A 144179-nucleotide genomic window follows, 5' to 3' on the forward strand; every position below is an offset into this window, starting at 1 on the left:
TTCAAAGAAAAATATATTATTTATTAAGTTGTGACAATATTTTTTAAACATTTATCTAATAGTATTTAATTACTTTTAAAAATTTATACATTTTTTAATTTATTAATATTAAAAATAAAAATATAATTATTAAACAAAAATAATTTATAATTTAAATATAATGTATATTTTACAATCAAAGATATAAAACAATAAAATAATATTTTACTTTCTTATTGTGTATATACCAAATAGGTGATAGAATAATTTTCTATTATATCATTATCATAAAATATTATTATCCAACTCTTATCATAACATTTATTTTATGTTGTTAATCAAAAGCCCTTTCATCATAATCATGTCAAGAGTAATTAGTTCAAAAAACAAGAAAGAAAAAAAGCCAAGAATGATTACACTTTTACCAATATAAGTGCTTTAGAAAAAAGAGATAAGAATAAACATGAAGGTTTCTATAAATCCCCTCACTCTCTACTTTGTGATCTAGACCACAGAAGATGTGTGACATGTTGAATTCTAGAATTCATGCCCGCCCACAATTAATCTTGTTGGTTACTTACTATCTATAGCCAAAATCCAAGTTATCATCAATGAACCTAATGATTGTTTCAAATTTAAGGAATATTTTAATGAATAAGTGATGAGTTACAACCAAAAAAAATGGTTGTAGTATAGTTGGTAACACGTTATGGTTGAAGAATGAGAGATAATATACATGTAGAGTGTAAGATAGAGGATGATATATACACTATCTTTAGAGAAGCAATAAGCTAGCCATTACTTTGGGTGAAAGATTTGTGCACGAGATGATTAATTGGAGTGCAAGGCTGGAACCACGGAATCTGCGGTGATCCCTTCCCTTATATTATGCTACTACCTTTTCTACTCTGTCATCTCTGCATCACCACACATTTTTTACATTTATTCCATGGACTTCTTGTGCTAATTAACTAGCTTCCCACACTTTTTTTCTCTTAATTTTATGCCATTATTGTATTAAATAGTAAATTGAAATTAAGGGAATTTTTTTAAACTTACATACATTCTGATATCTAACACACTTTAATCATATTGAGAAAATTTCAAACACTTTATTAGTTACGAATAGATTCTTTAAAAAAACTTATATAGATGAACACCTCTTACCTTAGAAATTAAATTTTATAGTAATTAATTAATTCAAACTCTAATTTTAATATAGAGTGATACCAATTCCTATTTTCTAACATATTTTATGATCGATTAAAATTGACACACCTCTCACTAAATTATATAAATTTGACGGGGACTCGTGGATTGTAATTAATTTTAAAAAATGAGGTAGAAAATGTTAGAATGTTTTGATTTTTATTTACTTTTCGGTTAAAAAAACTCATTTCATATAAGTTATAAGTTGAAATAGGTTTGGCTGAATTAAGCTTGTCAAGCCTAAGTTTGGTTTATTAAAAAAAATTAAAGTCTAAGTCTGGCCTATAACTTATCATACGTTTATTTTTCGGCTTGAATCAACCATTTTCGAAGGCCTAATTAATGTCCTATTAGCGTATTTTAAAAACCTATATCATTTGAACACATGTAAATAAGAAATTTAACTAATGTTTAAATAGACTAGAAAATTAAAAGTACAAACGAGACTAAATATTCTTTTATATTGACTTATCTGAGCATACCTAGTAGAATAAGTTTTGTGAGATTATTTGTTTGGAAGAACTTATAAAAACAACTTATAATATTGCTCATAAGGTTTTTTTCAACTTATTTTCGAAAGTTCTTCAAGATTGCTAAGCTTTACTTTTGTATTTTAATATAAAGTATAAAATATAAAATTAAAATAATAAATTTATTGAAATTTATTAAGATAGGCTGACCTAATAGATTCAAAAGTTTTTTTGTAAGACATGTGGCCTAGTCTATTTAACTAAATATATTTATAAAAATCTTAGGCATTTTCTATTAAATAAAATTCTTGCCTGACCTTGATCTATGTAGGTTTGGTGGTAGACCCCTCTTACTTTGTCTGGCCTATTCCCGTCCCTACATATAATTAACAACAAACACTAACTCATGATTTACCGACTTCAGCTCCCATTTTTATATTTTACTTTTTAAAATTTGGTCGATTATATTGTATAAAAAATTTAGTTTGAAATAAGATAAAACTTACCTAAATACAAGAAATATTTCTATTTTTCAATTGTCACTAAAAATGTGATCTGCGAAGGCTTCATTCTTAAGAAATGTTTATGGAACATCATAAGTGTTATGACTCTAGGTCCAGCAAACACAAAATGTTTATTGTTAGTGTTTAATGGAAAGAGTGATCCCCAAGAACATCTCACTACCTTCAACACACAGATGAAGATTATAACCGCAACGAGACCCTGAACGAGGCGAACTTACCATGGTACATGAATATCTCTAGATTCTTTGTAACACGCTATCAAGATCTATCTAGGAAGATGATCACCATTTTTATTCCTAACAAGCATCGTAAAGTGTCTACCACGAGCCTTTTTAACGTGAGACATAGTCACTTTGAGCCCCATGCCTGAATACCCGTCATTTTTCAACGAAGCCCCCGTCAAAATGGAGATTCCTAATCAAGATATATTTGAAGAAGATTTTCAAAATGGCTTAAAGGTCGATCATTTCAACTAATACCTCGCTAATAAGCTCTCTGATTCAATGGAGGAGATAAAGGTAAGGGCGAAATGCTACGTCAAGGGTTAAGAAAGTGACATGGAGAAGAATTCCATGTATGCTAAGGAGAAAAGCACTGATGAGACAAAGTTATCTATCACGCAAGAAACATTCCAGAACCCCCATTACCATGATGGAAAGTCATGGGAAACGAGTCTAGAAGTGTTGCAAATTCAATCAAAGGAAAATGTTGATTCCAACTTCCTCCACTCTCCAAGATACAAGCCCTTTGCATATCCTTTATGGTATGAATGGTCTATCCATTTAGCCATCGGACTGAGGATGGTTAGTTGTACTAAGATTCAATCTTGTTCTCATTGCAAGTTGGAAAACCCTAAAAAAGCTATATATGAACTTTGGGTCTCGATCAGATACAATTCTCGTAAGTAGACCATGCAACCCTACGATCTTTGAAATGAAGATCCTTGTTAGATGGGGAACATTATAAGTAGTCTTGACCGGTAGGAAATGAGTCGACACGGTCAATCTATCCACTATTTCCCAAATTTGAGTCATGAATTCCAAGAGTACAAGGTGATCCTATTATGAAGTCCATAGAGATGTTATCCCACTTCCACTCATGTTTCCTTATTGGTTGCAACATACCATCCAAACTCAAGTGTTCAACCTTCACTTATTGATACTCGACATATCTAGCCATGAATCCCGCTATGTCATTTTTCATTCCCAGACACCATAAATCCTTATTTAGATCATGGTGTATCTTAGAAGAACCATGATGAATAGTGAAAATACTCTTGTGAGCTTCCTCTAAAATTACCCTCTTTAGCTCTTAGTCATCTGGTATGCACATACTTCCATTGAATAAATAACTTCGTTTATTGATCAAGTGAAACCTGAATGTCTAACCCTAGACTGTAGATTTACATATGACAATTGGGTTTGCCTTAATTTCTTCCTAACATCACACATAATACTCATCTTGATGATCAAGACTCCTTCTTAAGTCCATGTGAAATGTAGGTCGAGGGCTCAGAATTTCTCCAACAGGTGAGCTTCAACATCATCAACTCTGCCATATGCATTTCCTTCTATGATGATTGGTGAACTACCTAAACAAATCCTTGTGTCCTTTTGATAAGTGCCAAAATGTTGTTATTTTGAGTATATAATTGTGGCACTTATCGATTCTATTCATTCCGTTTTTGTAATAAAATCCCCACTTTTGTGTATATATTCACATTATTTAGTTTTTATATGTTTTATATACCGTTTAATAGTTTTTCCTTTGTTTTTATAGGTATTCATGCTTATTGGAGCCTCGAGGAATAAAGTGTCGAAGGCACGGCTCCGATTGCGCGATTTTGGATCAAATAAGCAAGATTTGTGCATAGAGGTCCACTTAGCGGCGTCTAATCGCGCTTTCCAGTGGCGAACCAATTTTCCTGGCCGCTAAGCGGCAACTCTGGCCGCTAAGCGGAGCCCTGTTTAATGTTCTAGATATTTTTGTAATACGTGTAGTCCGCTCAGCGAGGTTTGGCCGCTAAGCGGCCGTAGCAGAAATTGTGTTTATATTTCTTCATTTGTAACATTTCTAGGGCATGGTTTTGGAGAGTTTTTGGTTCCAACTCCATCATTTTCATTCTTAGATTAGGATTAGCTTAGAAAACAACACCGGGTCATGCACTTGGAAGATCGGAGGTGGATTTCTCATCAACCAGAGCTGACAACTCGCGAGATGTTTGGTTTATCTTCTCTATTCTTTGTGTATTTCTCTTTGGTTGGGTTTGTTTGTATAGTTACTCGAATCTTATGTATATTTACCGATTATAATGTTATATTTAACTTGCTTTACAAATCTGTGTTGATGTTATCCTGGATTTTTGCTCTATGCTGGGGATTTGGGATGCTTTAGAGATAAACTTCTTGAATCTTTATCTAGGATGATTATCTGTTGGTTCTGAACTCTAGAGATAGATTTAGAGCTAGCATTCACCGTTTGTATCTGTATGTAATGCTTTCGTGTTTGAGCGGCGCGCGAGAGATCGCCGACGCGAGAATACGGATGTTCTCACGACTTCGCGTTAGAGATAACCTTAGTTGTGAGATGATCTTGTTTGTGCTCCAGAGATGGACGCTTATGTGAGAGATACATGATGACATAGATGAGTATCGTAGGTTGAGTATAATGGGTTGGTAAGTGTATGTTTGTGAAGAGTGAATATATTTACATTCCTGATAAGTTATTTCTCTTCTAAGAATGTGTTTATTCTTTTACTGTCTATATCTTTGTTTACTTTTTGCTCATTCAATCAAAGTTCGAAACCGTAGAAACTATTGAATGACATCTCTCCATCTCTGTGGACGATAAATCCCGGATCAATATTTCCAAATCTTTCTTTTGTTGCTTGCCCTATACTGCATTCAACAAAATGGCGCCGTTGCCGGGGATGGTTTTATTGCATCGCAATAGTTTCCGTGGTTTTGAGCTTTGTATATATCGTATATATTGTATAGTTTCACTTGTATATATATATTTACTTGTACATATTTACATGTTTATGTTCATCATATAAGTTTACTTGTATATGTTACATATAAGTATACTTTTATTGGTAAATGTTGGTGAAACTTGTTGATCTCGGATGAGCTCTTTAATAATAAATCTTCACTTTTCAACTTGTGAATCCAACATTCACCAATTTTCTCTTTTTTGTATGATAATAGTTATATGTGTTTCATGTTTGTATATATGTTCATGTACATATTTGTATACTTGTGTTTTCCTTTATGTTCGTTTAATCATTGTATATATTTGTACCCGTAACGTTTGTTGAGTGGTTGGTTAGGACACTTTCTTTAGGCTTTTGCGGTGAGATGTCACCATGGCATGACGAGAGGAGGCTACTTTCCAAACACCGAAACAATAAAGGTGTCGAGCTAATGACGTAAAACAAGCGCTTGTTGGGAGGCACCCCAACGGTTGTAAAGTTTTGGTTATTTTTATGTTTATGAGGTATTTAGGTGAAGTGGAGAGAGCTGGAACAACTGTTTCTGTTCTGATTTTTCTGGATTTTCTGTCATCCGCTAAGCGAGCCTAGCTCCGCTAAGCGATGACAGTAAAATTTTGTTTTCTTGCTTTGTACCAGTGGGGTTCCTATTCCACTTGGTTCACTCCTTTTTCCCACTTTCACCAAGGCTAATTAGTAGTATATACTAGTTTTATTTTTCTAATTCTTTTATTGGTTGTTTGTATTCAAATTTTGTTCGGTGATTCGAAGATTTTTGAGGTGATTTTCCAAAGCTTGAGTGTTTCAACCTGCGGGTGTATGGTAGGATATTGTTTTTGAAGTCGTATCATTCAAGGTACTCATTTATCGCTTTCTATAACATAATATGTTTATGAAACTTTTCATTTGTACAATTACCATACCATTCATGCTTTTGTATTACTTGCTTGTTGATTGAATCACTTTAGTTCCCAAACCATAAATGTGAGGAAGCTTTCCATTGTTTATATATGCTGGAGACCACAATCTTTGTTTTAACTGGATTTTATTATGCTTAATCTTTTGTTTATGTTGATTTTATGAAAGCATGAAAAGGATCAAGGCATTTTGTTTCATTTTGAGCACAACTACCATAACCAAATAGTCAATTCACCTTGTGAGTGTGTGATCATTTGTTAACCCTTTTGAGCTTTTTGTCAATGTCCATGTTGTTTTTGCTAAATACTTATCTTTGAGTGTTTAGTTCTCATTTTTGCATGGCTGATTGATTCTTTGTTTTCTTGAACCCTCAACCATGATTTTTGGTTTGAATTTTTACCTTGCCTTAGAAAGTAGGGAGTATTCATATGATGGTGTGGTTGAATTCAAGTTGGGGAGAGAAATGGTTGCTACTTATTTGGTTGTTGCTATGAGGTTGAAAAGAAAGAAAAAGAAAAAAAGTGAAAAGGAAAGAAAAGAAAAAAAAGGGAGAAAAAGTTTTGAAAAAGAAAAAGAAAAGAGAAGCGAATAATTGTGCTAATAAGTATTGTGATTGGTTTGAGAAACTTGTGGTTATGGAAGAAGTTTAATCGAGGTTTTGTTGTTTGAATCTTTGGTGGATTGATCACTCCCTTAGGTTTAGGCAAGTTTTTGTTTCGATTAGCCTTAGGACATATCCCTTGTTTGTTAACCAAGCCACATTACAACCTTGAGAAGTCCTTGTGATTCTTGCTTTTATATCTTCAATGTGATTTTTGGATGAATGCATAATTTAATCTTTTGTTTGCAAGATTGTTGGATGAGTGTTAAAAGTCCTTCACCTTTGTGTGTTCTTCATCCACTGATGAATTTTTACTAGGTGTGATTCATGATGTGAGCATGTATTGTGTTAGAATGTTTTGTATGCTTTTTGTGCTTAGGATTAGTTTCATTTACATGTTGTCGTTGTAGGATAGTGGTAAGTACTTACTTTGTTTATACGTTTTTGTGTTGAACCATACATTTGTTTTTGGTTTTCAAAACTTGTGATTCACAATTCTTTGGTTTATTACTTTCGATTCTTTGATTTATTTGACATTGTTTGAGGACAAACAAAGTTTTAAGTTGGGGAGAGTTTGATAAGTGCCAAAATGTTGTTATTTTGAGTATATAATTGTGGCACTTATCGATTCTATTCATTCCGTTTTGTAATAAAATCCCCACTTTTGTGTATATATTCACATTATTTAGTTTTTATATGTTTTATATACCGTTTAATAGTTTTTCCTTTGTTTTTATAGGTATTCATGCTTATTGGAGCCTCGAGGAATAAAGTGTCGAAGGCACGGCTCCGATTGCGCGATTTTGGATCAAATAAGCAAGATTAGTGCAGAGAGGTCCGCTTAGCGGCGTCTAAGCGCGCTTTCCAGTGGCGAACCAATTTTCCTGGCCGCTAAGCGGCAACTCTGGCCGCTAAGCGGAGCCCTGTTTACTGTTCTAGATATTTTTGTAATACGTGTAGTCCGCTCAGCGAGGTTTGGCCGCTAAGCGGCCGTAGCAGAAATTGTGTTTATATTTCTTCATTTGTAACATTTCTAGGGCATGGTTTTGGAGAGTTTTTGGTTCCAACTCCATCATTTTCATTCTTAGATTAGGATTAGCTTAGAAAACAACACCGGGTCATGCACTTGGAAGATCGGAGGTGGATTTCTCATCAACCGGAGCTGACAACTCGCGAGATGTTTGGTTTATCTTCTCTATTCTTTGTGTATTTCTCTTTGGTTGGGTTTGTTTGTATAGTTACTCGAATCTTATGTATATTTACCGATTATAATGTTATATTTAACTTGCTTTACAAATCTGTGTTGATGTTATCCTGGATTTTTGCTCTATGCTGGGGATTTGGGGTGCTTTAGAGATAAACTTCTTGAATCTTTATCTAGGATGATTATCTGTTGGTTCTGAACTCTAGAGATAGATTTAGAGCTAGCATTCACCGTTTGTATCTGTATGTAATGCTTTCGTGTTTGAGCGGCGCGCGAGAGATCGCCGACGCGAGAATACGGATGTTCTCACGACTTCGCGTTAGAGATAACCTTAGTTGTGAGATGATCTTGTTTGTGCTCCAGAGATGGACGCTTATGTGAGAGATACATGATGACATAGATGAGTATCGTAGGTTGAGTATAATGGGTTGGTAAGTGTATGTTTGTGAAGAGTGAATATATTTACATTCCTGATAAGTTATTTCTCTTCTAAGAATGTGTTTATTCTTTTACTGTCTATATCTTTGTTTACTTTTTGCTCATTCAATCAAAGTTCGAAACCGTAGAAACTATTGAATGACATCTCTCCATCTCTGTGGACGATAAATCCCGGATCAATATTTCCAAATCTTTCTTTTGTTGCTTGCCCTATACTGCATTCAACACCTTTCTATCTCTCTCTCTCTCCTCTCTCTCTCTCGAATTTACTTTCAATAGCAAATTATCAACTCATAAAATTGTGCAATTTATACTATTAGATTAATTTGTTGTTATTTAAAAACTATCTTCTTGTGTCGATTACAATCTTTGTGATTGTAATTGGATTTCATATCAACAAAACCTTAAGAAAATTCTGGTCAAAACTGATAGCACAATAAGTGTTTAGATAAATTGCTTCACTTAGTTTTGTTTAAATCATTTCATTGGAAATTGATTACTTGTGTGTTTTAATTCAATCAGATTGTGGTAATTAATGAAATATATTGATTCAATAACTTTTCATTATCATTTCATGTTTATAGGTTTTTAACGCATATCTCAATTTTCCGATAACGGTTCGAATTAGATGATTTTATCCGAGCATGTTCCACTATCCATAGTTAAAAATGTTTTAAAACAAGATATTTACCTAAACTTTTAATTGGGGATATATTCACCCCCTCTAGAAAAGCCGTCTTCGCCTAACAACTAAGACTTAGTTAACTCCTATATCACATACAATTTCATGACCACTTAGGGTCTTCCAAAAGCACAACATCGAAATATGGTCTATTCTACTGCCACCCCAAAAGAGCTAAGCCCATGCATGGTCCCCTACATTTGAAAATAAGTTGAGAGTGTAATCCTCCCCTGTAGCTTGCAGTTCATAGACTGAAGAGGTAGTACTCAATTGTCAAGTATGGCATGCAAATCATTAATTGTTCTACTCTATCTCACGATAATTCTAGTTCATGCTTCATGAGCTTACAATCAGAATCATACATTGGGACTGGGATCGTTATAAATCCCACATCTGACTGAAGGGATAACTCATGTATCTGGTGCCCAATAAATATTTTTTGTCTCTATATACATTTGGTAACACTCACACGAGGGTCTATCACCAAGGCCATGTACATAAGTGAATCACCCAATATCATACAATGGACACCCACCTATATCCTACATGTGCGACAATTAGATAACTGGACAGGTCTCATTGAGGTTGTCACCTCGTAAGTCCTTCCACTCCCACTCCTTATTATTATAATAAAAACATAACATGCCATATGTCCATGATTCGCCTATACTCGATATATTTAATCCATGTTTTCCTTAGGAAATTTTATATGGCAGGTTGAACACTTTATAAGTGAGAAGACACATACACCTATCACCTTAAGGTTTTTGGTGAATATATGGTGTCTCTCTCACTTATTTAGGAGAGTCTTTGGCCTTTGGGTGAGTGTTTGATCCAATATGAATGTTTCCCCCTCATGATGACCCAACAGTGACGAGAATAATTACGACCATTAGCCTAGTTTTACGCAGTATAAAACGTTTTTCTTAGCTATTGTGGTGTCTTTTTTATACCTCCCCGTTTCACTTGGGAGGACGGCACGCTAGACCCTTCACCCGAAATTTGGAAGGAGAATGCGCCTGTGGCGGGATGAATTTTGTTTTAGTTCTTCCTACGATAGTACACGAACTTTTTAATTATCCTACGAGGAGGAAAGGGGAAAAAGATCTCAAATAAACCCTAGGAGTTTGCTAAGTGTGGGGATTCACCTAGACTAGAAATTCTGGAGTCTGGGAGGTCGGTTATACATAGGGAAGGTTTTAAGCACCCTACATGTCCGTAGTACTCTATGGGAACCTTCTCTGTGTCTATGTGTTTGTGTTTGTTGCTTATTGATTGGGAAAGTTTCTCCTTTGTGTTAGGAGAAGGAATTGAATTGAATGAAAAGAAAGACAGACTGACTGACTATTTTTGGTTTTTTATTAGCTCGCTGAGATTCCTTGTGAACCTCATGCCTACATATCTCTAATGGAAGTCAGAGCTTTTTGTAGTTCGGAGAAATAATTAGGGAAAAATAATTATTTTTGGTGTCTTGCTTGAAGCTCAAGGTTGAAGCTTGAATAAATCTCTGTTTACAGTAAAGAGACATGAAGTCATCTTTACAGAGAGGTATTTCTACTATTCCACCACAAATATTTAAAAGTGACAGAAAAGCTGAGTTTGTTTTATTAAGAGAGGGACCCTACTTGGTTGATCAAGTATGTCAGTCACGTGTCTCTTAAATGAAAGATTCTCGACCAAATTAGGGAAAGTTGTACAAGTCTGGGTGTGTGCCAGATCATGCCTTTCACGAGTCCTAAATGGGAGAATGTTTGAAATGATTGTTTGTTTGTGGTGAGATAAGAGAAATATCTCCCTATAGAGATAAGCTATGTCTATCTACTGTTTGAAAGATTTGATTTTTTAGCTGGCTTGTATGAGGCCCAAGCTTGAGGCTTTTTGATTATTTTTTATTGACTTTGGGAGATGACTCCACTGGGAATTGACTTTTGAATGATTTGTGTTCTGTACGAAGCCCGGAATTGAGGCTGACTCTAGTTGGAGAGTGTTTTATTTTGTTTTATGATTGTAAGGTTTATTTAGTGTTTTGTACAAAGCCCAGAATTGTGGCTGACTCTACCTAGGGAGACTCTATTTTGTGCCTTGTATGAAGCCCAACGTTGTGGCTGACTCTTGCTAGGGAAGACTCTATTTTGTGCCTTGTATGAAGCCCAAGGTTGTGGCTGACTGTTGAGGAAACTAAGTATGGATGATTCTATGGGGAAAAGATCCTGAAGGTTAGGAATCTTTTGACATAGGAAAATATGGTTTATCTGCCTTGTACAAAGCCCAAGGTTGTGGCTACTTGATGGTGAAGGACTCACTGGGGAGACTATATTATCTGCCTTGTACAAAGCCCAAGGTTGTGGCTGACTCTCTAGGGGAATACCTATGAGTAGGGTTTTGACTCTAAGAGGAGTATGTGCCTTGTACAAAGCCCAAGGTTAAGGCTGACTTTTTAATGGGGAAAGATCTACCAGTGTGGGAACTTTTGACTCGGAGGGGACTACTCTGTTGAGGATTATCCTATTGTTTGGAGGCTAAAGTTTGACCCTACTGAGGATTGTGCTTTTGTTAAGCAGGAATTGATGAATGAAAGACCCGGGGTTGAAGATTGACTCTACTGGGGAATTATTTGAGTGATTGACCTAAAGTAGACTCTACCGGGGAATTGATTTTTATTGACTGAGACTAACCTTAAGTGAGATTTATCTTTTAAAAGTTGAATTTTTGGAAGCTAACCCTTTCCAGGGAATTATGACTTTAGAGGACTAATTTTGGAGGCTAACCCTTTCCAGGGGAGAAGTTTTACTCTACTGGAGAGTTTATCTTTTGAAAGCTTAATTTTTTTTGGAAGCTAACCCTTTCCAGAGAATTATGTTAAAATGAAGGAATGAATGGAGGCTGACCCTTTCCAGGGGATTTTGTTAAAATGAAGGAATGTTGGAGGCTAACCCTTTCCAGGGAATTTAGACGATGGCAGAATGATTAACTATTTGACACTTCTTGTTTAAAGCCCAAGATTAAGGCTGACTCTGACTGAGGATAGACAGATATGGAACCTAGACTCTGCTAAGGAGGAAAATTAATGGAGATAAGGGTGACAGAGACTGTCCATGCCTCTCATTCCAAAAGGTGAACTCAATGTGAGATTGAGACATTCTTAGCTTGTTTAAGTCTAGTTTAAAGGGTAGAAGAAACTCACCAGGGTAGGCTAAAAGGTAACTAAAGACCTGTTCCTATGTTTATAAGAAACCTGATGGGTCCTTGTATACAAGCTCAAGAGTAAGCTGGGAATGCTTTTAAGAAGCATGTGGGTCCTTGTACAAAGCCCAAGAGGAGGCTAATTGAGGGTCATCGAGGGTCCTTGTTATAGCACAAGAGAAAGCTATGTGGTTTTGAACTTAGTTTGGCTCTAAGCAAATGGGTAAGAGGATTCACCGGGAATAATTCCTCTTGGGTGGATGTGTCCTAGTTTTGGTTCTAAGGCTTTCTTCAAGATGTTTCACCGGGAATAATTCATCTTGAGGGTTTGAACTAAAGATCTCTAATTAGGAAAGACCCTTCACCGGGAAGACATTCTCAATCCTAGGCCATAGTCCTATAATATATATATATATATATATATATATATATATATATATATATATATATATATATATATATATATAGTTTAACTGTCCTAAGGTTTACACTCAGACGTAGTCCTAATATATAAACAGTTCATATTTGACAGTAATTTAAATGAAGACTGTAAATTGAAAGCTATAAAGCCTAACCTGGACGGAGTGGAGGCCTTTGAAGATGTATGTACAAAGCCTTACCAGCAGTTTGATTGTTTATTGATAACAGTTGAATATTTGTTATAAACAGTTAAAGGTTTTTGAAAACAAAAGAAGTGAATATGGACCTTAGGTCACATAGGTATCTGAAGAGTTTCACCGGGAATAATGCCCTTCAAATACCAGAAGAATGTTTTGAAAACAGAGAGAAGATTTTGTAAATACAGTTTTTGAAAATTGACAAAAGTCAGCTTAATTAGAGTAAAGACAAAGTCTATACCTAATTAAGACCTAAATGATTAGGGTTTTATCACAAAGATATTTTCAAGAGTTTAGGTTTTGAAAAACAAGTGAAAATTATATTTTTTAAGCATTAAAAAAATATTTAAAACATATGATTTTAAACCTAATTAAAATATATCAAAATAATATATTTTTTTGTGATTTTTTGGATATTCTCAAAATAGACATATTAAATGAGAAGTGTGTGAAAAATGAAGTGAAAATGATTTAATTTGATAGGTGAATTAATTGTGTGAAGTTGTGAAGAAAATGAAGGAAATTAGTGGTAAAAAAATAGGTTTGTCTCCACCAAGGCTTGAACCCACGCCCTTATGGTCACACATTCAAAATAATACCACTGGGCCAAGCCCCAGTTGGTGACAATAACGCGCGCGCAGTTGGCTTTGTTTCAAAATGAGTTAGAAATGTTTGAAAAATAAAAGAACCAAAAAGTCCGGGGCGAGGGGGATTCGAACCCCAGACTAGAGGCATGAGGAGACTAAGAGCGCATGTGAGGCCACTAGGGCAAATGATGAATTCGTTTATAAAACGCAGACCATTCAAAATAAAATAAACTCTGCCCTTAGATTTGAATTTTGCGCGCCACAGCCATGGTCGTCTTCAACCTCAAGCTTGAAGATTTTGAATTTTCTAACTTGCTCAATTCTCAACCTAACAAGGCGATGTAAACATGGATTTCACTCTAAATTTCCTCACGAACTCAAATATGTAACTAACACAGATTTATATTAACTACATCTAATGAATTAACTATAAAACGTGAAGAACCCTAAAATTTGAAAATCAAATTAAATGACTATACTGAAAGATAAATGGATGATGATAGAGGGTTTTTAATCCTCTGATGATGCAGAATGAAATGGTATTGAGTTTTATCACAAAGAGTGCATAAATTAAAGAGGTGGAGTTCAAAAACTTACCTCTGAAACTGAAGGTTGTGATGATGATGGAGAGCTTCTGGCTTTGAATGAATGATTGCAAAAGCTTCCTGGGACCTTGTTGATGCTATCTGGGCACTTAAATTGCTTTGAATACCTCTAAATTAACCTACTCAACCCCTCTTGCTTGAGCTTCAAGTAGAAATGGAAGATGGTGATTCTGCACTTATAGATGAGCTGCGACCATCTAGATAGCTTCACTACACCCTAAGGAATGTGTCTGAATGCTTAGACTTGCTTGACACCCTCTAATTTGTTCTACAGACCTCCAACTGCTCGAGCTCCAAAATGAAAGTGACTATGGTGTTCTTGCACTTACAGATGTGATCCAGGTGCTTGGATCACCTCTAATGAACCTCCTTGAGATGTTAGAAAGCTTACTTTCAAAAGAAAAGCTCTGGTTTGAAGAAATCGATTCTTCTTGCCAAAGAACTCTTGAAAACTATAAGCAAGAGGGAGAGAAGGAGAAAGCAAGAATTAGAGTTGCTTTTGTGTGATTATTACTGAGTAATGCACTTGTATTTATAGGCAAAGAGCTCAGTACGAATTGGAGGAGTGAGCTTGCTTAGTGAGGGAGTTTTGGTTTCTTGGCCATGAAGAAACTCAAAGAATCTTCAAAATGCAATGATGGCCAAACTGATCTAGCTCCCTATCCATTGATCTTATCTGATCTTGGGGAACATTTCTGATGCAGAGGAGTGTTCCAATTGGTTGGTGAGAAGATTCCTTTGATGATTCATCTATTTGCCATAAATTCTCAAAATGCAATCATTACATAATCACATGTTCTTGTTTTGGGAATATTCTTCAATCCTTATGAAATGATGAAAATGAATGCATGGCATCTTCACTTATGTGTTACAGGTCGTGTAGCATCAATTAGTGGAGTGATTTGCACAAATTTGCAAAGTTCCAAATGTACATGACCTATAATTTTTCTTCATTAAGCCAACTTTGAACAAACATAACTCTTAGCTCAAAATGAATTTGGAGAAGGTTGAGAATAATTTGGAAAGCCCTTAACATGTACTTCAATTCATTAGTTTGGAGTTTCTTCAAAATCATTTGGGAAATTTGTGAAAAATGGGCCTGAAGTTGGAAGAAAACTAGGTTAAAAACACTTAGAAAATTTTCCAAGTTTTTATGACCTATAACTTCCAAAGCCCATATCTCTTAAATGATTGATCTCTTGAAAAAAGTTCCTTTGTGAGAAGTTGTTTTATTTTATGAGATCTACAACTTTCATGTTGGAAGTTTTTTTGAGTTGTGTAGGTGAAATTTTGAGATCCATGAACTAGGCCAAGATGCACTAGTTTGACTTTTTGTTGACTTTTTGATCCTTGATGAATTTTCTTGATTTTCTTTGGTCAAATGACTTCAATACTCATATGTTGATGATATTGATCCTTAAAAGTCATGGTTTGACCAATAATCTTAAAAGTCAAAGGTGATCTTGTACAGTTGACTTTTTCCAAATGAAGTGAAATATTGGACTTTGGTAATGAATCAAGTTCTCCTCCTCAAATGAGTGACATGAATGGATTATATTGAGGTCATATAAGTTCTTGAGTCATGTTTTGAGTTTTGGATCCATGTCCTGATTAAAAGTCAACTGCCCAGGTGAATTAGGTCAAAAACCCTAATTGTCGACCAGATGAAATTGATGATTGTAGGTCTTGAATTGAGGTACAATGCTATATGGATATTGTTAGATGGATCATTGGAAGATGATTTAACCATTTTATTGATGTCTTGAAGTTCCTTAGGGGCTCCCAAATGTGGTCCCTGATTTCAGTCCTTGATAGGCTCAAAACCCTAGTCTGGTGATCTGAGCAAGCATGGCTCTTGATGACTGGTGTCTAATCAATTATAGGTGAATGAATGAATCATTTGAGTCTTGTGATTGTTTTAGAGATCATTCCCTTTATTGATTGATCATTTGCCTGAGCTCTTTTGTCCTTGAACATCCTCGATTAAGTACCAGATGAATAGGTGACTGCTCTGAGTATCTGTCTTGAATTTGATGAAATGCCAGGAGGTGTGACATCTCAGGGGGGGTCAAAATTAGGGTATGACAGCTACCAGAGACTCCTGGTATCTTGGAGTTATTTTCACAAATTAGGCATCCTTATGATTGGAGACTCCTAGTATCGAGGGGGCTTAATGGGTGCAATTTCATGTTTAATTATGTTCTTACTTTATGTGCCATAAGACCTTTGTAATTGTTGTTGGAGACTCCCTAGGGGTTGCTTTCACAAAGCAAGTCACCTTGCGATTAGAGACTCCCAACATCAAGAGGCTTGCGAGGTTGTAATTTCGTATTTGTAAAATGTCATAATTAAATCATATTCATTACAGGAATATTCATAGGAATTCTTACATCTAGGAGTATATAAGTCGAAAGGGGAACATAATCGTTTTTATTATATTTTTCAACCTTATGTTGCTCACACAGTGTGTTTATTTCACAAGTGAATTCACCTTGTAATTGTACGGCCATCTTTGTGAATACAATTATTTTACTTGCCCCTCTGTGATTTTTGTTGGCACAATTATTGCGACTGCAATCTTTACTCCAACAAAATAGCGTTGTAGTCGAAGATATTTTATCACTTCAACATGACAACAATAATCGATTATACTTAAGTGTTAGCGCATTTTAAATTATATTTTTATTTTATTTTATTTTATTTTCTATTATGAAATATATATATTTTCTTACCTTATTCAGTTTTTCTAATTTTAGTTATGATCTAGTCCGATCTTTTTTATTTTCAGGTAGGATTTGGTTTTCCCTAATTTAAGCATTAACTTAGGAATTTTATTTTCATTAGATTTATTTATAAGCCTGAGATTTGATTTATCTTTAACTTAGGATTTGATTTTCCTTTGATTTAGTGTTTATTTAGGAAATTTTTGCTTTTCCAATTTATTCAAATTTTATTTTATTTTTAGAACTAGATTTTATTTTATTTTTAGAACTAGATTTTATTTTATTTTTTGTTTTTAATTTTAGTTTTCTTTACTAGATATTTATGTTGTTTAAGTTCTTTGCAACACATGTCATAAAAATGTCAAAATAATTTTGGATACAACCTCTATATATCAACATCAAATGCAAATATTATGTGTGCCTATTGTGGTAGTGGTCACATGAATAACCTATGCAACTACAAAAGATTTTTAGTGGAAGAAGAAAATTATATGAAAAATTATTTGAACAGTAATCCTTACTTTGGCAAGTATAATTCGGGGTGCAAAGACCATACAAATTTTGAATAGAGCAATAATCATCTGCAAGTTTAGAATCCATGAGGACAACAAAAACAACTATCTCATCATCAACAAAAAACAAAGAAACTTTTTTTTTTTGAAGAATCAATTATGTAATACATGCAAATGGAGTAGGACCACTTAAGGTACCACCAAAAAGTTAAGAAATTTGTAAATGAATATAAGATAGTGTTTAACATGTGTATAATGAAACTAAAATAAATGCAGGCGGAAAATGAATATATGAATGAAGAGGATGATGATTTTGTTTCAAGGAATGGTGACAAATGAAAGATAGTGTATTTCATATATAAATTAGAGGAAGTAGATTGATATTTGACTCATGAAATTCCAACTCAAACCTTTATACAAGAAGATAACGTAAACCAAGTTTGATGTAACCAACATGGCAAAGTTGACTCAAATCAGTATATTTTAGCTTATTGTAGGTATTGTTACTACTTATGTTTAATTAAAAAAATTAGAAAATTTCTTTGCCAACCTCCCAACTCTCTAGCCCACCTCTGGTGAAAAACTCAAACTACCCCTGACTTCGGAAGTTCATTTCCGAAATGCAAGAAAAAGGTGTTTTCGAAGATGCATCTCCGAAAGCGCCTTTTTTTTTGAAAAAATTGTCTTAATTCGGAAGTTCATTTCCGAAAACAGCATTTCGGAAGTGAACTTCCGAAATACTGCGCGTTCTGCAGATTTAACAAAACACTCCCCTCCCCCATTCATTTACCCTAACTCAAATCAAAACACAACCCCTCTTCAAATTTTCTGCCAAAATCAAGTGTAAGATCAAAGAGCATTCCCAAGTCTTCTTCCAAACTCATCATCAAACACTAATTGGTAAGTTCTACATTGTTTTTTCAAGTTTTAGATCTATTTGAATAAACTCTAATAGGGTGTTTAGAAACTGAAAAAATCACATTAAGATAGGTTAGTACTGATATTAGGATGTTTAGTAGGCATAAAAGTAGTTTTGGTTTAGGTTTTTTGGGTCTGCCATTGGAGGTTGTATTGAAGGTCTGCGCAGGGGTGTTTCGGAAGTTCATTTCCGAAAACACCTCCATCCCAATTTTCGGAAAGGAACTTCCGAACTGTACCAGAAGTTCATTTTTTTTTGTTTTTTCATTTGCCTCGCATATTAATCGATTTAGATTGTTTACAGGAACATGCCAGGCAACCAACCAGCACGCATCAGACAGGGGAGAGAGTCCCAGACTGCGTCGGCTAGACGCGAGCGGGCGGCGGCGCAGCTGGCGTCGACCCAGGGACGGGGGCAGGGCTGGGGACGCCGTGTGCGAGTTCCCGTGGACATGGGAGAGGGTACATCTACTTCAGGATCTAGGAGTCGGCTGGCTCGGGCATCTTCTTCCCGCCAGCGAGAGGAGGATGAGGAGGAGGAGGAGGTGGCGGCAGTGACTTACCACGAGCCGGAGGGGGTACCGGAAGTTGACCCTCCAGCCGGGGAGGAGGATGAGCAGGAGGACGGCTATCCGGGAGGGCCCTTTGACACCTCTGTCCTGATTCACTACCATGATCACGTCGCTCGGCGGATCTGGGAGGGAGAGGTATTTTTTTAATTTAACCGTTTAATTGTCATCATTTTTTATAGTTTAACCGTTTATTTGTCGCTTATTTAATATATGTCGCTTATTTAATATATGTCGTTTATTTGTTTTTTTTTTCAACAGGAGCGAGAGCCGTTGAAAATGGTGAACCACGCTCGGAAGATATTTAGTCTGTTTAAACCAACAGCTGAGTGGTTTAACGACCATGTGCGAGGTTCAGGGCTTTTGCGGGCTCTGCATGACGGGTTACACCACCATCAGCACCGACATGCAGGGGGCATTTGTGGAGCGCTGGCACAAGGAGACGTCCTCTTTCCACCTGCCGGTTGGGGAGATGACGATCACCTTGCACGATGTGCAGTGTCTTCTCCACCTGCCTATTAGGGGGCCACTGTTGCACCACTCCCGGATCCAGAGGGTCGAGGCCATTGAGTGGATGACGCTCTATTTGGGCATGGAGCACGAGGTTGCTCACTTTGAGTGCGTCACGACATCTGGGCCTCATGTCCAGTTCACCACACTGAGCACTTATTTTGAGCACCACCTGGACGCGGCTGCCGAGGCTGAGGGTGAGGGTGACGAGCTATTCACAGAGTATCACCGCGGCTGCGCTCTCCGGTGCTGGTACATGCATGTGGTAGGCGCTGCATGCTTTGTGGATAAGAGTGTCAAGTACGTCGACGTGACCTACCTCCGCTACTTCATGGACCTGAATACCGTTCACCAGTGGAACTGGGGGGCAGCTACTCTGGCATATCTCTACCAGAAGCTGAATGAGGCCTCCAACTGGAGGACGAGGCAGTTGGTCGGATCTTGCACACTGCTTACGGTACGTTTTATTTTAATACATTATCGTATTTATTTATTTATTTATTTATGTTTCGTATTTATTTTTAATACATTATCGTGTTTCTGTTTCAGAGCTGGATCATCTCCTACTTCTCCCGCATCCACGGCTTTCACATCGATCCTGCGTACGTGGACGCCATGCCCAGGGCCGCCAGATACGCTCTCCAGAGGGGGAACGATGCGGTGGGACCATACCGTCTGTACTTGGATCGCACGATGCACGACGACGTCACCTGGAGGTCGTTCGTCGACTACGCTCAGATTGTCCCCTTTGACGGTATTGCTCTATATTCAGGCTGGTTGGCATGCGGGACCGGCATCATGGTCCGGTATCTCCCTGAGCGGTGCATGCGTTAGTTCGGATTCGTGCAGCGGATACCCAGGTCACCCTTTGAGGCAGCTCCCGACACAGTGACCCGAGTGCAGCTCACTGCCATATGGGAGGACTGGCAGCATCATGTGGTACCGCAGGAGTACCGTCTCACTCGGGTCACACAGGACTGGCACAGTGAGGAGGGGTAAGTCACATGGTTCTACCGGGTGTCCCATCCTCTGCTGAGACCCGACGTTCCCGGCGCTCCTAGGCCAGCACATGAGGAGATCCTGGAGAACCAGCAGGCCGAGGATGACCACGCCATTGATCTCCTGCCGATCTGTCAGCGGATAAAGATGCTTGGGCGGGACGCGTTGGATCGAGGTGTCGTTCAACAGGGCGGTCCAGATGCAGTCGCCGTGATGGAGATGATCGTCACTGATGCGGGCCGTGCGGCGGGGTACAGGCGGCAGAGGAGGGCCCAGGGTGAGAGGGTTAGGCACACCCAGTAGTGGTCGGGTTTATTTATTTTTTGTTTTCGGATTGTATCTTTAGCACACTATTTTTATTTGTTTCGGTTTGTATATATTATTTTCATCGGATTAGTATTTTTTTGTTTATTTATCATATTAGTATTTTCATTTTATCTATTGCTTATTTTATTTGGCGTTTACGTTTAATTAAAATGCGAGACTGTTTTAGATAAAACATAAAAAAAAAAAACACAGTTTCTGCATAATTCGGAAATGAACTTCCGAATTCACCCCCCATGAGGTGTTTTCGGAAGTTCATCTCCGAAGACACCCCCCATGAGGTGTTTTCGGAGATGCACTTCCGAATTATGGAATTTTTTTAAAAAAAAAAGCGCTTCGGAAGTTCATTTCCGAAGCAGGGGTATTTTGAGATTTTCGCTGGGGGTGACCCCCATAGGGAGGTGGCTAAAGAAATTTTCAAAAATTATTATTTATCAAGTTTGATGTACCCAACAGTGTCTGTGAGTCCGTCCGCCTCGCTCATTTTTTACGGGACGACCCATGGTTTTAGGCCTATAATTTTGAATTAATTCATTTTACCGATCTATCATGTGCCCATGAAATCATTCAATATATTGATAGTCATTTCTTCCTTGTAATGACATAAATCAAAATTTGGAGATGATGGAGAAGAATTTAACAAAATGAAAAGAGAAAACCAATAACAATATTATTTATAATTCGAGATGTCACCAATTATATGTCAAACCCACAATAGTGTTGCAACATTCTCCTCTCTAGATGTGAAAGATTAATTGTTAGCGAAAAAGATTTTTAAGTTATTTTCGATTGAATGAAATAAACATTATGGTTATAGGTTATAGTAGAATAAAGGAATGATTATGAAGCAAACAAGATGGCTACAGTAGAATGGATGAACAATTATAAAACTAACATGATGGATGCAGTAGAATGAATGAACTCTTTCCTTCTTGATGAACACAATGTTTCAACTTGTAATTTTTTTAGGGTTCATTTGAATTTAAGTTCTTTTAAATTTGCCATAATTTCATTTTTTAAATATATTATTATTGGATATTAATTTTTCTAACACTTCTTAGAAAAGTGTTTTTCCATAGATCAATAATACCGGCAGATACAAATGTTTAACATGTTTCATTATATAATATCTATACTAATGTTCTTATGGTTGTTGTCTTGTCTGCAAATAAATTTTATACAATGAATAATAATACACACAAAAAGCACAAGTTATTATTGATATAAATGAATGTCAGAATAAATACCACTTACTTAGGGATGATATATTTAGGTCTTTTATTTCTAACACCATGCAACAAATATATCCATAGCTTCATGTGTTGAAAAAAATTTAAACATTAATAAAAAATCAAAATTAAAGTGTACATTTTAGTATTATAAATTATATTACTAAGTCACATAAAATATATATTTGCACACTAATTATATCCTTTATCTTTGAATCAATCTTTTTGCCTGTCAAACATACCATAATTATGTTATTCTTTGTAGGACTTTAGGACAGGTGATTTAAGATCCATGACCATGCATGCCAATATTTTTAATGGATCTAGTTGAGAAATTGACATCTCATTCTTGTCTTGTGCAGCTGAACAACTACCGTTTGTGTTTGGACCACTCACATCGACTTTTTAAGAATAATCTATTGGATTTTTTTTATTTGTTTGGGAGATTAAACTCATCAATGTCAATCTCTACATCTAAAAATAACAATAAAATGCAATACATGATTTTAATACCATAAACAACAGTAACACGCAATACATAATTTTAAATAGACAAACAAAAATGGAAGTTCCAAAATCAAACTTATACATACCGCAATCACATATTATTCAATACTCTCATACCTTCTTTCTAATCTTTCTTCAAAACTCTAAACAAATAGCTCTTTCATTTGTTTGTAGTGTAAACCTTCATTCAAAGAAGATGATGATTCGAAGAATTGTCTCAGGTCGATGCCTCGTTCAATACCACGCAGACCCACCATGTTCATTTATTCCACTAATATATAATCACGTGCTTTAGGGAAAAAGGCACATTCACTGTTTTTTTAGGCTGCATATCCCTAGGGGAGATTGTTGCATGTCTCTATCACATGCAAGGGGAGCACCCTTAATACAGTTATTTTGTGGCTTGTCTTATTGATTTCGTTTATTGAGTCTCCATCATAATTGCACATCTTTTGAATCAATTTTGAAACCGATTTGTTATCATTTTAGCATGCATAAAACAATGGTTATGTTTGAACTTGATCAAGAGGCTTTTAGTAAATTGCATGAGTTTGTGGAATAAAAATTATATATGTTTGATTCAAGTTAGGTGCAAAGAAAAATCTTAAAGTGCCTTTTAAAATCATGAAAATTGAGGTTTTGAGTGTTTTATTAGGATCAATCAAATTACACACTCATTTTGATTCGAATCAAATCCAACAAGAGTGAACCAAAACTTTCGAAATAACTTGATTTGACTCAGGTTTTCTATATGATTTGAATCAAGCAATTTTTTGTCACATTTGCTCAATTTGATTCGAATCACATTATGCACATGATTCTAATCACATTATGTTTTAGTATTTTTCTTAAGGGCCTAGAGCAATTGATTCAAATCACAGTTTCTACATGATTTGAATCACAAGGTCTTTGATTCAAAGCACGCATTGTACTTGATTCGAATCAAGTGAAAAATGAGTCAGAAATCAAAATTCCTTTTTTTCCATTCACTTGCTCATTTGACTCAAACAATGCATTGTTCTTGATTCGAATCTAACCACCTTTTACCACTCATTTTTATGCTTAAACTCAAGCACATATAAAACCTTTTGTCAACACTTTTTCAAGTGTGGAAATTCATAATCATTTGGGATTTTCTGTGACATCAACTCTCTCACTTTGAAAATTTCAAAGCTCTTGCATTGATTAGGGGAGACGATGTCTTAAAACTAACCGTTCTTGGAGATTGGTTAAATATTTTCATGTTCTTTCAAGATTGAAAAGTTATCATTGGTGCTGAAAAATTCTAGTGTGAAAAAAAGGAGGTTCTTCTCTCCAGATTCCGTTAGTAGTGACTGTTTGAAAGGCTACGGATAATGCGGAGTTCTTCTCAGATCTTAAAACAATTCACCGCTCAAGGAATCGATATAATAAAAGGTTTAATTGCTAAAGACGAAGGCTTGGAGTAGGGTTGGTGATATTGGAATATTCTTGTAGCGTTGATCGAGTAAAGATTGCACATAAAAGTTTGGTGTAAAGCTGAATACAAGTCAACATCCAAAATCGATAATTTATTTTCTTCAGCATTATTGAGGACTAGTGATTGTATATACTCGTGGAATATTTTACAAAATAATGGAATTATGCAGGTTCCGATGGGAAACCATTGAAGAGTGCATGTAGACTCACGCAAGGACGACAAAATCGAAGCACTATAAATTCTAGTGTCATCTCTCTACCATTTTCTCTTGCATTTAAATTTCATAGTATATTGCATGCCTAGGTTTTTTAATTCATAGAGTAGTTTATTGTTTATTGCATTGGTAGTGATTTATTGCTTAAGATTATGTTTTCTTGGAATTAGGACCTAATCGAGCTTTCGTGGTGATTAAAATCTAAAAAATCTATTGAGTAAGGAATTCGTAAATTGAATCATTGTAGAATTATTTCTCGTGAATTATACTAGTGGTGTCGATTGAATACCTTATGTATCATCATTAATTCAATTTGTGATATTTGTACATTGATGAAGTGTTTACGTGAGTTAATTTCTATTCAAGTATAATTCACTCAATTTCGCTCTAAAATACTTTCGTGCACATACTCTAAAAACTTTTGATAATTCAAATTCGAAGAATCGATTGAGCTTTATTTTAAAAAGTCTATTCACCCCCCTCTAGACTGTTTTCTTACACCATATTCTCATCCAAAAATTGGCATTAAGAGCTTGTCTTTTGATTAAGTTTAATCGACTCCAAAGGTTATGAGAATATGGGAGACGATGATGATCCAAATGGAGTGTACAATAGAGCGTCGATTTTTATAGGTGAAAATTATACTTATTAGAAATCGATCATGAATATATACTTGTTATCCGTTGATAAAAATATGCGGTGTGCCGACATTGAGTCCTAAAACACAAATAAATTTTCATTACCAAAGTGAAGTAACCAACAATTAATATTCTTGACAATAGAATTAACTTACAATCTTCTCAGCAACTATGCAAGTAGCCTCTGATGTGTACTCTCCTCTTGGACTTTGTCGATCTATCTTCCACTTCTCATGGCTTGGTGGTGGAGATAGACTACGATAAAGGATTAAGGAAGCATCTCCCAGTTCTTCTTGTCTTTGTTTTCTCGCTTTAATCATCGTTATCTCCTCACGTTTTTCATATCCTCCACAAGAAAATCTATGCGAAAATATATTTTGGCCATATTTTCCCTTCCATTCAGACTCTTAGCCTATTATAAACATATTAGAAATTTTAATTTGCATGGTTGTATCTAAAAAGCATCAGCACAACACAAGATTACACTTTACAATATAAAATTCCTACTAACCTCAAATTCAAGAGAATCGACAAACTTTTATCAAATCTTATAATCAATAAAATTATACATCACAACTGGATGAACAAGATTAGGCTTAAATTTTTTAATTGAATCTAATGTGAGTTGTGTCTTAATTTCCATCCAACTTTCTACAACATAATAAATCCATCTTTTCTTCAGCTTGTCATTTTTTGAACTTCAAAAACCATATACATTTACATCAAAAAGTTGGTATAAAAATAAATGTTCATATATATAGTTTACCAAGGGTGACAACTCTAAGATCAAATCATATAAGTTAACATTAATACTCCAATATCTTCTCATATACTTTTTCATATTTGCTTCTATCTTGTCCTAATTATCTATAGAAATACTAACTTTGTTTCGACCGTGTAATTCCACTTAAATCCTAAAAGTAGAAGCATTTTCACCATAACACCTCTCAGTTTGCATATTAAACTTGACTCACAACTTATCATCTATGTTGTGGACTTTTGTCAATGTTGCCATATTTAGGGAACCTCTAATATTTCTTATTTTGTTCTCGTGACTGTCATACCCCAATTTTTGACTCTAAGATCCCACCTCATTTGCATTAAATCTCAAAGAGTGTGATAATCATTATCATCATTTTCATGCATCATTTGCTAACTTAAAAAATATACAAAAAAGGATTGTGTTTGCTTGTTGCTTGTTTCCCAAGATAGGTGATTGATCAAGGAGCTCAAGCAATTAGGGCTTTGAAGCTCACCGAGTTATTCAAGATATCTCATATGCTCAAGTGATTTTCCTCATCAATATCCATACCCCGGTGTGGTGCAAGTCAAGATCAACAACTTTCAAATTCATCTAGTATCTCAATTAGGGTTTTGACCTAATTCTTTAAAGAAGTTAACTATTAGTCAAAGCATGGTCTTATGGATCAAATCATGATTCAAGGATCTCAAATGCTTCATCATAATCCACTCATATTATACATTTGGCTAGAAGATATTGATTTAATTGGTATTTTAAAGAATGCAATTCAATTGGAAAAAGTCAATTGTCCAAGATCAAATTTGAGTTTTGAGAAATTCGGTCAACTATGGACTTCCAAGAATCAAAATCATGAACATATGATTATAGAAGTCATTTTATCAAGGTTAATCAAGTAAATCAATCAAAGATTCAAAAGTCAAAGATTAGGGTTTTGACTATTTTCCTTAAGTTATGAAGATTTTGCATGGATAAGTGCTCAACTTTGAAAGCTTGTAAATTCTTCATTAAGAAATCATTTTTCGTACTCCAAAGGAAAAAATGAAGAGCAATTTATATTCTACATCTTCGTCCTTCAGGAAGAACTCCCAAAAGATGAAAGGATTTTGAGTTACGAAGCCATGAAGTTGATGACTTTTTCTCCAACACTTAGAAAATTTTACAAGTCTGAATTGTTTCTAAAAAGTGCCTAACTTTGAGGCCATTTTCAACAAAGATCCTTTGAGAATTAGAGAAAACTCCAAGCACCAAAGTTGTAGAGGATTTTCAGGGCTTTCCAAAAAGTACAATAGCTCACTTATAGCATTTGTGAGTTACAAGATTCGAAGAGATGAAGTTGGAAATCCATATTTGAATTATACGTCATTTGCAAGGCATGAACTTGTACAAACCATGAACCAAATCTGCATAATCTTTGATTGTAGACCACATAACTCGCAAATCTCATTCTAATCATAAGATTACACACACTTTTGAACCATTACCCAACTGATTTGAGCATTGTCCATTGATTCATGTCGTTTCAAGACTAAAATCACCATTGCCATTTTGGAAAAGTATCTTTAATCACCAACAACTCTTGCATTGAGCTTCCATAATGTTTGCTCTAATCACACTCCAATACAAAACCAATAAGCAACATCCTAATGCTCATAAAAGCCTCCCTATTGTCTTGATTAAGGCTTGCCAAATCTATGGGAGCCATAACTTTCACCTTTCTTCACAAAGAAGCAAGAGAAGCTAACTTTAGTTTGAAATAACCAATTGCTCATATATCCCCCCCCCCAAACCATAAATTGTGCCTATAAATATAAACCCTTGCATCTAAATCCAAACACACAAAAATTCCAAATTCACTACCTCACTTGAAAGCTTCAAATTTCACTTTGCATAAACTTGTGATTTTTGAATTCCAACCAAAATTTGTACCAATTAACCATTCAAAAACTTCATATACATCATTTAGAAGCTGTTTGATCCATCACATTGCATTTGTAACACCTCTACCTTCATCCTCCATTTTCCACTTCAAGCTTTGCAACTTGATTCGATTAAGGTGTTTCTGGCCATTTCAAAGCAAGTTGATCATTCAATTAGCATCATCAAGGTACCAAGAAGCTATTCCAATCATCAAAACACTTATGGGAGTGCTCTAAACCAGCTTTCGATTTACACTGCAAGAGGTAAATTTTTCAAACTCGAACTTTATCATTTGGACATCAATTCAAGAAAAGCTCGATTCTATCTTGTTTATAATCATGTGAGGATCAAAAGCCCTCTGTTAGTTATATTTATTGTTGATATGCATCATTTAATTTTGTTTTGAAATTTTAGGGTTCATATGATTTTTTGAGAAATTCGTGAGATATAGGTTAAATAAATTGATGAATGACATATGGTTGAGTCCGTATTGAAAAAATACACAATTTTCATATTTACATTTTTTAAAATAGTTGAGAATTGAGGGAGTTACAATTTCCAAAATTTCAAGATCTCAAGGTTGAAGATGAAGTTCAATTTTCATGTGTATTACTTGCATCTAATAATCTTTTTATGTTATAAAGTGATGAAGGTTCACTCCCTACCTCTGCGTCGGAAGCCTACGAAAAACAAAAATTATCATATTACAAACCCATCAATCAGGAGATATAAAATATACATATAATGTCAAAATTAAACACAGAGAACGCATACATGGACAATCACAGACAAAGGCAAGAAACTTTTAACGTTGCATCTCAAAAATTATAGTTTATCAACTAAAAACTAATAATGCCACTGGACCATTACTCTGAACCATTACTGAGTTATTTTTCTCAACCAAACCATATGCAATAAATCAAATGTTTATTTTTTTTTATAAACAATTTTGGACCTTTTAAAAAAATGGATTGGGATTAATACTGGCTTAAAAACAATTCACAAAAGGAACATTATAGATTTTAAGTAGTATTTAGTGAAATTCTAACCTTCAGATCTCAGATATCCTAATAGATGTCGAGACATTAATCTCTGAATAACATACAATGACAAGATAAACATGATTTAACAGCAAGGCTGGAAAGTAACTTAACATAAGTAATTGTTAATCCATCTCGGTGTACAATAACACCTACTCTAGAGGCTACCAAGCCAGGAAGTAAATCCACTATTAGTAGTATCAATTTGAAGTTAAACAACCATCGGTTTACAACTTCTCACTTAATCCCTACCCAGTGCAACTTCTACCTAATAAATTCCTAGATAAGAGAAACCCCTTTCACTTACAATCACCGCAGTGATGTCTCACAATAACAATCACAGTTATTGATATTGACGACCCTTTACCTCAATCTTCAATTACAAGAAACACTAGATTAAGAACTTCTTAATCAAGAATACTTGATCTTTCTTAAAAGCTTCAATCAAGAATAATAGCTTGAGACACAAGCAACACACACTTAGAACAATGTATCAACGTTACCTAAGTGACATACATACATTCAATACTTAATAGCTTATGAATGCATGACAGAACTTAGAACTCCATAAAGACATTCCTACTCTTCTATCAAGAATGATATTAGAGAGGCTCACAATTAACACAGAAACTCTAACCTATTCCACCGTAAGTTCTACTCTTCAATTAGGTTTGTAGTCTTCTATTTAAAGCACACATCTGGACTAGATTTGGGCTTCAAAACGCAACAAGAAGACTGGTAAAAATATGCACAAGATTCTCCATAAAAATAGGTCTTCAATCAATAGTTTCCTAAATAATCTCCTTATTTAGAAACTATGAACACATCCTGAAACACATATAAGATATTTTATCCTTAAATTAAGCACCATATTGGATTGCATAATATTCTCCAAATATTTTGCATCTGTAACAACTTAAACAAATTCCAAAAGTCGAGCTTAACACTCAGTCACGATGTCGGATGGTCCTTCATAGAACATCTTGTTTGACATGTTATACCAGTTGCAGTAGATAGAACATCTTGTTCAACATATTATTCTGCATATATTTTCTACAAGTTGAATTCTTCTATCTAACATGTTACTGTCTAATTCGTTTTACAAAAATTAATGTCGATTATATAATCTGAGAATTAACAATCCCTTTGGCAAATTTTGGCTAAAACAAATTTATATATTACAATTCAGATTTCAGCAACAAAACAAAACAAAAAAGACAGAAGTCCAGCAAGCAAAGCTCCAGCAGTACTCATGCACTCCTCAACTTTAACCCTTAACTTGAGACTTTAGCAGCAGACCTAAATGTTAGAAACTCAATCTTCATATGAAGGTTATCAGGATATCACATTCGACATATTTTCACAACAGTCCAAACACCTCCATCCAATTCAACACCACAGTCCAACAACCTCAGGAAATGAGTAGAAAGTCCTGAAGTCATTTGGTGTACATGAGGAAGAAGATAACTGACACTCCCCCTCAATGCAGGAACCAAATCTAGCCACTGATGGAATTATCCAATTTTCCCTCCTGATGGATAATTCTTCCAGAGGGCATAAGAGACCCTATTAAGTGGCATAAAGACCCCTTAAGAGGCATAAGAGGCCCCCTAAGCAGCAACCAAACACTAACCTAGGTAATTGAAAACACAAGACACAATTGTTTTCATAACTCTACAAGATATAAAACAAGCATGACTCATGATGGAACATCGTTTTTGACATCTTTGTAAAACCCATAACCTCAGATGGAAGAAGAAAAATAGACCCCTGAACATATTCTTTCTCCCCCTTTTTAGTCAAAAATTAACAAAGAAGGCCGTTACAGACCCATACCCAGACAATACTCACCCATACCCAGAAAAAAGCCATAAGCCTATTAAAAAACACAAAATAAGACGAGATAAGGGATGGCCTCTTTAAATAGTTGGGGAGTTACTTAGGAAATAACAATCCTTGACTGCAACAATGGTCTTGGTCAAAGAAAACGTTATTTGAGGAAGATAACACCACCACAAATCAATATGCACTGTCCAATTCAATTTATAACGGCTTTATTGACTCTGGACCGATTCTCCTGAACACAAGTTCCAACACATGTGCATGCATAGTCATGCCAAACACATTTTAAACTCCCTCCTGATGTGTACTAGAAAACTCCGTCCAACAAATTGCCTTGTTGGTCTTAAATGAAACAAGTCCTGAATAATGTCCTGAACAACTAGTCCGTCTTCTCTTGTATTTCCAAGACTTCTTTAGTCAATAAAGAAAACTGGTGTATAAAGCAATCACGTGATCTGAAGTAAAATTACCATGCCTTCTACTAATCCTCAAGTACACTCTTCTCATTCATAATATGTGACGTAGACCAAAATATTAAGACATCATGTGTAACACGCAACAGTAAGAACTCCATTTAGTTCCACTAACCACTACAGAGAAAAATAAATTCTCCCATCCCAAATGGGTGACTCAATCAATTTACTCCTCTTGACTGGAGCCATCATGTTGTCATACCCCAAAATTTGCCCGATCAGATCTATATCTTTTAATTCATCAAGGGTCAAAATTAAGAGTCATGGGGTTTGACATTCCTATTGTCAAACCCGCCCTCTTATAAAATATCCTGAGAAATAAATGGGGTGCGATTAACAAGTGTTTCAAGGGTTTCATCATTTGTTAATATTATTTTTCTTTTTGCTAACATCTGCATTTTTTTTGGATTATTGTTAGTAAATTTTATTACTTCTAACTATTAGTATTTAATATTATTAATTTTATTATTAATATTAATATTAGGTGATATTATTATTATTATTATCTAGGATTATTATTATAGAATTTGTATATATTATTATTAACTATTATTATTACTACTAATTTTAATTATTAGAATTATTTTAATTATTAAGTTAGTTGGGCAATAGGCCCATTAGGTGTAGAAATACCCTAATTCGACTAATATAAATAGAAATATTTTCTAACAAATACAAGGGGGGGCCGATACAATTTTGGAGATGAATTTCTTCATGTACATACACTAATCCTAACCCACACAGGAACGAACCAATGACACAAACTCTCTTACGAATAGCCTTTTCCAGGAGATTGAGAAATTAAAAGTCTTTCCAAAAAAGACACTGTTCGTCATCACCAATTCCCTTTACCCTTGTACAAAACCAATTCCAAAACTTACACAAACAGCAGAAAAAAAGCCATTCACACACTGTTGGGGTTAAAAGAGAAAGAGGATTCAAAGTATCAAAGAGGAGGGAGGACAGAAATTCCTATCGGAGCCGCTGCAAGCAACACGACGCCGACACGCCTCCGCCCTCAATCACTTGCCGTCGGATCCCTCCCACGATCTACCGGCCACGACACTCCCTCCGTGACTTCCGGCCAGCCCAACCACGCGTAGCCCCCGCGAGTGGAATCACTGTCATTCAAGACCTTCGGAGGCGGTAAGTTCGTTCATGTTTGGTAAGTCTTCCTTTGGAATTCGATTTACGTAATTTAAGCGTTTTTGATGCAATTTAATGTTGTATATGCATTAGTGCTGAGGTTTAGATCGTTTCTGGTTCATTCGATTGGAATTTTGACGCAAATATGGCAAGATGCCATTGTTGGGTTCTTATGTTGTTCAAATGAGGGATTCCTATTCGAGGTGATCTTAGGTCCAATACATAAGCATAGTGTGTTCGTGGGATTGTGTACTGTCGATCTGGAATGTTTTTGTAGGTTTATTAATGTTGAAGTTGCGGATTTAGAGAAAGGAACATATAGCCACAGACAAAACCGTGGGTGTAGGTGTTTTTTCCAGAAACCGGCGCAAGGTTGAAGAAGATCCTGGGAGGCGCAAGGACATTTCATTTTTTTTATTATTTAAAATAAATGTATATTCATTTATTTTGTTTGATGGTGAAGCTAGTAACAGCAAGTGGCCATTTGCCCAGTGGATAAAGGGAGCCCGCAAGGTGTTGGTGTTTGGGGGAGGGGGTTCGATCCTCACTCCCTACATTATTTCATGAAGTTTCTTTGTTTCTTCCTATTGGCAGATCCTTTGCAACGATCCTATGCATTCCTACCATACATCCTCGCATCACAATCGTTGGATCTACAGCAAATAGGATCCAACGCTCTACAGCTTGAGGTTCCACCATGAACGCTCATGAACCAGCAGCACAAGATTGTAGCCCGGGTTTTGTACAATTATTATTTTATTTATTCATTTGTTTTATTCATTAATTAGCTTAGGATATGAACTATTTAATTTAATTAGTTATTTGATTGGGATTAGGGTTTAAAATAGGATTAAGGCTATGGTTAGGATTGTAAGTATTAGGGTTTGTCCAGTCCCATCGCATTTGACAAAACATTAATCTTAATATTAATTTTCTCCCCGAATCGACTATACCTATTAGTCGCAGTAGGCGAGAAATAATTTTGATTAATTTAATTTATTTGATTAATAATTTAATTAATCCTTTATTCAATTCTCTCCTCGACCCGACTAAATCTATTAGTCGCATTAGACGAGAGATAAAAATATATAAATTAACATACATTCAATTTGCTGCCCGCGACGATCAATCTATCGATCTGAGTAACCAGCAATGCCCATTAATCTGTTAGCTATACTGATCAAATCTATTGATCACCGCATCTAACAGTGACATATCAAATCAGGGTTGTACGCCCAAAACCACATCTAAAACACTAAACCACGATACTACGGATTTACATCCTTTCAAACACTGCGATGTTCACAACTACGATAAGGTAATTCAAAATACCTTCGAACTTCGTATTTCAAAACAATTTCAAAACAACTTCAAACAACCTCATATCAATTCTAAGGCGTACAACCCTGTGCCCGAACTACGTTGACTCTGATTCTCCATTAGGAGATACGTAGGCACTTGGATAACCAAGGCGAGTCCCCTTCCCTAAAATCTCAATTTTTCCCCTATTCACTTCCTTAGTTATAAACCTTAATTTTAGCCATAAACCTTTATCTTTAGATACAAACCTTAGGAAAGGGTTGAGGGTGCCTAACACCTTCCCTCAACCTGATTATAATAATCTTACCCCGATCTCTTAACTGCGTAGGGTTTCCTATTCGCCCTTCAGAATAGGTGGCGACTCTAAAAGTCTAATTTTTAGGGCAGGTTGCTACACATGTCCCTGTTAAGACCAAAGAAACTCCATCCAACTGTCTTATGTCACGACATTTCATCTGACATCATAACCTCATCATAGTTACATAATCTTCAAAAGATTGAATAGTTCACGAGATTCAAAGGACTATTCATTGTAACAATAATCCATATACGAGACTTAACTCCCCTTGTCATGGATAAACAATACTCATTCTCATAGTGAATCACTACTATGTCACACACTCATGACTCTATGGAATACTGAGATGTCGTGCAACCTTGGTTTAACATACATCTTCAGTTTGCTTGTTTCACAAGTTTCAGACTGACACAATCTTTTCCTGTATCCGAAGAAACCACCACCTCATAATCAAACAGATCAGACCAACCATGAAATTACTCTTCTAGTGAGATTAGGACTCTTTAACACGTGCTTGATTGGGTATTCGGTCTTCACCATTATCTCGTGGTTGTGAAGATGGCTAAAGGTTAGTGCTCAATACTTTTGTATCTCGTCTTATCGTCCTTGAAAACCTTGATTACAAAAAAAGAATCACCATCCCCCTCTTTATATCCATAACTAAAGAAAAACTTAGTGTTTTACTTGTCACAGAAAACTATATATACAATGGGGTGCCCTGTTGCGGACTAGTTAATATTTGTGGTGTGGATAGGAATGTTTTTCATTTTCATAAGATATGTTTTGCATTCTATGGTCCAGTTAAACCTTTCCTTTTTCCTTAGCATTATGAAGAAGTGGAGTGCTTTACCTCTAATACTAAATCTTGACAAGATGGCTATTCTTCTGTTTAGTTTTGTACTTACTTGATGCTCCTAAAAAGTATCATACCATTGATGGTTTCACCCTTATCATAGTTTTCCTAGATTTTATTTCATTAAACAAAAATTCCAAAATTTTACTCGTCTCAACTTCAAAGGAACAATTGAAAAGGTTCATACGCATACTTTACTTTATGGCCAAACTTGTGATTTCTTTCAAGTCCTGGAAGTGAAATCTTGCACGATGTGTCTTGAAATCCATTTAATCTATATAGATCTCTAGGATTTTACTATTTTTCTCCTCAAAATATTTATACATCAAACATTAAGAGGACATGTTAGTGGTTTTGAGGCTAAAAGGCATCACTTTGTAGTTGTACTTGCACGTGTTTGTCATGAATTTTTTATGAGTATCCAAGGGATTCATCTTGATCTAACTATACCATGAGTATGCGTCAATAAAACTTAAGACCTTGGTAGCTAAATTTATATCAATCAAACTATCAATTTTAGGCAAAGGGTATGGATCCTTTGAGGAGGTTGTTTAAATAACGGTGAAATCTACTCACATTCTTCATTTATAGATGGATTCCCTCACTATTATCATGTTTGCCAGAACATGGGATAAGTTTTATATTTTGTGAAGCTAGTGTCCTTCGTCTTCATAACACATTTGGCTACTGCTTTCATTTTTTCTTTCTTAGTGTGTCATTTTTCTAGAATATGGGTTTGATTGAATAGGGCAACGAAAACTTTTAGTTTACAATAATTTCCCCAATGCCTTGAAGATCATAAGGATTCCAAGAAAAGATATTTGTATTCTCTCTTAGTAGATCCACTATTGACTCCTCTTCTACAGCTTTCAAGAATGTTCCGAGCTTGGTAGTTTGATGAGTATGCTTTCATGTCTTCATTGCCTTTAAATCTTCATTAGGGTTTCTTTCACCGAAATCCTCGCTTGGTTCCAAGTTGGCCACGACATGTGTGTAGTTGATGGTGTGCGAGCTTGCCTTAAGTGAGGTTATAATCTTTCCTTTTTCCCGTTGTAATTTTTAAAAATGTTTTGGTAATATCATCTAGAAATCTCTTACATTTCCCCCTTCATTATCCTTGCCCCATTAATATCCGATGGATACTTCAGTATCAAGTACAAAGTGTAAAGGAGGTCCGAAAACATGTTTAATGCAAGTCGTCTTATGATGATGTTGTAACATAAGAATGGGGTATGTGTTGGCCAAGCAACTCCAAACACAAGAGGGAGATAAATTGTGGTTGATAAAAATCAAAGTTCAATTATTAAAATATTGATTTTTAAAAAACATTTAAGTTGATTTTATTAAGCAAACAAAGACTAAGTAGCAAAATAAATAAATCGAAGAGTATAAGAGAGATGGAGAGAAGGAAATATAGCGTAAAGAAAATACATAAATGAAAAATAAAAAAGATAAGGGATAGAGAACAAGCACCATGAATTTATATAAGTTCGGCTTAACCACTTCGCATACTCTTGTTCTCAAATGTTTCCTCTTGAGAGTTTCCACTAAAATGATTTTGAGTTTTTCACAGGATATGTCCACGAACCTTCTTACAACAGGAAAAAAAATTACATAGGCTAATCTTCAAACCAAACAAGAGAATTTATCAAGTTGAATTCAAGAACCAAACAAAAAAATTTCACAAGCTAGTATGAAGAACCAAACAGAGCTTTTGACAAGTTAAGCTCAAGAATCAAACAAAGATTTTCATAGGACAATCTCAAGAACCAAACAGAGATTTTTGCAGACTAGTCTCAAGAACCAAACAACACTTCTCAAAACATTTACATGAGAGAAAATACCCTCTTGAATAAATATTAGCACGCCACCAATACAAAATTTTCACAATTATTTTTCACTGTCTTAACACTAAGTCAACTTTGATAAAAGAATAGAAAAAGTAAAAGAAGAGGGTACGAAGTGAGAAAGATAGATTTCAAATTCAAATTCTGGTGTACAATGAAATGAAGATAAGTCTCTTTTATAGAAAAATATTTGGTTCAAAAAAGAAATGATTCATGAAAATTTTTAATATTCTAATTGATCAACTCTATATGATAGAAATCAATTAGACAAACTAAATATGAAGAAAAAATTTAATTCCACCCTCATTAATGGACTAAAAGTTTCTCTAATCGATCGGAGGTGCTACAAATATGTTAATCATTTAACTATAATCTTATAATCGATTAACTAGTACAAAAAGTATTCTTAATTGATTAACAAGTACTTTAGTAAGTAAACAGAAGTCCCTAAATTATTTAGTTAAGATTATGTTTTCTCTATTTGATTGAGGAGTGTAAACTTCAACAAGGATCATGTATTTTTAATACTTTTGAAAAACATTGTTACTCAAATTTTAACTTGCTTTATCTGCTTAATGTTCCTTTATATATATATATACCAAAAGACTAATGATTATCTATCTTTCTCTCTCTTTTCTCTCCGGCCATGTGGAACATTTTAAGCAAAAACTTGTATTCAATCATTGAACTCATGTGAGTTCACTTAAATCACATGTAGATCTAATTTGGTAAACTATAACCTGGCACCTATTCTTGTATTGTATATGATTATTCTTGTATTGTATATGATTAATGATCAAAACCTACACATAAATTTAGTGTAGGATCACAAATTTGAGACTCAAAGCTCTCCTAGTGTGTTGGTGGATCTAAGCACTTTTATCTTTAATTTTTTTTTTGTGGGGATTAAATCCAAGTATTATATAAGGCCAACATAGCAACATGGATAGGACATCTCTTAAAGAATGGGATCAAAGGAGGGACCCTCCATTAAGGAGTATCCACCCTCTCCACTTGTTTATCTAGCATACTTACCTTACTACTAGCACTGAAGTGATTATTTTGTCCTAGAGTTATCAATGATTTTATTAGACAAATATATTTTATTATTTCATGTTCATTTTCTAACATAAATTTTCTATCAATTGTATCCTTAATAACAATCTTCACATCATTCTTCAAATTGATGATGTAGTTTACTAGTTGACCATTAAATTCTGTCATGCATCACGATCTAAAAGTCTACTTACGACTACTTATCTTGTTAACTTGGAAATTTCAATATCTATTCAACTTGAATACTTCAATATCCAATCAACTTGGATATTTCTTTGGTCAAGATGAAACTTTTTTTCTTTTATTTAAAACAAATAAATTGTATTCTTGTATACTTTTGATTAAAGTGTTTTCAATGAACTTGGCACATATATAATTATACATTTGGTTACATTACATTCATAAGAACATGCATACGTTGACAATATTGAAGGTTTGTTTTTTTCCATTTTAAATTTTTGTTCATAGCTAATCATTGAAATAACTCAGGTAATGAGGCCCAATTAGTATATGTCTTCAAAATCTTCTGTACCTCCACTACTCAAGATTCCATCTTCACCAAGGAAACAGGATATTATTGAGACAATGAATGTTAAATATTATAAAGAAAATATGGAAACTTAAAACTAACTTTTAAGCTCTTGCATCAGAAAGATTGTAGAGTATGCTACACCAGTTAGTGTAGCTGTCTTACAAATACTTTATATCAGTATTATTCTTATGCTGTTTGTACTTCATGAAGTCATCTATTAGAGAATTCTATAGTGACTTCTAACACACTCAAAAAGGAACTATCTCAACTAAAAAGGATAACATATAGCACAATAATGCCCTCTTGGGTATAAATTACTTATTCATTGAACTTCAATGTGGATTGGTCTCAGACTTTTCCACTTGAATTCATTACAGCAAATTTTTGTTTGACTTATGAGTTGGATATAAAATACACAAGAACTAAGAATATGAAATTCAACAACCACAAAAATATCATAGGCATTCATTAAAAGTAAGTATATTCAAATTCATGATTTTTTGGTATTATTAGAAAGATAAAATGTCTCAACAAAGATAAATTCTAGTGTTACATATCAATCAGAATTCTAACGGTGAAATTGTTCAAAGACTAGATGAAACAATTCTGCAGAGTTTAGCCAATATACACCTGAGCCATGGACTTCAAGAAATCGGCTGAGATTATATGATCATTTAGACTTCTTTCCTTGTTTTTTCTTGATAACTTCGTCAGTATACATTATGCCCTTGCCTTTGTAAACTTCAGGTGGCTTACAGTTGCGAACAGTAGCAGCAAACTGATGCACCCTTTGCTTGTCTATGCCAGTACAACAAATTACATTGTTTTTGAAGCAGAAAACACGGACAGCAGGAGGCGCTGATAATTCCACCTCATGACTGTAACCCAATTTGAGATACAATAGACGCCCTGCAGATTCGGCTCTAGCTTTGTATCCAACACCCACAATCTTAAGAAAGCGGAAAAATTTGGCCTCCATTAATTCCAAAGCAAATCAGTTTCCTAACATTGCCACAGAACCAAAGTTTAGAAATGAATCAAATTGATCTAGATCCTGTCTAATAACTATGTAAGTAGATGATACCATACTTATTACAAAACATAACATAAAAACACATTTATTATCATGTGTGAGCAACTGCAGCCACAGGTTGAGTTGCTGCTGTACTCAAAGTAGTTAAAATTTAGATTTTATGCAAATTCAGAAAGGTAAAGTATTATTATAAGTCATGGAATTGTAACACAAATCCTAAGATTTTCAATATTCATACGTATGCATATAAAGTAGCACAAGTAACTGAGCACGACAAATAAAACCTTAAATCATGCTTCTGATACTTATATAAATTTTTAAGTCATTAACATAAGCAAGTCAATAACAACGTCTTACAACCTCATAAGTCACATACAATTTACAAAACAACTTAAGCTAGTAAAAAACACCGACAACACCTAATCCTTAATCTCTTCTAAAGGCGGCACATCACAACTACCATCATCCCTATGTTCAATGGGATTGGAGTATCATTTTCCTCCAGAATCCACTCATCGTCACATGAGACGTCATCAAAATGTATATCCTTCTTAAACAAGTTATTGATAGTGGGTAGTGGGCTAAATCTTCTCTTCTTCAAAATATTTTTGGAGCTGTCAACAACACCCTTCACTACTTTCCCTTTTTCGGTAAGTTTTACACTATCACTCCTATTTCAAGGAACATTCTTAGGCTTGTTTCTACAGCTAAGTATGCGGGAGGCAGCAGCAGCAGCAGACCCCTCACCAGTAGCAGCATGAGAATTTGAAGCCATTTGGTTAACAACAAAAAACAGAGCAAAAATAAGACAAGAACTGGTTGCATAGAATAAAGAAGGTTGTTTGTGGAGAAAAAATAAGGTCGTGGAGAGAACTAACGTGTAACGAACAAGAAGGTCGCACATTGTTTTTAAATGAATAATTAAAGGTTGCACAGTGTGTTTTTAATTAAACTAAAAAAATTAATAGGAACATTTTTGTAACCAAATAACTCTTTTCATAAACACATGTGCATAAGGGGGTTTTCTTCTGACCCACGCACAAAAACCCGGTTCCTCTCCCTAACCCTAGCACGCATCATGTGGCCGCCAACCCTAAATTAGAATCGCAGAAACTCCAGAAAGATCACAGATTATTCAATTCAACTATTAACAACTACAATTCCACCCGATTTCAACATAATCCAGTTCTATGTGGACTCTTAATCACTAAGAGTGCGTACAATCATCGAATGGTGTGTTTCTGCAATGTGAAACACAAGAATGTGTGTAGAGTAAAGTACATTGTACTACTCCACAAGAATGCCCATTTTCAACCATTGAATTCACACTTAAGAAAAATTAAAAACCAATGCTTTATGCATACTATAGTATTTGTCTAATGGTTTTAATAAATCACAGAATCAATCGAAGCTATGAACTTAATTCCATAATTTTGTGAAAATCATCCATAGATGTTATACAAATCGCGATGAAATCCCATCATTGCGCACTATAAGAGAGGGGGAGGAAAATGAGAGAATGAAAGAGGAAAACCTGGTAGAGTTTATCGCTGTTTCGGGCGGACGACGACCAACTGAGCCTGCAATTTCCGGGCAGTTGAGTTCTGAGCTGACTCCAACTTTGTTGTTTTAGGGTTTTCATTGGAAAAATTTGCTCGGTTTTGTCGATCCCTGTCATCTATTATTTTTTATCTCAAATATAAATAAATTAGTAATTAGTAATTATTATTATTATAATAGAATAAATTGAAATTTTTGTCTAAAAACTATAGGCTATCTTCCATACAAATACATTTTATTAGTATATTATAATTGATGACTAGTAGTTTATAATGGGAAATTTTTTTCCAATGGGAAATTTTTTTCCATCCTACTCAAATTTATGAAAACTCAAAATAGTCACACGTGTTTTTGGATATACATTTCAGAACATATCTTAAATTATCTTATCTTTTGTAAATTCAACAGTCATTTTATTTTTGTTAAAAATTAGTCTGGAGATGCATCTCCGAAATTTTTATAGGAATGTACTTGGTGATGTATCTTTGAAAACACCATTGAATGCATTTTAAGATATTTAAACATCATTATTTCATATATGCATCTTTGAAATCTTCTTGCATACATCTTGGACAAAAATACTATCTTAAGTGAGTATTTTTTTTTTAAGGCAAAGTCATTTTAATCGGACTATCAATGTCATAATTTAATTCAAACATTAATATACATGCACATTATAAAACAAAGTAATGCATTAATTAAAAAAACATCTCATAATACTACAAACATTGTTCTCAAAATATGGAAAATAATAATAAAACATCTCAAAATACAATATATATATATATATATATATATATATATATATATATATATATATATATATAACTTACCGTGTATGCCGAATCCTAATCCCTTGGCTCATCCTCGACCGTCGGTAAACCAAGGCATTCTATGCCTCGATAAAAATGGCATGTGCGAGGGCAACCGCATCATCGCCACCTCTCTCAAATCGCCAAAACTCTATGCTCTCATATACATAAGTTGCATAATATTTTGATAAATCGGCAATACATCAATGGCATGGCCATCCCGGGCGTGCTCATTCTCCACGATCTTCTCATGAGCTGGCCTAGGTGGACGTCTATGAGTGTCTAGTGTCATGACAGAGTGTGACACACTATAGAACCAAGTCATGTAATCTTCCACATAAGACCACTGACTTGTGGTTGACATCCTCCAATACTCCTCTAGCATCAGATGACTATTGTAATCTGTTAGTATGTCATCAAGATGTCTACAGACGATACTATCAGGACGCATGCATCTCTCTGACAGATACTTGCACATCATATTCCTCCCACATTCCAACCATCCGGAGTATAATGAAACGGGGTCAAAGGCAACATGTCAGTCGATGTCATCATGTGCAGTCTGGTAAATATATAGATGGACGGTCCCACAACATTATTCTCTCTGCGTAGGGAATACATGCAAGCACGTGGCCAATCCTCAGTATACCTTACCACATTATCAAACTTGTGTATGCGGTGAAAGTGGGATATGATACATCTCTGTAAATGAATAAGAAAAAATATTAGTAACAAGTGTAAAGAAAAGTGCTTTTAAAATTATTAGTAGCTGAGGAAATTATCGTCAGCATGGTGCATTAAATTATCATTTGCCTCGTGAACGGCCGATATTTGGGTAGATCCAAAATAAATAACCATCATCTCCTGGGCTTCATCACGCATGATCCTGGAATGATAAAGTAACTTCCTCCGGATGGGAAGGTGTAAAAGGCAAGCGACGTCATCTAGTGTAATCGTCATCTTGCCAATGAGGGAGTGGAAAGATGACGTTTCATTATGTCATCTCTCAACAAAAGCCCGTTACATACCATGGCCAACGATCTTGTACCCGGGGCACTCTAGCCCTCTCACGTCAAACTGACGCATGATGGATTTCACGGTTGAGTCTCAATCTGTAAGTGTTGTTTGCAGCCATTTTTCTTGAAGAAAATGACATCAGTCTGCATCTAGGAGAAAATCAGAACATTTCCGCACATGCATCTCTAGAAACCAGTTAGGACACAATTCTGAAATGCATATCTAAATAAGCTCGTGTGTCTAACAATGGCATAAACGCAGACCAGTCTTGTCCTAACCTACCAAAATGCAACCAAATGAGAATGCTTATATCTAACAGCTACCTATTTTGAATGTGACTAATACCTAATGCATTTAAAACACCTTATTTTACCTATTACATTAATCAAAACTAAAAAAATAAAATAAAAAACTTACTCAAAAATGTTGTGGATGAAAAATCTTGAATGTAGTTAGTGGAGTGAGTTGGAATTGGAAAGCTTAAAGTAGAAGTAGTGTTGTTCCTTGAAAAAAGGACTGGAAGAAAGTTGCTCATGAGCTCCAATAAAGGTTTGTAAAAGTTTCACAAAATCAAGAAGGAGAATAGGTTATGCTCGCGCGTGTATATATAAATTAAACGCGTTTGGAGATGCATCTCCATAAAAAAACCTGATTTTGAAAATAAGGATTTAATCCAAAGATGCATCTGCAGACACTCCCTAAAACATATACGGAGATGCATCTCCGAATTAAATTTTGGAAAAATGAGAGACGCTCACCCAATTGCGCTTTTTGTGGAAAAACAGTGCATCCAGAGATGCATCTCCGAAAACTGAACACATTTTTTGAAGGATAGAAAAACACTTAGAAAGGGGGGGTTTGAATAAGTGTAGTTTTAAAACTCTTAAGATAAAAACAATTTTCACAATGATTTTTATCCTGGTTCGTTGTTAACTAAACTACTCCAATCCACCCCCTTGGAGTGATTTACCTCACCTGAGGATTTAATCCACTAATCGCACAAGATTACAATGGTTTTCCACTTAGATAACCTCTAAGTCTTCTAGAGTATTCTGATCACAACCTGATCACTTTAGGAACACAATGCTTAGATACCCTCTAAGACTTTCTAGAGAATCCGATCACAACTTGATCTCCTATAGTTCTTATAAATGAATGTAAACAAATTCTTACAAGAGTATTATAATGCTTCTTAAAAGCTATAATCACAACTGTGATATTTCTCTTAAAGTTTAAGCTTAATCTCACTAAGATATTACAACAGTAATGAAGTGAGGTTGAAGAGCTTTTAGAATTTGACAGCGTTTCTGTATGTTTGCGCAAAGTGTTGTATTCAGCTTCTCATCAGAACTTCTATTTATAGGCGTTTGAGAAGATGGTCGTTGGGAGCATTTAATGCGTTGCGTAATCCGTACAGCATTGCATTTAATATTTCACTCTTTTGTCAACTACCTCGAGCCTTGCTTTTCCTGCTTTAACCGACGTTGCCTTTAATAGCTTCTAACGTTCCTTTTGTCAGTCAGCGTAGCCTGACATCTTGTACTTGCTTCTGATCTGATGTTTGTATAAACAACGTTTGAATATCATCAGAGTCAAACAGCTTGGTGCAGAGCATCTTCTTGTCTTCTGACCTTGAAGTGCTTCTAGCGTGATACCATGAGAACTTCAGTGCTTCTGCTTCTGATCTCACGTTCTTCTGATGCTTCAATAGACCATGTTCTGATTCTGCTTGACCATCTTTTAATGTCTTGCGAGAGCATGTTCTGATGTTGCATACTTGAACCTTCTGAGTCAGTGCTTCTTGCGCTGATTTTGTGCATACTCTTTATATATTTCCTGAAATGGAAATTGCATAGGATTAGAGTACCACATTATCTCAAGCAAAATTCATATACATTGTTATTATCAAAACTAAGAATATTGATCAGAACAAATCTTGCTCTAACATTTTTTACTTTTCATTAGGAGTTAAGGAGAACTTACAGAGATGCATACAAAGATCAATTTATGGAGGCTTATGATCTAGCTTGCACATACTCAACTCAAATTAAACCAAAAAAATATTTAAATAAATATAAATGAATTTATTTATATTAAATTCTGTACTTTAAATTAAAATATAAAAATAGTTTAATTATTTTGAATAACTTATGAAGATAAGTAGAAAAAGCCTTATGAAAAATGACATGAGTTATTTTCATAAGTATTCAAAAACAAAAATAGTCTCACAAAATTTATGCTACTAGATAAGTTCAGATAAGTCAGATATATCAATACAAAAAAAACATTTAATCTCATTGTTCTTTCAATTTGTTAGTTTATTTAAATATTAGTTAAATTGTTTGTTTATTTACATATGTTCAAGTGAAATAAACTTTTAAGTACGTTAATAGGTCAACTAGATCTTCGAAAGTATCAGACTTTGGCCTAAAAATAAGTCTTTGAGAGACTACAAGTCAACATATTCCAACCCCTTCTTATAATTGATGATTGCTAGTGTTAGCTGATAAGTTAGTTGAAGTATTTGATAAATTAATGATTTCAATAGTTGATAAATGTAAAATGATATAAAATGTCATTTTATAATTAATAACTTACCGATCATGTTATCTTTTATATATTATTATAATTAACTAATTGTTATTGAATAAAATTAACCATAACAATAAACACATATAAATTATTTTAAATAAATGTGTAAAATTAAATACAATATTAAAATATTTTGACCACGGGAAAAGAGAGTGAAAGAAAGTGGGGTGAATACGAAAGAGAAAAATAATAGAGAAAAGTTGCACTAAAAGATTCTTAATTTTTTTTAGATACAAAACCTGATATTTTCTATTCATACATTTAAAACATATTTATTTTATTTTAAATTATAAAAATTATAAAGGATAAAATTGAGTTTTAGTTAAAATAATAAGAATACAAAATTTAAAAAAATGACATTAAAAATTATAAACCTAAAAATTACTTTAAAAACCTTTTGAAAAAAAATTATAAACTAATAAGAAAAACTACAAGCTCGTGTTAAATCAATTATCAAACAAGACTCTTTTTCATGGGAATTTCTTAATCCATCCTATGAGGTGGAAAAGAATCTTATGCAAAATCGAAAATGTCCCTAAGGTTTTAGAAATACATTTTCGAACGCACCTACAGTCACTGGAGTTTTTAAAAATCGCAAGCACAAACTTAATGTTATTTCGGAGATACATCTCCATAAAATAGTATCGAATAAATTATCTATTACTCATTCCAGGAAATTAAACAGAGATGTATATCCGATCATTTAAAGCGGGAATTTTAGAAATCTGTCACCTTTGCATGTCAGATTATTCCGGGGATGCATCTCCAGAAAAATCAAAGGTGTTATTGCTAAAAACACCCACCTACAAGATCATACCTCGTTTCCATTTTTTCCATAAACCGTCTCCAAAAATCCTTCCATTCTTAATCAAGATTTTCACTCCAAAACTCCATTCTTGTGTTTTATCCAATCAAAAGAAGCAAATGAAGTTGGAATTTAAGGTAAAGTTCATTTATTTCATCCCCCATTGCTTACATTAATCATGTTTTGATGCTGAAAAAAGTTACGATGTCTTTGGAAGTGTATCTCCGAATTCTCTAGGAACTCATCCAGAAATGCATTTCCAAAAACTGTCTGTTCTGATTTTTTTAGCAATTTGTTTTCTCTTTTATATGTTTCTTAGTATTTTACGTTTTTGTTTTCATTAGATATGGGGCATCCCAATGTCTTTCCCAAACCTATTGTGTCTTTGGATGCTTCACTTGTAGTTGTGAAGGAGGTAGATGTTGGCAACCATTTTAGAAATGAACAAGAGTTTGAATTTCATGATCACATGCTCTAATGGATTCGTATAGAGGCATCCAAACTAGGGTTTGGTGTTGTATTTGGAAGGTCTTATAATGGTTCAGATAGAAGAGGTGCATTTGTGACTTTGACGTGCGAAAGATGTGGGAAATATAGACATCTTCTCCGGAACTACAAACTAGAAGAAACCAGTTCAAGAAAATGTGAGTGTCCCTTTAAGTTATGTGGTTATCGGGTGGCAAATGATAAATGGAGATTTAATGTGATAAGGGGTTTACATAACCATGATTAGTATGAAAAGTTAGCAGGTCATCCAATTGCATGTCGCCTCCTGCTATCCAATTTGCAATCGAAAAACAAACTTGCAACCTTGAAGCGTAAAAGACCTGGGAATATTGCAAATATCGGGCAAGTGTACAATAGGTGCTATCAAACTAAATTAGGGTTGAGGGGGAATATAATTGAAATACAACACCTTTGGAAACTTCTAGATGATAACAATTACGTATCTAGATATCAAACGTGCGAGAATGGAGTAAGTGTTAGAGATATATTTTGGACTCATCATGATTCCATAAAATTGTTCAACATGTTTCCCATTATGCTCATAATTGATTCAACATATAAGACCAACAAGTACAAGCTTCCATTATTGGAAATTGTTGGTGTTACTTATATTGAGAAGACTTAGTATGCCAGGTTTGCATTTGTAGAGAGCAAAAAAAAGGATAGTTTTACTTGGGATTTAGAGGTATGTCGGACAATGCTGAAGGACCAAGAAGACATGTTGAAAGTAATTGTTACCAACCGTAATACCGCTTTGATGAATTTGGTTGCAAAGATATTTCCTACTTCTTATGCATTATTTTGTAGGTATCACATAACAAAAAATGTAAGAAGTTAGGTTAAATCCGCAGTAGGGAAAAAACAAATAAAGGGCGAAGATGGAAAAATGGTTAAGGTGGGCGTCATAGAGGAAAAAATAATGGATGCATGGAATATTATAATAAATTCTTCTACAAAAGAGTTATATGGTGATGTTGTTATACAATTCAAAAAGGTGTGTCAGAAATATCCCGATTTATTGAAATATGTTGAAAGTACAATTTTGGACCAGGTTAAGGATAAGATTGTATGTGCTTGGACCGATCAGGTTAGACACCATGGAAATACAATAATAAATCGAGTTAAGTCTGCCCATGCTACTTTGAAGAATTGGTTGAGAAATAGTAAGAGTGATTTGTGTACACTTTGGGATTTTGTGAACCAAATGATCTAAAACCAGCATAGTGAGATGCAAACATCATTTGGCCATAGCATCACAGTGTTGGAACATAGGTTCAAAGACAACACTCGGTATTATCAGTTGGTCAGCAACATATCTCGGGCATCTCTGAATTATATTTTTCACAAAGACAAAAGAGCTGAAAATGTAGGTTCTGATAGCTCAAAGTGTGGTAGCACACTTGTGAAAACCTATGGTCTCCCATGTGCTTATATTTATATCTAAGAAGGTGAAACTTTATAGCCCGATACGAATGGATGAAGTTTGCACTTATTGGAAAAGGCTCAGTTTTATGATGACGGTGTCATGAAAGACAATAAATTGATTATCTCTATCTTTACCGAACTGGAAGTGATAAAAGATAGATTTTTGAAAGCCGATGACAATATAAAACTCCACGTCAAAGAGCAATTGAGGAAGATTGCATATCCGGAGACCACAAACTTGAAACCACCCTCTTAATGGGTAAAAACAAAAGGAGAAACAAAGAAGGTCAAACCTACACTGAATGACAATTCAACAATGTGGTCTCCTTCATATTTTGAACATGTTGGCAAAAAATTTCCCGATTCACCAACTCTGAAATATCATAAAAGTGTTTTCAAAGGAGCTCGCATTATCAAACCACCTCCTTCACCGCATCCACCAAAAATCTCATTCATTGAGGAGATGTCGATTTTTATGCACAAATACATTGAATGAATCGTCAATGTCAATGGTGAGGGTAATTGTGGTTTTCGAGTTATTTCTGCTTTGTTCGGTAAAGAAGAAGAGGATCACACACTTGTCCTTCATACTATTATCCAAGAGTTGAGAGGCAATAAAGAATCATACACACAGCTATACGGGAATAAAGAAAATTTTGAAAAAATTTATCACTCTCTTGTTCCTTGCATTAATGGATGTTGCAACATCATGATAATATCATCAACCGATCTTGAAATAGTCTCATCTAGCTCGATCAGAACTTTCTCCTGAAAACTCATATAAGTATTCCACATAGCCCGCATATCAGCGTTGTTATTTAGCTCACGGTTGATGAACACAAGCTTCCACTCTGTGTCAACAGATGGGGAGCGGTACTCGATCTTTCCAAACTCGATCTTTCCAACTTTGCGATTGTCTCCATAAGGTGCAAGTTCCTGTAATGTTAGATGCACTTCTTCAATTGGGGTGTACATGGTGATCTTAAATTCCCCTGATGGTGTGGCGTCGGTAATGTGGACAACTCCAACATGTCATTCGATGTTCATTTTCATGCTCATTTCTTCTTTTTGGTGTTGTGTTAAGAAAAAATATGACAAGTGAGGTTATTTATAGTAGGTGAATGAAAATATGAACCAAACAAATCCTATCCTTTTGTTAGAAGGAAAACCGGAAGTGCAACTACAGTTTTAAATCTGAAATGTATGACCGGTTAGTTCCCTGAAGTTGATAAAATAGAAACATAACTGAAACAACAACATTAAGGAAATTAAATTCATGTAGTGAAATATTGTATTTTGGCCAAACTACAAAAATGGCTATATTTCCACAACATAATACATGAACAAGATGACATATACAATAAAATGAGACCTAACTACGTAAATGAGCCGAAAAAATTATCGTCGCCCAAATCCACCGGAGGCACCCCTTTTGACTTTTCTCTATTTTCTATTTCAATTTTGTTCAACTTGTTGTGGTCTTCCTTACTTTTAATGAATTGGTCTGGCCAGGTCTCGAACGGGATTGTAAAATGAATCCCCCACTATGGTGATGTAGGTGGTATAGGGCATCTTGATTTCAAATATGTAACACCCCAATTCTACCCCCGTAATTATTAATAAAATCATAATTATAGTTATTTTTCGACAAACAATTGGAGTATTACGATACGACTTAACAACAATATCATGTTATCATAGATACATAACACAAATACTCTGATGAACTAAAACCACATGAATTCACCTTATTAACATTAAGCAGCGGAGCTACATTAATCACTTTGACGATATAACATCTTTTCAACTCAAACCATAATAACATCAACAATTACTCTTCATGTATCAACATAGTTATTCAACAATAGAACTAAATGACAAAACAACTAGCGTCCATCCCCCGAGTGTTACGTATCAGAGCAAGACCCTCTTGACTTATTATAGCGCAACAGGAATACTTCATAAATTAACTTCAAACTTCCACAACTATACCTAAATACCTGCCCATTTCCCATGGTAGGGGAAATATCAGCAGAAGGGTGAGAATTCAAATCATAATAAGTAAACATAATATAGGAAATGTAATACACAACAACAATACATTCCAAGAATTCATCATCCTTCACATAAACATACATCATATACAACATATCAAGATTCACATGTTCAACTCTTCCGACAAAGCTCCACAATTCCAAGTAATCAAACATAATTCCAAACAATGTACATTATCATATTTCACCAACATATAGATTCTAAGTACATAATCCTTCTAACACATTCACAAAGTAACAATTGTATATAAGTGTAATCATATTTCAAGTATACAAGTAATCACATCTCTTACCACATGTATTCATCATGCGACTTAATACTATGCATATGCATGTGGTACCATTTGGAGTAAAACTCCCGTCTCAAACATTTTCCACTTGGGCCGTCTCAAACATTTTCCACTTGGGCAGTCTCAAACATTAGTCATTAAGGCCGTCTCAAACAATGCAATGGACGTGACTCAAATGATGCACATCCACAAATACAACATAAACAACATGTCACAACATCGTCTAAAAAACATAAACTCAATGCCAAGGTTCTATGGCAATAACCATATCATTACTATGATAGTAACTTATCACATCTCAATCACGTCTATATGATACACAACTATACACAAATATTCAACTTCGTACTTATCAACACAATACAACTTATCAATATTGACCATAGGGTCTACGGCAACAAACAAAAAATTCATCATATTAACAACAAACATCAACAAATTCATCATATTAACAACAACAACAACAAATTCATCATATTAACACAATTCAAGTAACGACATAACATGATTAGTTCTACTTCTTAATTAAAGCATATTTATTTATTATTTCATCACAATACATCATTTTCTCATCATAAGGAAAGTACAGATCATCATCTCAATAGCATTGTATCGTTATAAGAAAAACATACATGAAGTTATACCACAACATGGTTACGTCAATTCATCGCAAAGAGCATACTTCATATGTTAACACAACATAGTTCATCACTTAATCCTAATAAACATAATAAGAGACTATATCCTATGGATCATTTTATTGCACCATGTTATAGTTCATTGCGTTAGCTTTCCAACGCTTCGAACGGCGCATCAATCGGAGTTTGGAAACTCAAGTTATGGCCTTTACAAAAATCTGTCAAAAATTGGAAGCTGCTCAGGTCGATGCAAATATTTCTCAGGTTGACGCATAGATGAGTTTATCCCCTTCGGTTTTTCTCAGGTCAACCCATGAGATGACTCATGTTGGTCTTCAAGTCGATGCATGCTGAAGAAAACCAGGTTTTGGCCTGTTCGGGTTTGCTCAGGTCGACCCTGTCTATTCTATAGGTCGACTCATGCTGCGTAAAAACACAAAAATTACCATTTTTCTTCCCTATTCACCTCATACAACAACCACTAACCCTCATACAATTTATACATCAATTGACATCAATTTAGCATACATATAAGGTTCCTAAACATGTTTCTAACCATGGGTTATCCATACAACACATTGAACATGAACAAATCACAAAATCTCATTGTGTTATCATAAACCCTAACATTTTCCAAAACTATGAACTTGAGAAATTAAGAGATCATACACAAAGGATATACACAACATTACCCAATTATATAAACCTATAATAATTCGGATTCTAACCCTTACCTTGAATCACTAGTCCACCTTCTTCAAGAATCTACTTCCCTCTTCTCTTTCTCTTATTTCTCTTTTTCCTTCTATTCCTCTCTTTTTTTTCTCCTCTTTTCCCAAATGAAAGCTATGTCTCTAAAACCCTAACTCTCTTACTATCTTTCTTTTCTTAATTGGGCTTAACCCACAATCCAATCTCATATTCTATATAGGCCCAATTCATTAAATCTCTCTAATAACTCAATTAAGACAAATAACACAAACACACACATAATTAAATAGTCACATAACATAAACGAATATTATTCCCGATAATATTCCACAGCTACAATCGATCCATAACTTAAATAATACCAACTCGCGATTTGTATTTCTCCGACTAATAAATCCGACCATAAACGTAACTGCTCAAATCAACATATTAATCCAATTACGCCTTTAGAATAATATCGATAAATCCCGACTTCGACTAATTCCAACGAATAGATCCTTGATTAATTTAATTAAATAATTAATTAAATTTGGGGCGTTACAAAATACACTTGAACAAAATGTCACGGATTTGAAACCCTCCCAACAAATATGATACGATCATTGGGGTTTGGTGTTGGAGCAGTGCGTAGAGGGAAAAAAGTCTCTGAGAAACCATATCTCGTAAGATTAATACACACCCTCTCATACGCACTTGCTATTAGATGACTCATATCCAGGAAACGCATCCACTTATCCTCCGGTGCGAATCCACTCACGCTTGGTATAAGAGCGTTATATATTTCTTCAACTTTCTCTTTACTCCCGAACACACGTGTGTATAAATATCTATTTCCCATCAACTCTTTGATTAGGGTATGTAGGACAATAATGTAATCCTCTTCCCCTTTCCCGAGCAAAGCGGAAATAGCTAGAAAACCACAGTTACCATCACCCCCACATTTACAATCCGCTCAATGTACTTGTGCATAAAAACCGGCATGTGATCGATGAATGGTATTTTTGGTGGAGTCGGTGTTCTAGGTGGTTTGCTAATATAAGGCCTTTGAAAGCACTTTTCTGAGATTTCGGAGTAGGTGAACCGGGAAAAAATTTCTCAACATATTCAAAATATGATGGACTTCTCGTAGTTGAATTGTTGCCCGGTGTCGGTTTCACCTTCTTAGGAGCCCCTTTCGTTTTTACCGGTTGAGATGGTGGTTTCAAGTCTGTGGTCTCCAGGAATGCAATCTTCCTCAATTTCTCTTTGATGTGTAGTTTTGTGGCGTCATTGACTTTCAAAAATCTTTTTTGTATCGCTTCCCATTCAGTCAAGATGGAAATACTTGATCTTTCGTGTTTCGTTTTACCGTCATCTTCAAAACGGAGTCTCTTCCAATAACTAGAGACCTCGTCCATACGTATCGGGCAATCAACTTTCATTTTCTCAAATATGACACAAACACAAGGGAGACCATATGTTTTCACAATTGTACAACCAAACTTTGAGTTGTCGAAACCGACATTAGAAGCACGTTTGGCTTCGTGGAAAATATAATTCAGAGCTGTCCGAGACAACCGACCAACTGAGAATATAAGGTGGTGTCTTTGAACATGTGTTCCAACACCGGGATACTACGACCAAATGATGTTTGTATCTCGATATGCTGGTTTAGTATCATCTGGTTCACGTTATCCCAACCCGTAATCAAATCACCCCTGCTATTTCCCAACCAATTCTTCAGGCAAGCATGAGCAGACTCAACTCGGTTTGTTGTTGTGTTTCCGAGATGCATAACCTCATCGGTCCAAGCACAAACAAACTTCTCATTTACCTGATCAAGTATTGTGTTTTTGACATATTTCACTAGATCGGGATATTTCACACAAACATTCTTGAATTGTAAAACAGCATCAGTGTATAGCTCTTTTGTAGATGCATTTGCTATCACATTCCATACACCCATAAATTTCTCTACAATAACGCCCGCCTTGACCAGTTTTCCATCTTCACCTGCAATCTGTTTTGTCCCCACTGCAGGTTTAACCCGACTACTCATATTTTTAGTAATATAGTACTTACAAAGTAAGGCGTAAGAAGTAGGAAATACACTTGCAAGCAAATTCATTAATGTTGTATCTCGGTCAGTAACAATGACTTTCGGCATATCTTCTTGTTCCTTCAACACTGACCTACAAACCTCCAAAGTCCATGCAAAGTTGTCCTCTTTTTTGCACTCTAGAAATGCAAAACCAACCAAATACGTTTTCTCAGTCGACGTAACACCAACAATTTCCAACAATTGAAACTTGTACTTATTGGTCTTATACGTTGAATCAATTATGAGCACGTGGAAAACGTATTGAACAATTTAATAGAGTCGGGATGAGTCCAATAAATATCTCTTATTGTAACCTCATCATCACCTTGTCGGTGCCTACAAACATAATAATTGCCATAATACCGAAAACATACAGTTGTCATAGATTGATCAAAAGGTGACCATGCTGGTTATTGTTTTAATATATATATATATATATATATATATATATATATATATATATATATATATATATATATATATATATATATATATATATATATATAGGGGACGACTCAAGTGAGAACACTTGGTTATTATGAGAAATGAGAACAATGAATAACAACCATTAAATTTTAATTTTGTTGATTTTAATGGACTGGATTGGTTTCTCTTTCTACGTTGATTTAAAATAAATATTAAGGATCATAGAAAGAGAAACCAATCCAGTCCATTAAAATCAACAAAATCAAAATTTAATGGTTGTTATTCATTGTTCTCATTTCTCATAATAACCAAGTGTTCTCACTTGAGTCGTCCCCATATATAAATATATATATATATATATATATATATATATATATATATATATATATATATATATATATATATATATATATATATATATATATATATATATATATATATATATATATATATATATATATATATATATATATATATGCCATAATATCGGAAGTATACTTCCGGTTATATATAAGTTGGCAAGGTGGTAGAAATTCCCGCTCTATTAACTGGGATTATATTTTCGGTTCCTAACCGTGGATATATCTCCGATATGATTTTTTACATTTTGAGATCCTATACCACATTTGGCCTATTTGTGACAGATATGATGAGACCTATTTGTGACAGATATGATGCGAACTGAAAATATATTTTCGATTTTTAGAGGAGAAAAAACGGAATTGCATAGGGTCCTTCTTAAGACCATCAGGTGAAAGAATTCCTCTCATAATTTTTATGTTTCTTCCAAATGACTTAGACCCATTTATGTTGTTTCCTTTTTGACTTAGGCCTAGTAGTCCCAGCTCTTTATTTTAACCTAGTATTTATATGGTTTGTTGAAGTGGGAATAGACAAGAAATTTCAGATTTATATTTTTATTTTCTTAATTTAAATTTTATCTTTGTGAAACCCTGAAGTAGCTGCAGAACCAAACTCTATCAGTTTGTCCGGATGTTTTAGTGTCATTTTATTTGCTTATTTTTTTAAGAGGAAAGATATGATCCTCTTTTTTTAATCTAGATGTATTAGTTGTAATGCCTAATAATTAGAAAAGATCTTTTTCATACTTTTCTGTTGTTGTTTCCTATAGGTTCCTTCTCAGGTAATTAGAGGTGTTCGTGTGTCAGTTTGGTTTGATTTTGAGAGAATTCAATACCCAAACTGATTAAAATGATATGGATTGATTTAAATTGAATTTGCAAATTTTTGTGATAAAATCTAGACAGAACCGAAAAACAATGAGTTGATTTGAATTGATCAGGTAGATAAAAAATACAAAAAATATTTGAAAAAATAATTTATTTACCAAAATTAATTTTTTATGATAATATTAAAAGTATAGTATTAATAATGTTCAATTGTAAATATTAGACTAGCAATTTTTCTGTATTAGATTAAAAAATATCTAACATTTTAAATATATAATTAATTATTTGAGTTAGTATAATAATAAATGTATTTCATAACTCTATGCTTAGTAACCACGATACACTAACAATTTTCTAATAACAAATTAAAATAACATAACTAGTCCATATACGAGATTTCACTTTTTTCTTATTGAAGTTGAATGTTTTGTAATAATTTTCACCATAATTAATTATGGTTGGTTTGGATTGAGTTTAAGGTAGAAAATTAAAAATCTGATGCCCGAACCAATTGACATTGAATTTCATTGGTTTGGTTCGATTCTTACCCGAATTGAAAAAATATCTAACCCAAACACTATAAGTCTATAATTTGGTTCGAATTCCGATTTGGTTCGAATTTACCCGAAGCAATGAAGACCATAATCATCCTATTTGAAGTATGTCAGACAATAAAAGTGGTGCTTCTTCCAATCGAAATTTGAACCGGGTTCCCCATATAGTAGAAATCTAGTCTATACGTTAGACTCAAATCCGGTAGCTTATTTGTACTTGTACTAGAAGAAAGAATTATGAAAAATCTGTGTGAAATTATGCCACAAGTAGTGCATAACTGTGAAACCTTTTAAAGCAAACATATGTCCGAATTTTGAAAAGACAATTTTCTTATTTTTCTTATTTGTAGTTCCATCTGTACCTTGTGAAGGTTGCAAAAGAACTATCCTGATGAACCAAAACCGGCATCATAATCACTAGTATGGTAGTATAGTCCTCAATTATTACATAATTGGCTTAACGTCCACATCCGAAAGAAGCACTCACATCAGATTTTCCTTGGCTCCACGAATACAGCTGTCGTCCTTCGAGGCACAGAAAAGCAGCCAGAAGCAGCTTCATATTTTGAGCTCTTGACAAGGTCATCAGATGACATTTCCTACAATACAATATACACCATGGAACTGAACACCTCATTTGAAATTATAAACAGATAAAAAAATCTAGCAATTGATGGTGCAATCGATTGTTACCTGAATGGGGTGCAACTGAAGACTTCTTGATTGCATGGAAGGGCTAACAAATGATACTTCTTGTGGACTCGCGTTGACAATGACAACAATGAATGAATATCTGCCCAATACAATTGTCAACAAAATTAAAATATGCTCTCGTTATCAAACAAACAAATTGCAATACGTTTTAACATACGTGGGATCCAGCTGAGACAGCCCAGGAAAACCATCATGGCCATCTTCAATGCTCATCACTATGACTCCATAAGCCAATGATGGTCCAGTGTTGTGAAAGCGTACCCGTTGCTGCAAACAACACCAGAAATTTTATGTCTTGTATACTAAAAACCCTAGGTCTTGGAATAGTAATTGTTTTATTCGTGGATGTTTGCTGTAGCTAGTAGCTACTCTATTAGTAGAAACCAAGAACAATCAGAAAACAAACAAATCAAAATACGATTTTAATCAGGTCGATATATACTAATTCCCAACGGCAATGATTATAATTATTAGTATTTTAGTCATTAACTGCTGAATTTGATACTTCAGAATTCAAGTTAATTAATGTGATGAAAATATGTAGATGCTGATAAAGAATATTAATTAAGTTGAATAAGAACTTCAGTATCTATGTACTAATTGATGAAGTAATTTTATATAATGATGAAATTTAAAACGTCTCACCTGTATAGCATTTGCTGTCCTCAGGCGGAAAAGTGGTGAAGAATACCTTATACGCAATAGGTTTAAGAAATTGTCCATGGTAGCGAGGATGTCTATCCTTTGAGGCCTGAAGGATGGGTCTGCCAGTCTTGGTTGGATTCTGAAAAGTCAAAGGATACTATCATCAAGTAGTAAACATATACAGTACAGGTGGTAAACTAAGAAAATCATTGCCTTAATAACAGTTTCAAAAACCCCCCAAATCATAAGTTTTCTCAATATAACCCGTTGTTCTCGTGTGACATTTTATGAAGGCAAATGCCAACAAGTGCGTTAAGAAAATTGTAATACTTGGTGTTACTGATACATTTAATAAAAAATATATGTATTCATTAATCAGTACCCTTGAGGAATGCATTTGCAGTCATTTGTTAAAAGGTGATAATGAAATGTTGAAATGCTTACAATGACCAGCTTTTTTCGTTTTTCTCCCGTGGAGGAAGACCAACGCCCCAGTTATTGGAATTGTATGTGAAATCAAGCCTGAAATTGCGAGATTAAAAGTGAAGTTAGGTGAAGAAGGAAGCAAATTACCAAGTGACATTAAATCTGCAAAAATAAAAGAGTAGCCACTATAAAGATATAGATGATACTAATTTTGGCAAAGCTAAAACTGTAACAATGATGATTAATATGCATAGCAGAAGTTGAATATATAGAGAATACCTGTTGAACCAATCACCAGAATTGTATGAATCTCGATCCAGTGACTTTGAGCGGAGTATCTCATCACCAGAGTGAAAAAACGGTATGCCCTAAGAACAGAAATTTTTTAGTACCATAATAGTCTCCCTATAAGAAATTGACAGTTACAATCTGCTGAGCAGTCAGATTATTGTACTTTTGCAACTTTATTAACATATCCTAGATTGTCAAAAAAAAATTGTATCCTAGATTTTGCCAAAAAATATTCTTATGCTAGAAAAACAAGAAATACAAAATCTCTGATTTTAGCAGTGAACTTCTTACCTGTGATAATGCTATAACACTTGTTGCCAAATAGTTTATCCTGCATCTCTCAGCTACACCGATATCCATCGGAGTCTGAAAGTAAAGAATGATATTGTACCAAAGACCCAGAAAAAAATTGAATGAGAAAAGTAGAATGTTGAGAATATTGATCATGTCGTATTACCTTTATGCTCACAATGTCAAAGAGGGTTTCATTATCATGAGCAGAAACATAATTGACCTGCAAAACAACTAAAGATGTTCAAAATGTTTTATCCCCCGTCACATTGAAATTTTTTATTAAGATGCTCAATATTGATACTTTAAAATCTTGAATATCATTAGCATGTTTAGAGGAAGTAGAAAAGTGGGGCCAGGGGATATAAAAGGGAATACACTTACCGTCTCTATGGGGGATGAGGCAAAAGCAACGGGTGTCCCACCATATGTTAATACTTCTGACCCTTTCACCTGATATCATAATAAGTTATTAGGCAGGATTTCTCAAAGAAAGAGTTCACATTCCGTCTACAGGTATAAATCTTTGAAGATATCACCTATTAGAGAAAATACACCTCCATTTTTATGCACGTATAATGTGTCGACTTTCACCACCTAAGTTTCATACTTCAAGAACTATCTCCACTACAGACTTCACCATCATTGCTACCCCCTGTTTACGTATACCTTTGTCATAACTTCCACCTTTCCCACTATCTACCACTTCCATGGCTGCCATTCTTCATTAACACCTCAACCAGCACCTTTCTTACCACTTGTCAGCTATCATTGATACTTCCATAGCCACGTCTAGAGCATGGACAAATGTGGATGGTCCAACAGCAACACTGTCTAACACTTAAAATGTGTTATCTAGACAGCAACAATAACAACAACCAAGTGTTATCCCACTAAATGGGGTCGGCTACATGGATCAACATCAACTTCCACCATAATCTTCTATTTAGAGTGTGGCAAAACATGGGTGGCCCAATAACACATTTAGGATAAGCTGTAGTTACAGCTTATAATTTAGGTTTAAGGTCTTAACCCTAAAAGTTAACTCAAGGGATAAGATTATCTAGCTACTAATATTGTCATTATTGTTGCCGCCATGCCAATCATTGGTGCTGACCACAATAAACTCATGAGCCATGACTACCACTCTCTACCATACGGCAACTGCCATTGCTACTACTCCCGAGTTATGGCCATTGACCACGATCACCACTAGGCCTACGTATTGCCATTGGCCCTACCTCCACCAGAGCCCATTCCCAAGAGTCATCCATTTTCAGCATAGTAAAATAATGATAACAACATTAAATTATGTATATCTCAACTTTGAATATACAATTTTTTCCTAAAAACAAAGCATACTAGGTCATACATCAAAAAAATAAAATAAGAACTAAATCATAATTTTAATAATACTTCACAATTACTTGTGCAATTCAATTAATCAAATGTTAAAATTTGTGATCCGATTTCAAATGAAACAGAGCCATGGTGTTTTTTTTAAACAGTATGCACAGTGCATGTTTAACTCCAATAGACATAGCAGGTGGAACAAAGTCAATACCTCTTCTCCTTTGGAGTTGGTTAGCACAAACTCTTGCAAGTTTCCAGCCATTCCAATCTAGAAAATATGAAAGACCACAAAAATTTGTATATACCAAATTTTGTTTATACAGAATAATATCAAATTGATTTGAGTTACAAGGACACCAACTCCCTAAGGGGGATGGGTGAAAGAGAAAGTAAGAGAAACTGAGTAAATTGTTAATGTTATATGGCCAAAAGTTTTGTCCCATCAAAAGCATATGCATACTACATTTTACATATATGATACTCCAATAAGAGTTGTAGCTGCTACACTACCAAGAATCCATCTTAGGGGCTTTGTAGGTGGGTTAATAAATAGTATACGTTATAATTATTTTGAAGTTGAGTATATGAGAAGCCAAAGAAGTGAACTTCAACTATGAAATCACGTCAAAATATTGTGAGCTAATTTTCATCCAAAATGTAGAGAATTTTCTAACCATCTCCCCTATTCTTAATGCTAACTAATCAGATAGATGTCTAAAGCAAAACACCTATTAAAAAACTGAAACAAAACAAGATGAATGGATGCGAGTCAAAAACATATTACAACAAAAATTTACATGAAACGCAACTAGGAAAATATAAACTTTGCCAGCAGGCACCGCAATATTCAATAATTTCGGCAGTCTGTTCTAGTATTTTTAACTTAAAATATAATACAAAACTTCGTAAAGTCAAAACCTGGATCTGATCCATTGATGCAGCAAGCATGGATTTCATATTAGCTTCTGTTCCGTGATCATGGCCATTAGGCTGCAGAAATAGGATGAAACTCAACACTCAAGTTTTCAAATTAAAATAGTATGCAAGCAGTAAAAGGGATCATGCTAGCTTGTGGCAACAAATCTCATTAGAATCATGCTAGTAGAACCAAAGATGTTTATTATGAAGTGGTTAATGGGTAAGTAATAGGTAGGAATGGATCCATAAAACATCTAAGGAAGTGGCCAAAAATATACAGTGACATATATGAGTGTATGAGCGCATGCGTGTGCGTGTGTGTCCGTGCATGTGTGGGCGCATGCGTGTGCCTGTGCGTATGTCTGTGTGCGGGCCTGCGTATGTGTACTTGCGTGTGCGTGAGCAGGATAGGAATTGAGTTGTAAAAAAAACACCTGCAAAAGTAGGCCAGTCACAAAACCTTGTTGAAGAATGTTGCCAAATGGAGATCCACCAAGCATGGAATCACGAATTCGATCATTAAAGCTGAATATAACATTCCAGCATGACAAATCAACAAAAGAAATATTTAGAGTATTTTGAAATTAGAAAGACAAAAGTAAGCAATTATAGGATATTGATATTTTTTACATTATGATTTGTTAGTATCTTTAGGAATTAGATAAGGTTGCATTCCTATTTAGATTATATGAATATAAATAGTTGTTTTCAACAAGAAATATTCATATTCAATATGGTATCTAGATCCAGATTTTTCAAAATGGGTTCATGCGTCAAGGTTAACCCTAATTTATTTTTGTTTGATTGTCATTTGGTCACGAGAAATCCCTAAGAGCTACAACCACCACTGACAGTAGTCAGATCAGCCGTCAGAGCCGCTGTTGCCACCGCCACTATAGATACATGCGCCACCACTAGAATTAGACATCGCCAATCAGTGGTCCGCCGAAGCTACGCCTTCATGTGTTAAGCAACGTCCGCCACAATCTCTGATGTCTCCTGGTGCGTGAGATACACGTGTCGCCTTCCCATCGCTGTTTTCAATCACCGCTGACATCAACTGACTCGTTTTTCCGTTGTGTCGTTTGGGACCATCAATACCGTGTGGGTCCCACTTTTAAGAGGTCAGTCGGAGCTTTCTTCGCTGCTGGTTGGTTTTTCGGAAGGTTTTGCCGTGTTTCAAACTTCGTAGGTCATTCTTTGGTCACTTTAACCTAGCAATTTTGTTGTGTTTTATCTTGCAGCTGCAAATTTGTCTTTCAAGGTCATTCAAAGTTATATTTGGTTAGTAGCTCGATGGTAATCCAATATGTTTTGTTAAGAAATGTGGTTTGGCCTAACTCAACCCTACAAAACCGGCTTGGTTAGTAGCTCGATGGTAATCCAATATGTTTTGTTAAGAAATGTGGTTTGGCCTAACTCAATCCTACAAAACCGGCTAGTAGGGTAAGGATAGCCTCCACTTATAAGCACATGTTCAGGCCATATATTGCCCGATGTGGGACTCTTAACACACCCCCTCATGCCCAGGACTAGGCAACTGGAGCGTGGAAATAAATGGTGGGTGGCCCGATAGCAGAAACCTGATAGCAGGTGGCCCACCGGATCTTAAACGAGACTCTAGATACCATTGTTAGAGGCTACTCAGGGGATCACAACGAGGGAACACTTTTGTAACTTGGGACACACCTTTGTGAGAGACACACCATATACTCACCCAAAAACTTAAGATGATAGGTGTGTGGATTCTCTCACTTATAAAGTGTTCCCTTTATTCGGAACCAAAGGCTCATGATACATTCTCACTCATTTTAGTAATTCTACAGCTTGCCTATCTCACCGACTGGGATTATGGATTTTAGATTCCGGACCTTGGATCATGTATAGGCATGGCAACATGGCAGAGCGGAGGCGGGTTTAAGCATTAGCATCCCCTGTCCCGTAATTAAAAATCGGGTTTTTCCCACCCCGCACCCAGGTTTTCCCTGTTTGACTCGGGGCGGAGGCGGATTATTTTGCCATGCCTAATCATGTAGTTGGTAATCCATCTCTTATCTCTAACTTGTCACCTCTTAAAATACCTCACAATATTACCCTTGCTAATGGTTCTACGGTACAAGTTATTTGTATTATTCATAATTCACATCTACCATCTGTCATTGAATTATGTGCCATTTGAATTATATGTTATTTATACCTGATTGTCCTTTTAATTTGATTTCAAGCAGTAAACTTAATCACTCTCTCAAATGTTCCATAACATTTTCATCTGGGTTTTTCGCTATACAGGGACTATAGTATGGGAAAGACTATTGAAACAAGATATGAATCACAAGGTTTATATTACCTTCATCATCCCTTTGTGGTGTTTGTGCATCTCCGGATATCCTTCATCGTCGTTTGGGCCATCCAAGTTTACATAAACTAAAGGTGTTGGTTCCTCAACTTTCACATTTAAAGTCATTGGAGTGTGAGCCATGTCAACTTGGCAAACATGTCAGAGCATCTTTTTCAAGTAGTTCCAACAAAAGATCCATTTCCCCTTTGATATTGTTCATTTTGATATTTGGGGTCCTAGTCGGTTGCCGTCTACTTTGGGATACATATATTATGTCACTTTCATTGATGATTTTTTTAAATGCACTTGGATCACTATACTGAAGGATCGTTCACAATTATTTGGTGTCTTTCCAGCGTTTTGTGCAGAGATAAAGAACCAATTTGAAAAAGTAATTTGAATGTTGCGGAGTGACAATGCAAAAGAAAATTTTTCTGCACCATTCAACTTTTTCATGGCTTTTAATGGTATCATACATCAGTCCAGTTGTCCTTACACCCCACAACAAAATGGCATTGTTGAAAGAAAACATTGTCATTTAGTTGATACAACTCGAACTTTATTGATCAAAGCCCATGCACCTTCTAAATTTTCGGGTGATGTTATTCTCATTGCTTGTTATTTGATAAATCGCACGTCATCCTCAGTGTAAGATAATAATATTCTACACTCACTCTTGTTTCCTAAGAACCCCCTTTATGTTAATCCCTCTGTGTGTTTGGCTCTACATGTTTTGTTCATAATCTATCTTCTGGCCGCAATAAATTGTCTTCACTAGCTATCAAATGTGTGTTTTTGGGCTATTCTAGAAATCAACTGGGTGTTAATCTCCATCTACATATTAATTTTTATATTTGAGCAGATGTTACTTTCTTTGAGGATACACAATTCTTTGTTTCACCCCCTACATCTGGTTTACAACATATGTTACTACGTCTAAGGTGATACCTGCTCCTCTAATCATTTGTCTTTACTTAAAGTTATCCACGCTCACAAGGTAACCTTGAGTTCTGCCAATATGGTATTATTTATGAGCGTCAACATATTGAAACTCCAGAAACTGATCCTATTAATTTCAGTGATTCAGTTCCACCTGAGCCTTCTGTTGACTTAGCCTCGTCCTCATCTTGCTTACAACTTTTTGAGTTACCACCGACGGTCTCCTTCCTACTTTGTTTTGTGTCTACTTTGTCATCCAAGGTTGTTAAGATCTTGATCTAGATCTTAAAGTCTTATGATTTTGCGATCTCACCCACCGCCAACACTCTAAAATGCATGTAGAATCGTATATTGTAGCAAGATCGAACAAAATCGGTGAAAAATTGTAACCAACTTGTGAAAACATGTTAAAAGCTTGTTTCTACCTCAAGTGAACATCATATGTTACAACCATTGTTGTTCCCGTTTTTTTTTTCCAAATCAACGTCATTTTCATTTTTACTTTTTCACGGAAACTTTATTATTTTCGTTATTACGACTATATTTTTTTGTTTCTATGTGTTTTACTTTGTTCTTTTTATAATTGTTTTGATTCTTAAATTTCATACTATGATTCATTTTTTTCTTTTGTATTAATTTATTTATAACATTAAACATTGTGTTTGATAATTTGCGTTGTTTATGACTGGACAAATTTCTTTTGGTAAAATATACTCGAATATGTTGCTACGCATAACTATTTTACTTAACATAATGTTGTAGGATTTTAAGAAGAAAAAAAAAGTAAATTAGTTTTAAAATATCTCTCCTCCCCTTATAAACCAAACATATATTTAATTAAAATTCCTCTTCTCCCCTCCCCTCTTTTGAACCAAGCACATATTTTGTTAAGAATCCCAAATCGGACAATATATGGCTTGAACATGTCCTTATAAGTGGGGGCAATCCTCACCCTACAAGCCGGTTTTGTAGGGTTGAGTTAGGCCTAACCACACTTCTTAACATGGTATCAGAGCCTGGTTTAAGATCCGGTGGGCCACCTTCTATGGTTTCCGCTATCGGGCCACCCACCGTTTATTTCCACGCTCCAGTTGTCTAGTCCTGGGCGTGAGGGGGTGTGTTAAGAGTCCCACATCGAACAATACATCCTACAAGCCGGTTTTGTAGGGTTGAGTTAGGCCCAACAACATTTCTTAACATATTTAACTAAAATACCTCTCTTGTCTATCTTGAACATTTGGAGTTTTAAAAAAAATTGGAAGATTATTAAGCAACATATAGCGTAATAAGAAAAACCTACCTCCCAATTTGTGTTCCAGAAAGATTGAATTGAGAAGCATTTATCCCACGCCCATTTTTTGCAACTTCGCCAAAATCCCATCCTTCACCATATCTGATTTTCAATTTTCAATTAAATTGAAAATGAACAAAATTAATCTCAGAATGAGGAAAAGTTACTACATGCATGAGTAAAATGAAGAGGGGCGAAAATCATATAGAAATTCACCAATGGGTATAATTCAATAAAAATCAACATTGGAGAACAAGTACATGTAGATGTTAGAACCATCAACTCCGTCTTTTTCTTTTGCTAAACGATGGAGAGCATTTTTCGCGTTCAGCTGCATCCATGTCACAAAATCGATATTTACTTCATTTATTTTATTTGCACGTCATACATTCATCTATGATATCAGATTCATATGTTATTAACAATTTATTTTTTGGATTCAACCCATAATCCAAAATAAGAGAGCAAGAAACGACTAAAGTTCTTTTTTGTTTAACCCATAATTTAACTTTTAATCACTATTGCACCATATACTCTGGTATCTAAATTGTGAGCCACACACACTTGCCAGGAAATCACGTGAGCATTCTCAAACGACCGAGTGTTGTCTACCCCCCCTATCTTGCATTTATTTGCTTATATACTTTTGTATTGAGTCACAGTAAAATGCCAAAGTGAATTACATACCATAGTGCTCTTCATTATATGACCCATAAGGTCAAATCTGAACCCATCAATCTGAAAAGAAAAGGCATCATATGGTCAATTAAGGAGAGGGTGTAAAGAATCCTTCAAATCAGGATAAGTTATACAGCAAAAACAAAAACAAAAACAAAAATTGCAAAGCCTGCAGGCTGCTTAATCTCCCTACAAATAAGACAGAAACTTCCATAGAGCTTCCATGAGCTAGAAAAATTCTTTAAAAAACTGTAAGCCGCACATAAAATCAATGATATACTATGAGGAATTTATAAGGTCCACCCCCAAAACTAAAAAAAAAAAACAAAAAAAAAGATAGTTTCTAAATCACACAAATTGAAAAGGAAATAAGTAGGAACAAGTGAAGATATCAACAATCACCTTGTAATTGACTGCCCAGTGTACAAGATCGTCGAGGATCAAACGCTCAACCATAAAGTGCTCACTCGCAGTATTATTCATACAAGTACTGTTCTCAATGAAACCATCAGTGTTCCTTCTTAGATAATAACCTGGAACAATCTATAAGATACATTTTTTCACACCACAGAAGTTGATAGGCTTAATGAAAAAATACTCAAAGACAGCTACACATACGTATCTAAATAATTGCAGGCCAACTAAAGAAAAATTCTTGATAATTCCTGACCTTATCAAGGACAGAATGTTCATCAAAGGGCCCATTTCCTTGCAAATGGTTGTAGACAGTATCCAATACAACGCGAAGGCCGATATGATTAAGAGCCTGCAATGTATATAAGTTCCAAAAGACAACAAAACAATAATTAATTTAACCAACAAATTACAATAAAAAGATGGTATTACTCTTCCACATTTCAAAAAGAATTACAAATATTAATCCATGAATTTAACATCGGGTTAAAAACTTCAAATTCATACCTGAACCATCTTACGGAACTCAATTGTACGGTTTGGACCATTTGGAATACTTGCATAGCTTCCTTTAGGGACACCCCAAAGAACAGGGTTGTACCTTATTAAGACGAGAACATAAATAAGAAAACTTTAGCGTATGCACATATCCGAACTGTCCATCACTGTGGTATTTACATACTTACCCCCAATTATATCCATCAAAATTTTGAACAGCTGTAATAAGTGCTTGTTGCTGATCTGAATCAGGTGGGAAGCTTTCCAAAATCGACGTATCTATAAGTGTGGTTAAGTCAGATAACATAAGACAATTTATTTATATCAATATAATCAAGAACATGTAACGTTGCAGATCTTAGCTAAGAACTTCAAAACAAAGAGATCGGATATCAGGTTTCTACAATTTAAAAAAAGAAACAAGAGATGCCACTTGTGATGGGTAAGCATGTGAGAAGGAAGACGCAAACACAAATTCACACATATACATATGCAAAGATATGTGTATCAAGAGAAAAACAAATAGCATTGGGATATATGTATGTATCATCATTGTAATGATTTTATGAAATACATGTAAAACAACAGATAACAAGCTGTGTTATAGAAGGATGGGGAACAAATATGAAATGGACCTTAGAAATGCATACAAAGCCTCATGTGTATTCTATTATAGACAAAGTAGTGACTAAGACTAAGACAAAGTTACCCTTAAGACAGTGGGAAGCATACCTTAGACTACCACAAGTGAAATTCCTTTTCACATTTCAAAATATATTTACTGATTCCGAATTTGCAAATGAGTTATAACCATTGGGAAGAAAAAAAAACATTTGTGTTACAAAAATAAAAGTTCAAGTATGACACATTTAAGATGCAGAAGTTCCATGAAAGATGCTTGCTTGAAGGAGGGAGTTTAATCGCAAACAAGGTTTTATTCAGACAATAGTATGTTATAAATCTTACCAACATTTCTCCAGTTCTCCTTTTGATCATCAACCCCAGCAAAATGAAATGTTGGCAATAGATGGACATGGGTGATACCAGCACTAGATAATTTCTTTAGATGAAGTACACCTGTTGAATCCTTCAAACATATACTCATAGATGATTCAAATAAGACGATAATAAGACAGCATAATAAGCGAAAAAAGAATTATGCCCATTACTATACGTAATAATGGTAATTCTTAATATCGAACTTCGTCATTAGAAAGACTGAGATATTAGAATTACCGGCAAAGTAAAGGCCAGATAACCTCCACGAAATTCAGGTAGCACAGAGAGGTCATTGGCACTAAATGGAAACAAGCAGAAGGAAATCAGAATAACATCACTTTAGGTAAATTTTCAGCAAAGATAGAATCATCTTTGAATAAAATTAAGGATGCCAATAAATATTTAAATAGCTACCTGAAATCCCTAATATGCAGTTCATATATGCTTATATCAGAGAAAGAATGTAAAATGGGTTTCTCATTTGCCAGATTATCCCATCCATCAGGTTTTAACTCATCTGAGTCAAGATTAAGCAGAAAAGTCCTCCTGCCATCTGATGAAAGTCTGCTTAAATAGAAAAATAGAAGAGATTAAAACAACAAATCATTAGAAAATTAAATTTTATATTTAATCACATAGAATTGTTATTACTAAATTGTTATTACCCTCTGGCATATGGATCATTTGCATAGCATTTTTCAACCCGTGAAGTGCTAGGGTGGTATACACATACTTCATAAACATAGTAACAACCCTCCCAACTCGTTGGCCCTTTAGTTCTCCAAACACCATGTTCCTCCTCAAGGGGAACAATTTCTATGGGATCATCTCCTGATGGGTGCTTATAGATGTAAGCACACACCGACTGTTTTCACCCAAAAAAAAAGTGCAAAGATCTATCTTAATATGAAGATAAGGTTGAAGAGAGAGTCATAAGATTTTGAAGCTATTTCAATGGAAGAAAATATACTTGAGCAGTAGGTGCCCACAAGTATAGTGACACGGCTTCCTCTGAGAAAAGTGCACCAAGGGGGCCATTATATGAGAATAGCTCATCTAAAACACCAGGTAATTGTAAACCAGTACAATTCCTGCATTTCTCATCAGCTGAGCGAAATCATGAAAGGAAATGCTATTAGTAGACACTAGTAGTGACTGCAAGGCACTTCTTCTTTCCATTTTACCACAAGAATATACTCCCTGTAGCCCCATATATAGGAAAAAAATTGGAACTTTTTTGTCTCAAATATAAGAAAAAGTCACATTTTAAGATAGTGCAAAGCACATGCTGCATAGAGTTTTTAATTTTACACAGTCTAGAGCAGCATAGATCAAAAACTAACTGAACTAAGCTAATACAGGTGCTGCTGAACACAAATGTATGCTATTCTATAACTTCTAAGTATACTTTTATGTGCTACTGAAGGCATAAAGAACTTACAATCATAAATAGCAACCGCCAACTGGGATTTAAGAAGCGATTTAACATCCAAACCAGATGGCAAATTGAAAGTTCTGTAACCTCGAATATGTGGAAACTTCTCTACCACCTACAAAGACAAAATTTGAAATAGTATTAAGTAAAAACAGTGCCACCAAAGTGTCAAAAATAATGGAACCATAAAGCTATTATTACATTTGCAGAAAGGCCAGCCTTATCCTCTTGAAGCTTAATTTTCAAATCCTCACCTATCAATTAGCAATTCAATGACTCAACGTTCAATTACAATCAAATATAAATAAGAAAACCAACAAAAAAAAAAGTAGAAGGTCAGAAAATAAAACCTTGAATTTGAGAATTTGAAATGCTCAATGAAGCATTTTTACTGGAAAGCAAGTAACAAACCCCGTTTTGAACATCAATGTTCCAAGCAATAACAGATTCACTAACCCAATAAGCTCTTGAGTACAGCAACAAACTATCTTCCATCTGGATCATCATGTTTAAACCAAAAGTTTGAAATTTTAACAGAAAAGGGGCTTCAGAAATGAAACTATATGAAATACAAAAATGCGTTTGTGGTTTAAGCTTCAAACCTGGGAAATGGGAGTGGTTTGGTTGACGGAGGATGAAATTGAGGAAGAAAGAGGCGGCAGGGTGTTGATGCGAAGTGAAGATGTTTGGGAAGTAGAATTAGGAAGGTAAAGTGAAGGGCGAGGGAAGGATGAAGGGAGATTGGGGTTGGAAATTGAAGAGAAAGAAAGAGAAAATGGTGATGTTAACCGAAGCATTTTTCGCTGTTTCTCTCTTCACTGTGACACAGAGATGGTTAACGTGTGAATGAGAAGAGTGAGTGAAGTAGGTGATTCCATTTTCTGTTCTTGTCCTTGTGTAGATGATAGAGAGAATGCACATGCATGCGTGTAGTCAAAATATCAATCAATTTTCACTCACAAAAAGTTAAAAACCTTTTCAATTAATTCATCTGCTTCCGAAATTACTCCTACTTTCGGATGTGTATTTTTGGAAGTACATTTTTTTAATTTAGCGTGAAAATATTCTGAGATGCATCTACGGTATATGTCTGTATGTATATCTACGAAATAAGTCAGATACAAAATAACACAAAATCAACATTGCTACGATAAAAACAACATTCGTAGATTAAAATCGGCATTACATTAATGATTTAAACAGCAAATTAAATATTACATTTCAATAGTCTGGTGGACGCTTGCACATCTTTAAGATTCGTTCGACCGTTCTTTGCATTGTCGCTATGAACCCAAGCGGGATTTTCTCTTCGAAATCCTAATATGTTCGCCACATCGCTAAAACATCCTCTCGGTTCTTGAGCTCAAAGTTGTTGTAAACGACGTTCCCTTCGTTGTCAGCTGAAGGTGAACGATACTCGAGCTTCATAATATTTCGTTTGTCTCTGTAAGGTAGGCGATAGCATATTTCGTCAATGATAACGTCGAGCGATGTGTAATCGTAGAGTTTGAACGTTCGCCCGGGTGTATTGCCGTCGGAGTAGGAGACACTTGCGAAATACCAGCGAATGTTGACGTCATATTGAGACCTTTTTGTGTTTGTGTGAAAGAGAACACAAGAAATCCTAAATTTATAGAAAACCGAGGTGAATATGGACCACCCATTTTGTCACAAAAAATTCCGTAAGTATATCCATGAAAAGAACCTAGATATTTTGTTTTCGTAGGTATATCGACGAAAAAACTCATAGTTTGCAATTTTTGAATCTTCCGTAGATACATCTACAGAACTTTCCCTGTTAGTTTTTTTTAATTGACAAAAAATGACATACTTAACCTTCCATTAGAATTTATAATTGACAAAAAATGATTATATTGCAATGTTAAAGAGTGCCTATATTACACTTTCAAAATTCAAAACAAATCAAAAGAATTATCGCCGACTAAATCTATTGGTGGTTCCAATTTTGACTTTTCCGCATTCGGTTCCTTTTTGATGTTGTTCAATCTTTCGAATTTGTGCATCCTATCAACAAAAAGATCCGGCCACGTCTCGGCATCTGCGGTATGATGAAGCGCCCATTCTGGTGCCGTAGGTGGTATGGGGCATCCCGGTTTCAAGTAAACGTGTACAAAATGACTCGATTTTGCTAGTCATTCATTACACATGATGCGATCGTTTGGATTTGTAGGTGGTGCAATACGGAGAGGGAAAAAGATTTTCGAAAACCCATATCGCGTCAAGTTAATGCACACCCTATCACATGTGCATGCAATAAGATGTCTCATTTACGGGAATCTCATCCATTTTGACACTGGTACGTAACCGTTCAACCAAGGAAGAAAAGCTTCGTACACCACTGCAAATTTAACTTCCTCTCCATATAACTGCATGTACGAGTCTTTATGCGTCTTCAACTTTTGGATAAGTTGATGACAGACAATTGTATGACTATCTTCTCCATTACCAAGCAAAGTCGAGACGGCCAGGTAATTGCAATTAGCGTCTCCCTCAACATTGCCGATCTGCTCGATGTATTTATGCATAAAAATTGGCATCTCTTCGATGAATGGAATTTTCAATGGAATAGGTGTTGGAGGCGGTTTGCTTATGTGAGCTCCTTTGCTAGAACTTTTTTGAGATTTTTGAATCGGTGAGTTGGGAAAAGTTTACTTACGTGCTCACAATACGAAGGATCACGTGTAGTCGAGTTGTCATTTAGTGTAGGCTTCAATTTCTTCGGAGCACCCTTTGTCTTTACCGGTTCAGAAGACGGTTTCATATCGATTGTTTTGGGATATTCAATCTTCCGTAATTGTTATTTGATGTCGAGTTTCATGTTGTCATCGGCCTTCGAAAATGTAACGCCCGATAATTTAATTAATTGTTGAAGTTGTGAAATATTGTGATGAGTTACTAAGTTGATTAATTAGTGGAATTATTTAGTTGATTATTTAAGTTGATTTGTAGTAGTAATATATTAGAATAATATAAGATTTTGTTGGGCTTATTTCTATGGTTGTGTGTAGTATAAGTGAGGTGTGAATGTTAGGCCCAATAGGTTTAATGAAATTAGGTTAAGTTAATTATATAAGGATTAGGTTAATTAGAAGGGAAAAAGTCTTGGGGAATTAGTCATGGGAAATTGCAGAAAAAAGAGAAAAAAGGAGAGAAACTCATTCCCGTTTTTCTTGCAATAGTCTCACTAAATCAACGATTCCCGATTCGTTAACCGTTGGATCATGCTTAAATTTACGAGGCTAAGTTCGCAACACCTATATCTAACTTTTGACCGTTGGTATCTTCAAAATAAGATCTGAGTTGTGAGATATCATCATCACACTGTAGCTGGATATTTGGGAAATTTTGCAGCTTTTAATTCTGATTTAGAAGAGAAAAGGTTGAAAGTTAGGGAAAAAGCTAGGTTCAACCGGCATAATAGAGCGGTCTCCAATCCAAGGTAAGGGTGGAGTTCTTACTCTATAATGGGGTATATGATGAATAGTATGTGGGATTTGGGTTGTGTAAAAGTGTTGTTGTGTGTGTTGATTTGATGTGGATGTTTCTGAAATTGATAAAATTGTTCTACTGCCAATGAATCTATTGTTGAAAATTATTCTATGTTGATATTGGTATAGTTGTTACTTTGTTGTGATCATATGTTGTATTGTTCTGATGTGAGAAACTGTTAATTGAAGTGAAATTGGACAAGAAGAAATAAAATACAGAAGTGCGTCACCAGGAAAACAGGTGCGCCAAGGGGCACACAAGGTGTGATAGACGACATGCATGAAGGAAGTGTTCTGAGGGGCAAAGGAAGCATGTCGATCGGCATGGCTTGGTGGTGGTGGGTGCCGAGCGGCACCATGTTTGTGTGTCGAGGGGCACAAGCTTTTGGTCTTAATTCTAGTTTATGTCATGTGTGTCTGCTTTTTGGTTGTTGTCTTAGCTAACAGTTTTGGTATAAGTGAATCACATAGTAGTATACATATATGTAGCGGACAGTAGGAATTAATTATGGAATAAATTAGTAATATCACAGGAGGATATTCAGTAGAGTTCCAGTAGCATGAAGTAACAGATATATTTAGTAGCATAAATGGTCGATATGATTTAGTATAGTTAGCAGAGTTAGTATCAAATAGCAGAACATATTGACTATAAGTATCAGTAGGAAATAGATTAGCAGTAAAGTAGAAAAACAAGTTTGTTAGTTGCAAGGATTGATTTATAACAGGGAATTCAGTAACTAAAGTACATAGTAATCGTAGAGGTAATTGATAAAAGGAAATTAGTAGCTTTGTGGAGTTAGCAGAAATGACTAATAAGATTTGTCAATGAAATATTTTAGTAGAATTAATTTAGTAGGACTTCGATAATAATAGTCTTAGATTATAAGTCGCTGTGATATTGTGGTGGTAAGTTGAGAAGTTGCAGGTGATGAATTGTGTTGTGTTGCCTCCATTGATTGGTAATTGTTAAGTTGTAGGTTTATGGCCAACGTTGAATTGTTGTTAAGTTGTAGGATTATGGCCAACATTGAATTATTGTTAAGTTATAGGCTTATGGCTAGTGTTGAATTATTGTTAAGTTGTTGTGTTATCGTTGAATTGTTATTCAGTTGTTGTTGTGGTATTGTTATTATTGTTGTTGTTGTGTTATCGTTGAATTGTTGTTGAGTTTCTGTTGAATCATTGTTGTTGTTATTATTACATTCATATGTTGTCGCATACATAGCATATCAAGTTTGGAGCTTATGCTCTGTTAAGTTGGCCTGGATATGCAAAAAGTTGAAGTTGAAGGCTTATGCCTTGTTGATGCCTCTATTAATTGACAAATTATTAAGTTGGGAGTTTTGCTCCATTGGTACCACATGCATGTGCATGGTAACGAGTCGCATTCCATGTTGCATATAAAAGTTGTTGTGTTGATGATTTGTAGTGATTGACGTTGTTTAAAAGTTGTGAAGTGGTGATTTTATATGGTATGATTCTAATATATTATTTTTCATACACTCAATTATATGGTTCGATATCTCACCCTTCTGTTTGAATGTTACCCCTTATGTTGGTAACGTGCAGATAATCCAGAGTGAAGGTTGCTTACCTTCATTAGTTCGAGTCAGGTGTTGGTCGCTCTGATACGTAACACTCGGGGGGATGAACGCGTGTTTTTTTATTGTTGGTTTTTTATTATGTTGCTGAATTTCTAAGTTGTTTCTATTAAAGACTTGTTGATTTAAAATTGTTTTGAGTTGGACATGAGGATATGTTATTTTAAGTTTAATTTTGTGAATCCGCTGCGTAGTAACGAAAGTTGTTTTAATATTAAACAGGTTGTTATCGGTTCTGTTAGACGCTGGCCTTAGGATCTAGAGGGGGTGAATAGATCGTTCACAGTTTTACGGATTTAAACGACTTTTCAGCGGAAGTAATTCTGAATCGACTCGCGTCTATTCCGAACCACTATCGAAACGATTATATATGTGTTTAATAAACCCGTCAAAGACTTGAAGTAAATGATAAGAGTATATGTTGCAGAATCAAAGTGTTTCTCTTATGAAAATCAGATTAACTTTTTGTATGATGGACAATGTTTGCAATGCAGTAAGAGTGATAGAGACAAATATACAAACACTTGGTGATAATGATCAAATTGAAGGTAATTCAGTGTGTGATGGATTGTGATGTTTATGAACGAACTTAATTCACAATCTTAACACTCGAATCGTTGATCAATTTGCTATTATAACCAAATATGAACAGAATGTAAATGAAAAGGTAAAAGCGACAAGAACACGATATTTGTTTAGGAAGTTCGTCGATCGTCCTCGCTACGACTACGTCTGCCCCCAATTCCAAATTGAAATTGGGTAATCTTTCATTAATGTTGAAAGTAGTATATACAAAGAAGATAACAAAGCGATAAACGATAAACCAATTATGTCGATCCTTTGAATCTTCTTCCCCCTTAATCTTGAGCAAGATCAAGGTTATCCAAGAGCTTCACTTTGATTCCCTTCTGCAGTGTCTTGATTCCTTGAACTCCCCGTTCCTCAATCGTTACACTCAGCCGAATCCTCAATGAACGCCTCTTGATAAAAACCCCCAAGAACCACCCGTCGTGGAGGACAAAACCCGCAGATTTTATTCACCAACAAACCCCACAAACCTTCACCCACTAGGAATCTTCAATTCCGTTCCATGGACGTTATCGAACTCATCACTAACCCGCAACGCAAGAATGATTATGTGTAATTGTGTTGGAGATGATGAAGAACGAAGATGAGAAGCGTTTGTGTATCTTTCAGTCGTTGGTGTTGCTTGAATAATTACCCTTGCACAATATATATGATTGCATAACAGTTAGAACCAAGAAAAACTAATTTTTGAAATTTCTTGATCAGTTAGGTCGACCACTTGTAGTGCTTAGGTCGACCAGAATCCTCTTCTGATGCATTCTGGGGACATTTTCACAGATTAGGTCGACCTAGTTGATGTGTAGGTCGACCTAACAGGCTGGTATGTAAAATTCATCAATTTAGGTCGACCTAAATGATGTGTGAGTCGACCTAGCAGGGGTATATGAATTTTTCTCCATTTTAGGTCGACCTGGATTGATGGTAGGTCGACCTAACTGCTGTTTTTCTGCATTCTTCTTGTTTTGCTTGTGTTGAGACAACCTATAAACATATAAACATAATGGGTTGACCTATGAGTGATCAATGCTTGCTTTTCTTTGGGTTTTCTGCTTCCGTCTTGTTGTTTGAATGCTTATTTGAGTTTGCCATGAATCAAAAACATCTTTGAGTGTAATCTTGTATTCACATACTCCCCCTTTTTGATGATGGCAAACCATTCGTCTAAGCTTTGGTAGTAAGTGATAAAGACTCAACAGAGCTCCCCTGTACATCCAGCATCTATCTCTCAACAAGGCAATCTCTCAATAAAGCTCCCCCGTGCATCCAGCATCTATCTCCCCCTTTGTCAACATCAAAAAGAGAAAACAAGAGAATAGGAGAGTAACAAGAGAACTATAGATAATAATGCTAGCATGTACAGTATAGTAGGTAAAAGGTAGTTAATGATAGCATGAGACACATATGTGAGCAGGAGCAGTTTTTATGCATGAAGTCACTATAAGCATGTTAATTGATAGCATATTATAGTATCAATAATATTTTTGGAAGTGAACAACAATTACGTTACCGCTTTTTCAATATGACGCCTGGCTTGATGATGAACTACCTTTACGCTAAGAAAAATGTTAGCAAGAAAAATAGATATATACATAAAGTAAAGAAATAATATTAAGAGAAAACAAACGTAATTAGCCCAAATTAGAGATATCGAGTATCCCTAATTCCCTACGAATGTTGAAGTATTGCTCCGTTGCTAGAGGTTTGGTGAAGATGTCAGCTAGTTGCTTCTTGCTTTCTACATGTTCAAAAGTAACGTCTCCTTTCTCTACATGATCTCGTAGAAAGCGATGCCTTATTTCAATATGTTTGGTACGTGAGTGTAAGACAGGATTTTTACTCAAGTTTATGGCGCTTGTGTTGTTGCACATGATAGGTATGTGATCAAGCTTAATACCAAAGTCAAGAAGTTGTTGCTTGAGCCATAATATTTGTGCACAGCAGCTTCCAGCAGCTACATATTCTGCCTCAGCAGTGGATAATGCAACCGATACTTGTTTCTTACTATGCCAACTTATTAATGAGTTTGAGAATAGATGACACGTTCCACTAGTGCTTTTTCTATCGGATTTGCAGCCAGCAAAATCTGAATCGGAGAATCCTACCAAATGACACTCATTTCCTTTTGGATACCATAGGCCATATGTAGTAGTTCCACGTAAGTATCGCAGAATTCTTTTGACAGCTTTCAAGTGAGATTCTTTTGGACAAGATTGATATCTTGCACACATACACACACTAAACATAATGTCTGGTCTTGAGGCGGTAAGATACAATAGTGAACCTATCATACCTCGGTATAATTTCACGTCAACCTCTTTACCTTTCTCATCTTTGTCTAGATTTGTATTTGTTGCCATAGGTGTGTCAATTTCCTTTGCTTCACTCATTCCAAATCTTTTGAGCAGCTCCGTACAATATTTAGTTTGATTCACAAACGTTCCATGACTGAGTTGCTTGATTTGTAGGCCAAGGAAGAAATTTAGCTCACCCATGAGACTCATCTCAAATTCACTCTGCATAAGCTTAGAAAAGTCTTTGACAAGTTTTGCATTAGTGGACCCAAATATAATATCATCTACATAAATTTGGACTAAGAGAATATCCTTATCTTTTCTTTTAATAAAGAGAGTAGTATCAACTTTACCTCTAGAGTACCCTTGACTAAGGAGAAATTTGCTCAAACGTTCGTACCAAGCCCGAGGGGCTTGTTTAAGACCGTATAGAGCACGTTTCAGCTTATAAACATGAGTTGGATACATGTAATTCTCAAAGCCGGGTGGCTGAGCAACATAGACTTCTTCATTTACATAGCCATTTAGAAAGGCACTCTTAACATCCATTTGGAATAGTTTGAAGTCTTTAGAACAAGCATAAGCAAGTAAGAGGCGAATAGCTTCGAGACGTGCTACAGGAGCGTATGTCTCTTCATAATCAATACCTTCCTCTTGATTGTAACCTTGGGCAACTAATCTAGCTTTGTTTTTAGTAATAACACCGTTTTCATCAAGTTTGTTACGAAAAACCCATCTAGTGCCTATTACTTGATGATCTCCCGGATGAGGGACTAAGTCCCAAACATCATTCCGTTTAAATTGGTTTAATTCTTCTTGCATGGCCATTAGCCAATGCTCATCAAGTAATGCATCCTTAGCGTTTTTCGGCTCAACTTGTGAAACAAAAGCAAAATGATGACAGAAGTTACTTATCTTTGAGCGTGTTGTAACGCCCCTTGAGATGTCTCCTATTATATTGTCAATTGGATGGTCTTTCACGTTTGTCCAGGCCTTGGGAAGTTCTTCATTGTTTGAGATGCTTTCTTTTTCATTTTCATTGTGAGACTCATCTTTCTCTCTCTCTCTCAGCATCTTTCTTTACAATACTTTCATCCTCATCTTCCTTATCCTTGACAATGTCTTCAGTGGATGTGCCTGCACCATTAAATGAAAGACCTTTCTCGACATATTTTGCATAAGATTCATCAAAAGAAACGTGTACTGACTCTTCTACTATAAGTAATCTCTTATTATATATTCGATATGCTTTGCTAGATTGTGAGTAACCAAGGAATATGCCCTCATCAGCTTTAGCATCGAATTTTCCAAGATTATCCTTACCATTGTTCAAAACAAAACACTTGCAACCGAATACATGGAGATGAGATACATTTGGTTTTCTACCTTTTAGTAATTCATAGGGAGTTTTGTTCAGTATAGGACGTATTGTTATCCTATTCAAAACATAACATGCTGTACTAATCGCGTCAGCCCAGAAATACTTTGGTAGATTACCCTCATTCAGCATTGTTCTTGCCAGCTCCTCTAGAACTCAATTTTTACGTTCAACTACTCCGTTTTGTTGAGGTGTTCTAGGAGCTGAAAAGTTATGCTCAATTCCATGTTTATCACAGTATTTTTCAAAAAGAATGTTTTCAAACTCTCCACCGTGATCACTTCGAATTGCAACTATTTTGTTGTTCATTTTGTTTTGACATAATCTTGCAAATTGTGTGAAAGCTGGAAAAGTTTGATCCTTACTAGGTAAAAAGATTGTCCAACAAAATCTCGAGTAATCATCGATAATGACAAAACCATAGGTGTTTCCACCTATGCTTTTAGTCCTTGAAGGGCCAAAGAGATCCATGTGAAGTAGTTCAAGAGGGCGTGATGTTGAAACCACGTTCTTTGATTTAAAAGAGATTTTTGTTTGCTTTCCCTTTTGACAAGCATCACATAGATGATCTTTTGAAAACTTCATTTTGGGTAATCCGATTACTAAATCTTTTGAGACAACTTTATTTAGTAAGTCAAAATTTATGTGGGTGAGACGTCTATGCCAAAGCCATGAGTCATCGCCTAGAGCAACTAGACATTTGGTACTAGACTTAGATACCTCATCCAAGTTTAGCATGTAGATGTTGTTTACTCTTAAGCCCTTAAACATAATGTCTCTTTTCTTAGTATGTTCTATTGTGCATCCAGAATTTGTAAACATTACTTTAAAATCTTTGTCGCACAATTGACTTATACTTAAAAGATTATGTTTAAGACCTTCTACTAGCAGCACATCAGTTATAGTAGTGGTAGAAGGGTTACCTACACTTCCTTTACCAAGTATGGCTCCCCGATTGTTATCTCCATAGGTGACATACCCCTTTTTCTTTGCTTGAAACTCAACGAAAAGAGATAGGTCTCCAGTCATGTGTCTTGAACATCCTGAAGGATAGAAAAACACTTAGAAAGGGGGGGTTTGAATAAGTGTAGCTTTAAAAACTTGACCGATAAAAATAAATTGCACAGTTATTTTTATCCTGGTTCGTTGTTAACTAAACTACTCCAGTCCACCCCCGCAGAGATGATTTACCTCAACTGAGGATTTAATCCACTAATCGCACGGATTACAATGGTTTTCCACTTAGTCAGCAACTAAGTCTTCCAGAGTCTTCTGATCACACACTGATCACTCCAGGAACAACTGCTTAGATACCCTCTAAGACTTTCTAGAGTCTTCTGATCCACACGATCACTCTAGTTACAACCTGCTTAGATAACCTCTAAGACTTCCTAGAGTATTCTGATCCACACGATCACTCTAGTTCCTTACAACTTAATGTAATCAAATCTAAGAGTATTACAATTGCTTCTTAAAAGCTATAATCACAAACTGTGATATTTCTCTTATCGTTTAAGCTTATTCTCACTAATATATTACAACAGCAATGTAGTGAGCTTTGATGAAGATGAAGATTCTGAGCTTCGAATAGAACAGTGTTTCAGCAAGTTAATATTCACAGAAATTGTGTAAGTTCGTTAACCTTGCTTCTCATCAGAACTTCATATTTATAGGCGTTGGAGAAGATGACCGTTGAGTGCATTTAATGCTTTGCGTGTTCCGTACAGCATCGCATTTAATGTTATACGCTTTTGTCAACTACCTCGAGCCTTGTTCACGCTGTGTCTACTGACGTTACCTTTAATAGCTTCTAACGTTCCTTTTGTCAGTCAGCGTAGCCTGCCACTTGTACTTCCTTCTGATCTGATGTTTGTGAATACAACGTTTGAATATCATCAGAGTCAAACAGCTTGGTGCAAAGCATCTTCTGATCTTCTGACCTTGAAGTGCTTCTGAGCGTGATACCATCAGAACTTCAGTGCATCTGATCTCATGTTCTTCTGATGCTTCCATAGACCCATGTTCTGATTCTGCTTCGACCATCTTCTGATGTCTTGCCAGACCATGTTCTGATGTTGCATGCTGAACCCTTGAGACAAAGCTTCTGAGCGCTGAATTATGCATACTCTTTATATATTTCCTGAAAAGGAAATTGCATTGGATTAGAGTACCATATTATCTTAAGCAAAATTCATATTATTGTTATCATCAAAACTAAGATAATTGATCAGAACAAATCTTGTTCTAACAATCTCCCCCTTTTTGATGATGACAAAAACATATATAAATGATATGAATTTGCGATCAGAAAGAGCAGACGGCAAAAGACAAATTACACAGCTATAGCATAAGCATGTGAATATGTCTCCCCCTGAGATTAACAATCTCCCCCTGAGATAAATAATCTCCCCCTGAAATAAATACTCGAAGAACTTTAATAAAAGACTTCCCTGATTATTTCGGTAGAGACGATCACATAAGCTTCTGTCTTCAGAGAATTCATAGCTTCTGACTTCTGCTTCCATTGGACAGCTTCAGAACTTGAATTTCTTTAGATCCCTAGAACACTCATAGCTTCTGATTCCTGCTTCCATTTAGGACAGCTTCAGAACTTGAATTTCTTTGATCATCAGAACATTCACAACTTCTGATTCCTGCTTCCATCTAGGACAGCTTCAGAACTTGAATTTCTTTGATCTTCAGAACATTCACAGCTTCTGATTTCTGCTTCCATTTAGGACAGCTTCAGAACTTGAGTTTTCTGGATCTTTAGAACATTCACAGCTTCTGATTTCTGCTTCCCTCGGATAGCTTCAGAGCTTTGAATTTCTACCAACATCACTTCATGCTAGATTTGTATCAGAACATTGTTGAATGTACCAGAGCATCATCAGAGCATCTCTACATCCTGAAATGTTACAGAACAAAAACTAAACGACAAAAGTCAGCATGAACGAGTCAGAACATAAAATATATATTAGAACACATGATATGTATCAGAGCCATATAGGCTAAAATAATGTATCAGAGCAAATAGAATTTTGTCAGAGCAAATAGACAAATATGGATCAAATTCTATTATCAGTGCTTCTGATTCTGAAGCTTGACAGCACTCAGCTTGCTTCAGTTTCCATAAGCTTATTCTTTTTACAGAATAACGCTTCTTATGGTTTTGCTTCTTGTGTTTGCTTTGAAGATTTTCTTCACTTCTTTATACCTGCAAAACACTTAAACCATATAGAACTTGCAGTTCTTGTTAGTGAAAGCAACTGATTAAATCAAATCATTTATCACATATTTCTCCCCCTTTTTGTCATATCATCAAAAAACAGAAAAGATTCAGAGACAAACAAAAAGAAACATACGGAGGAAGAAGATGATTTCATTGAAGTTCAAACATCAGGTACAGAAGTACATGAAGATAAGTAAGATCAGATGCACAAAAACAGATGCAACGAAAAGAAAGAAACAACACAGACTCAATCTAAGATGGCCCTAGCCTTGACAGGATCTTGGCCAGCATCTCTTGAACCTCATTGTTGTGTCCATCTTGCCTCACCATGAAAGCTCTAAACTCAGCATTGAGTGAGCTTTGCTCATCCTGTCTCTTCTGAATTTCTTCCAGAGTCCTTGCAAGACGAGAAGATTCATCAGAAGAAGCTTCACCGCTTTCAACCACAGGAATAGCAACTTGATCTGTAGCTTCCATGGATAGATCATTTGCAGGGATTTCCTCAACAGGATCTGATTCAACAACATGATCTTCAACATCTGCTTCTTGCATAGAAGCATCTCCATATTCTGTAGCAGGAATTTCCGAGTCTCCATTCTCAAGTGCCTGAAGAATGGCAGCTAGATTTCTGGGAGCAGAAGGACCTTCAACTTCTGGTGGGTCAACAACTTCTGGAATGACCAAGCTTGGGTCTTTCTCAGAAGGGTTTTCCCTCAGATAGTTAAAGAGAGTCTTGAAGTCTCCGAGCAGAACAGGATAATCAGGAATAATGATAACAATATCCCTGCATGGATTTGCTTCCATTTCAGCAGCCAGTCTTAATTGTTCCATCTCATCCAAGAAGGGCTTCTCTTCCAACAGATGTCTTCCTTTGAGACTAGCAAACCAGAAGTCTTCATAATTCCTCAGAATTCCACGAGGCCGTGGGGCAGCAGCTACACAGGCTTCCTGAAGTTCTAAAAACAGAGCATCTGATTCTCTGCGAAAGATCCTCCAGAAGTTCCGCATAGCAACATCATTCAATCCAGAACTTTCAGCAATTCTGAGAGTATCAAAGATACTTCTGAGATTCCTCTTTATTTTTTCAAAAACTACACCAATAGGGTATACAGGGCGGAATTTTATTTGGGTTTTTGAAAAGGCAGGGTTGGAAGTGAAGTACGGATGAGGTTCTCTATCCAACCTATAAGAAGATTCTGCTTCAGTATCAGAATCTAACACTACCACTTCAGCTTCAGGACGAGGCTTGGGAGTGTAGTTGCAATCACGGAGCAGCTGCTCATGTGATGCAGAGGTTGGAAGAGGAGAATCACAAAGGTTGTTTTGAGAGGTGGAGGGAGTATGTTCAAAGGTGGCATTGGGAGAAGGTTGAGATGGAAAGAGAGTTTGAAGGGGTGGTATATCCAGAACAGGATTGATGGTAGGTGGAGAGGAAGGAATGGTTATAGGAGAAGATGGAGGTGTAAGAACATGGACAAAAACAGGTGATTCTGATGTGGCTTTTTCTGGTTCAGGTGTAGGGACAACCTCTATTGGTGCAACTTCTGAACGAACAGCAGGAGCAGAATCAGGTTCAGAAATGCATATACCTTTGGAACCTCTCAGAAAAGCTTTGGCCACATCCTCAGTCTTCTTTTGCTTCTTACTCTTCGGCTCTTCAATAATCTTTGCTTTGCCGCTAGAGATTTCTTTCCTTCTGACATATGCCAGAACTTCTGATTGATTCTCAGCCTCTTGAGAGACATTTTCTTCATCAGACTCTTGAAGAATCATCTTCCTTTTTCTTGTTTTCTTCTTCTCAACAGCTTCTTTCTCTTTCTTCTCAAACTCATCAGAGACAGACTTAGCAACCTTTGCAATGACCTCTTTAGAAACATCTTGTTTCTTAGAGACAGCAGAAGGATAATCATGCTTTCTTTTAGTCCTTTCTTCCTTCTTCTTATTTATTTTCATTGGAGCACCCTTCTCTTGATTTTTGAGATATTTATTTTCTTCTTGTGATAACAGATACCTAGTTCTGACTACAGGTACCTCACAGTTGAAGAAAGTTTCAAACTCAGCAAGAACAAGTGCTCTTCTGATTCTTGTATCAGCAAGAGGTTGGGGAGTCTTACTGATAGCCTTAATTACTTTCATCTTCTTCAAAGTGAATGCATTCAGACAAGCCCCAGATGTGACAGCAAGGTCTTTCACAATACCTTCAGATTCCAAGCTTTCAACAATCTTTGAATGCACCAAAAGATTTGAAATAATCCTTCCAAAAGGAATGATTGTTCCACCTTTTTCTCTGAAAGCGTTTCTGGAATCCTTTATTGCTTTCCACAAATGGTTGAAGATGATGTAGATCGCATCAACCTTCTTCTTAGTGGCAATGCAATAAAGAATATACCTTTGCTCATTATTGATGAAATCCGAGGCATGTGTTCCTTTCCTATGGTAGAAACACCCAAGAAGGATCTTTGTCCAGATTTTGTAGACATCTCTCAAATCCTTGACGCTTTTTGTTTCCTTGACATTTGGATAGAGAGTGGATAGAACATCTCCTCAATCTGCCCTTTGATCAATCTCAAAAGCCCCTTCAGGGTTTTTCAGATCAAACATCACTCTTAGGATGTTTTCAGTAATAACAACAAACTTTCCATGGACGAAAGAAAGTATTGATTTTGGAGCAACCACAGCATGTGCCCAGAACTCCTTGACAAGATCCGGATAAACTGGGCCAACGAACTCAGCAAACAACGAGGTCCATCCTTGAAAGATGATGTCTTCTTTAAGATGAAATTCATGTTCTTCAAGGTTGTCAAAATCAACAATAAGTTCACATAGAACTTCTAATTTGTCCTTGGGAATAGAGCATGCAACAACAGGAGTAAGTTGCAAAATTTCTTCTTGGAGATGGTGAGGAACAGATGTATCAACATTTTGGGATGAGAAGGCAGCCATGGATGCAGAATGAACAAAAGACGAACAAGAAAAGAAAACTGGGTTTTCGATTAGGGTTTTAGAAAACGGCTAAGAACTTTTCAAACGAGAGAATGCAAGAAGAAAGAGAGACAAGGGAGCGAAAAAGATATATGATATGATTTGAAAAGAATATAAGGAGACGAATATAAAATAGAGAATGAAAAAGAATAAATAAACAAAATGAATAGTTTCAGAATCAAAAGAAATCATTTTCATTAAATGACGAGTGACGTGAGGAGAGAGATCGTGGTAAAAGAAATGATTTAAAGCAGTTACCTAGGTCGGCGTCTTTTCAACTGCACGCTTTGTACACATCATACAGACACGTGTGCATCATCAGAGAGTAGCAGACCGCTGTAAATAGAATATACTTTACGCGTACAGATTTTGATTGCTGCTTCTGAGTTGATCAAATTTCTCTTCTGAAAACACTCCTTCTGAAGTATGCTGATGTAAATCTGAATGATCTTCTGATCCATTACTTCTGATATACACAGCTTCTGGAGATTCACTTCTTTGTTCTGCAGCTTCTGATAAGACAAAACTGTATCTGCAGAAATTCTTAAGCTGCTTTGTTTCATCGGAACCAAGTTTATCATCAAACCAGATATTGATTGATTCTTCTACAATCAATGTTTCAATATTGTATATTCTGTAGCATTTAGAGCATTCAGAATAATCAAGAACGAAACACCATTGCTTTAGAAACAAACAAAACAGATGGTTCCAAGACTAATAAAATTTTTTTTCTGATCTCCTACGAACATAGTTTCTTCAACAGATTTAAGTACCAGAACTTGGAAGACAGTCCTTCTTCCCTTCAAGTGTTGAGACCAACTTGAGTCCAGGTGACATGACATGTTGACTTTTATCTTCTTTGTCGCCAAGAGAATCTGCAAAAGAAATAGTCTTTTTCTTTGGTACCCACATCTTCTTGGGTCCTTTCTTGTTAGATTTTCTCAAGTTCTGATTGAACTTGGTTTTAACATTGTAAGCAATAGGAGGAACAGTGTAACACCCCTTTCTAATACCCCAAATATTTAACATATAATCAGAGAATAAGCATGCATATAATTCAAAAGGGCGTCACATCGACGTTTTCAAAAACTAAAAGCTTTTAAAAACCGACAGCATTTATCTACAATATACGATACACCTGGTCATTTCAAATAACACTTAAACATTTAATTACAACTCACACAGAATATGCATTCACAGCGGAAAATACTAAAATACTCATGTATTTCATAAAATGATTCATGTCCCATACCATGATCATATCTCAATGATCATCTCAACATAAAATAAATCATAATCAGAATATTTGGCTTGAAAGCCTCTCAAACAAAAAGTAGCCAAATAACAAGTTCTCAAGTCATTAACATAATACATAACCAAATAGAAACATGAGTTCAACACGACTAGTCTACCCAGTGTTACATGACCAGAGCATCGACTCACTACCTAATCTCCAACAAACACGGAAGAATCTCCGGCTAGATCACGCACAAGCTACTAAACTCCAGAACCTGCATGTTGCCAAACGAGGGCAACATTAAAACAGAAGGGTGAGAATACGAATCATTATGAAAGAAGTATAATAAGATACAATGGTTAAATCAACAATTCAAGTAATTAATCACACTATGTATAACCATGTAGATAATAATAATCGATCCATATTTCACATGTTATCAAGTATACAACAAGTATAAAGAGTATAATATCTCAATTCCAGTATTATATTCTCAATTACGCACACAACCATAATTATCACATATTCACACATTTAATCAAGTATGTATTCAAACATCACTCATTTCGATTATCAAGCTCATACACATATCACAACTACATCAACTTCACATATTCAATTATCGCATAATTCTAATGTGACTCAATGCAAGATATGTGACGCTATGCATGTGGTACCGTAATGTGAACCCAATGTTTCACCGCTTTCCGATTCAATATCTAGAATCCAAGCCACGCTTCCGATCCGGACAAGACCAAAGCCCACCAAACGTAAACATATAGTTTACCGCTTCCGATTCACTCTAGAATCTAAGCCTCGCTTTTGTTTCAAAGCAAACCACCTTTGTTTCAAGGCACACCATGATATGAATGTATGTACAATGTTAACAAACATACGCAATTAAGATCATCTCTACCATCTTAATATTTAGCATATCACAATAATCCAACTCGATGAATTATCCACCAATTGTACACAACATTCACAACACATACATATCATTCACATATAAAAGCAAATAATCAATTACGATTCACAAAATCCAATTAACACTAGTAAATCATACTATCTCATGTTAATTCATATTTGCCAAAATATAAGAATATACACTTTCAACACCAAGCAATTACTTATTAGAATTAATACTAACCAACTACTCAAAGAGAATCATTACCAGAACATCATCATTGGCATATCAATATATATTTCTCAACATACATATTCAACCAATATACAAATTCGGTTCATTTCATAAAATACCGCAATTTACCGATAAACCGAATAATTAATCTAAGTCCAAACATAATCCAATCATATCGGCTCAATGCAATTAATACAACTATTAATCATCAATTAATATCACATACTGCCAACAAAACTATTTTTATTGAAAAGAATGTCACACTAGTTTTCTAACGTTTCGAACGATACTCAAAACAGATTCACGGTTTGAAAGTTATGAATTTGTAAAGTTTCAACGAGAATGTAAACACCGACATCCTAAACTGACAACTCTAAATATGTCAGAATTACGCAAAACAAATAAAGGTATGACTCGTAATAACTCAAAACAACCCTGACAATTTTGTTGACCACTCTAACAATTTTATTGACAACTCTATCGGAATTGAAACTAACTCAAATTAACTCGTTAATCTAATTGTTTATCTCTAAATTCCAAAACTCCTAAAGTTATTACCAATAATACTATTTAATTATTAAATTATAAATATTATTATTATTATTATTATAAAAAAAACAATTGATATAAACTGTATGAAAATACTTACAGCATTGGTTTCTAATGAAGTGTCACTGTATATCTTTATTATTTTCTAAACTTGTATATTTATCATGCTACAATATGTAGAAGTAGTAATACCAAAAGTGCACTTAGAGTACCAATTCACTTCACCTAGTAAAACATGTGATTTAGATATTCTTTATATATCATAGACAATACTAACACACAGTATGCACTATATTAAAGTTCAAGCTACTGTAAGTGGAAATTATTGTCATACTATCTCTATATATATCAGTAAGTGCCAACAATTACTTCCAAGACATGCCGCTAGATTACCAATTGGTATTCTCAAATAAATTCCTGGCTGCATCTCGTTACAATTACAATATATACATGGTAGTTAAAGTGTCGCTACAGTACCGATCAAATAATAATGAAACACTGCAGCAATTATATATACATATAATATTGAATTAATATATCAATTTCAAACACAATTAATCATCATATATTAAAGATTACTTCTCAAAACCTAACAATTTCAAAACCATAAAAATTAGGGATTTACACCTAAACATGTTTCTACCCATTGACCCAATTATACTAACCCATAATAATAGGGATTCTCCCCCTTACCTCTTTGATTCTTCAAACCCTAGCTTGTGTTCTTGTTCTTCTCCTCCTCTCCTCTCCTTCTATTCTCTTCTCAAAAATTCAGCAAATGAAAATATACTCCTCTCTCTCATTCTACCCTTTACTATATTATTCCTATTGGGCTTAACCCATATAATTCCACTTCCTAACTAATTAGGCCCAATAAAATATATACTATATATTATTTCTATTTTAGTTACTAAATTAAATAACACCAATAATTAAATAGACACAAATATACACATCAAGTTAATTAATAAATAATAAAATAAATGCTGCTAAAATCCTCTAATAACCCTGTCTCATATTTCCGGTTAAATCTTAGTTACTCGGAAAATTCCCAAAACGCTAAATGTTAACTCATTAATATTTCTAATACTAAAAATATTAAAATTTTCGATTAAATATCGATCCGCTATCCCGAACTAATACCGACTAAATCGTCCCAAAACGCGAAAATTCAATAAACATCAGAAATGACTAAATCAAGCAAATAATTATTAAAACACCAAATAATATAATTACTAATATAATTAATAAAAATATTAATAAAAATTGGGATGTTACAACTCTCCCCCACTTAGAATATTTTCGTCCTCGAAAATTCAATCGACACAACCATTTCGTCACCGAAACCAGACTTGCTCTTTCCCGATTCATACCAATACAAAATGTTCCACATCTTCAACCATACAAGCTTCCAAGGATGCCAGACCAATACTCGGATGGAGTACCATGCAAACACACTGTTCCCTCGATGTCCAACTTAGCAAGTCTCTCCATCCGATAATCCATCCTCACTGGAATAAAATAAGCGCATCTCGTCAACCTATCCACAATGACCCGAATCACTTCACAATTACTCGATGTTCTCAGCAACCCTAAACAAAATCCCTAGAGATACTATCTCACTTCCACTAGAATAGAATAATTGTTGCACCAACTAAACGGTTTCTGACAAGTTCAACTCAAATACACAATTCCGCTATATCCCTCTTCATACTTTACCACTAAACATTTCCCTCAAATCTTGATACATTTTAGTAGCATCATGACGTATACTCAAACTATTACGATGCCCTTCATCCAAAATTATCTTTCTCAAATCTGAAACATCAGGAATACAAACTCGATCATGACTCCTCATGACACTATTCTCATCAATCCGAAAGTTATTACCTTTTTCCTTGCTTCATCAATGTCATCTTGTCAACTAATTCTAAATCTAATTTTTTTACCCTCTCTAACCTCGTCAAGAATACCACAAGTAAGCTTCAACATACCAAACTTAACACACGAAGACTTCGTCTCACAAACCAAACTCAAGTCTCTAAATTCTTCCAACACTTTTAATTCTCGAATCATTGACATAGACATATGAAATGATTTCCTACTCAATGCATCGGTTACAACATTCGCTTTTCCAGGATGGTAATTCAATCCAAAATCACAATCCTTCGAAATTCCACTCGCCTTGTTATTCAATTCTTGTAGTCACTACACACCTCATCTCGAAATCACAAACCTAAAGAAACTCCCTTCCTTTAACCAAAGTTCACATATCTTTAATGTTCAGCATGTTCATCGTCACTCTTAGAATCAAAACATCCTAAAAAAACATTACCTCATAGAACCTTCTTTTTTCTTAATCGATAAAACAAGCGCAACCCTACGGCTACACACTCAGACGAATGAACCTCTTCTCATATAACTCCTCAAATTAACCCTTCAACTTCTTCCTAGCCGTTTTGCACATCACCAAGTTAGTAAGACAAGTCTATTCCGTCCGATACGATTTCGTCTACTATCAACAATAGATTAAGGGTGATCAAGTCCTCAATTTGTCAATAGACAGTCGACAATCATAATGAAACATAAACCTCCATTACTAAACTACAATATCGTTTCTTCAGAACTTACATTCAAAATCACCTAAAACACTGAGACTCAAAATCTCTCTTAAAGTTTCAATTACTTGCTTTAACTCCAAACAGCTCATACCAAAATTCTCATCAAATTGAACTCACGGAGGCCAACTAAGTTAATTCCAAAATCTCTACCAAAAATTCTCAACGGATAATTCAACACACAAAGAAGTAGAACAAAACTCATAGCAAGAGTATCAATAACCATATTTTTATGCGTAACAGATAAAACAAGATTCAATCTAATAGCACAATCCAAAGAATGAAAATATGTGTTGCACCATTATCAATAATAAAGCTTGTACCTCAAATTAGCTTCTCCTTAGCAGGGGCCTCAGCACCAGACAACACAAACACTTTTCCTTTCGCTTGCTCCTTCTTTGGCTTATCACACATGGCACAATTGTGTCCTTGCTCACCACAACTGTAGCAATTCCTACTCGAACCAACTCCACAATCAACAGTTTTGTGACCCGTCTCGCCACACCTGTAGCACTTAATTGGAGTAGAAGCTCCTCCCCCACTTGGCTTCTTGCTAAAACCAGATTGTTTCCTGACGTCATCATACGGTTTCCCACAGAATTGTTCTCTTCCCTGCTTCAATTCCAGAACTCTCACTTCTTTCTTTCCATGCACATCTTCTGGAAAATAGTTTTCCAAAAATGCATCACGGAAAAGATTCCAAGTAACTTCAATACCTTCCTCATCAAATCTCCGCACACTATTACTCCACCAATCCTCAGCTCCTTCCGTCAGCATGTGAGTACCAAACTGTACCTTTTGTACATCAGTACAACTCATGACTTGAAAGATCTTCTCCATTTCTCTCATCCATGCATATGCTTTGTCCGGTCCATACTTTCCTTCAAAGATCGGTGGATTGCACCTTCGAAAGTCTCCAAAAGCACGTAACTCATCCTCTCCTCCATTACCTGCACTCTCGTGCGGCGCTTGTCCAATGACACCAATCCACCTCGTTACTGCTCCGACATTAATGTCACTATTCCTTCTTGCAACCATCGTCCTAAACAACCAAACAGCCAGACAAACAGTATTGACCGTGTTAGATACACGAATCAAATACAACATGATTAGAAAACATTAACGACTATTGACCAACTGGTCGACCATGCTCTGATACCACTAATGTAACACCCCTTTCTAATACCCCAAATATTTAACATATAATCAGAGAATAAGCATGCATATAATTCAAAAGGGCGTCACATCGACGTTTTCAAAAACTAAAAGCTTTTAAAAACCGACAGCATTTATCTACAATATACGATACACCTGGTCATTTCAAATAACACTTAAACATTTAATTACAATTCACACAGAATATGCATTCACAGCGGAAAATACTAAAATACTCATGTATTTCATAAAATGATTCATGTCCCATACCATGATCATATCTCAATGATCATCTCAACATAAAATAAATCATAATCAGAATATTTGGCTTGAAAGCCTCTCAAACAACAAGTAGCCAAATAACAAGTTCTCAAGTCATTAACATAATACATAACCAAATAGAAACATGAGTTCAACACGACTAGTCTACCCAGTGTTACATGACCAGAGCATCGACTCACTACCTAATCTCCAACAAACACGGAAGAATCTCCGGCTAGATCACGCACAAGCTACTAAACTCCAGAACCTGCATGTTGCCAAACGAGGGCAACATTAAAACAGAAGGGTGAGAATACGAATCATTATGAAAGAAGTATAATAAGATACAATGGTTAAATCAACAATTCAAGTAATTAATCACACTATGTATAACCATGTAGATAATAATAATCGATCCATATTTCACATGTTATCAAGTATACAACAAGTATAAAGAGTATAATATCTCAATTCCAGTATTATATTCTCAATTACGCACACAACCATAATTATCACATATTCACACATTTAATCAAGTATGTATTCAAACATCACTCATTTCGATTATCAAGCTCATACACATATCACAACTACATCAACTTCACATATTCAATTATCGCATAATTCTAATGTGACTCAATGCAAGATATGTGACGCTATGCATGTGGTACCGTAATGTGAACCCAATGTTTCACCGCTTTCCGATTCAATATCTAGAATCCAAGCCACGCTTCCGATCCGGACAAGACCAAAGCCCACCAAACGTAAACATATAGTTTACCGCTTCCGATTCACTCTAGAATCTAAGCCTCGCTTTTGTTTCAAAGCAAACCACCTTTGTTTCAAGGCACACCATGATATGAATGTATGTACAATGTTAACAAACATACGCAATTAAGATCATCTCTACCATCTTAATATTTAGCATATCACAATAATCCAACTCGATGAATTATCCACCAATTGTACACAACATTCACAACACATACATATCATTCACATATAAAAGCAAATAATCAATTACGATTCACAAAATCCAATTAACACTAGTAAATCATACTATCTCATGTTAATTCATATTTGCCAAAATATAAGAATATACACTTTCAACACCAAGCAATTACTTATTAGAATTAATACTAACCAACTACTCAAAGAGAATCATTACCAGAACATCATCATTGGCATAGCAATATATATTTCTCAACATACATATTCAACCAATATACAAATTCGGTTCATTTCATAAAATACCGCAATTTACCGATAAACCGAATAATTAATCTAAGTCCAAACATAATCCAATCATATCGGCTCAATGCAATTAATACAACTATTAATCATCAATTAATATCACATACTGCCAACAAAACTATTTTTATTGAAAAGAATGTCACACTAGTTTTCTAACGTTTCGAACGATACTCAAAACGGATTCACGGTTTGAAAGTTATGAATTTGTAAAGTTTCAACGAGAATGTAAACACCGACATCCTAAACTGACAACTCTAAATATGTCAGAATTACGCAAAACAAATAAAGGTATGACTCGTAATAACTCAAAACAACTCTGACAATTTTGTTGACCACTCTAACAATTTTATTGACAACTCTATCGGAATTGAAACTAACTCAAATTAACTCGTTAATCTAATTGTTTATCTCTAAATTCCAAAACTCCTAAAGTTATTACCAATAATACTATTTAATTATTAAATTATAAATATTATTATTATTATTATTATAAAAAAAACAATTGATATAAACTGTATGAAAATACTTACAGCATTGGTTTCTAATGAAGTGTCACTGTATATCTTTATTATTTTCTAAACTTGTATATTTATCATGCTACAATATGTAGAAGTAGTAATACCAAAAGTGCACTTAGAGTACCAATTCACTTCACCTAGTAAAACATGTGATTTAGATATTCTTTATATATCATAGACAATACTAACACACAGTATGCACTATATTAAAGTTCAAGCTACAGTAAGTGGAAATTATTGTCATACTATCTCTATATATATCAGTAAGTGCCAACAATTACTTCCAAGACATGCCGCTAGATTACCAATTGGTATTCTCAAATAAATTCCTGGCTGCATCTCGTTACAATTACAATATATACATGGTAGTTAAAGTGTCGCTACAGTACCGATCAAATAATAATGAAACGCTGCAGCAATTATATATACATATAATATTGAATTAATATATCAATTTCAAACACAATTAATCATCATATATTAAAGATTACTTCTCAAAACCTAACAATTTCAAAACCATAAAAATTAGGGATTTACACCTAAACATGTTTCTACCCATTGACTCAATTATACTAACCCATAATAATAGGGATTCTCCCCCTTACCTCTTTGATTCTTCAAACCCTAGCTTGTGTTCTTGTTCTTCTCCTCCTCTCCTCTCCTTCTATTCTCTTCTCAAAAATTCAGCAAATGAAAATATACTCCTCTCTCTCATTCTACCCTTTACTATATTATTCCTATTGGGCTTAACCCATATAATTCCACTTCCTAACTAATTAGGCCCAATAAAATATATACTATATATTATTTCTATTTTAGTTACTAAATTAAATAACACCAATAATTAAATAGACACAAATATACACATCAAGTTAATTAATAAATAATAAAATAAATGCTGCTAAAATCCTCTAATAACCCTGTCTCATATTTCCGGTTAAATCTTAGTTACTCGGAAAATTCCCAAAACGCTAAATGTTAACTCATTAATATTTCTAATACTAAAAATATTAAAATTTTCGATTAAATATCGATCCGCTATCCCGAACTAATACCGACTAAATCGTCCCAAAACGCGAAAATTCAATAAACATCAGAAATGACTAAATCAAGCAAATAATTATTAAAACACCAAATAATATAATTACTAATATAATTAATAAAAATATTAATAAAAATTGGGATGTTACAAACAGCATGATAATTCTTAATGTGAGTTTCATGATATTTCCTAGGTTGTGTCACATGCTTTTTGGTGTGTGTTATGTGAAAACTTTGAGCATGTGATGTGTGCCTAATATCATGTGAGTGACCATACTTGAACTGCTCATACAATGGCTTGTATGTGATTTTCATTTTATCAACAGGTTCAAGTTTGTATGGGGTTTCACCCTCAAAACCAATGCCGACTCTATTGTTTCCAGACACAGCATATATCATAGAAGCTAGCTGACTTCTGCCAATACTTCTAGATAAGAACTTCCTGAAACTTAAATCATATTCTTTCAGAATATGGTTTAGACTAGGAGTGGATTTTTCTGAATTGGAAGGAGATCCAACATTATTGGATAATTTTAAAACTTTTTCTTTTAATTCAGAATTTTCCAACTCAAGCTTCTTCGTTTCAAATTCAAATAGCTTTTTCAGCTTTTTGTATTTGAGACTAATCTGAGACTTGAATTCCAGAAGTTCTGTTAGACTGGAAACTAACTCATCTCTAGTAAGTTCAGAAAATACCTCTTCAGAATCTGATTCTGATGTAGATTTTGATCCGTCATCTTCTGTCGCCATCAGCGCACAGTTAGCCTGCTCATCTTCAGAGTCTGAATCATCTTCTGACTCATCCCAGGTTGCCATAAGACCTTTCTTCTTATGAAACTTCTTCTTGGGATTTTCCTTCTGAAGTTTTGGACATTCATTCTTGAAGTGTCCAGGCTCATTGCATTCATAGCACATGACCTTCTTCTTGTCAAATCTTCTGTCATTAGAAGATTCTCCACGTTCAAATTTCTTTGAACTTCTGACGCCTCTGAACTTCCTTTGCTTGTTCTTCCAGAGTTGATTTAGCCTTCTGGAGATCAAGGACAGTTCATCTTCTTCTTCAGATTCTGATTCTTCAGGATCTTCTTCTCTAGCCTGAAAAGCGTTAGTGCATTTCTTGATATTGGATTTTAATGCAATAGACTTACCTTTCTTTTGAGGCTCGTTTGCATCCAGTTCAATTTCATGACTCCTCAGGGCACTGATCAGCTCTTCCAAAGAGACTTCATTTAGATTCTTCGCAATCTTAAATGCAGTCACCATAGGACCCCATCTTCTGGGTAAGCTTCTGATGATCTTCTTTACGTGATCAGCCTTGGTGTATCCCTTGTCAAGAACTCTCAATCCAGCAGTAAGAGTTTGAAATCTTGAAAACATCTTTTCAATGTCTTCATCATCCTCCATCTTGAAGGCTTCATACTTCTGGATTAAAGCGAGAGCTTTAGTCTCCTTGACTTGAGCATTTCCTTCATGAGTCATTTTCAAGGACTCATATATGTCATAGGCCGTTTCCCTGTTAGATATCTTCTCATACTCAGCATGAGAGATAGCATTCAGCAAAACAGCTCTGTATTTATGATGATTCCTGAAAAGCTTCTTCTGATCATCGCTCATTTCTTGCCTTGTCAGCTTTACGCCACTGGCATTTACCGGATGTTTGTAACCATCCATCAGAAGATCCCATAGATCACCATCTAGACCAAGAAAGTAACTTTCCAGTTTATCTTTCCAGTATTCAAAGTTTTCACCATCAAATACCGGCGGTCTAGTATAACCATTGTTACCGTTGTGTTGCTCAGCAGAGCCAGATGTAGATGTAGACTTTGCAGTTTCATCAGCCATCTTTTACTGAAGCGTTTTTCTCTTCCTGAATCTTTTCTAAACACGGTTAAGTGCTTGCACCTTAGAACCGGCGCTCTGATGCCAATTGAAGGATAGAAAAACACTTAGAAAGGGGGGGTTTGAATAAGTGTAGCTTTAAAAACTTGACCGATAAAAATAAATTGCACAGTTATTTTTATCCTGGTTCGTTGTTAACTAAACTACTCCAGTCCACCCCAGCAGAGATGATTTACCTCAACTGAGGATTTAATCCACTAATCGCACGGATTACAATGGTTTTCCACTTAGTCAGCAACTAAGTCTTCCAGAGTCTTCTGATCACACACTGATCACTCCAGGAACAACTGCTTAGATACCCTCTAAGACTTTCTAGAGTCTTCTGATCCACACGATCACTCTAGTTACAACCTGCTTAGATAACCTCTAAGACTTCCTAGAGTATTCTGATCCACACGATCACTCTAGTTCCTTACAACTTAATGTAATCAAATCTAAGAGTATTACAATTGCTTTTTAAAAGCTATAATCACAAACTGTGATATTTCTCTTATCGTTTAAGCTTATTCTCACTAATATATTACAACAGCAATGTAGTGAGCTTTGATGAAGATGAAGATTCTGAGCTTCGAATAGAACAGTGTTTCAGCAAGTTAATATTCACAGAAATTGTGTAAGTTCGTTAACCTTGCTTCTCATCAGAACTTCATATTTATAGGCGTTGGAGAAGATGACCGTTGAGTGCATTTAATGCTTTGCGTGTTCCGTACAGCATCGCATTTAATGTTATACGCTTTTGTCAACTACCTCGAGCCTTGTTCACGCTGTGTCTACTGACGTTGCCTTTAATAGCTTCTAACGTTCCTTTTGTCAGTCAGCGTAGCTTGCCACTTGTACTTCCTTCTGATCTGATGTTTGTGAATACAACGTTTGAATATCATCAGAGTCAAACAGCTTGGTGCAAAGCATCTTCTGATCTTCTGACCTTGAAGTGCTTCTGAGCGTGATACCATCAGAACTTCAGTGCTTCTGATCTCATGTTCTTCTGATGCTTCCATAGACCCATGTTCTGATTCTGCTTCGACCATCTTCTGATGTCTTGCCAGACCATGTTCTGATGTTGCATGCTGAACCCTTTGAGACAAAGCTTCTGAGCGCTGAATTATGCATACTCTTTATATATTTCCTGAAAAGGAAATTGCATTGGATTAGAGTACCATATTATCTTAAGCAAAATTCATATTATTGTTATCATCAAAACTAAGATAATTGATCAGAACAAATCTTGTTCTAACACTTTATATATGTCATTTTCTGCATAATTGATGTATTGTCTAATTCATTATAATATACTTTCTAACTAATTCATCTGAGCATCACTAAAAAAACTTAAATTTACTGTTTGGACTAGATACGAAGATGCGTCTCTGAATTCTGTTTGGTGAAAATACGGAAATGCATTTCTGGAACAATCTATAACAAAAAAGACATTTTGAAGAGTGATTCATAATGTATATATCGAATTAATCTGAAGATACATCTCCACATTTTTAATGTTTAGCAAATAAAAATGCATTCAAAGATACATCACAAATATTTGAAAAGCAATTTTAATTTTACATAGATTTTTTTTTATAAGTACGTACATAGCGTGTAGGGGTGGAAATAGGCTAGGCTAGGCTAGGCTTTAGAAGGCCTGAGCCTGGCCTACGATAAACTTAAAAGGCCTAAGCCTGGCCTAAGGCCTATCATAGGCTCAATTTTTTGGCCTGGCCTGGCCTTTTTAAAAACATGGCCTGGCCTGAAAGCCTATTTAAAAAGCCTGTATCTCATTAAAGTTTTCAATTAATCTATATAACTTAAGAAGTCTTGTAGGTCGGCCTATATATACATATATAAGTGAACCTATTTAGCATTTGTTTTATATATATATATATATATATATATATATATATATATATATATATATATATATATATATATATATATATATATATATATATATATATATATATATATATATATATAGGGGACGACTCAAGTGAGAACACTTGGTTATTATGAGAAATGAGAACAATGAATCACGACCATTAATTTTGATTTTGTTGATTTTAATGGACTGGATTGGTTTCTCTTTCTGTGATCCTTAGTATTTATTTTAAATCAACATAGAAAGAGAAACCAATCCAGTCCACTAAAATCAACAAAATCAAAATTTAATGGTCGTGATTCATTGTTCTCATTTCTCATAATAACCAAGTGTTCTCACTTGAGTCGTCCCCTATATATATATATATATATATAGGGTAGCCTATTTAGCTTTTTTTTTCTAATATATATGCATACATGAACCAACTTATTTAACATATCTCTAATATATATGAAAATATAGGCCGGCCTATAAGGCTTCGTAGGCTTTTTTAATAGCCTAAGCCTAGCCTATTAAATAAAATAGGCTTTTAAAAAAGCCTAAGCCTGACCTCTTTATTAAATAGGTCTGGCCTAGGCCTATGTAGGCTGGGCCGTAGGCCCCTGTAGGCCGGCCTGGCCTATTCCCACCCCTAATAGCGTGTAATAAGAAATTGCCCCACAACAATACATAATGCATAGAGGGGATGTGTTGTGGAGGACACAAATCATTAATCACAAAAAAAAAAAAAAGTGCAAGTGACCTACCAAAAAAATAGTAAGAAATAATGTCAAAACCAAATCGTATTCTATATATAACAAATTCAACTTCTAGTATTCAGATTCTATAATCTCAACATGTATAAATACTTACTTTACTCATTGGAACTCAGATTCTATAATCTCAACATGTATAAATACTTATTTTACTTATTGGAACTCTAACCTAAAATGCATAGATCCCAAACATTAATAGCATGTTTGGATTGATTTTTGGATGGGACAAAAACAATTTTAGAGATATAAAATTTGTTTTGTAGTTATTTTGACTATTTAATTCTTATAAAGTATAATTGATTCTGAATCTAGAATGTTATTTTTACACTTCAAATAAATCAATTATCTTTTTTGTATCAACACATAAATCAATTATGCTAAACTCAATTTTATTAAAATGAATTCTATCAAATTCAATTTTATCAAAATCAATTTTATCCATCGACAATCCAAACGCACACTAGATCTTAAACCCGAATCAAAGAGATCATTCACTCCAGATTGCTGCCACTACTCAAATGATTGCAGTTCACGCATATAAAATATTTATATAATTCTTTGCAGGCCAATAAACAAGTACTTCACCTCTTGACAAAAAAAACAACCAGTACTTCACCAATAAACTAGACTCCACCAATCAGTGCCAAAAAAATTAGAACACTGTCTGCTGCACATACATACAGAGCAATTAGGTATAACAGAAGTATTGCACTCAAAATTCTCTGCCATTACAACATCATATAGTAACACATAACAGACCAAACTCAACACGGAAATGGATCGCAAATAAATAATTACATGCTGGCATACATATCAGATCAATTGCGGCATTCATAACAGTCTGGGAAACTAATTTGTCCCAATACTAATATATTTCACACACAATATTAGGACTACAGTATCAAAATATAAACTATAGCTGCAGCTGCTTTATATATAAAAAATACATAACTACAGCTGCTTTGTAGTCTGAGATTTAATCGAATTTCAATGACAAAACTCTTTGCATTTATTGTTTCGTTAATCTTTTGTAATTAGTTGGGATTCTAACCATAGTCACACGGTTCACAATTCGTTTCGGTACGGATTCGGATACGCGGTACGCAATTCTCAGAGAATTAGGTACGTGAGGAGTATACATATTCGGTACGCTATTTTGGTACGTGGTATACGTCCAAATATAATAACTTGTATGCTATAATTAAAATAGTTTAAGTATTTAAGATGAAAAGAGTAGTTGATTGTTAAAAGGTTAAATTTCAAGAGTAGGATTTGAAACCAAATTTAGAAATATACTGGCAACTTAATGGGAACTAATGTATCTGTCTCATTCTTTAATGTTTGCTTTTATGAATCATCAATCATGAAGATTATACTGTATGGGACTATAAAGCAAAAGCGTATTTGTGGATAATTAAGATTTTTATGTTTAAATCTTAAGTTAAGATCAGTTTGATTTATTCAAAGTGAGTAATTTATTTTAGAAGGTAAAGTGAAGCATATTCACTGTTAAAGGAAAAGAAAAGAATGAATGATATTAGATACACATATATATATATATGGTATTTAGTGTAGAGTAACATTACATTATGACTCAAAATGGTAGGCACACTACTACATTCCTATCTGTGACAATGCAGAAAAGACATATGTAACAACTCACTCAGAAAACCTATTATGAGAGCTTCAACTTGACCCTTACATGACCTTTAGAGATCTGAAATTGTTCTGTTATGCCTAAATGGGCCATCAAAAGCCAGACATGGGTAAGAAACTCACCACCCTGGCTTAGTTGCTTAGCATGATTAAGTCCTCTACATTGGCTTGCTGCATGACACAACATCTCCACCCATACATTACTTATCATTTCCCATTTACTTTCTTTCGACCAATTCTCCTCCGTTTCTAGAGACTGCAGTGATTTGGCAAGCCTACATGCATCAAACAGCACAGATTTGCTTCTATCGCCTTTAACCTCTGATGGTGAAATAGTTGTATCCACTCGAAGTATCATCTTGCAAACTTCGCTTCTTTTTTTCATGTATTTTCTCTCTTTCAAAAGTTCATCCACCTCTGCACAAGTGTCTTCAAATCTGATCTGTCCTATTCCGTTCGGCAGCAAAAAGGGACATATAACAAGAAGATATAACATATAATTCGACACCAGTTGGCTTTTTTCACAACTTTGGAGAGCAACACCCTTTAAGTTTTCAGACTCGATATCATCTAAATAGCAAAGATCTGTAGCAATATGCCAAAGCAAAATGCTCTGATCAAACTCAACCTCCTTAATGCTATGGTTGATGTCACGAATATTATGACAGTTCCATATGCTAAGAACTCGATCACCCTTGTGAGCACATAATTTTTTACATGCTTCAGTGTCTGTTGCTTCCTCAGATTTATCCCTAAGCTGGTCAAAAATGAGTTCTTTCAATCCTTCAGAGACTTGTTTTGTTTTTTGGTAGTAAAACTTCTCGAAAAAGTAATAAATTCGAAGAAGTTTCTGAATATCTACACATTTGACAGACTCATCTTTCAAGCAGAATCTTATGAGGTTGAATTGTGACATTTGATTAGACCACCTGATAGTATGTGAAAGTTTGAAACAAATTTGGAAAACCGAGATGAACTTGTAGAGAAGATCCACTCTCCAATTCTTATGCTGGCTCAGCCAATTCATTACCCAACTTGAAGAAAGTAAGACAATGACAGCATATATCTCAAGAAGAATAGCTCCAATGAAAAGCACAAAAGTGATAATCAAGTCATAATTCCAGTGTTTATGTCCATTATTGTCGAGTTTAATATATTCATTTTTGTTAGACATCAGAAAATAAAAGGCGATGAATGAAGAAAGTGTACAGAAAAAGCTCACAGATTTGAGGAAGATGCCACGGTAGGAGTATGTTATCGCTGCCTTTGTATACAGCATATCATATATTAGTCCTAGCTCGACCTCAATTGCTTTAAAAGCATTTTTCCAATTAGATCCGTAAAAGAAAAATTGACTGCTTTTGTGGTCTTGAAAGCTGAAGATAAGATCTGCAAATAGGCACTCAGGTATGTTGTAGAATTTGAATCCGTCGCTTAAAGCTTGACCATCAGGAATATTTGGATTTGGTACTGTGGTTCCTCCTTGAGAATTATGATCCAATACTAAGGGAGTGGTTTCATTAATTTCATCTAAAGTCACATGATATCCTTCATCTTTTTTAGCAGTGTAATCGTCCATGAATTTAGCATAGTTCGGTCCTGGGTCTGGAGGAGGTAGAATTGATTCTCTGAATCCATCACTGCTTCCCGACCGCAAAGACCAAGTCTTCTCCCCATATTTGATTATTCCTGCAATGATAATAGGAACAGTGACATACTTAAGGGGATCGGTGTTCCATGATCGGTAAACGACATAAACTGCAACAGCTAGCTGGTAGAGTAACTCAAGCATATGCCGTGGCCATAGTTGGTTGTCCTCGAGGGAGTATGCAGTGATTGTATCAGGACCACCAAGATGCACAAGAAGAAATGGCGCCCATATGGCCATAATTACAAAGTTGGAATCTGACTTACGATCCTTGGTGTCTTTGGAAAGAATTCCGAGAGCAACAGTAGCAATCCAATCAGCTGAGAGATAGGTGAACCATATCAGCAATTTAAGTCTTTTAGAAACTATATACTTCCTTCGGTTTCCCAAAAAGATGAGTAGTATTTGTAAGAAGAGACTAACAGACACCAAAATCCGAAGTTCCAATATATTCCACACTTTTGCCAGATTAGGAGTATTCTGCTTTTCTGGTTTTGTTTTAGTTAATATCAGACCGGTAACAACTGATAAAGAAAACATTGTTTTCTTAGCCTTTTAGGAAATAAAAGTAGGACTTCTATTAAATTTTGAATAAATAAATATAGCAACAAACATTTGTCTTACCAGCTAGTAACATTGTTTGCTTCTGTGCTTCAACTTTTGATTGCTATTCTGTATCAAGTAGTTCTGTTGTCAGCTTCATTCATATATCAATAGCCTCACACTTTTAAAATTTTGTATTGAATGTACTATAGAAAAATAATGCAGTATGTAACTTAGAAAAATACCAGACAGTCCAAATTGATAATACACCAGCAAACTAAAGGAGAGAGATGTTTTACTTACCTATAGTAGCAGTACTTGTATAATGAAAAAAAAATTCAAACAATATGAATTGATAGAAGGCGAAAACAAAACCATGTCCATTTGATTTGTGGACTGTCTTATTAGAAGGAAAGACATGTTTTATCAAGTAGCTATTTTGGTCAATAATGTACAGCCACACATAAACTACAAATATTTCTACCCTGGCCCGTTTTCATGCCAATTGTCATTTTCATGCTATTAGTAGAAAGGCAGATTCTTTGGTACCCATGAAAATGCTAAATAGTAGATATTGATAGTACGTGTAGAAAATTACTCCCATATAATTGTTTTTATTAATTTTAAAGTATTATTATCTTCATTACTGAAATCTATCATGTTACTATGTAAAAAATTTAATTGAAACCAGCATTTCCAAAAACAATATGCATGCCAATTTGATTTTCTACAATTTTATAATAGTCATCTAGTCAAAGAATCGAGATGAAAATCAAAATATAGAGAAAAGTGAAGACATATTCTGCATCCATGAGTATATAGTACTACTTATCAATCCACTTTCTTACTTGTATTTTTATGTGGCAAACTTGTATGTAAAAGATATTTTCATTCCTATTATTTAATGAAAAAATTTATAAGTAACATGATCTATGACCAGTTTCTAAACACATCCCTTCATGAAAATTTGTGAGGAAAATTTTCCCGCTATATATAGCACTCCTCTAGTAGAAAACAACAAAATAATTTGCCAAACAAACTTTCAAACTTCAAACGGTGTGAAATAGATATTTTTTATTTTATTTTTACTTGGGTGGGTGAATATTGCACGAGGTGCAATGATGGATTCTTAAAATATTTTTTTAATTAAATTTACAAGCAAAAAGGCGTCATATGTTTAAAAAAAAAGTTCTCGTATATTACAAATTACTTTACATCTTGCTTGTGTATCTAGTTTCAATTTTGAAAGAGGCAAAAGTAATTATAAAAATGTAAAATTTATTTTGAAATGTTTAATTTTTAAAAAATAGAATTGATTTTATTTGAAAATACGATCTATAATTTCTGAAACTAAACCTGATTTTATCGTTAAAATTTATAACCCAACTCACTTTCCATGCTTGTGTATCTAGTTTCAATTTTGAAAGAGGCAAAAGTAATTATAAAAATGTAAAATTTATTTTGAAATGTTTAATTTTTAAAAAATAGAATTGATTTTATTTGAAAATACGATCTATAATTTCTGAAACTAAACCTGATTTTATCGTTAAAATTTATAACCCAACTCACTTTCCATGAAAATTACCAATGATAAATCACTTTAACTTTAACACTTGTTATTGAGAATTATTGAACCCCCCCTGGATTCTACTTGATTGCTATTCTATTTCAGGCAATGCCACAACTATATACGAAGTGGAAATAAATGGAAGACATCAATTTAAAAGTGAATTGTTAATGCTTGACAGAGCAATGCCTTCGGGTTTTTTTTTCTTAGTGAAGTAGTTCTGCTGTCAGCTTCATGCATATATCAAAATCACAGACAAATAATCGTGCTCCTATTGAATGATCCTTGACAATTTGTCAAAATGATATCTCATGCCACTAGTGATAATGCCAAACAATATGAAAAATTGATTAGGAGACAAAATATGTCCATTTGATATTAGTCAATAATACAGACCTATCACAGACAAATATCTTCATCTTCTTCTTCCAAACTTTTGATCTCTAAAGTTTAAAATATCTCTTATCTTGCTCCTATTACAACCGAATCCAAAGAAAGCAAGTTAGAATTGAAAAGCAAGAGTGAAAAAACTCAAATAATAGAGTTTGTATCTCCATCATTATATTACTTGAGCATGGATGGCATGGAAATGACAATGGCGCCGGGGCTGTCAGTTGTTGCAAATAGTCTATCCAAAATCCTGATAGAAGAGTACACATTATTGGGCAGCGGGACAATGAGGCGCTTAGAATGGATTGAAAGAGAGCTGAGGTCAATGCATGGATTGTTGGAACGGGTTGGGCAGCGCAGGTACGGCGAACAGGAACAAGAGTTGAATGAGTGGGAAGAGAAATTGAATGAAGTTGCCCGTGATGCAGAGGACGTCATAGAAACTTTTGTGATAAAATCAGTCAAGCGGAGGAGGTGGGGGTTTCTGTATTGGATAGACAAACACAAGGTTGGGAAAGAACTGGAGAAGATCCGCAAAAGGATGAGAGACATCTCTCAGTCTGGAATGAACTTAAATACAAATATTGTCAGTGTCTCTATTGAAACAACTCCAGGAGGAGGAGAAGCATCATCATCATCGTCCACCACCACAACCACCACAGTAGTAGTGGCTATGGAGAAACTGGATCACATTCTCAATCAAACTATTATAGTTACCGCTGAAGAGATGACGGAGATGGTGGAGCGAGTAAAAGATGAATTTGTGTACCTGCAAAATAATATAGTGTCGTCTAATTTGTATTGGTCAAGAAGTGAAAGAGGAAATACGTGGTTGGAAGAGGTGAAGAAACTGTGCAATTATACTGAAAGTGTTGTGGGTAATTTCATCCTTGTCAAGGAAAGACGGGCTAAAATGGGTAGGCTTAAGAAGGTCCTTTATCTATTAGCCGATTATGCTTCTGAAAATGAATTTAAGACGCAGCTGAAGTCTATCAGGACTAGAATAGGAGATGCAATGCACAGAAGTTTGACGTATGAAGTTGGAGGACAATTAGTCATGGGAGTGGGATTAAAAAGAACAACTCCCGTACCAGACTTGTCACAAGAAAGCTTGATAATTCTCTTCATCTTGTTCCTTATTGTTACTATTCTTCTCCACTTCAGGCCAGGCTCCTTCTTGTTACTAATCTTTCTCGTTTTCATAATGGTCGTTTTCATAATGGTCGATGAAAGAGGAAAAACATCAAAACGTAAGTCCAAGTCCAGTCTGAAGAAGCTGAAGAAACGGAAGGGAAGGGAAATAATAAGATGCTTTACGCGCTTCTTGTTTTTCAGTGTTATTTATATACCGATTATCCTCCTGGGTGAGAGTTACCCCGTCCTTGTAGCGCTCCTTTTAATCTTGGGTTATTCACTTATTGAAGTTATTGCATGGAGTGTGAATCTGCAGACATCTATAGACAAGAATTTGAAATATACACAAAAATATTTTTCCACTATAATTTATTTACCCATTTCCCACCTGTTTCTGCTTCACCCTGTCCTGGCAACGTTCCTTTTCATGTTGAGTTATTTACTTATTGAAGTTATTGCGTGGAGTAGGAGTTTACGGAGGTCTATGGACAAGAATTTGAAGTGTGCGGAAAGATATTTAGCTCTAATGCGTGCGTTTTTAAGTGATACAACTGAGAGTGCAGAAGGCCTAAATAAAATGCCGAGTGTGTGGGTGGGTCAACTGGGGGTCGTGTCTCAAAATGGTCAATCTCTTATTGATGCTTATCAAAAAGGTAAGGGTGGTTGTTTGAGCAGAATTAAGTTTTCCAAGGACATCAACTGTTTGTTGAAAGAGATTCTTGATATATCAGATAGGAAGTCCATTTATGGCATTGCAAATATTCAAAAAACGCAACAAGAGCTTCTACCTTTATTAACCCCAATTAGCAGCATTCAAGAAAGAGACATTGAGAATGAAATCATTGCTGAACATGATGAAAGTTCCGATGGTACACCAGCAGAAGCTGCCTCCTCCACGTATCAGCCTGTCATGGGGCTCAAAAAGAAGGTCCAATTAATCAGAGGGGAAAAGGAATTGATGGACGCATTGCTTCTGGATGCAAATGAAATGGGAGAACTAGATGGAAGATCCAGAATCTGGGTGGAGCAAATTAGAGTTATTTCCCTTGAAGCTCTATCTGTCCTTAACAAATATGACGGCACATTGAATCATAAGCCAATTCTCATCTACATTCTTAAGTACTGGACCCGACGTCTTGTTAATAAGAAGATAGATGGTATGAGAAACAAAATTGAAGATGCTTCTAGGAGAAGAAAAGCATATGGTTTAGTGCAAATTCAAAGCCGAGTCGTACCCAAGGTTAAAATATTACGTGCAAGGATGCAATCGTCTCTCGCTGCCAAGGAATCTAGTGTGGTTGGATTTGATGATGACGTGGAAGTTCTGATGGCTGAGTTACTGTCGGAAGAGAAATGTCGATGCATTACTTGGATTGTTGGAATCGGAGGCACAGGTAAGACAACACTAGCCAAGTTGATATTTGAAGACAACACTGTTGTAGATCATTTTCAGCGTCGCGTATGGGTGTCACTGCCTTCAAATTGTACGGCAGACCAGTTTGTTGCAGAAATTGGCAAGGAAGCCGCCGAGAAAACTAGCGTAGAAGAAGAAAACATGTCCACTGATTATTTACTCACAGCCTTGGCACGTACAAAGTACCTCATAGTTGTTGACTGCATAAAAGAAACATCCAAAGTATACTTGGATACCTTGAACAGGGCCATACCCGATATGTCAACAGGAAGCAGAGTTCTTTTTACCACTCGCAATGCAAATGTAGCCCAACATGCACCAGGTACAATATTTGTTCATCCACTACAGTTATTAGATGACGAAACTAGTTGGCTGTTGTTCACAAGATGTTTGAAGGTTGACATTTCCCTAGAGTCACAAACAGAACTTATCAAGATTGGAAAACAAATTAGGATGAAATGCGGGGGGCTGCCATCACAAATATTGAAAATGAGTGATTTGCTTTCACATAAGGATGTTACAGGTGAGGAATGGCTAAGCGTGCTCGGAGGGCAGCAGCTCAATGAAAATCAAATACAAACTTGGTCTGAAACGCTTGACACAATTAATACAAACTTACCTTATTATCTGAGAAGATGCCTATTTTACTTTGTGCTATTCCCTGCTGAATTTGGGATCCCTGTCAGAAGGTTGGTTGTTTTGTGGGTTGCCGAGAGTCTGATTCATCAAGCAGAAGATGACGAAGTGCCTCCGGAGCTCGTTGCAGAAAGGTACTTGACAGAGTTGATAGATCGGAACATGGTCCAAGTAGCCAAGAGAAAGTGCAATGGAAAGGTGAAAACATGTCGTCTCCCTAGTGCTTTGCGGCAACTCTGGTTGTCAAAGGCTAACGAGTCCAAATTTCTACAAGGTCGCCGATCTGTCAGGGATTCTAGTGCAGACCCAAAAAAGTCCATTATTCGCCGGGTTGCAGATCATCTTGATAAAGATGATATCTGGAACGATCACATTCATGGTGACAGTACTGATTCAACATCCTTTCAAAGCTATTACAAGGACGTTCTCTCCTTTCATTCCTTTGATACTCAAGAGGGAAGTAAACCTGGAAAACAAGTAGGTAACTTTCTCAAGGGATGTATTTCAAGTGATTGCTTCTTACTCCTTCTGGTGCTTGATCTTGAACGCGTTTACAAACCCAACTTGCCTAAGCACATATCAAGACTTACCCGGCTAAGGTATCTTGGCTTGAGATGGACCTACTTAGAGTCACTTCCATCATCTATAAGCAAGTTGTTGAAGCTGCAAACACTTGATCTCAAACATACTTACATACATACTCTACCTGCCTCAATCTGGAAGATGGAACTCAGACACTTGTTCTTGAGTGAGACTTACCGCACCAGATTTCCACCTCAACCTAAAGGTAATTCTCTATCTGACCTCCAAACATTGTGGGGACTGTTTGTGGATGAGGAGACTCCGGTGAAGGGTGGCTTGGACAAATTGGTCAATATCACAAAGTTGGGATTATCATGCCAATCAATGTTACTAAACCAAGAGGCAATGATAGGTCAACTTGAGACCGTATCTGACTGGATTACAAAATTAAAATATCTTCAATCGCTAAGACTGAAATCTAGAGATGAAAATGGTCGACCTTGGACTTTACACTTGAAATCCTTCGAAAATAATGCATATCTCACCGACATGTATTTGCTGGGAAGCTTGAGCAGTTCATCTATTGTGTCCCAATTTCCACTAAGCCTCGTTGAACTTACCCTATCACATTCAAAACTAGAGGATGATCCCTTGATACTTTTGAAAGATTTTCCAAATCTTCATACATTGTCTTTACTAGCAGATTCATACACGGGGACAACTATGGTATGCGAATCTCATAGCTTTCCTCAGCTTCATATATTAAATATTTGGAAGCTGGAGCAATTAGAGGAATGGAAGATAGAGGCAGAAGCATTCCCTTGTCTCAGACAACTAGAAATCAGATCCTGTTGCCATCTGAAAATGCTTCCTGATGAACTAAAGCATATCAGCACTCTGCGTGAGTTGAAGTTAACAAACATGCCAAGTGAAATCAATACTGAGACGTGTACCTTCCCACACAATTGTCAAGTTGTCCAAACTCATTTTCAGTAGAATATATCTCCCCCACTGCACAGCACGGTGAGTACTCAGTTGCCTCATTTTTGGACGTTTGCTTTCTTTTTTTCAATAGACACCTAGTAGTTTTATTTGGAAAAATACTTTTGGCAGTGAGCATTTGGAATTTATCTACTGTGGGTTGTTCTGAAGGAAGGATTGCATATCAACAAACTTTGTCAACTTAGTTGCTTACCGTGCAAATGGAACTACTACTCGCATGTCGTTGTTGAAGAAGAAAGGATGGTGAACTGATAGCGAGTTTTATTTTTTATTTGAAGCATATGTATGTTTTATATATATGAAGTTTAAGTTTGTTTGTAGAATTGTTTTCTATGTATGGTTTGTATTTTGGCAGTGTTGTGTGGTCCTAATGTTGTGAAAATACTTATAAATATGTTTTTAGTCTCGATAAATTTGTCAACATTCAATTGTAGTTCCTCTAAAATTTTAGTTCCACCCACCAGAGAGAGAAGCCCTAGAACAACCTCATCGTCAACTACGTTGAAACAGCGACTTTGTCATGGTGGTCCCAGAATAAAGCTTCTTTCGCGTGGTCCCAAGAATAACGAACAACTTTGTCGTTGCCTTTGGGCCAAGAAAAGAATGAATGATATTGAATACACATATATATACTGTATTTAGTATATGCATACATATTCAATAAAAAAACTAGAATGTTGTTGCCATTGAACATTTGAGAACCAGTAGCAAACTAGGAATGCAATTAAACATATTCATAATCCATTTCACAGTAAGGGAAATAAGGTAGAGTAACATTACATCATGACTCACAAAATGGAAGGCACACTCCTATATGCTGTGACAATGAAGAAAAGACATATGTAACAACTCACTCCCCAAACATATTATGAGAGCTTCAATTTGACCCTTACATGACCTTTAGAAAAGAATGAATGATATTAAATACACACACACACACATATATATATATATATATATATATATATATATATATATATATATATATATATATATATATATATATATATATATATATATATATATATATATATATATATATATATATATATATATATATATATATATATATATATATATATATATATATATATATATATATATATATATATATATATATATATATATATATATATATATATATATATATGGTATTTAGTGTAGAGTAACATTACATCATGACTCACAAAATGGTAGGCACACTACTACATTCCTATCTGACAATGCAGAAAAGACATATGAAACTACTCACTCACCAAACATATTATGAGAGTTTCAATTTGACCCTTACATGACCTTTAGAAATCTGAAACTGCTCTGTTATGCCTAAATGAGCCATCAAAAGCCAGACATGGGTAAGAAACTCACCACCCTGGCTTAGTTGCTTAGCATGATTAAGTCCTCTGCATTGGCTTGCTGCATGACACAACATCTCCACCCATACATTACTTATCATTTCCCATTTACTTTCTTTCGACCAATTCTCCTCCGTTTCTAGAGACTGCAGTGATTTGGCAAGCCTACATGCATCAAACAGCACAGATTTGCTTCTATCGCCTTTAACCTCTGATGGTGAAATAGTTGTATCCACTCGAAGTATCATCTTGCAAACTTCGCTTCTTTTTTTCATGTATTTTCTCTCTTTCAAAAGTTCATCCACCTCTGCACAAGTGTCTTCAAATCTGATCTGTCCTATTCCGTTTGGCAGCAAAAAAGGACATATAACAAGAAGATATAACATATAATTCGACACCAATTGGCTTTTTTCACAACTTTGGAGAGCAACACCATTTAAGTTTTGAGACTCGTTATCATCTAAATAACAAAGATCTGTAGCAATATGCCAAAGCAAAATGCTCTGATCAAACTCAACCTCCTTAATGCTATGGTTAATGTCACGAATATTTTGACAGTTCCATTTGATAAGAACTCGGTCACCCTTGTGAGCACATAATTTTTTACATGCTTCAGTGTCTGTTGCTTCCTCAGATTTATCCTTAAGCTGGTCAAAAATGAGTTCTTTCAAACCATCAGAGACTTGTTTTGTTTTTTGGTAGTAAGACTTTTCAAAATACTTATAGATTCGAAAGAGTTTCTGCAATTTGATACAGTTGACATGCTCATCTTTCAAGCAGAAACTTATGAGGTTGAATTGTGACATTTGATTAGACCACCTGATAGTGTGCGAGAGTCTGAAACAAAATTGACAAAACGAGATGAACTTGTAGAGAAGATCCACTCTCCAATTCTTATGTTGGCTCAGCCAATTCATTACCCAACTTGAAGAAAGTAAAACAATGATCGCATATATCTCAAGAAGAATAGCCCCGATAAAAAGCACAAAAGTGATAATCAGGTCATAATTCCAATGTTTGTGTCCTTTATTGTCGAGTTTAAAATATTCTTTTTTTATAGATACAAGAAAAGAAAAGGCTACGAATGCAAAGAGTGTGCAGAAAAAGGTCACGGATTTGAGGAAGATCCCACGGTAGTAGTATGTTATCCCTGCCTTTGTATATAGCATATCATATATTAATCCCAGCTCAACCTCAACTGCTTTAAAAGCATTTTCCCAATTAGATTCGGAAAAGAAAGATTTGCTGCTTTTGTGGTCATGAAAACTTAAGATGAGATCCGCAAACAGGCACTTGGGAATGTTGTAGAATCTGAACCCATCACTTAAAGCTTGACCATCAGGAATATTTGGATTTGATATATTGTTTTCCGCTGAGGGATTAAGATCGGATGCTGAGGCATTAGTTTCATTAATTTCATCAAAAGTAACATGATATCCTTCATCCTTTTTAGCAGCATATTCGTCCATGAATTTAGCATAATTTGGTCCTGGGTCCGGAGGAGGGAGAATAGATTCTCTGAATCTGTCACTGCTTCCGGACCACAAAGACCAAGTCCTCTCGCCATATTTGATTATTCCTGCCACGAGAATAGGAACGGAGACATACTTAAGGGGATTGGTGTTCCATGAGCGGTAAACAACATAAACCGCAACAGCTAGCTGGTAGAGTAATTCAAGCATACGGCGTGGCCACAGCTCGTTGTCTTCAAGGGAGTATGCAGTGATTGTATCAGGACCGCCAAGATGCACAAGAAGAAATGGAGCCCAGATGGCCATAATTACCGAGTTGGAGTCAGCCTTACGATCTTTATTGTTTTTGGAAAGAATTCCTAGAGCAACGGTAGCAACCCAATCAGCTGATAGATAGGTGAACCATATCAAGAGTTTTAGTCTTTTATCAACTATGTACTTCCTTCTGTTACCCCAAAACACGAGTACCGTTTGCAAGAAAAGACTAACAACAATCAGAAGCCGAAGTTCCAACACATTCCAGACTTTTACCAGGTGCGGATATTGTTCCGATAATTTTTCTCTTTCTTTTGAATATATGAAACTGGCAACAACTGAAAAGTAAAATATCCATGTCAATGGTGTAGGAAGGGCAGTTATTGAATTGAATAAATAAATACTGAAATGAAACAAACATCTATCTTACCAGCCAGTACCATTGCTGCTTTTGTGTTTCTACTTGATTGCTTTATTTACGAAAATATGGAGCAGAGGGAACATTATCAACAATGTTTAGAAATGCCAAGTTTGGAAATGGGGTGAACTAGTTTTACACAACACTGTTTTTGTGGATGTTTGTCTTTAGCATTTTCATATTGTGAGATTTTGGATCGAACTCTAGTATGGCCGAAGGGTAGCTTCTTGGTTCGACAGGGTTAAGCATGAAGTCGAAGGTTGTTCACATGCTTGTGTCGAAGATGCTAGGGTTGTTAGCATGTTAAATTAGGTTTTAGTGTTTAAACCCTAATTTGTTAAGTTAGCTTGTTTATTAAGTTGACTTGTGTAATGGGCCTTGTGGAAAAAGCCCATTAGTTAGTATGTTAGGTTTTATTATAAATAGCATACTAGTCTCTTATCATTGCTAAGCTGCAAATCCTAATTTAGGGTGAGAGAGGTTATTTGTTATTCTTGTAAACTTGTAATCTTGTTTTAAGAGAAAGTAAAAGAATAGCAGTTATAACCAATTCTTGTGTTCTTATTCTCTTCCCTAATTCCCTATTATACTTTGTTATTGGTATCGTTTTTCACAACAAATTGGTGCGGTGAGCGTGGAGAAGATGCCGTCAACAAAGTATGAGATTGAAAAGTTCACCGGAGTGAATGATTTCGGTCTGTGGCGCTTGAAGATGAAAGCCCTACTGGTTCAGCAGGGTTGTTTGGAAGCGTTGAAGGGAGAGGCAGCCATGAATGCTGCATTAACGGCAGCGGAGAAGACGACTATGATTGAGAAGGCACACAGCGCAATTTTGTTGAGCCTTGGTGATAAGGTTCTCCGGCAGGTATCAAAGGAGACGACGGCATCAGGGTTATGGGTGAAACTTGAAAGTTTGTATATGACCAAATCGCTGGTAAATCGACTCTACCTGAAGCAAGCTTTGTATTCATTCAAGATGATTGAAGACAAAGTATTGGCTGAGCAGTTGGATATGTTCAACAAGCTGATTCTTGATCTTGAAAATATTGATGTGAAGATCGATGATGAAGATCAAGCGCTGTTACTATTGTGTTCTTTGCCTCGATCACATGCTCACTTCAAAGAAACTCTCTTGTATGGAAGGGAGTCCCTGACGTTTGAAGAAGTTCAATCAGCCTTGTACTCTAAGGACTTGAATGAACGAAAGGAGCATAAACCTTCGACTGTTGGCGAAGGTTTGGCCGTTAAAGGAAAACTCTTACGAAAGAATGGTAAGTTCGACAAGAAGGGCAAAAGCCAGTCGAAGTCTTACAGTGGCGAAGCATCTGGCATTCGATGCTATCATTGTAAGAAGGAGGGTCACACAAGAAAGGTGTGCCCTGAACGCCTGAAAGATCATGGAGGTAAGGATAATGGCAATGCAGCCATTGTTCAAGATGATTTTGAATCATCTGATGTTCTTGTAGTTTCAAGCAGTGACTCTAAGAAGGAGTGGATTATGGATTCAGGTTGCACTTGGCACATGACTCCAAACAAAGACTTGTTCGAGGAATTATGTGATCAAGATGGTGGATCAGTATTGCTGGGAAACAACAAGGCTTGCAAGATTGCAGGTGTTGGATCTGTGAGATTCAAGCTCCATGATGAGTCAATAAGGTTGTTGACTGAAGTCAGGTATGTTCCTGATTTGAAGAGAAATCTGGTTTCTCTTGGTGAATTCGACAAGAAAGGATATGTTTTCCAAGGAGAGAAAAGTATCCTAAGAGTCTTGAAGGGTTCGAAGGAAGTCTTGAGAGGCGTGAAGAAACAAGGCTTGTATACCCTTGAGGCTGAAGTTGTAAGTGGTTCGACAAATGTTGTATCCACGAAACCTTTGTCGAAGACAGAAATCTGGCACATGAGATTGGGCCATGTCAGTGAAAGGGGTCTGGTCGAATTAGGGAAACAAAATCTGCTTGGTGGAGACAAAGTCGAAAAGCTGAAGTTTTGTGAACCCTGTGTACTTGGAAAATCTTGCAGAGTGAAGTTCAACAAAGGCAAACAAAGAACACATGGATCCCTTGATTACATCCATGCTGATCTTTGGGGGCCTGCAAGGTGTCCATCACATTCAGGAGCAAGGTATTTTCTATCCATAGTAGATGATTATTCCAGAAAATTATGGGTATTCATCCAGAAGACTAAGGATGAAACTTTTGAGAATTTCAAAAGTTGGAAGACTCTGGTTGAAAATCAAACTGGCAGAAAGGTCAAGAGGTTGAGAACCGACAATGGCCTTGAATTTTGCAATGAGGCATTCGACGGTTTTTGTGCTGCCTCTGGTATTGCAAGGCATAGAACTACTGCAGGTACTCCACAGCAAAATGGTTTGGCTGAAAGGTTTAATCGAACTATTTTGGAGAGAGTCAGATGCATGTTGACTAGTGCAGGGTTAACAAAGGTGTTCTGGGCTGAGGCTGTTTCGACAGCAACATATCTGATAAACAGATGTCCTTCGACAGCGTTAGATATGAAGACACCTGAAGAAGTTTGGTCGGGACATCCACCAGATCTCGACAAACTGAGAGTATTTGGCTGCGTAGCCTATGCTCACATTAGGCAAGACAAGGTCGAACCTAGAGCTCTGAAATGCATGTTCATGGGATACCCTGAAGGAGTCAAAGCTTATAGGCTATGGTGCCTAGAGCCAGGTCACAGAAGGTGTATCACCAGTCGAGATGTAGTTTTCAATGAAGCTGAAATGGCTTTTAAGAAAACTAATGATGTTGGTCGAAGTACAGAAACATCTGACGAAGAGCTGGAACAGGTAGAGATTCCTGTTGAGGTGGAGCATGTTGATGCTGAATTGCATATCCCAGATGAAGTCGAAGAAGAAGCAGAAGATGCTGAAGTTGAGGAAACTGACGATGACTACCTATTGTCGAGAGATAGGTCGAGAAGAGTCATCAAGCCACCTCAGAGACTTGGATATGCAGATCTTATAGCTTATGCCTTAATCTCTGCAAGTGAGGTTCTAGACGAAGAACCTAGAGACTATAAGGAAGTTATGAGGAGTCAAAATAAGACTGAATGGCTGAAGGCCATGGATGATGAGATAAAATCTCTTCATGATAATCATACCTGGGAACTGATCAAGAAACCTGCTGGGGCAAGGTTAGTCAGCTGTAAATGGATTTTCAAAATTAAGGAAGGAATTGAAGGAGTGACGTCGAAAAGATACAAGGCAAGGTTAGTTGCAAGGGGTTTCACTCAGAAAGAAGGTGTCGACTTCAATGATGTGTTTTCTCCTGTTGTGAAGCATAGGTCCATTCGAATGTTGCTTGCCATGGTGGCACAGTTTGATCTTGAACTGGAACAGATGGATGTGAAGACTGCGTTCTTGTATGGTGATTTAGATGAAACGATCCTGATGAGGCAACCTGAAGGGTATGTCGAAAAGGGGAAGGAAGATTATGTGTGCAAGTTAAAGAGATCTTTGTATGGGCTGAAACAATCTCCTCGACAGTGGAATAGGAGATTCGACAAGTTCATGGCACGCATAAGTTTCATTAGAAGTCAGTTCGACCACTGTGTTTACTTCAGATTTCGACCTGGTAATTCATTTGTTATTTTGTTGCTTTATGTGGATGATATTCTCATAGCAAGCAACAGTGTCGAAGATGTGATGAGGGTGAAGGCTGAACTCAATAAGGAGTTCGATATGAAGGATCTGGGAGCTGCTTCCAGGATTCTTGGAATTGACATTCGAAGAGATAGAAAGAAGTCGAAGTTATGCCTATCTCAAGAGGCATATCTACGGAAGATTCTTGAAAAGTTTGGTATGTCGAATTCGAAGCCAGTTGTGACTCCAACAAACCCTCAATTCAAGCTGAGTATTGATCAGTGTCCCAGTACTGATGTGGAAAGAGCCTATATGAATAGCATCCCATATGCTAATATAGTTGGTTCTTTGATGTATGCTATGGTTTGTACTAGACCCGACATAGCATACGCAGTAAGTCTTGTAAGCAGGTACATGGCGAATCCTGGAAAGGCTCACTGGCAAGCATTGAAGTGGATTTTAAGGTACATAAATGGGTCTCTGAATAGAGTCCTAATTTATGGTGGAGCCTTGGGTGAAGATGGTAAAGCAGTAATCGAAGGATATGTCGACTCTGATTATGCAGGTTGTATGGATTCCAGGAAATCTATTTCTGGATATGTTTTCACTATGTTTGGCACAGCAATTAGTTGGAAAGCAACACTTCAGAAGGTTGTTGCTCTATCAACCACTGAAGCGGAGTACATTGCATTAACTGAAGCTGTGAAAGAAGCATTGTGGCTTGAAGGTTTTGCGAAGGAGCTGAAACTTCAAGGTCGAGGTATCACTGTTAAATGTGATAGTCAAAGTGCAATACACCTGTCGAAGAATTCAGCCTATCATGAGCGAACTAAGCACATTGATGTGAGGCTGCATTTCGTCAGAGGAGTAATCGAGCGTGGAGAAGTCCAAGTGCTGAAGGTTTCGACTGAAGACAATGCTGCTGATATGATCACCAAGACATTGCCGAGTTGCAAGTTTTTCCACTGTATGCAGTTGATAAAGCTGCATGAAGAAAGCTAGTTTGTTCCCTTGATGTTGTAGAGTTAGATCCAAGGTGGAGATTTGTGAGATTTTGGATCGAACTCTAGTATGGCCGAAGGGTAGCTTCTTGGTTCGACAGGGTTAAGCATGAAGTCGAAGGTTGTTCACATGCTTGTGTCGAAGATGCTAGGGTTGTTAGCATGTTAAATTAGGTTTTAGTGTTTAAACCCTAATTTGTTAAGTTAGCTTGTTTATTAAGTTGACTTGTGTAATGGGCCTTGTGGAAAAAGCCCATTAGTTAGTATGTTAGGTTTTATTATAAATAGCATACTAGTCTCTTATCATTGCTAAGCTGCAAATCCTAATTTAGGGTGAGAGAGGTTATTTGTTATTCTTGTAAACTTGTAATCTTGTTTTAAGAGAAAGTAAAAGAATAGCAGTTATAACCAATTCTTGTGTTCTTATTCTCTTCCCTAATTCCCTATTATACTTTGTTATTGGTATCGTTTTTCACAACACATATCTTTGGGTTATTCTTTAATGTTAGTATATTTTTCTTAACTTCAATATGGTATTTTAAATTCATCATTCTTTGTATAAAATATAAAATAAGAGTCTTTAACATGTATGATTTTTTTTTTTATCCGGTATAATTTTTACAATATCGAAGCTTATTTCTCTTTTGATTAATTAGTATTTTGATCATAATTAATATTCCATTAAACTAATGAGAGATTTCTTCGTTTAACTATTAAATAATTAATACAATCTAAAAAACTTAGACACCGATGATTTAAAAAATAGTCAAGGAGAGATTTCTTATTTAACTATTTAAGTGTTCCCTTATTAAATCCAAGTTTATTTTTTAGATTTATCTAATAATTAATATATTTGATATATATAACAAATACATTTATCATTTCATAAATTTAAAAAAAGAGAATTTTCTCTTATACTCTACAAAACTTAGAGGACAATGAGGATAATTAACTCTCTTATCTTACTCTCTCAATTGTCTTTAGAACTCTAAAAGGTAAGCTGTTTCTTTTATTATATTTTTAATATAATAATATGCTATAATTTTGTATCTATCAAATACATTTAAATTCATCAGCTTGCTTCTTAGACTAAATCGTTTAATCGAATTAGGTACGTAAACTATTGTATTTTTTGTCTTGTATGTTCTTCTGGAAAATTAATTTTTTATCGTATGACAAAGAAAATTATTTCTATTGGAGGTCTTTGTTCTTAGTCCTACACATTAAATTTTTTTAACATGGTTAAACCTTTTAATTTTATAACAAGGATTAATATCATTTTATCCCTGTCATATAAACGATTTTTAATTTACACCTTATAAAAAAAATTCGTAAAATCAACTTTACTATTTGAAGATTCTATCGTTTTAAACTTCTAAACAATTTGTTTTTAAAATCAACCTTGCCATTTAAAAATTCAATCATTTTAAACCCTATAATTTTTATTTTCTTTTTGTAAAATCAAAAGGCTTAAAATGAGAGAACCGGCTGATTTTAAAAATTAAAAGAAAAAATCAGAATTTAAAATGACATAATCTTTGAATGTCAAGATGGTTTTATTAAAAAATAAATTGACAGAAAAATAAATAAAAAATTGCCTATATTATATAGTAAAATGATATTTACCCTCGTAACCATTATATTAATATTCAAACACAAGACAAATGAAACAAAATACAAATAACCTACAATCGTATAAAAATAAACAATAGTAGATTAAATGATGTTGTTTCAAATTTAGAATCAATAAACATAACCTTATTTGCACAATTAGATCAACTTTTTTTTTTTTTTTTATTAATCAAAAGGTGGACTGGCCACCACAAAATATATTGAAGAAAAAGAGGAGAAGGTTACAGGGAAAGAGATAAAGGGGGGACCAAACCAATTAGATCAACTAGTTGGGAGGGATCTTATAGTTAAACTAATTTGAATTAAATAGATTTTAGCCAATGGTATTGACTATTGAGTTCAATTTTATTAAGTTGGAAGTCATAAGATGAGACTGACATGATATAAAACATTAATAATGTTGTCTTTGTTTTTATTTTTTCTTATATAGTGCGAAAGATTAAAGTTGGAAGTCACGCGATTCACACGTTATAAAACATCAATAATGTTGTATTACCAATCAGCCAAAAATCCAACCAACCAGCCTTTCTTTCTGGCATGTCCTTAGTGTGGGTGGAAGTAATGCTCCTACACCTTTTGTCAAATTACACCTTTTTGTCAAATCATCTTTGTTGCGAAAATTATTTATCCGTCTTACAATGAGTGATCTAACATATCATTTCACACAGGTTAAGATAAGTATAAGTAAAAAAGAGAATGTGGTTTTTATTATACTCTCTCCGTCTCATAATAAGTGTATTATTTGAGTTTTGCGCGATTCTTAAGAAAATGATTAGATGTGTTGATTTTAATGAAAAAAGTAGTATCATTTACTAAAGTACCCTTATTTATTATAGATAGTTGAGTAGTTGAAAAACGTGAAAGTTAATATATAGGGGTATAATAGTGGAAAAAAATAATAAATATTGCATTGCTATTCTAAAGAGACATTTATTTTGAGACATAGAAAAAATACAAATGAGACACTTATTATGAGACAGAGGGAGTACTATCTTTATCATGCACTGAAAATGATGAAATTTTTATTAAATTGAAGGTAGAATTGAAAAAAAGTATATTGAAAATTGAAATTGATCATTCATTTTGAGATATCATTTTATTTCAAATGAATCATTCATTGTAGGACATATAGAATAAAAATAAAAGGGAAAATGCTCTTTCTATCTTTATAGGAGCATAATGTACACCTTTGAAAATTAATTTTGTCCTTAGTATGTTAGAAGATCCCCAAAACTACACCAACAAAATAAAGTATTGTAGGTGAGACATTTTTATTTTGTCCAAAAAATTTGAATAGAAATGAGAAAAAAAACTGAAGATATACATCCATAAAATAAAGTTTAATTATTCTTTTCAAAGTATCAACTTCCACGTTTCGAGCCACAATTGGATAAATATGTATATATGTCAAGGAAATGTAAAAGCATTTAATTCACACATCTTTTTAGAAACCAAAACATAAAAACAAAATATATCCTTATACTATCAAATAAATTATTAATAATCAATATAATTTGTGAGGACCACCTAACGTAAAAATGAAAATTAAATGTTGTGTCACATCTTCTAATAAAGTTTGACCAGGTGGATGGATCGTTATCAGTTGCTATTATTGAAATTAACTTAAATTTATGGAGAAGTCCGAATCAATTTTTATGAACAAAATTCAATCAATCAATTAAATTTTCTCTTGTTCTTCACTCAAGTGAATCAACCAATCTTGGTTGCAAGAAGATTTTGTTGTACAATGATAATGGAAGAAGAAAAGAAAAGATCAATTGGGAAGAAAGAGAAAAAAGGGGAGGAAGAAAATATTTTTTGTAGAGCTTCTCTCTGCTTCTCAACTGAAAATTTTATTGAATTATGCAACTGCAATTATATTTCAACAACAGTTATAACTCACTGTTTATAGATTTTGAGTTTGCTTGCCCCCTAAGCATAGCCAAAAGTACCGAATTCTGCTACAAAATTAGGCCTAAGTCAAAATTCCTATTGAGGCTAACTCATTCGACATTTCGATAACTACACAACTTTGACACGACCCTGTTTCTGTCGAGCAACATGCTTTGACACGAGGGATCACAATATCAACACACCACCTAATTCATTGTATCTAAACTATTTATATTCATCATAGATATTAATTTCTTGAATACTTTGACTTGCACTCCTTTCGTCAAGATGTATGCAATCTGATTCTTAGTTCTGCTACCTGCTCTCAAAGATAATGGAACCTCATCTCGATGTGCTTGTTTCGTCCATGTGCTATCGAATTCTTCATCAGATTGATAGCTGACATGATGTCAATCTTCATGGTAATTGCTCCATGATTCTTTGTTGTAATCTTTTCGACCATATTAACCATCCATGTTTCTTGACATGTACACAAAGAAGAAATTATGTACTCTGCTTCATACGATGATAATGCTACTACTTGTTCTTTTCTAGAACTCCAAGCAATTGGTGCATCATCTAGCATAAACACATAACCAGATGTGGATTTTCTAATCTCATCATCGATCACTACACAAACATAAGCATGTGTAATCCACTAGCTTGCATTCTTTTCCTTCATCTGTTGCAGGAAACAAAATACAGTAGTCGAGAGTTCCTTTGAGATGCCTTAGTATCCTTTTTTTCGTTGCTAGATGTGATACCATTGGCTTATGCATGAACCTACTTACCATACCCATATTGTTTGCTAAGTCAGGCCTTGTGTGACACAGGTACCTTAATGACCCAATAAGTCTTATATATTGTGTTAGGTCAACATCATCTTTATCTGAGTCTTTTGATAGTTGAAATCTTGGTTTAGTAGGTATCGAATTCGAGTTGCATTCTTCCATCTCAAATATCTTGAGTATTTCACTTGCATATCTTCTTTGATGCATCATCAATCCTTTACCTCTCTTGTAGAATTCGACGTCAAGGAAGTATGAAATGTCGCCTATATCAGAAATTTCGAATTCCTTGCTAAGATCACTTTTGATGTCTTCGATCTCTTTCTTGCAACTACGTGTTATCAATAATTCATCGACATAGAGACATAGTATAAGAAATTCACTCTTGCTTATTCTTACATATACTCCATGCTCAGTTGTGCACTTCACAAATTCATTTTCCCTAAGGAAGTTGTCTAACTTCTTATTCCAATCTCTTGGAGCTTGTTTGAGTCCATACAGGGCTTTACGCAGCATGTACACCTTTCTTTCTTCACCTCGTTTCACAAAACCAACATGTTGTGCAACATAAACTTCTTCGTCTAAGGGGACATTTAGGAATTCACATTTCACATCCATCTGACATGTGTGTCAACTGTTCATGTTTGTTAAACCAGAAACTAATCTGCTTGTTTCAATCCTAGCTAGCAACATGTGCAAAAACTTCATCGAAATTGATTCCTTCTTTCTGAAGAAATCCTTTCTTGCCTTAAGTTAATTCTCCTTTGGGAGTCAAATTCACTTTGTATACCCACTTCACATCGATTTCCTTCTTTCCTTGAGGTAATTCGACAAGTGACCAAGTGTTGTTGACTTCAATGGACTTCAGTTCCTCATTCATAGCTTTCATCCACTTTGAATCTTTCAATGCCTCGGCTGCATTGACTAGTTCGACATCTGCATAGAAATCATAGTGTATCATATCAACTTTATCATCAACTGCATCATCTGATGTAATCACATGCTCTTGCAACCTTGCATGCATGTGTCTTGTTCTCTGAGGTCTGCTTGATCCTGCTTGACCTCTAACTTCTTCTTGTCGAACTTCTCTTTCGACTTCACTAGCTAGTTTTTCACATAAGATTCTCACAATATCCTTCTTGAAATTATCAGTCTAATCTGACTCTTTAAGCTCATCTATGACCACCTTCCTGCTGATCACAACTTGCTTGTTCAGTAGGTCGAACAACTTGTATCCTCCTGTCGAATGATATCCTATTATGATCATTTGACTCGACCTATCATCAAGTTTTCTTCTCAACTGATCAAGCACAAGTCTATGTGCTATAGATCCAAATATCTTCAAATAACTTAAGCTAGGCTTAACACCAGACTAACATTCCTCCGGCGTGATTCCTTCTAGTTTCATCATCGGACATCTGTTTAGGATTTATGTTGTAGTCCCATATAGCTTCACCCCATAATTCTTTAGGTAAAAGCTAGCCTTTCAACATACTTCTCACCGTGTACATGATGGTTCTATTCTTCCTTTCAGCAGTTCCATTTTTTTGTGGAGTGTAAGGTGTCACCACCTCATGCAAAATCCCTTATTTTTCACACAATGCATCTAAATCTTTTGACACATATTCTCTACAACCATGAGTCCTCATAATCTTGAGCTTTCGAACACTTTTGCTTTCAACCATAGACTTAAACTTGGCAAATACCTCGATCACTTCATTTTCCTTCTTGATCGGGTAAGTCTACAATTTTCGATAAATCATATATGAATGTGACAAAGTATCTGTTACCTCCAATCAAATCCACCTGAATTGGTCTTCATACATCATAGTATATGTCTTCGAGAATTGCCTTCGACTTGCTTCCTGCATCCTTGCTGAAGCTATCTTGTGCTACTTTGTCTACACACATTCCTCACACACTTTGTTTGGAATGTCGATTTCTGGTAACCCTAAACAAAGCCCAAAATATGTAATTATGATAACACTACAAAATTAGCCTAAGTCAAAATTCTTGTCGAGGCTAACTCCGTTGACATTTCGACAACTACACAACTTCGACACACGCACTAGGCTATTTTGACAGAACCTTGTTTCTGTCGAGCAAAATGCTTCGACACAAGGAATTATAATCTCAACAGCTACGATGTGCCTTATGCTTTAGAAAGATCTACTTGAAATGGAATGCATCAATATAATTATAGAAGTTTGCGAAGATGAAACTCCAAAATTTACCAGAGATGTATTTTCAAACTAATTTTTTTTACAAAATAAGAGTGGTTCACCAATTTACGCTAAAAAGTGTGTAAAAAATGTGTGTCCGGAAATGCATCTTCGAACGCTAGGGGCAAGATAGATTTTTCACTATGGTGTGGGAACATCCATAAGGGTAGAATGAGCATTTCTCAAATTAAAATTATCAAGACTTAATGTTATAGTTGTAGTAGTAATAAATGACCCTCAAACGTTATAGAGTGACTTTACGATTTTGTAATTTTTTAGAAATATTTTAATATTTAAATTAAGTTCTTATATCCTTATCCCTGTGTAGAACATAATTTAAATATTTTATTATTTTTCACAACTTCTTGGGAAATTTAATTTCTATTAGACATGTGAGTTCAGACAAAGAAGGATGAATTGTGGGTTTAAAAAAATAATAATTAAGAAAATTGTTATCATTTTCAGAGTTTAAAGTCATTTTGATAAAAACGTTATAGTATTAGAAAAATAAATATTTAAGCTAAAGGGAAAAGACACTAAAGATTTAAGCATGTTCATTCAAGAAAACTTAATCTTATCCTCAAAATTTGATCTTGAGAGTATCAAGTATTGTTTAATAGGTTTAAGTAAGTTAAACTATTGAATTCCCTTATACAAGGAAACATGAAAATTCAGGATAATTTTCAACCAAACAACGAACAACACAAAGAATTGGTTAGTCTTCCTTCCTTCCAAACACGAGCTTGCAAAGAGAAGTGATCAATTTTCCTTCCAAACACAAAATTGAAATGATTACTCCTCAACTAAATTGAGATTTTCTACGAAATTGTTTCAAACCATAATGAGCTTTTAACTAGGCTAAACTCACAAACTGAATTGAGGTTTCGACTGGTTGACCATAAGCCAAGATAAGATTTTGAACCAGGCTTATGTCGAACCACAATGAGCTTTTGATTGTATTGAACTTATGTATCGAATCGAGATTTTAAACCGAACTAATCTAAAACTGAAGTCAGCTTTTAACCGATGTGAGCTTACTAATTGAACTGGCAACTTAGAAACTAAATCCCCAAATCAAAGTTTTCAAGGGGTTTAGCTTTGAACCCAAGCAAACACTCCCTTTAGTAAATTATTCAACCAAGAGAAAATTACTCTTTAGTGAATTTACAATAATGTCCTTTCTAGAATACAAAATTCTCACCAAACACAATCACTTTCTTGAAGCACTACAGCTAAATTATTGTGAGAGAAAGTGAAAATATCTTACAGAGAAAGTGGGGAGTGAGATAAGAAATTCACGTTTTTGGATGTGAAGATGTGAAAGGGAAAGAAATCTATTTATAGGTTAGAGGTTGACACAAAGAAGGAAAGATTCATAGGCTAAAATAGTAACCCATCGCGGCCACGAACGACCCAATCGCGCCCACGATGTGCTAGCAAAACCAAGATCATGACCACGATGATTTACATCACGCCACAATGAGATCGTTTTGTGCCAACATTGGTAACCTTGAAAATCTAATCCAAACAACAACCTTCTCAATTGGTAACCTTGAAAATCTAATCCAAACAACAACCTTCTTAATTTGATCACTATTCAAGTGAAGATTAGGTCTTCATTCTCTAACATTGAGATAGTGATCATATATTAACTAAGGGACATCCATTAAAGCTTTATATTAATCATATTTATCGGAAAAAGTCACAAGAAAATATTCGTTACTTAGATATATAATATTGATAATGCCATTTTGCACCCATATCCATTTCAAACGAGATTCCAAGGCCTTGTATCCAATCTTCTTACCAAGATGTTTAACAATAGCTCCCATTTCCATGGTTTGGAGATTCTTTCATCTTCTTTGTGTAGCAACCTGCCCTAAAAATTAGACTTTTAGAGTCGCCACCTATTCTGAAGGGCGAATAGGAAACCCTACGCAATTAAGAGATCGGGGTAAGTTATTATAATCAGGTCGAGGGAAGGTGTTAGGCACCCTCAACCCTTTCCTATTGGCTTTGAATCTAAGGTAAAGGTTTGTGGCTAAAATACTAGGTTTTATAGTTAAGAAAATGAATAGGGGAAAAATTGAGATTTTAGGGAGGGAGACTCGCCTTGTTACCAAGTGCCTACGTACCTCCTTATGGAGGATCAGAGTCAACGTAGTTCGGACACAGGATTGTACGCCTTAGAATTGATTATGAAAGTGTTTGAAGGCTTTTTGAATGGCCTATCGTAGTTTTGATTTGAAAGACATTTTGAATTGCCTGATTGGTAAGGATGAAAATCCGTAGTGTCGTGGTTTGGTGTATTTTGAGATTTGGGCGTACAACCCTGATTTGATATGGCACCGTTAGATGCGGTAACCAATGGATTTGGTCAATATAGCTAACGGATTAAGGGCATTGCTGATTTCTCAGATCGATAGATTGATCATCGCGGGCAGCAAATTAAATGTGTTTTTGAGTTTTATGTATTTTTTATCTCTCGTCTAGTGCGAATAATAGATTTAGTCGGGTCGAGGAGAGAATTGATTAAAGAATTAATTAAATTATTTTATTGCTTTATTCAGATATTTGATCAGTACGACATAGAGAGTCGACTAATTCGAATGCGGGATGAAATAAATATTCATCCGCCATTTATTCGTTAAAGGAGAAGTTAGAGTTTATTGTTTTTATTATCTTTATCTCTCGTCTACTGCGACTAATAGCTTTAGTCGGGTCGAGGAAAGAATTAGTAAGAATTATTATTCTTTGCCAAATGGGCAGTGGGATTGGGCAAACCCTAATAGTCATAACCTTTATAGGGTTCTTTGTGATTTTTATAATAACGGTTAGAACTAATTAAAGAAAATAAATCGATATAAATCGAAATAATCGGAGAAAATCCTAAATAATTCTAAACCTAATCTTATATCCTAATTAAAATAAATTAATCTAATCAAACATAATTAATTAATATTTAATTTAAATAAACAATGAAAATAATACAAAAAAGAAAGAAAAAAAATTATATCATGTTGAAGAACCTGGCAGTTATTCTGTGTGATGACCCTTTGAGGGTCTATTGTATACCTCCACACCTGCGTGCGTTGGATCCAAGATATGTGCAATCCAATGGCCAGATGCTGAAGCCTTATGGTGGACGCGCGCGCAGCCATGAGTACCAAACCTTGCAGCAAGTTGTTTCAAGAAAATAAGGAAAAAATGGACGACGGCGCCAGGGATCGAACATACGTCCCCTCGGTTACCGAACGCTTCATTACCACCTATGCCAACAGCTTTAATTGATAAATGGAGCAATCCGAAATAAAATAAACGAAAAAAGAAAACTTTAAAAGAACAAACACGCACAGCACTGTTCCCTGTCTTCTCCACTTCATTCACGGACACAGCCATGGCCCTCTCTTGCTAGTGTAAATCCGAGCATTACAACCAATAAACAAATTATAAAAATACAGATCAAATGCAAATTTCCTATCGAATCCACTGGTGCTATCCGTGTGAGTCAATTTTACTTGCTTTGAAGAACCCCAATTTAGAGCTTGGGTAACCTAGCATTGGTGGTTCTTGAAACCTGCACTGAAACTCAAATTAAATGACTCAAGGAGATTCTAAACGAGATTGCAAACACAAATACGTATTCGAATTCAATTTATGATGCACATATAATGGAACTCGAATCGAAACTTTCCGGAGCATAAAACGCGGACGTCCAGGTACGTGTGAGCATGTTCGGATTGATGCTAGTGATTTGGTTATGCTCATGGACCTCCAAAGAATTGGCTTAGATGCTTTCTGGTTTTCGAATCCCTTTCTTTTCTTTCTTCTGAGATGCCCTGAATGGATGAGTAGACGTAGATTTGATCGGGCAAATTTTGGGGTATGACAGCTGCCCCTGTTCAATCTTCTTGAACCTGAAGAATCGGATAGGCTCGTCTGCTTATCGTGATCTAAAGGTGGAAGATGATTGAACACTGAGAATGCCCTAAACTTTGCATCTGTTTGGAAGAAGTTCTGTGGGAGATGGGCTTAACGATGCCACCCAAGGTAAATACCATTTTCAGAATGCGAAGCAAGTGCTTTTCGGGAGGAACTGGGTGCTTTGATTGTAGCATAGCCTAAAAAGGCAACCTGAATATTATGCAATGGTATGATGCATGCGATGTATGATGCAGTAAGCTTCTCAAAATAAATGAGAGCGATGTTTGTATATGCATTATGTATGAATGAGATATGCAATTGAATGATGCATGATTGTTAGTTATGTTAGTTGAAGTATGTTAGTAGCTCTGAAAAGAAAGATAACACCTTTGATTGAAGAACTGTTCGAGAAACCCTGTGATCAGGGAAAATAAATCCCTACTTGCAAAGAGACGTAGCTTTGTACCACTGCCAAGGGACTAACGTGATAAGACATAATCTTACTGCTGCTCAGGGACTAACGCAATAAGTCATGGTTGGGGTTGAATTTGAAATTGAAATTGAAATGAGTCTTGGTTACTGCCAAAGAACTCGGTGCCATATCATTGCTAGCGGACTAACATGATAAGACGTAACGCGATGGTTACGATTTGGTTTGAAATTGCCGTTATCACTGCCGTGATAAGACGTAACGCGAGGGTTACGATTTAGTTTGAAATTGCCATTATCACTGCCGTGATAAGACGTAACGCGAGGGTTACGATTTAGTTTGAAATTGCCATTATCACTTCCGTGATAAGACGTAACGCGAGGGTTATGATTAAGTTTGAAATTGCCATTATCACTGTCGTGATAAGACGTAACGCGAGGGTTACGATTTAGTTTTGAAATTGCCATTATCACTGCCGTGATAAGACGTAACGCGAGGGTTACGATTTAATTTGAAATTGAAGGTGCCATTATCACTGCCAAGGGACTAACGTGATAAGACGTAACGCGAGGGTTACGATTTGGTTTGAAATTGAAGGTGCCATTATCACTGCCAAGGGACTAACGTGATAAGACGTAACGCGAGGGTTACGATTTGGTTTGAAATTGCCATTATCACTGCCGTGATAAGACGTAACGTGAGGGTTACGATTTGAATTGAAATTGAAATTGGAATAGTATTTGAAATTGGAATTGAAATGGGATCTGAAATAAAAATAGGAGTTTGGAATTGGAATTGGAATGGGAATCGGAATAGGATCTGAAAAAATAGGAGTTTGGAGTTGGAATTGGAATGGGAATTGGAATAGTATAGAAACATAGAAGTTTGGAATTGGAATTGGAATGGGAATTGGAATAGAGGTAACAGTCAGACGAGAACTGACTACCAAACGAGAATTGGATTTTGAAATGTTTTGGACTGCTAATGAAGCTGGGCCTCTGTGATATGCAGTATGTGAATGTGCTAGATGATATGTATATGCTAATGCGTATGTACGTATGTTTATGGGTCAAATGGACGGCAAGGTTGCTATCATCGGTAGGGTTACCGGGATACATCAATCAGGTGATTGGAAATGAACCAACAGTAAGGTTATTGGCATCGGTAAGGTTACCGGGAAGCAGATGGATAGTATAGCTTAGCACCAGAGTTTTGCATTGGATGTTTTGATGTATGGGACAGTGCTTATGCATATGTTGATTGATGTAATGAGTGGAACGAAATAATGTCTTCTATAAGACTACCTGAAAAGGTTTCTGGAATGGACATGAACATTTGTCTTAAAGAAGACTACCTTAAAAAGGTTTTCAACTGAGAAAGAGGAATGTCTTAAGGGTGACTACCTGAAAAGGCTGGAAGAAATGTCTTAAAAGACTACCTAAAAAGGTTCTTGGAAAGGATAATGGATGTCTTAGAAAAGACTACTTAGGAAGGTTCGTAGAATGTCTTAAAGAAGACTACCTGAAGGGATTCCTGAAAAGGATGCCAAATTGTTTGAAAGAGACTACCTGAAAAGGTACTTAGAACAAGAATGTCTCGAAGAAGACTACCTGAAAAGGCACTTAGGAAAGGAATGTCTTGAAGAAGACTACCTGAAAAGGTACTTAGAAAAAGAAATATCTTGAAGAAGACTACCTGAAAAGGCACTTAGAAAAGGAATGTCTTGAAGAAGACTACCTCAAAAGGTACTTAGAAAAGGAATGTCTTGAAGAAGACTACCTCAAAAGGTACTTAGAAAAGGAATGTCTTGAAGAAGACTACCTGAAGAGGTTCTTAGAAAAAGAAATGTCTTGAAGAAGACTACCTGAAAAGGTTCTTGGAAATGACGATGACTGTCTTAGAGAAGACTACCTAGAAAGGTTTTTAGAAAAGAATGTCTTGAAAAAGACTACCTGAAGAGATTCCTGAAAAGGATGACAATTCGTCTTGAATAAGACTGCTTGAGGAAACTCTTAGAAAGGATCGTGAGATTTGTCTTAAAGAAGACTACGTAAAAAGTTACGGTGTAATGTATCAACCAATGTATGTAATGCATGATTTGTATGTATTTGTATGATGCTCCAATGGTAGGTTGTTAATAACCAAAGCGTATATAGTTCGCTGGAGTTGCAGGTTTGTTTGATAAGATGGGGTGTGATGCTAGCGCGATTCCCCGATACTGTTTTTGAACTTTGATGATCGTAGTTAGGAGAAATATTTGTTTGATGTTGTAAAGTGTGAGAACGCCTTTATGTTGTGCGCCTTGCCCCAGTTTGGGCTTTTGAATTACTCCACGCCTTTAACCTTTTGAGGTTCTCCACACCTTTAACCTTTTGAGGTTCCCCATACCTTAAACCTTTTGAATTGTTTGCCTTATGGATTCGATATCCAATTCCCCAATGTTTAGTGGAAAAGATGCCTATGATCTCCAAGTCATGAGAGGAGTGCCCCGGGAAATAACCTTGTCATATTCTTTGACGTTTAGATTGAAGGGTATGACCTTGATCTCCAGGGTATGGAGGACTATCCATAGTGTTCTATCCTTTAAAGTTTCTCCCATGTTTGACATGCCCCTGATTGAGATTGTTTCGAGATATGCCCCAAGTCGATTGAACCTTAGGAAGAATGCCCCTAGTTAATAGGATGTTTGATTGCATGCCCCTGTGATCCTTGAAATTTTTGCCCCTGTTTAGGAGAACCCCCTAGATGTGGTTATCCCTATTCTAGAGTCTTTATTAGGAAGGATCACCTTTGATTAACCCATTTCGAGATCTCCTCGATGCTAAGTGTATACTCGCAGATGACGTTGTACCTTTTGAGAAGTAACTCCAATGTGATGCGTATGCAAGTTTTGAAATCGAAGTCCGTTATGAATTAGGACAGGATGATTATAAGTGAATGCTTGAAGAAGCGTAGTGATTAGAAGTAGTTTTAACAAACTTTTAGGAGTCAGTATAACAAATCCTGCTTAATATGCTTTCATGGTTAACCTTGCCTCAATTAGGACTTTTGAATGTTGTAACTTGGCCTGGTTCACAGTTTTAAGAAACAATGGATATAAGGCTCAAAAGTTATTTTACCCCACCCCTTTCTCCTTGATGTTCTCCGAATCCTAAAAGTTCGCTTAATCCAATGGATGTGCTTTGTTTGCAAGAGAATCATTTTAGCTTTGATGTTGAGCAGAAGCCTTAGTAGAGATCCAAGCATTGATGAAAATATTGTAAAGATCCAAGCATTTGTCATACCCCAAAATTTGCCCATACATTTTCTCCTATTCAAGTTCAAATCAAAACACAATGCTCCTAAGTACATCCTCCTACACATGACTCTGAAACTAGGGTTTGGCTTATTCAAAAGAAACTCAGTGAATCAATGCCTCCAATGGAACCCATGGACTCTCACATGATTCAAAGTACCCTCATGCCGAGTTTCAAGTCCTAATTCAAAAGATTGCTCACTCAATGACCCAAATAATCAACAATCGACTGGTTGACCTAAAAGTCAAACTATGGTCAAATAATAGTCAAAACTCCTGATTTTTGGTCAACATCCTTATTATGAAGTATCATTCGTCATTCGATCAAGGATTGATCATGATTCATCAAGAAAAGCTCCAAAATCATCAAAAACCTAAGTTGCTGAATTAGGGTTTTTAGGTGAAAGTCAACGGAACTTTGACCAGCCATATCTCTCTCATACTTTCTCAGAAATTTTCCATCCAAAGCTCATTTTGAAGGAAATTGAATTCTCTACAACTTTGTCTCTCACATGCCAAGTCTAAAAATGCACCATTTGAGAGATATGAGCCAATACATTACATGTCCTTCTAAAAAGATCGCAAAAAGTCTTTTTTTCTCAAAGCTCATAACTTGGACATGGTAGACTCAATTGAGATGAAACCAAAAGGAGATTTCAGAGGACTCTTTGATCTTTCTAAAAAGCTCAAAAGCACTCCCATACGATAAAAATTGAGAGAGATATGTTTGGTATAAGTTGGTCTACTTTTTGAGAAACGCATGAAAACCTAATTGACCAATCTTGTATTTTTGAAATAATGGGCTTAAGTTTGAACTTTTAAACATGTCCATGGTAGGATTAGAAGCCCACAATTCCATCTTTTTCCTTATTATCATTATTATTTACTTTATTTTAAATTATATTTCATTATAATTTAAAGTTTAATAAAAGGAATAATGATAATTATATAAAATATGATCTTAGTTAATTTACCAATCAAATATTAAGCCTAATATGGATGTAAATCAAGGGAAATTCGTTGGTGATTAATGGGAAAAGATTGGACAAGAATAGAAAGAAAATCATGTGACTTTTAATCAATTTTTTTTTTCTTTTCTTCTCTCTTGAAACACAAAAGATCCAAGCCCATGTTAACCCTAATTTGGTCCTCATATATAGCAAAACACGTTCAGCATAGGGGGGAGAGAAAAAATAAGGGTTCTCAAAGGAAAGAATTTTCAAAGAATTGGAGCACGCTTTAAAGTCTTGCTTCAGTAAGTTGCAGCCAAATCTAATCGTCTTATTCAACCCTTGGAGGTCCCAGGAGTTCATCCTCACCATCTCTGAAGTTCAAAGCACGTGGGAGAAGTCTCATACGAATTACACCGGTTTGCATATTCTTTAATTTTCAAACTCTCAATATAGGCATTCTGAATAGCTTCCACATGCATAAACTTGTTCATGGTCGTGTTTAGAGTCGTTTGGAACGTTTACTTTTGAGCTTTACTGCATGAATCACATGATGCCATGGTTAGGGCAAATCGGTTGAAGGTTTCGAACTCAGCGATACGTCGATTTTCAGACCAAGCCAATATCACCAATGGATCCGCAAGCCTCAAATTAGGGGGGTAGGGTCGGTTTAGTGCTTCTGTTTTCGCTATTTTTGCAGGTTAAAAAACACACCATCGGAGAAGATGGTGGTTTCCGCCGCTACGGGTGGCGCTGGTTGGTCTACAGGTGATGTGGCAGCTTGGACGCATGCGATTGGATCATTTGAAATCGGAGGACCATCATGCCACGCGTGCTGATCATTGATTGGGTGGTCAACGTTAATGGATCTCTTCCTTCCATTAATTGGCTATAGCAAAACCTCGTGGGACCCAGGTTGACTCAATCTTGAATTTACCAAATTGAATGTGTTTTGTTTCTGTATATTATATTATTTGTATCTTCCTACCAGCGAATGGCCACAACTCAGTTGGTACAATGTGTGATGGTGAGGCTACCTTCCTGGGTTCGATTCTGGCTCAGGACATTTATTTTGATAAATGTTTGTTACACATATATCACTGATTCAGTACACCTCGCTTGCGCTGGGATACGACGCACCCTCATGTCAGCACCACTGGATCTCTGCCTATCCATATCTGAGGACCCTGAAGCGCAGTCCATGGTGTACACTCAGAAGCCATCCACACCTGATTTAACGCCCAGCTATGTTCTTTCTCCTTTTTCCAGCTTTGTTATTTGATTATTTTCTTTTATTTCTATTTTGTTTTTTTAATAAGTTAACCATTTAATAAATAAAAATTAGGTTTAGTTTAGTATAGTTTTTAGTATCAATTAAGTTAATAATTAGTTTTAATTTAAATTCTTAGTTAATAGTAATTAGGTCCATAATTAATTTTGGTTTAAAATTCTTTTTTTTTAATAATAATTATATTTATAATTAGTTTTTTTTATTAGAGTAATTAGGTCAAATAATTATTTTTAGGTTTGTTGATTTTAATCATTAATTGCAAACCTACCTACCTTAGGTTTATTGTTAGGTGTTATCCACTAACGCATTTTAAGCTTTGTAAACCTTTAGGTTACAATAAGTTTTCTTAAATAACCCTTTAGGGTTTGCAAACCTTTTAGGGTTTAGATCAGTGAATGCACTAACGCTTCTCTCCTTCATGCCTGTTTTTCAGGGTTATCTCAAGATCCTCCGATTACGCGCCATGCCAATCAAAAAGCTAAGTTCCGACTCTTTTTCTTAAATTTAATTTTTATTAATTGTTACATTTGCCTTATAGGTTCAACTAGGGTTTACTTCATCTGTTAAAGAATTCCGCCTACACTCACCCCTATTGTTTTTCTGTTTAATTATCAGATAATCAAAGTCGATCGGAGGTTCGAGGAATGTCAAGGCTCAAGATGAATTAAATTAATTAATTATTTTATTTTATTTTATTTTCTGTTTTAATCCCCCATCCCCGCAGGTGTTTATTGTAATAGCGTAGGATTTTTATCTTTCCGCCCTTAATTTCCATATGATTTTAACTGTGTGGTTAGTAATCTTAGGGAGTGCAAGATTATCAATCAAACGTTAGATCACTAACAATACAAGATTAAATATTCGAACTGAACCACGTGATTGTTGCACCCACACACCTTTAGGGTGATCCCTCTTGTTGCCTTATATTGTTGCCTTATATTGTTGCCTTGTTGCCTCTAAATATACTAAATAGTCAAATTCCCTCGATTCCGAGGATACCTAAAGCAAAGGTTGCCTTAAAGTTATTGAAACTCCCTCGAAGTTGCCTCGGTAAAAACGTGATGATTGTCCCAATTGCTAAGGTATCCTCGCATGATGCCTCAAATGACTATTATATCCTTCCCTTAGACTACCTGCCCTCTTTATGGCAAGGGACAGTCTTATGGCGAACGATTCCTCGATGACCCTTCACATCCAATTGAAAGACTTCCTACCATTTATGGTATGGATAGACCCTTTCACCCGAAAGACTAAAAGAACAATTTTCAAACTTAGGGTAGTTGCTACTAATTGCTCGCTCTAATTCAAATTACTTTTTACACCTCTTTTCCAAATCAAATTCAAAAAGACTACGCTTATTTACAAGCTAAAGTTCTTCTTTGAAACCTTTTCTTATTCGAAATCTTTTCAAACAAACATTTCAAACAAAGTGAGCTAAGCAATTAAGAGCCCATGGATAACCATGGATACAAAGGGTGCCTTACACCTTCCCTTTGTATAACTTACCCCCCGAACTCAAAATCTTTTTAAATGGTATTTTCCTGTTCTTTTAGCCTTTCCAAATTGGATAAAATAAAAGTCGGTGGCGACTCATGCTTAACCGCGACACTTCGATATAAAAGTCAGTTCACCGTATTACAGAACTGGCGACTCTGCTGGGGATGCTTTCGATTAAAAAGAGGGGTTACCTTAGAGCTTAGGATTCACTTTAATTGTTTGATTTGTCTGCTTTATATTTCAAAGGTTGTTTTGGGTATTTACTTGTGTGAAAGATCCTAACCCGGATCTGAGAACCTTAGGTAAATGGCATGAGACCAAGGAGACTGCACAGCGTATACTGATGTGGTTGATCTGGTGGCCATCGTTAGTGTGACACATTTGTTTGTCCTGGTGTTCCTTGGGATCTGACTTGAGGAAACACTTGGCTGCTGCGTGGTGTCATTAAGCACTAATTCGTCCCTAGAACCCTAGTTGGAGTTGACTTTGGCCTATTAGAAAGTAGCGAGATAGCTGGCTTTGGTTCCGACTGAAGTTGGTTGATACTCGAAGCTACACTCATATGGACTGGACTTTCAGGACCTTTTCGGTCGGCGATTCGATTGCCGAACTGAGATACGCGCCTTCGAGAAAGGTCAATGATATGAGCTCCCTAGAACCCGATCTTTATATAGGACAGGTTTGAACCAACTAAACTTCAGGGGGAGGGTACATACCTCTGGACCACATGCAAGCCCTACCTTAAGGCAAAATTGTGTGACTTGCGTGACTTGTGTGACTTGTTTGTGTTTGCTACTAACCTTTGTTTCCTCGTAGGTTTTATTGAAAGGACTCGTGTGTCCTTACTATCTCACACTAAGTCTAATGTATTGCATTTGCATAACATCATGACATCATGACATCATAAGCATTACATAATTTAACTAACCCTTTCAAGGATCTTAGGAATTTAGGGCGCACAATTTCAGGTGCTCTTATCAAGGATGAATTCCTATCTAGGGGCAAGAGGATTTATTTTCCTCTGGCCACGTACCTCCCAATTCAGAGACTCTGTACCTATCAAGGGGCAAGAGGATTTATTTTCCTCTAGCCATGTACCTTTGAATTCAGAAGTATCCCGAATCAGAGGCGATGACCCACTCGATATGGTGAGCTTGATTCTCAAAGCAAGACGTCCAAAGACGAAAGCCAGAATTCTCTAGACACAACTGTGTTTGATTCAATGTCTAAACGTTGCAAACTAAATTTCCTATAGATCCTTGAAAGCATTGCATTTACATTAATAACATCGCATAACAGGTTTCTTACAATAGGTCTCTCATCCTTCCTCGCTGTTTATTTCAGCATCATGAATCTCGAACAATCAGTTAAGGATCTCCAAGCTCAAAACACTGAGTTCCAAGCCTTGATTCTGAATTTGTCCAAGGGGCAAGATGAGCTGAAATCCCTTCTGACTAAGAAGAAAAAGAAGACCAAGAAACCTAAAGGTGTTCTCAATCTGGGAGGAAGGTTCAAAGGCCCTCTCAAAAAGGTTGAAGAAGCTGAAGCTCCCAAAGAGGGTAAGAAGACTCGAGTGAAAAAGCTTAGACCAATCTTGCAACTCAGGGACGCTGAAACCTCTGAAGACAGTGATGAGGATGAGCAAGATGATGATGCTAGTATCAAAACCAATGCAAAAAGTAACCACGATTCTGCCAAAATCTCTGAAGAAGAAGAGGACTATTACCATGAGGACGAACATCCTGATGACAAATACAAGATGTTAGAAGAGCGTCTGAGAATTGTGGAAATTCAGAAGGTACCTGGGCTGGATTTTGAAGAGCTTGGACTTGTGCCTGGGGTCGTTATTCCTCCAAAATTCAAAACTCCCGCCTTTGCTAAGTATGATGGAGTCTCTTGTCCTAAACTACACTTGAGGTCTTATGTAAGGAAGATTCAGCCTCACACTGCTGATAAGAGGCTCTGGATCCATTTCTTTCAGGAAAGCTTATCTGGAACTCAACTCGAATGGTACTATCAACTGGAAAGTACCAACATCCATACCTGGGAAGATTTAGTTGTTGCCTTCTATAAGCAATACCAATATAATTCCGATCTCGCACCAACTCGCATGCAACTACAAAGCATGTCTATGGGACCTAAGGAAAGTTTCAAGGAGTATGCTCAGAAATGGAGAGATCTAGCTGGAAGAGTCAAACCTTCCTTGGCCGACAGAGAGATGGTAGATATGTTCATGAATACACTGACTGGCCCCTTCTATAGTCATTTGCTGGGAAGTTCATCATCTGGATTCACTGAGCTTATACTGACTGGAGAACGTGTTGAAAGTGGTATCCGAAGCGGAAAAATTCAGGTGGCTACTTCTTCCGGTACTATAAAAAAGTCATACAATGGGAGGAATGAATCTGACACTGTTGGGGCAATTTTGGTCTCTAATCAAGCATCGATACAACAACAAAACAACCAACGTAAACAAAGCGCATCCAAAAGACAATTCACAAAAATCAACATGTCTTTGACTCAAGCGCTGCAACACTTGTTGAAAGCAGAGTTACTTATACAGATAGCTCCTCATCCAAATCCCAACACTTCCTCCCCTCGCTATAATCCCAACGCGAGGTGTGCATATCACTCCAATAGTCCTGGACATGACACCGACAACTGCTGGACATTGAAGAATAAGATCCAAGACATGATCGATGCCGGGGAAATCAAGTTCGATCCTCCTGCAACTCCTAACGTGATCACTGCTCCCATGCCTAATAACAACAAGAGTGCTAATACTGTGGATGGCTAGAAGGATGGACTTTAAGATCATTAGTTTTACTTTCAGTTGCAATTTTTTTTTTGTTTGTTTAAACATTCGACTTATGATAGACATTATCTGTTTTAATAATCATCATCAGTGCATTGCATATGTTTGTCTTGAGTAATTTATTTCGTTATCACTCATGTTAAATTATGTCTTTACTTTGCATATGTTTTATGATACTCAATTCCTGCTAAAGCGACACCTTTTGAGGGAGGATGACGAAAACGATACCGCAACCTTATACAGTATGCTTTTGAACGGACTATGTTGACGATGTACAGGCATTGTTTCAATTCCTAAACAGTGGAGATATAAGGATGATAATCCCTCGTCAACCCCTTTTGAGCCTAAGAAGTAGAAGTTTCTTTCTTGTACTAATTTAAACCCTTGATCATAACATGGGGCAGGGTAGTTCTCAGTTAATTTGGTTGTGCAGTCTATTTTAAGAGAATCATTCAGTACACCTTTCAACAAAGGTTTCGATCACAAACGTTCATCCGCACACATCAAATAAGCGTTGGAGATGACAGTCAAAAGACAATGATGGTTCATCAAGCAAGGCAGTCAATATCTTTCAAAAAGGAAAAAATGAAAAAACATATATACAAAGAAAAGCCTGCTAAGTCAAAAATAAAAAAGGTGACTTAGGCAAAAATCAAGGCATCCCGCTGACTGTAATCTCAAAATAGACAGTTCAGGCAAAAGTTAGGGATATCAAAAAGATGAAAAAAGAGAAGTCAATAAATTCCTGAACAACACAATGTTGTGACTACCAAAAGGAAGAAGTGACTGCCATCTCAAAAGTTCTCTTTGCTTGTGAACTATCATCATTATCAAAGGTGCAAATCCAAAAGTCTCTTGGAACCTGAATGCATAAGTTGAATTAACTGAGCTTAGGATTGAAGATCATCACGGAGAGGGGTGGGTACAATCAAATTTTGAGCCTTTATCCTTTGTTTCTTAAACCGTGAACCAAGCCGCGTTACAACCCTTAAAAGTCCTAACTGAAGCATGGTTAGTTCGAAAGCATACTGTCACCAAAAAGGTATCCCGACTCCTTCCGGTTTACTGTTATACCCCAAAATTTGCCCACATATTTTTCAAGAAAACTCCAATCTGAAAATTAAGAGTCTCATATAATCATGGATTTTTATTTCAACAAGTATCCTGACATATGAAATACTTAGTTTTTAGAATTTTTCTTATACAGTAATTTGGCTTGCAGTTGAATTTATTCTTACGCAAACGCCAAATACTGTTTATTACTTCACACATGCTATTTATTTATTTACAGATAAATGGTACTGACACAATTGGTACAGAGTTAAATCTTTTTGCAGGCGCAGAATCAGGAAACTCAGACTGTACTGGTAACAAGTAGATTATTATTATCTTTTGTTTCCCGCTAGTTTTTGTACTATATTCCAATATTTGCAAAAATCTTTTCAAATCTCTTTTTCAAAAATCAAATCTCTCTTTTTTCCAACACTATCATACACTTTCTTTCAAATCTTACTTCCACTCAAATTTTCCTTTTGTACGGAATCACATCATTCCCCAACGTCTCTTTCCTTCTTTCCATTCTATAAATACCTCTCATTTTCTTCCATAAAATCTCACATCAAATTCCAACTCATCTTTCAAATTCCTACCTCATATCTATTTTCTCTTCTTCCCTAACAAGAATGGCAAAGTGGATAGAGACACTGTTTCTTACAGTCATCACCATTGCTACGGTGATCATGACTTTCTTCTGCCTGCATAGTCCTGAAGAGTGTGGACCTGCAATGGTTGCACTCCCAATCATCTACATGTTATTATTCATAGCATGGGTTATCAATCGTCATTCTTAAAATTTGCCGTATTTCTTATTTCTTAAATGTACCGTTTATTCGTCGTACTGTTCAATATAGTATGTGATATTTGTACTGTCAGTATTAAATGTTGTACTATTTGTCATAATATTGCTTAATTACTAAGATAATATTTTGTGTGTTTTCTGCCAGTCAAATATTCCTATTTCTGTGCATTAAATGATTTTCAGGGTTATTATCGGTAATTTTGCCCGCATACCGTAAATATTAGTTATTTATTATGTCTATGTTTTTTTAACAAGTCATGTAAATAAACTTTCATTTTTCACATAAAACAAAAAAAACAAAAATAACAAAAAAAAAAAATTAACTTTGACTGTTGATTTTTCACTCTAACTGCTGCATCAATACCTGGACAGTCAGTTGACAGCCAAACTGCTGGCAGTACAATTCTCAGTGTTTTGTACCATCAATCAAATCAATCTTTCACAATTCAAAATTCCAAGATCTTTTGTGCTAGAAGTCTTCTGAATATCACGCGATTAGCAGAGACTCAACACTGCACAAAAATCAGGTACGCTTAACTGTCTCCTACACAAACAGTCCCTAATCAGGGTTTTTTCTTGTTTTTACAGGAGCAACAAGTTTTTGAGAGCTCAAATGGATTTCATACACATCCATATATCTCAAAGTACCATCATACAAATTTTCAAACTTCAATTCACTCAGACGCACCGTCAGCAGCTCAAACAGTTAACAGACGACCCGTTTGACCAAAAAAGTCAACAGACAGTCAAAAATGAAAGTTTTTGTCAAAGTCCATATTTTGTCAAAGGATTCATCATTTGATCATTGGATGATCATAATTCATCAAGGAAAGATCAAAAACCAACAAAACCCTAAGATTCAAAATTAGGGTTTTTGCCTGAAAAGTCAACTCAACTTTGACTGATCATAACTCTCTCATCCTTCATCCAAAAAATTCAAACCAAAGCTTGTTTTGAAGGAAATTCAATTATCTTTCAAATGCCATTTATCCCATGGTCATTGGATTCACCATTTGAAAAATATGATCAAAGACATTACAGGTCATTTTCAAAGTCAACAAAAAGACACTTTTTTCAAAAGGACACACAAGGAGCTTCAAAAATCATTTTGACATGAGACCAAAGACATTGGTTAGAGGACTCTTTGAGGTTTCTAAAAAGTGCAAGATCTCCTTCATATGACAAAAATTGAAGGATTTACACCTTGTTGAAGTTGGCTAAATTTTGGGAAAATGCATGAAATCAACATTGCTCAAAAATGTATTTTTTCCAAATGGGGCCAAGTTTTCAGCATTCAAACATCATTTCCATGATGATATGGGCCTCCCACGACCAAGGCTAAGCCCACGTCATTTTTTATCCATTTTTGGCATAATTTTATCTTATTTTAAGATTAAAATTAAAAAGAAAATGAAATGGATAAAGAATAGCTTGTATTCCAAGCATGACTCATTCAACTCTGTCCCAAAGCAAAGTACAGCAGAGGAGAAGAAGAAAATCAAGCCATGGTGGCTTAAAGGCAAAGCTACCAATGTTGAAAAAGTCAAGATTCCAAAAAAACTCATCAATGCTTTTGGCTTAGTTTCTAAGCACTCTAATGCTTATAAATAGGCTATAGCACTTCAGTAATGAAAGAGACAGAAATTGAGAGCAAAACTCTTGCTTGTAACACACTTGTAATCTCTTAAAATATTCAAAGAAATTTGAAATTCGAATTCCAAATTTAAGTCACTTTCCATTCAAACTAAACACTCAAACACGTTCCTTGAACTTCACTGAACATATCCAGATCATTTGCAAGCTCTGAAACTCCTTGAATCAAACGCTACAGGTCTCGATTCATCCAAACTAAAACTGACTTGTGTCTCATAACCCAAGCATATCTAGCACGATGTAGACATATATTTGAACTTGGTGTGGTGTGTAGATCATTTCTGGAGCTTTAATTGAGTTTTAGATGCTTACACACGAAGATACCATTTTAGGGTTCTTAAGCTAAAATTTGGGATCCTCTGATTTAGGCAAAATTAGAAGAAACCAATGACATATTTGAACTCAGGGGACGATTTTAAGCTTAACCATGGTCTCCTAAGTAATTTATATTGCTTGTATGAAATTTTGACATGTGCAGGTCTTGTAGCTACGGACGAAAACCGTCACTAAAGGCTTTACCTACAGTTGCAGAGCCTATAGCAACGGAGAGAGGAAGAAGATGAAGGCGTGGCAGGCTCTGGTTGGTCAGAACGCGCGCGCCAGCTTTTATTCAAATTCTTGGATCCTGTGTTGCGCTGTCCATGCTTTTGTCATGCTCCTCAAAATCTGAGCCCTCTGATTCACTTCTAGTCAGATCCAACGCTCCAGATCACACGTGCACATCATACTCCCTCATAAATTTCCACACAGGATCAGTATCCTTTTATTTCTATTTTATTTTCTATTTTATTTTGATTTCTTTGTTAAATTAATTAAAAATAGTTTTAAAAATCCAAAAAATACACAAAAAATATTTTTAGACTTCTAAAATAATATATTATTTTCTGAAATAAAAATATTTTATTTTTCTTCATAATTTCAATATTTTGCATAATTAATTAATATATATTTATATATTTGCTTTTTAATTATTCTAACCAATCAAAAAATCATAAAAAAAATTGTTCTTTATGTTAAATATTGTTTATATATTATAAACTAATTTTGTACATATTTTGAATAATTTTCTTTTTAAGTTTTAATTATTTGTATAATTATTTGCATAATTATGTTTTAATTAACTTAAATCAATTTCAAATCAATTTCAAAAATTCCAAAAAAATTAGTTTTGTTTTAAAATTAATTAACAAATATTTTGTACATATTTTAAACTTAACTTCTAGGTTTAAATCTATTTTCATCTTTTTTCTTCATTTTAATTTAATTAATCATGCATTAATTATAATTAAAATCAATCATAAAAATCCAAAAACATGCCTTTTATTTTTCTTGCAATTTAAAATTCCTAGATAAATGTATAGGATGTCAAATTCATGTAAATAGGCTAGTTTACATTTCCTGCATAATCGATGTAATAGCGTAGATTTACTTTCTGCACTTTACATTTCCGCATTTTACTTTCCAGCATACATATAAACTGCGTGTATGTCAAAGATAAAATTGAACCGTTAGATCACTAACTTCAAAGATAAATATCTGAATCCAATCACAATCACACTTGCACCTCTTAAGGTAATCCCTTCTCATTCCTTTCAAAATCAAAGTCAAAATTCTACTGTTTCGAGTACAAAATCGAACCTTGCTTTTATATCCGGTGAAAGGATAGATTTTTAAAGGAAATAGGATAAAGACCTTACAACTCAGGGTAGACCTCCTAGTTTGCTTGCTCAAATCAAAACAAACAAAATTCTCATACACTGTTGATTTTTCAAAACTTTCAAAAAAGACAATACTTTGTATACATCCAAACACGGGTTATTACAAAGTTAACGTTCTTTTCAAAACATCTTTCGAAAGATAAACAAGCATTTTGTATACATCCACACACGGATCATTACAAAATTCAATTTACAAAGGTATTTGAAACCACATATGAGCAATTTCAGAGCAATTGAAAAGTGATCGAAAAACAAGTGAGCTAAGCAAACTTAAGAGCCCATGGATAACCATGGATACAAAGGGTGCTAACACCTTCCCTTTGTATAACCTACCCCCTTACCCAGAATTTCTTAAAGGTCTTTTTTCTGTTTCTTTTATAAACCTTTCCTTAATTGGATAAAATAAAAGGTCGGTGGCGACTCTGTGATATTTTCAAAAAAATGCGAAAGCATTAAGCGACAAAAAAGAGTCAGTGCACGTATCTCTACAGATCAGAGGTATGGCCCGGTATTAAAAAAAAATCGGAGGTCCACAGAACTGGCGACTCTGCTGGGGAGATACTTTCAAAAACAAAATGTTTTCAAAAGGGGTTACCTTAAGAGAATAGATCACTTCGATGTTTTCAATTGATTGACTTGATTGCTCTATTTTTCAAAGGTTTGCTTGGGTATTTTGCTTGTGTGAAAGATTCTAACCCGAATCTCGAGATACCTTAAGTATATGACAATAGACCAAGGAAACTGTACGGCATGTACCGATACGGTTGATCTGGTAGTCATCGTTAGTGCGATACTTTGGTTTATACTGATGTCCCTTGAAAACGATCAAGGAGTATATTAGGCTTCCGAAATGTCATTAAACACTAATTTGTCTTAGAACCTTTTTAGTTGAACTTGACTTGTGGCCTATTAAGTGACTAGCTTTGAAATTGATCGAAGTTAGTTATCCTCGAGGAATATTTTGATCGGCCGTTCGAGCGCCGTATTGAGATGTTACTTCCAAGGATCATAGAACCCGAATACTATTCTAGGACAGGTTTTAACCAATTCAACTTCAGTGGGGAGGGTATCACCTATCAGCTCCATGCAAGCCTTTAA

The 144179-nt window shown here is 35.4% G+C and overlaps 5 protein-coding genes across 7 annotated transcripts; 1 reads left to right on the forward strand and 4 right to left on the reverse strand.

Annotated features, from left to right (window-relative positions):
• Positions 1-37889: 37889 nt before the first annotated feature.
• LOC131614442 (large ribosomal subunit protein uL6m-like) lies at positions 37890-40400 on the reverse strand. The gene is made up of 2 exons (XM_058886027.1): positions 40263-40400; positions 37890-38697 (listed from the first exon to the last, which is right to left on the reverse strand). The coding sequence occupies exon 2, from the start codon at positions 38672-38674 to the stop codon at positions 38366-38368; it is 309 nt and encodes a 102-aa protein (XP_058742010.1). The 5' UTR covers positions 38675-38697; positions 40263-40400; the 3' UTR covers positions 37890-38365.
• Positions 40401-55200: 14800 nt separating this feature from the next.
• Positions 55201-69536, reverse strand: LOC131643848 (pullulanase 1, chloroplastic-like). The gene is made up of 28 exons (XM_058914181.1): positions 69222-69536; positions 68970-69114; positions 68821-68873; positions 68626-68734; positions 68155-68291; positions 67850-68049; positions 67599-67748; positions 67422-67482; positions 67152-67272; positions 66374-66464; positions 66195-66288; positions 65944-66039; positions 65676-65816; positions 65283-65333; positions 64856-64926; positions 64605-64697; positions 60462-60552; positions 60028-60099; positions 59321-59377; positions 58141-58209; positions 57923-57979; positions 57757-57831; positions 57454-57542; positions 57193-57270; positions 56749-56887; positions 56261-56370; positions 56083-56182; positions 55201-55988 (listed from the first exon to the last, which is right to left on the reverse strand). The coding sequence occupies exons 1-28, from the start codon at positions 69414-69416 to the stop codon at positions 55878-55880; spliced, it is 2856 nt and encodes a 951-aa protein (XP_058770164.1). The 5' UTR covers positions 69417-69536; the 3' UTR covers positions 55201-55877.
• Positions 69537-100038: 30502 nt separating this feature from the next.
• On the reverse strand, positions 100039-102740 carry LOC131643849 (uncharacterized). Of its 3 annotated transcripts, none has more exons than XM_058914183.1 (3): positions 102652-102740; positions 102430-102477; positions 100039-102329 (listed from the first exon to the last, which is right to left on the reverse strand). In XM_058914183.1, the coding sequence occupies exons 2-3, from the start codon at positions 102440-102442 to the stop codon at positions 100177-100179; spliced, it is 2166 nt and encodes a 721-aa protein (XP_058770166.1). In that variant the 5' UTR covers positions 102443-102477; positions 102652-102740; the 3' UTR covers positions 100039-100176. The 3 variants fall into 3 exon arrangements, with proteins under 3 accessions (XP_058770166.1, XP_058770167.1, XP_058770165.1); XM_058914184.1 differs by having other exon boundaries at positions 100039-102125; positions 102652-102695; XM_058914182.1 differs by lacking the exon at positions 102652-102740 and having other exon boundaries at positions 102430-102626.
• Positions 102741-104270: 1530 nt separating this feature from the next.
• LOC131643850 (disease resistance protein RPP13-like) lies at positions 104271-109417 on the forward strand. Its single transcript, XM_058914185.1, has 2 exons — positions 104271-109034; positions 109125-109417. Exon 1 carries the CDS (start codon positions 104490-104492, stop codon positions 109005-109007), a length of 4518 nt encoding a protein of 1505 aa, XP_058770168.1. The 5' UTR covers positions 104271-104489; the 3' UTR covers positions 109008-109034; positions 109125-109417.
• Positions 109418-109737: 320 nt separating this feature from the next.
• Positions 109738-112649, reverse strand: LOC131643851 (uncharacterized). The gene is made up of 3 exons (XM_058914186.1): positions 112526-112649; positions 110310-112433; positions 109738-109911 (listed from the first exon to the last, which is right to left on the reverse strand). Exons 1-3 carry the CDS (start codon positions 112536-112538, stop codon positions 109880-109882), a joined length of 2169 nt encoding a protein of 722 aa, XP_058770169.1. The 5' UTR covers positions 112539-112649; the 3' UTR covers positions 109738-109879.
• Between the last annotated feature and the right edge of the window lie 31530 nt (positions 112650-144179).

Source organism: Vicia villosa, linkage group LG1 (genome assembly GCF_029867415.1).
Source record: "Vicia villosa cultivar HV-30 ecotype Madison, WI linkage group LG1, Vvil1.0, whole genome shotgun sequence".
Taxonomy (NCBI): Eukaryota; Viridiplantae; Streptophyta; class Magnoliopsida; order Fabales; family Fabaceae; genus Vicia; species Vicia villosa.

Bases quoted from the DNA above. Each gene is read 5' to 3' on its own strand.
- LOC131643850 (XM_058914185.1), top strand. From the start codon at position 104,490: ATGGATGGCATGGAAATGACAATGGCGCCGGGGCTGTCAGTTGTTGCA.
- LOC131643851 (XM_058914186.1), bottom strand. The intron at 109,912-110,309 runs GTCATGTAAGGG...TCTTTTCTAAAG, and splicing joins GCAGTTTCAGATTTCTAAAG to GTCATGTAAGGGTCAAATTG.
- LOC131643848 (XM_058914181.1), bottom strand. From the start codon at position 69,416: ATGCTTCGGTTAACATCACCATTTTCTCTTTCTTTCTCTTCAATTTCC. The intron at 68,292-68,625 runs GTAAGTTCTTTA...GATTTCGCTCAG, and splicing joins GGCGGTTGCTATTTATGATT to CTGATGAGAAATGCAGGAAT. The intron at 66,465-67,151 runs GTAAGATTTATA...CCACACTTATAG, and splicing joins GGAGAACTGGAGAAATGTTG to ATACGTCGATTTTGGAAAGC.
- LOC131614442 (XM_058886027.1), bottom strand. From the start codon at position 38,674: ATGGAGGCCAAATTTTTCCGCTTTCTTAAGATTGTGGGTGTTGGATAC.